The 143,389-nt window shown below is 39.4% G+C and overlaps 5 protein-coding genes and 1 long non-coding RNA gene across 19 annotated transcripts in view; 3 read left to right on the top strand and 3 right to left on the bottom strand.

Moving 5' to 3' along the window:
• FAAP20 (FA core complex associated protein 20) overlaps nt 1–2,307 on the top strand; it is a 2,856-nt gene extending 549 nt beyond the window's left edge. The window contains exons 2-3 of one of the 3 annotated variants that reach the window (XR_008973261.1): nt 601–1,229; nt 2,145–2,307. Coding sequence is in view for 2 of the 3 variants with exons in the window: in XM_057417711.1 (XP_057273694.1) it covers nt 836–1,229; nt 1,611–1,698 (482 nt within the window). In the remaining variant the exon portion in view is untranslated. Of the gene's footprint in view, nt 1–600; nt 1,230–1,610; nt 1,772–2,144 lie in introns of those variants that run through there. The other 2 variants (XM_057417722.1, XM_057417711.1) reach the window with 2 other exon arrangements.
• Nucleotides 2,308–5,630: 3,323 nt separating this feature from the next.
• Nucleotides 5,631–46,186, bottom strand: PRKCZ (protein kinase C zeta). 3 transcript variants are annotated; one of them, XM_057417653.1, is made up of 18 exons: nt 45,967–46,186; nt 42,238–42,359; nt 39,712–39,801; nt 39,254–39,304; nt 25,170–25,255; nt 22,112–22,243; nt 20,876–20,957; nt 20,145–20,197; nt 17,994–18,182; nt 16,559–16,656; nt 12,830–12,916; nt 11,991–12,126; nt 11,145–11,232; nt 10,879–10,998; nt 10,151–10,230; nt 9,531–9,620; nt 7,020–7,135; nt 5,631–6,159 (listed from the first exon to the last, which is right to left on the bottom strand). In XM_057417653.1, the coding sequence occupies exons 1-18, from the start codon at nt 46,035–46,037 to the stop codon at nt 6,072–6,074; spliced, it is 1,779 nt and encodes a 592-aa protein (XP_057273636.1). In that variant the 5' UTR covers nt 46,038–46,186; the 3' UTR covers nt 5,631–6,071. The 3 variants fall into 3 exon arrangements, with proteins under 3 accessions (XP_057273636.1, XP_057273653.1, XP_057273643.1); XM_057417670.1 differs by lacking the exons at nt 39,254–39,304; nt 39,712–39,801; nt 42,238–42,359; nt 45,967–46,186 and adding an exon at nt 35,958–36,338; XM_057417660.1 differs by lacking the exons at nt 39,254–39,304; nt 39,712–39,801; nt 42,238–42,359; nt 45,967–46,186 and adding an exon at nt 35,591–35,794.
• Nucleotides 46,187–55,652: 9,466 nt separating this feature from the next.
• GABRD (gamma-aminobutyric acid type A receptor subunit delta) lies at nt 55,653–72,242 on the bottom strand. 3 transcript variants are annotated; one of them, XM_057417683.1, is made up of 9 exons: nt 72,025–72,242; nt 65,521–65,633; nt 65,348–65,415; nt 64,215–64,435; nt 63,482–63,564; nt 61,084–61,221; nt 60,048–60,203; nt 59,252–59,463; nt 55,653–58,370 (listed from the first exon to the last, which is right to left on the bottom strand). In XM_057417683.1, the coding sequence occupies exons 1-9, from the start codon at nt 72,090–72,092 to the stop codon at nt 58,074–58,076; spliced, it is 1,356 nt and encodes a 451-aa protein (XP_057273666.1). In that variant the 5' UTR covers nt 72,093–72,242; the 3' UTR covers nt 55,653–58,073. The 3 variants fall into 3 exon arrangements, with proteins under 3 accessions (XP_057273666.1, XP_057273676.1, XP_057273683.1); XM_057417693.1 differs by having other exon boundaries at nt 60,048–60,200; XM_057417700.1 differs by lacking the exon at nt 65,521–65,633.
• Nucleotides 68,638–120,531, top strand: CFAP74 (cilia and flagella associated protein 74). 7 transcript variants are annotated; one of them, XM_057417588.1, is made up of 38 exons: nt 72,719–73,003; nt 81,104–81,254; nt 81,335–81,425; nt 82,729–82,875; nt 83,622–83,720; nt 86,176–86,280; nt 87,437–87,610; nt 88,170–88,280; nt 89,084–89,186; nt 89,926–90,083; nt 91,207–91,576; nt 92,006–92,179; nt 93,674–93,792; nt 94,773–94,839; nt 95,263–95,352; nt 96,110–96,283; nt 97,525–97,699; nt 99,008–99,120; nt 99,489–99,611; nt 100,699–100,820; nt 104,223–104,351; nt 106,950–107,037; nt 107,648–107,821; nt 108,912–109,045; nt 109,692–109,968; nt 110,445–110,552; nt 111,242–111,396; nt 112,599–112,733; nt 113,117–113,226; nt 113,608–113,663; nt 114,133–114,252; nt 114,519–114,671; nt 115,589–115,718; nt 116,251–116,405; nt 117,473–117,611; nt 118,374–118,501; nt 118,981–119,115; nt 120,281–120,531. In XM_057417588.1, the coding sequence occupies exons 2-38, from the start codon at nt 81,131–81,133 to the stop codon at nt 120,392–120,394; spliced, it is 5,079 nt and encodes a 1,692-aa protein (XP_057273571.1). In that variant the 5' UTR covers nt 72,719–73,003; nt 81,104–81,130; the 3' UTR covers nt 120,395–120,531. The 7 variants fall into 7 exon arrangements, with proteins under 7 accessions (XP_057273561.1, XP_057273571.1, XP_057273553.1 ...); XM_057417578.1 differs by lacking the exons at nt 72,719–73,003; nt 120,281–120,531 and adding an exon at nt 68,638–68,659 and having other exon boundaries at nt 118,981–119,628; XM_057417570.1 differs by lacking the exon at nt 120,281–120,531 and having other exon boundaries at nt 118,981–119,628.
• LOC130603754 (uncharacterized) lies at nt 80,908–98,542 on the bottom strand. 2 transcript variants are annotated; one of them, XR_008973276.1, is made up of 2 exons: nt 98,437–98,542; nt 80,908–81,190 (listed from the first exon to the last, which is right to left on the bottom strand). It is a non-coding gene; the product is annotated as an uncharacterized LOC130603754 (long non-coding RNA). The 2 variants fall into 2 exon arrangements; XR_008973275.1 differs by lacking the exon at nt 98,437–98,542 and adding an exon at nt 90,124–90,452.
• Nucleotides 120,532–122,708: 2,177 nt separating the features above from the next.
• On the top strand, nt 122,709–126,330 carry TMEM52 (transmembrane protein 52). The gene is made up of 3 exons (XM_057417557.1): nt 122,709–123,555; nt 124,914–125,083; nt 125,718–126,330. The coding sequence occupies exons 1-3, from the start codon at nt 123,524–123,526 to the stop codon at nt 126,077–126,079; spliced, it is 564 nt and encodes a 187-aa protein (XP_057273540.1). The 5' UTR covers nt 122,709–123,523; the 3' UTR covers nt 126,080–126,330.
• The last annotated feature ends 17,059 nt before the right edge of the window (nt 126,331–143,389 follow it).

Genomic DNA, 143,389 nt, shown 5'->3' with positions numbered 1-143,389 from the left:
GAAAGGACCTTAAGATCATCTAGTTCCAACCCCCTTCCATGGGGCAGTGATACCACACACTAAACCATGTCACCCAAGGCTCTTTCCAGCCTGGCCTTGAACACTGCCAAGGATGGAGCATTCACAATTTCCTTGGGCAACCGATTCCAGAACCTCATCACCCTCACAAGGAAGAATTCTTCCTTATATCTAACCTAAACTTCCCCTGCTTAAGTTTGAACCCATTACCTCTTGTCCTACCACTATAGTCCCTAATGAAGAGTCCCTCTCCAGCATCCTTGTAGGCCCCCTTAACACAAACCACACAGACCTTCTAAAGCAGAATTATTTTTCCTGAGCAGCAGCAGCTTGTTTTCATCCTTAGTCTCTATGGAACACATTAAGAAAGTACCCTGTTGTATCAATTTAGAAATGTTAAGGGAATACACATACTGTATAACCCCCAGGAAGTTCTTAATTGCTTTACAAGCACTGGAGAGGGATGTAAGTAAAACATTCTTCAGTGTAATTCAGCCTTCTGAGTATTTGTACTATGCTCATCTTTGGTTTCATGTATTGATGGAACGGCATTTGTTTTAAGACATTATTTGTATGTGTCAGAGCTCCAAGGAAGAGAGTCTACAAGAACAGGAAGTCTTTACAGCTGGAAAGAAAGACTTTCCATGGGTGTCATTCCCATCTTTTTGCAAAGAAGAACTTCTAAACCCAGAGGATCTTAGCTCCTATCAGCTAACACAGAGCCAGATCAACCACCTACATAAAGGACAAGGCCAAGCAGATAAACTGAGCAGTTTACCATGTGCAGCTGAGAAGATGTGCTGTGTAACTATTACAGATCAAGCCAAACATGTGGTTGGGGAAGACACAGAAGCTATTTCAAAACCAGATGCAAGTCTGAAGTCATGTAAACTCACTTGGCACGGGAGTTCTGTGCACCACTTGGCATTGCCACAATGCTCTGCAAAAGCTTTGAGCTATCAAGAGCATTGCAGAGGGACTGCACAGAACAGCATGGAAAATGGAAAAGAAAATCATGGAAAAGAGCTTCAGCTACAAACACATCAAGGGGATGTTTCCTTTGGAGAGGCCAGATGCTCACCTGCAGAAGAGAACCTGCCTCTTGCAAGTTTACCTCAAACCAAGAGCTGCAAGGAAGAAACAGAAAATCAGGGTGAAGGAGCTCCAACTCTTGACAGTTGTCCCATGTGTCTCATTTGCTTTAGTGGAATGTGAGTTGGGGGGGGTGGGGGGTAATAACTGGATAGTATACAAACGCCAGTCTGGTTCTGGCTGCATTCTCTATAGGCAATAAAGAAATTGGGCAAAACTTCTACTTTTTAAGTGTCAGAATCACCTACTTACAATTCAGTTTAGAAGCATATGTTTACTAGATTATATTGCTTCAAAAGGAAAGCCAAGTTTGAGCTCTCTGGTAAACCTTGATGCGTTAGCATTTTAACAGAATAAACATTTTTAAATACTTCAGTACAAAAATACTAGTGACATTTGTGTCATCATCCAAAAACCATTCTGGTGTAGCGTTCTCAATAGTTCAAAGCTAGTTTCAGACGTAGATGGATTAATCTTGTCTCTGTCACTTGCTCTTCTAGATCTGGACTTTGCTGTTATAGCCACAGTGGTACCTGTTCAGCCAGGACCCAGATGCCTCTGGCTGAGCAACTGTGGTCTTCATTTTAGATTTAGCTCTCAAGGTGTGGACAAGAGGGAAGGAAGGGGATATGTCTTGTATGCCAGCTCTAATTAGCACAACTGAATGAGACTCCATGCAATCGAGTATCCACTACTATAGTAAGAATTATGGTGTCTCTTGAAATTAACACCATTTAATAGTATAGTAAAATATAGTAAAAAAATAGTAAAACATGAGTTCTGCAACAGATCCTCTAACACTGTGAGGTTTCTGGCTGCTGCTTGGTTTTCTGTCTTTTGGTGGCTGAACAAAGAGACAGAATGATGACTTCAGGAGTATTTATACAATCATGGTCATTAGATCAAGAGATTTAGACAGGCTAATAACCATGCTTCAGGTCTTCATATTCAGTTCTGTGCTAGAGTGAAGGTGAAGAACAGTAAGTTAAGTGTTTGACTTTGTTTCTCATTGAACAAATTCTCTGTACTTGCAGGCTGTCACAACCAGACATTGATGAGCACCTTGCTATGTGCTTGTCTGAAAGTACAGATGATGTAGTGTGGTAAATCCTAAATCCAGAAGAATGAAAAGGAACCAAGCCAAGGAGGAACCTCTCTCATAAGAAAAGGAAAAACACGTGGAGGAAGCACGTCCTTGTCTCACACCAGTCACCTAAGTAGAACACCAAGCTCGGCGTCTTTTTCTCTTAAATCCTCTCAGAGGCATATGAAGTACTTCTGGTTCCCAAAACAGTGCTGGGGGCTCTCCCAGACACAGGGCAATCAGTGTTGGTACTCCTGGAAGCTGAGGACTTCTGAAACAATGTAGAATTGTAAATCCCTGAGGGACTCATGTTGGTGATGCCCCAAAGCTCTTCTGAGTGTAGAATAAACCAGCTGAACAGAAGGTAACTTAATGCAATCCAGAAGTTCACAGACCTTTTCTTTTTTCTAAACAGGTGATCTGTAAAAATAAGTGTGAAGTTATTAAAACTTAGCATCTTTAACATTTTAGAAGAACATATATGATTGTACAGCTGATTCTGTGAGTGTATCTATGTTAAAAGGAAACACAACCCAGACCAAGTAAAGGCTGTGAGGTTTTTTTATCTTTCTGAAGGAACACAGCTGAATTCAGAGCCTTAGGTTGGGGGTTTCTACATTAACAGGACTAGGCTAAAGTAATTGGGCTCTAGTAAGAGACCGCTCCTGCCAGTTCCACATTACTGAGATGCAAAACAAGATTTAATGCAGTCAGCCAGCCAAAACAGCTGCTTTTTCTATCAGTTCCATCCTGCCTGGATACCATCAAAGTTTGGGAATAAAGAATAAGTGACATTTAGTGATGGTTTAGGGATGGAGTGGGTTGTTCCTTTCCCCCAAGTACAGTCAGTTGTTTATAGACCGTGGTAATCTACTCATGCCACAGTGTTGCCAGTCACAGCCTCACAGCTCACATCTGTTTCCTGCCAGAGGGCTGTATCCAAGAGCAGAATAGTTGTGCCCATTCCAGCTATTCCAATCACAACTGCCTTCACACAGGGAAGAAGAGTACAACTCCAATTAACAACTTCAGCATCCAAACAGTTTCCTATTTCAGCAAACTCCTTGGTTTGGGTGCAAACCTGTGCCACAGAACATACATGGAATACAACATCCAAGTACAGGATGAATCAGAGATTCAATTCACAGTGCAGTCTCTTCCAAAAGCACAAGTGGGACTCAGGTCCATTTACTGAGAAATAATACGAGTCTATCAGCTTTGTCATTAAAGTCTTTAATAGATGTGCAAGAATATAAATGATCTTAGCTTTTAGGGATTAGTATACCATCTTCTGCACAATTAAAACTGGTCAGCAAAGATCCCAACTAATTAATTATACAAAACTACAAGAACATATTTACTGGTTTACAATCATTAAATTAGCTAGAATTTTCATTTACTATTTCAAATAAGACAACTATATATCATTATCAGATCCATTTGTAATATATTAGGATTTATTTTTCCAAACCACACATTTAATTACATCCTTCATTTTCTTTATTTATAAAACAAGTACTTTATATAAAAAATTTCCCCTTCATCAGGAACAGAACATTATTCAAACACTTGCACATGAGCAACCAAACTTGGATCCAGCAAACTATTTGGCAACACAGCAACATTGTAAATGCCTGTAAATCTTTGAAATAAAATCAAGTAGTCTTTACAATGTTTGTTTAGCAAATGTGTCTTCGTGTTCTTCCTTCCCTCCCTCCCCAAATGTTCCAAAACCTAGAAAAAAAAGTTAAAAAACCACCCAACCCACGTTCTTAATATTTCCATTTTGATGTTCTCTGCCCTGTTCGTGTCACAGGACAGCTGATCTGTCATGGTCCCAGGCAGGAGCTGCCTGCAGTCACTCCAGTAACTACTGGTTCATTTTATTACCAGGGGAATTGAAAACACCCAAAAAATTATTCAGGATAAATAAATTACCAGCAAGAAATGGGGGAGGTGGAGGAGGGGGAGAGGAGTGATTATAAACTGTCAGATTACATTTAAAACGTAAATGTTTCCTTTAGTAGATAAAGTATCTCAAGTCCAGGCATTTGAGGCAAGTACTTCTTACCAGTTAAATTATTTAGTGCTGATTAAAACACATTTTTCTGAATATGAAAAGGTACAGTCCAACAGAGAAACCCACAGCTGAAACCTGAATGGGATCAACACAACCAGCACGGGCTGTGTACTCCTGGGGAAGGAGGGGATACAAGCACAGATTGTTAATCGGCAATTCATTGACAATTTGAAACAATGTTTTGGCAGTCTTGTCCTAGCACCTCATGACCTGGATGTGAATCCAAAAGATGTCATGTTCAGCACCTAATGCAATGCTGTACCCTGAGAAAACCAGATGTGAATGGAAAGCAAGCCGAAGTGTTGCAAGTCATGCTGCAGCTTACACCACATCAGGTGAGATGAGCACAGGGGCTTAGGGTTTCTTTTTTCCTTCCCACATAATTCCCCCCCCATCTCTACAGCCCATACCCTCAGAGCTAGCAAGAAGCAACTGGTGCTCCCAGAGGCAGGTACATCTTCACAGCTCCCGAAGCTCCAGATAGCAACATACACTCCCTAATCTCAAACATAGTGAGGTGAGCTTCTCCAAGCTGATAGACTTTGATGTAAACCAGCCCTTCCTTGCCCCCAACGCCCCCCAACTTCCCATGAGAAGGGATTTGATAGAGCTTTTGCTTTATCCAATTTCTTACAATATTCATTTTCCATCCATAAAAAAAAATTACTACTTTAATGCAAATCATTTTACCAAACCTTCCCATTTTCTGAATTAGAACGATTACTTATTAATAAACACTGAGTAACTGGAAGCAGACATTTTATCAGAAGTAGGAGGTGTGCTTTATCAGGAAAGTGTATTCTAGATTCTGGTTATTCTAGATTTACTACTTAGACTTTAAGGCTATGCTTTAGTTACACTTTTGTTCTATTTCTGAATATCTGTATGGCTGATAAAAATACTTTTCAAAAATCTAATATACAACTGTAGGTGTAGGCACTGCTTAAGTCTTTTCCTAACTCCTTTGTGTGCAAATTTAGTTTTCTTCAATTGAAACATTTTGGTAAATTTGGAGTTCTAAGACGACAGATTCAGAAATCTGCAAATTCTAATTTGGAATTAATATAGCTGAGTCACTCTGCATTTCAAATCCAATAAAGGTGCCAACAAACACCTGCTCAGCTGCAGCTGAGAATTGTTCTGTTCACACATTAATAGTCACTTAATATTAATGAGCAGAACTTACCAGGTTTAAGAATGTTCCAGATACATAATAATTCTTCAATGCCATTTACCCATTTAGGCACTTAAATCTTGTACCCAAATTTATGTTTTGATTGCTAATAAAACACAACTCCTTTTAAATATATCTAAGATGTTTAGACAGGTACCACTTGTGAAAAAAGGCATCAAAAATAAGCTTCAACACCACTGTAATGTATTTTATTCTTCAGGATGTTACACTGTAATACTCTTCAATCGGTAGCTCATTGCATCAAGCATTTGTAGGAAGTGTGTGGGTCTCAAAGTTTTGCAGAATCTCCTTTTCCAGGGATGCAATGAACGTCTCAATCCTTCATGAAACAGGCACAAAATGCAAATTCCTTCATTAATGAGGCCAGTTGTGTCAGTGCCCAGAACTTAAGAATCATCAAGTGGCAGAAGACACCCACCAAAATCATTGTTCTCTTCTTTGATTTTCAGCAGCAATTTGTTGGGTTTTTTTTTTTGTTTGTTTGTTTTTAAATCATTCGTCTCCATCCAAAATGTACAGTTCTCCAGCCTTGCATGCATATACTGTGGTTAAGGGCAAATTTAAAGTTCATTCACACTGTTCACAACAAAGATGTTGTTCCTTCATACCGTTTCTTCTGTTGACAGCAACAACGGATTAATGTATTCAAATCCTTCAAACTCTGACTGATCTATTCGCTTTATTATATCTCTGAAAAAAAAACAAGAGCATTGATTTAGTTTTATCAAGTACAAATGCTGGTTTTGTTCTCCAAATAACAAAATGCATTTCTGTGAAGTATGTATGCAAAGTTGTACAGAAACAACACTAAATGGGGAGAAATATATTTTTTATTACTACTACCACTACTATTATTCTTCAACATTATTATATGCCCCATCCCTGCCACTGTTCAAGGCCAGGTTGGACAGGGATTAGAGCAACCTGCTCTAGAGGAGGGTGTCCCTGCCCATTGCAGGGATTGGAACTGGATGAGCTTTAAGGTCCCTTACAACCAAACCAGTCTGTGATGATGATGATGATCTGATAGAAAGTTTCTTCTGCCCTTCCAGTTCAGTTACTAACACTTACTAAGTAGCACTTATAAGGCCCTGAAAGCAGCAAGTAATAGATGACTGTTGTTCTGTAATAACCAATTTAAAAATAAGAAACACATTTTACTGTCAGCATAGGCTTCTCATGTTATATTAAAGATAAATACTATTAAAGAGTCAAGCACAAAGCTAATACTTTTTGATTACAAAAATGCAGCTGGTTGGGTCAGGAATTGAACTTGTGTCCTCTCTCAGTGCCCAGCACACACTCAGCAGCAAATCAACGCTGTACTCCCATCTTGTGTTAGAATACCAGGCAGTCTTCTATACACAGTAAGTATGAGAAGTTATGCAAGATAGGTAGGATAAAAAGGATATCAAATTTACTTCAACTTGGCTATGTTCTAATGCTAACTACAGAGTCTCCTCCTAGTAGTTTTCAAGTAATTTATAAATTGATTTCTCAATATGCAATTACATTGGGGAAAAAAAAAAAAAAACACAGACAACCCGTACTCATCATCTGGGGTTAGCTGCACAGGCTCGCTGGTGAACTGTGTGTCAAAGTTATCCAGACCGTAATCATCTGTGATCTGAGGCTGGAACGGGGGGGTGGTTTGCTTCTTCTCCAGCTAAGATACAAACACAAATGGGGGAGAGGGAAAATAAAGTCCTGCATATTCACAAGGTTTCCACAGAACATCCACACATGCTGGCTCTAAAGCACATGCACAGAGCAGTCACTGTAGTGGACTCAAACATCACTGGAAGACAGAAACGTGTTAAATATCATCTGACATTAAGGTTTAGACCATTTCGACACTAAGTGGTGTATGCTCATCCTTTTTATCCTGTTGCTGTATTTTTAAATACAAGACCTTCAAAAATCACTAAAGTGTGAAAACATATAGAAAAGCATGAGAACAGACTTCATGTATGAAATAACCAAAATTTCATTTGGGTGGCATGGTTTAGTGTGAGGAGTCTCTGCCCATGGCAGGGGGGTTGGAACTGGATGATCTTAAGATCCTTTCCAACCCTAACTATTCTATTCTATGATTCTATGAAAAAATGTGGTCTTGGCACTTCCCTGAATGCTGTTCAGCCATCCTATATGCAGAGTGAGGAATCTAAAATGTTCTGGGCTGTGCCACACACAGCTCTGATGATTAACATGAGGGGAAAGAAAAAAAAAAGTGTTCACCTCTATTAAATTTTTCCATGTAACTTGAGCTTAACACAGAAATGATTTTTAGTCAGTGTTAGACTCTTGTTTCAACTTGAAAAGATCTGGAAAAGCTTTTAAGTCAAAATCTTTTCTCCTCATCATCTGCATTTCAAAGGAAAGTCTAATACCTAAAAAAGATTCCAAATATTTTTTCATTTTGCTCTGAATGTACTTCCCAATGCTCTTCATTATAAGTTCAGCTGAACTTCTCATGCTCAGGACATGAGATCCTCCTGAGTAGCACTGTCCTAATCAGATCACAAAACAGAACCTCTGCAGAAGAAAACACAACCCTGCAGCACACAATGCTCATTCTCCTACAGAATCTCAAGCAAGCTGCACTGTAGCACCACAAGGTTGTTAACCCTAATATTCAGGCTTGAGAGAGAACGCAAAACAAGGGATGTCTGACAAAATTAAAGACAGGGTTTGTTATAGGAATAATTGTATAAGCACGAGGTATTTTAAACTACTGGCTCCTTACACAGTGCATTTCTTCTCCTAAGAATGCTAACAGGGATGGTCTGAACATCAGGCTTCCGAGGCAAAATGTAATAAGAGTTTTATCTTCTCCCCTAATCCTCTAGTATTACTACAGGCATGTTCCCACACTCCTGTAGACTTCCTAGGACTGTCAAAACATTAAAGACATATTCTATCTCTGTTCAACTAGGTATTAAAAAAAAAAGTGCTGATAAGGCAGTGGTTCCTGACTCGTTTTATTGCTCAAGTGGCAATAAACGTAACAGTGCCATTTCTGTGATGGTTTTCTACCATGAAGGCAGAAGTAGATACAATTGCCAAGTGAAGGTTAAAAAATTAAAACCAATTTAAGCAAAACTTTATGCTTGCCAAACCACTAAAGTCCAAGCCATCTATTCCCCCATGAACTAAAAACTTCCCTCACATCAGGAGCAATAAAGAAAACCTGAAAGTAATAATCAAAGAATCTTTTTGAATAACCACACTGCTCTCAAGCCATATCCTTAAATAAGGACCTGATCCTGCTCACGCCTATCCACATAACTAAACCCTGTTTCCCACCTGAATAATCCCACTGATTTAAAAAACTATCATTTGTGATTTCAGTCTTTTTTATTTTCAAAATAGTACAAGCAGATTACAAATGCTTCATGTACCTGAAGCACCTTATCTTCCATGGTTGTATCTAAACTGGTTTCACAACACTTTACCCATCCTGCTGGCCATGTAAATCAAGCACTACCTGTCCTGCCAAGGCAGAAAAGGTTTCTAATCACCAAGAGAAATGCCCTACTACGACAGCATTCCAACAGGCTGGCTTTGCTAGTCCACACTTCCATGTTCAGTGAAACATTTACTAATAGGACTATATGAAATGCCCACCGAGAACTGAACTATGACTCTAGGGATCTATGGAGTCCTTCCCACAACTGCAGGCACCTTGTGTGTACGCTGGGGATATTCTACAGCAGCAGAGCCCAGTGCATGACTTGGCTGAATCTACAAATAGGAACTAAGGAATAAATGGTTCCTACAATGCTTCTTAAAATTCATCATTTATTTTAAAATCAATACCCCCAAGTTGTAACCATTCCTAGAATTCAGAAGGAAGCCTGATTTTTGGTAGAAAAACAAAGCTTGTTTCCATTATGGTCATGGAAGAAACCTTGTTCCTCCATCACCTGGAGAAAGAAAAATAGTTTTTACTCTTATAGAACTGAATTTCCCTGTTTTTAAGGGGGCTTTTACATGTGCATACAATTAATGAACTAGAGAATCTATTCCTTTTGGACAGATATAAACAGAATAATTTTTACCATATCCCAGTCTATGCTGCGGAAAAACGTATGAGACTTGATATCAGAAAATCCTGTCTGTGGCTGGCAACCAAGCCTTTCTTTGGGATCCTGTGGAAACAAACTCACATTACACACTCAAAGCCAGTTATGGTCCCCATTTGTCCCACTTACAGCCCATGTACATGACTCCAGCACTCCCCACGACTGCAAACTACTGCTAAGATAGTAGGGCTGTCAAGGAATTTTTGTTCTTTTTCCTTTCTTTTTTTTAAAGTAAAATTAGGTTTTACAATTTCTTAAAATAAAAACCACTTATTTAGTAATGTATAATTCATATCCTCATAAAATTTGGGGATTTCAATCAGCTTGATAAGTAATAAAGTATTACAGAAAAAAAGCTTGGAAACAAACCTATAGGTTTTTTTTTTCAACTAGGTTCAGGCTTTCAAATCGAGTCTGTGCTGTGGAATTCACTTGGTAAATTAGCAGCTAAGAAGCGGCTTCTTTTAACATACAGCACACAAAGGTTTGATAGGTTTTCTTAACAGTAAGCAGATTAACCTCTTAACTGTACTGCTTTCAACAGGAAGCTCTGACTTCCAGATCTTAGATGCTAAAAATAAGAGAATATTATTTACCTTGTTTAAAAACCCTTTTAACACGTGGGAAGCCTTGACAGAAAGAAACCTTGGAATCCGGATTGGCTTCTCGAGAATAACTGTTACAGGTTTAAAAACAGCAATATTGGCTTTTGGTATGTGACATTACCATGATCTCAACAGAAACACTGTATTATTTAATTATGTGACCATTTGGAAAATGGGAAGACAGACTAATTAGGTAAAATAATGCAAACTAAAGGAACTACAGTAATTCAAGGCACCGTTACAGCGACAGTTCAAGATTTCCTAAAAGAAGTATTAGCTGCACTAGCTTTTTCTACTGTCTGTAGTGTAAGCAGGGAATAAAACTTTTCCACTGTCCTCACTACATGGAAAGGTGCAATTTTAAACAGTAACTGATTTAACATTACGCTCATATGAAGAACATTGCAGATTGTGCTAAATAACTGCAGTAACTACTTTCAAGAATGGCTTTGCATATGCATGCAACTTCTCAATTCCCCAAATTGTTACAGAGTTTCTGTAGTAATAAATATGGTATTACTATTTCCAGACCATTTTATCTGAGTTCAACAAAGTAAATTTCTGGGATGAAGAGCTGGAAATATTTGAGGTTTTTTATCTACAGTAGATTTACAGACAGCTACAGGGTAACAATGGCAATGGGAACGCAAACTGTCCTGCAGGAACTGGAATTTTCACTATTTCTCCCCCAGGAAATACAAAAATCCAAATGACTATACCTTGGAAGAGGTAATCTTCAGTGTTCATGTCTGGATTGTCAGTAATAATATCAAACGGAGACCTTCCTGCCATCATTTCAAACATCAACACGCCGAGAGCCCACCAGTCCACGCTGAACCCTGGAAACATTTGCAGAGCAGATTTTCAGCCAGGACTCAATGAAATTCAGTGTTTTCTCTCATAGAGGTGAAGATCAACAGCCTGGTTCAACTAGAACTTTGCTTTGTGATTTATTATAACTGCAAATTGTTTAGTCACAGCTTACCATATTCTTCTCCTCTGAGGATCTCTGGTGCAATGTAATTTGGTGTCCCACAGAAAGTGCTTGTAGTGTCACCAGGGCCCAAACCTTCCTATATGCATAAATCATGTAGAAATTAAAAGCTGACCTCCTTTTCTGCAAATTTCCCTTAATTAGACTTATAAAGCCAAGTGACTGAGGAATTCTAAAGACCTTCCTTTCAAAAAAAAAAAAAATGCAAGAGCAAAACAAATGCTCATAGTGCTCAAAGCTGGATAGTGACTTCACAGCTTACCTTAGCAAATTAATTGATTAAAACTGAGTCACAGCACACTTCTAACAACATTTTGCTTACTGTTTACAGACACAATTAAAACCAAATCCAGATAAACAATTTGGAAATCATTCTCTAACAGATGTTGGGAAAAAGCATCACATTAAGAACATGCTACGCTTTGCCAGATGCTTTGAAAATGATGCTCTTTCAATTGCCTCTCAATGCCCAAGATTACAGCCCCTGAGAGCTGAGGTAACAGACAGCCCCTTTGGTTACTAATCTGCACAGTCCAACCTCAGAGAACGACAAATTCAGACTCACAGGAGCAGTTAACAGATGGAAAAGACCCTTTTAAAAACATATTTTCTTAAACATAATTTTTCTAACTTGAGTCATTTAGCAAACAAATAGAAAAAGAAATTGACTTGCCCAAAGGGCCAAACTACTTTTGTCCCACAAAATGACCCACATAACTTGAAATGTAAAAGGAAAAAAATTACAAATCACTGGATGCTGTATTTGACCTAAAAGCATAACCAGAGAGATGCTGCTGAATGACAAAGGGACAAAAGAAAGGTAAGAAAAAATCCTACCTTGCACATGCCATAATCTGTTAATTTGATGTGACCCTCTGCATCTAGAAGAACATTATCTAGTTTTAAATCTCTGTAGATTATGCCTCTTTCATGGAGGAAGTTTAGAGCAATACAAATTTCAGCAGCATAAAACCTGAAATTAAAAAGGAGAAAATTCCCATTAGCATTAAGATTGTACAAAACCTGGTACAATTACAAAGAAAAAAATAATCTTTCCTTAAAGCATCACTTTGCAGTCAGCTTTTATCTACCAGCAGCATGCCAAAACCAAGCTACACTTATCCATAACGACACTGACCTTGCATATTGTAAAGCCATTCCTTTAAATATGAGAAATTACTTTAATTCTACTAATTAAGAAAATATTTATTCTTTATGCTAATTTTTTGCTGAAAATTCCAACTATGAAAGAGGTCTGTCTTTTCCACTTATTCAGAGTTAGAATAGAACTTTGTGTAGTACAAAGCCATGCAAAACAGATTTTTCCTCTTCTCCTGCCAACACTATATTAATTCAATGTAGGACCAAAGCAAATAGAATAATTACATCTTCCATCAACAGATTAAACAAGTATTACCTAAATACGAATCAATAAACAAAATAAATAGGAGGAACTGTTACTACAAATTCTTGCTTGCTTGAAAAAATATATATATTCTTCAGAAAAGCAAAATTCACATTTCTTTCCAGGGCAGTACATTCTAAACTTGAGAATGAACTTTTTGTTCTTTCTTTGTCATTCATATACTTCTATGGAATAAACTTGAGGAAGTATTTCCTAAAACATTAAAAAAATACAACACAGGAAACCCACTACAACTGTGTTAGTGAAATACCTTGCGTGTTCTTCAGGAAGCTTCCTTTGCCGTTGCATATGAAACATAAGATCTCCCCCGTTTACATACTCTATGACAAGAAACAATCTGAAAGTATATAATACAATTAATGGATTCCAAGGAAACTGAAGAAAAACTGTTCTTATCCTTCCAAATTAAACCATTTTCACTTCCACTCTTGAATCGACTTCTAGACTTCTTACAGTTACAGAAACTATCTAAGAGGAAAAAAAGAGTACTTATTTGATCCATGTAGGATCACATCCTTTATTTAAATGACAGACTGCATATAAAGGAGAGGCAGCTACATACAACAGGCTATTGTATGGTATAAAACCTGCAGAAACTTATTTAAATAGCACATAAGACAAAAACATTTGCCCAATGAGGTACTCACTCAGCAACAGAAGAAACACCCAAAGCATATAATGAGATACAGACTTCTTTAAAAATTACAGCACAATCATGGAAGTGTGCTAGAAGATGGTGCATGGCAAAAATGAAGGTTTATCACAAAAAGGTAGAATTATCATTCATTTGAAAAATGTCATTAGTAACAACAACAATGCCGATCATTTAAAATAAAGGGCTTAGTATTTAAAAATACTTTAAAAGATGCATCAATTGTAATTCAAACCTTTGAGTAAACCTGACAGATTCACCCTGACGTAACAACTATTAAATTGTTACTCTGCTTGACTAGATATTGTTCATTTTTAGTAGCCAAGCTGCAGCATCACATCTGGAGAGCTCTGTAAATGAAATGTAGTTTACATACACAGAAGTCAACAAGGTTTCTGCATAGGCAAACCCTGAAAATTATCATCACTATTTGATGTAGTTTTCCTACTAAAAGGTCACCATGTTTAATAAATAACAATATTTGCTCAATTAATGAGCATCTGGCAACACTACAGATCAGTATGTTTTGTAGGATTTGTAATATTAATACATAACTACAAAGTTTGCTGTTTGTGCTGGTTCAGTTCTTGAAAAGCTCTAACAGATGTACTGAAAGCAAGCTGACAAATTCAGTTAGAGCAGTGCAACCTGAATTTACTTTCAAAAAACCACACGTTTTAGCTGAATAGTAGATGACAATATTCTTTCAATTTAAGTAACAAAATCTAGCATATTATTAAAAAAAACACATACAAGATTATTTCTACGAAATCATATGGTCATCACTGAGCTCTTCCCAATGCAGTGTTAAGAAACATACTGTCATTCCTAAAAGGAAAACCCACAATGTTCTGTTGTATTTGAAGAACAGACTGAGACTAAAGAACGTGAGAATTGACAGACTCAGCTCATACACCCCCATTATTTATCAGTGATGAAAACTGAATAGGTGAGCCAGCAGGGCAGACAATGAAATCCCACCCTCCCTTGACTTTGCCACAACCTTTATCTGTAGAAAACGGTGAATTAAAAGACAGTATGATGGACCCTTTTCTGTCACACCCTACATGGCATGGTGGCTAAAGGAAAGATCTGGGCACAGATCTGAGCTTACTAGCTCCTCTGCAGAACAGCTTTTGAAACAACCTTCTCAAAACAAACAAGGGAAAAGTCAGGAGGGGAAAGAAAACAAATACAGGTGGAATGAGCTGTATAAAGAGACTTCTATTACAGTTTGCAGGAAAGATTTCATCCTTGGGAAAATACAATCTAGGCAATGCTGCTAAGGTCAGAGAAACCAGCAGGATAGAAACATGTTGAGTAAGGGCTCCTTATGAAAGCTGCAGCTCTCCCACGAGGTATTGTTTCTTTATACATCTAATTTTCCATGAGCTGAAAACTCCCTTCCATATATCCACACACTGGAAAACATTCCATTTGGAAAAGACATTCTCCAGTCTTACCTCAGCCCATTCTAACTGGTAATAATAAAGATGACTTTCTTCCCTTTGAAAAGAAGTCTTCATTTGAAACACTTAAAGTGTTAAAAACTTCAAAGGTAAAACAGGAAAAATTATTGGACACAACCCAGCTTGCACATCTTTCAGTGGCCTCCCCACAAGAGTATAAAGACTTGTATAAAGACTTATATAAACTAAAAATAAATCACAAATAAAACAGATAATGCCATGAACATTTTTTTTTACAGCATTCCTGATATTTTTTGCTTCCAAATTTCCTACCCAATTTGGAAGCTTTCAATGTTTTATCACCATCCAGAGCCTGCAATTTAAAGTTCCTTGTATCAAGTCATGTTTTAGCACGTGTGAATGCTGATAGCCCTTGCTAGTTTTAGAAGGATTTACTCAAACATCAGTGATTGTGCAGGATGGAGGTTTCAGATTGTTGCCATCCTTGGAAGACACTTATCTGACAAGTCTGTGCAAGCCCAAGGTACATATTTTGACAATAATAAAACAAGCATTGCTAGTATCTGGAACAATGCAAACAACTACATTTTTTCCCTCCTCCTATTAGCACCCTTACACATAAACTGTTCTCATATTACAACTCGTTTTCTTTGGGTCAGTTAACACAAGCTAATGTTGATGAGCTAATTCACTTGAAGTCAGTTTTGTGCTTCTCTGATCCTGTAATGAGGTTATGATCGTGATTTTTTTTAACATTACAGCTATAACCAAATTTTGAATTCATGACATTGCAGCTCTATCAATGGCAAAAGGCTGAAGTCAAGCAAAACACTACAGTTTCATTGCAAGTAGAAGCCAGGCTGGAAAAAGGACTCCAGAAGACACAGCAGGAATACAGAAAGTTTTAATTACATTCAGCTACTTGTCAATATTTCTGCTCCCCCAAGTATGCCAGTGTAAGTACCAAAGTGTCATGAAAAAGGATCTTTTATTGCTGACCTCAGCCTTTTCATTGTTCCCAATATTTCTAAGTAACCTCATCCTCAATACCTCACCCTGCCTGATCACTTGAACTACTACATTAGATGTTCAGTACTATTTAGTACTTGGTAAAAATACTGGTTTAGCTTAAAAGGCCTTTCACTTATGGAAGTGTAACAGCAAGTAGGTGCCTCTGGAAACAAAATCACCCCAACAAACCACAACCCTCAAACATACAAATTCCACAGTGACACAGAAAAGCATGGGCATGAAAGTTCTTCTTGATTTTCTTCATATTCCAGTTGCAAAATAAGAAGCAAGTAACCCATTCTGGATTGGGCACACAAGGACAAAAAAAATAGTATTTCAAAGTAGCTAAGAGTTTATTAAGTACTATTTCAAATAAAATCACATACTTCATCAATAGGTGCTAAGCTTTGTAGGTAAAAAAATACTTCATACACACATAGTTTTTAAGTTATTAAAAATTATTACTGCTGAGCAGCCCGACTCTTATGCCAATTTGAAGAACAGAGAACTACAGCCTGGTCCTCTGAAAATGGCCCTGTTCAATACCACCAGGCATTATAAACTCTCTCCTACAACCCTGTGTTTAACCCTACTACCAATCTTCCTCTTCCCAAAGCCACACACCCTGTGCTCAGGAAGATAGCACACAGTTCCTCCTCCTCCTCATTCATGTTCTCCCTTTAGGTCTGGACCTGAGATACCAGCCTTTTCCTCCACACCACACTGGCTAAGCTTCCCCACTGGAACTGGTTTTGCTGTAGCAATACTAATGCTTCCTTCTGAACACTCCTGACAGTGGGACGGCGCTGGTTACATTTGGTTTATGAGAAGCAGTTAGGACTATGAGCAAGAGTTTCAAAACAAAATAATTTCAGATCTTTCTTACCGACTTGTTGTTTGAAAGCATGAATGTAAACCAACTAGGAATGGGTTACTGGATGCCTGTTCAAACACATGTTTCTCTGTCTGTACCCAATCAATATCCTGAAATAGAGTAATTGAACAATCAGAACTCCTGCTGGGTAATCACTGGGGGTATTCCCAGAAAACTGTGAACATCTATACTCCCTTGCACATACACCATCATTGTTATATATGTTCTTCAGAAAGACAAACCCCCCTAAAATCTGGAGGAAGTTATAAAACATTTTAATTCCATTATATATTCAGAAATTAACCATTTAGAAAGGTCTGCACAAAATTTAAGCCATTTTAAAGCATCATAACATCTGCAATATTTGACACACTGCTCACATGGCTTCATAGAAATAAGTTCAACCAGCTTGGATAAATGATCCTGAAGCTGCTGAGGCAACTCATGCCAGTAACACAAGCAATGTGAATCTCCAGGTTTTACAATGCTCAAAATAAACTGAAATTCAGTTTCTCATCTGAAACTCAAAATTGATTCAATGAAACTACCAAAACCTGCTTAGTTTGTCCAGCCAAAATCATTCTTAAAAGCATCATAGACTACCTTTAGTATTTCAATGGGGAGAAGTCCTGAGCACCCAGAGCAATACCATATAATAAAACCCTATAAAAATTTGAAAGATATGTGCACAGTACTGCAAGATTCAGACCCCCAATAACGAAGCATTCAGTAATTTTTCATACAACTATCCAAAATTTAAACTTTATGGACATTTGGTTTTAACAGTAGATAATCACTCTTGATGCAATACACTGATCATGTTCCACCCTGCAAACACTCAATACTCTGCTAATAAACTAGAAATGTAATTGTGCTAAAAAATCTCCCTTTCCAACAAATACTTCCAGCTTTCCAACTAATCTGAAGACAACAAAGACTGGCACTGAGAGACCAGGCCTTCTTGTCAAGGCTAGTTAGTGAAACTAGAGTCTCAAAGGACATAAAGAAACATCACCATCAAATTAATCTGTTAGGCTTTGTGTTCAGACACTCCTGAAGACCTTGGAAAGGTAAACTTGGATCCAAACATGAGCCACAATCCAGTTTTGAGTAAAATCTTGACTCAGAACAGTTTGAGCTCCTATTCTGAAACACAGACAGTAATCTGCAGCTACATTCATTTGCCTTCAAAGTTAAGTACCTAAATTCCACCCTATTTATCTCACCACTTGCAGCATATCCAGGTTGGAATATTTTTCATGTGCATTCTACTAAGACTATTAATAGCTGGTAATTGTTATTTAATCTCTCAGATTTAATCTCGTTGCTTCATGCAGCCACTTCATGACAAATGAGTTCAGAATTAGCTGCTTTCTTAGTTGAAAGTTTCTTGTTAAAGCACAGTAAGTTTTTACAGTAACAGAATGCAATTAACACAGACTTTTACCTCATCATCATGGACCAATTCTTTTTTCACTACTTTCATAGCATAAATTTGATCATTCTTTTTTAACCGAACTAAAAGAACTTTGGCATAACTTCCGCGTCCAATAACTCTGATTAAATCAAAGTCCTGTAGTCCAAGTCCCTGAGAAATCTTAATTCCATCCATTCCATCAATGACTGGTTTGATTTCCTGTATAAAAAGAAGCAGATGCTAGAAACGGAAGACATTTTCAAAACAAGCGATTACTAAAGCAAAGAGGTCTTTGACCACTGGACAGAATGTGCTGAGTTTGCTTCCCATTGTCAGTGGCACACAGATCTGAATGGCTGATAAGAGCACATTTGTTTGGCAATGTTCACTTAGTATTGCTTTTGCTCTTGCTAAAAGTCACTACGGTTTTCAAGGCAGTAGTTTGTTCAATTAATTATTTAAACTTCCCTACTGGAAAACAGAAGGCAATGTCCTGAGAAATGAAGTTTTACTCAAACTCTTGGACCACATAGAATTATCCTTTGTATTAAGTGAAGACAATATTTCACATTCTGACAGATATTGCAGTACAAATTAATAAAGGCTCTTAAAAAAGGAGGAGAATAAAGAAACAATCATTTGCTAATGAATATACTTGTCTTGGTTTCAGTTTAGGTAACAACTGCTTGTATTAAGTTAAGTACAGTTTCTAATAGGTGCCTGGGAACATATAGAAGCACATGCATGTTTCTCAAATGTGAGAATTTGCAGCAAATATACCACTATGAAGAATTTTATTTTAAAAATCATTATTTTAAAAGATAAACTTTATCTTGAGTTTTTGCTGAAGTTAAATGCGAACATGTGAGACTGAAGCACAAGCCGCTGAAGTAGGCAAATGCAGCAGGTACTTTGATATTTCATGTTTTACCAATATAGACAATGCTTTGACATACTTCTGTGGCCTATTTTTATCTGACCTCATACTACTGTACTTGTAGAGAGATCAACATTCTGCTGAACTATGGAAAGTACTTATATAAAGAATCTTGATCTAGGATTGACTGCTCTTAGAAGAGATTGCTCTGAGCTTAAAGATTCTCAAAGCAGCTCCCAGAATGCCACTTCCTGTCTGTAGGATAACTTAAATTATTTTATTAAAGCTTGAAAGTAAGGTGAGAAAAATCAGAGCAGCATAATTGAGAACACTTGAGCTTGAGCAAATAGCACCTATAGAAATCTAAGTACAAAAAGTATTTACCTGAACACTAACCATGGTAAAAGTCAGCAACACCAGATCACAATTCTGACATGTTTTAAACTTATACCTTTCCATCTCCGAATCCAAGACAAAAATCTGAAGATGTGACTGAAATTCACTACCCATGAGCAGGAAGTACTCAAGTGTGAAATAATGGTAGTGACAAGTATTGTAGTGGAGGTAAAGGAAAAAAAAGTGCAGGCCAGCTAAAAGTGGGGTATTGATCCAACTGCTAGTGTTCTGCAGAGTGCATCCTATTTATTTTAAATATGCCAGAAGCACTTCTTTTAAAGAAGTGCCTTGGAGCCCTTTAGAATTAAAGGGTATTGGGATTGTTCTATACTGCTTTAAGGGAATAACATTCTTGGTACACAAAGATTGTATCAGATCATCTACAAAAGATCTGAAAACCAGAGTTTAAGCGTATGTTATTGTATTCATATTTCCACAGGGGCTGTCTATAAATTATTAGGTATTATTTATGTGAAACCTCTCAGACAGCTGGATAGCTAATGTATTATCAGACTGAACCAACTTTCATAATCATATACTGCAAGGATAGCCTGAGGGTGATGGAAGGGGGTACATCCATTAGAGAGAGCAGACAAGATAATGTCAAAGCCTCCATTTGTTGCTAGGACCAATAAAGTCAAACCCTCTGCTAAATCACTGTTGTTCCAACATGAATGGAAAGGATAAAAAAAAAATAAAAAATATTGGGATAACAAGAGCTGGATACAAAAGAAACCTGAAAACATTCAGCAATAATTCTTTAAAAACTAATCCATTTTCAAAAAGAAACACCAGACTTTTTTTTTAAGGTAGCAGAAAAAAATAAGACAAATAATTTGGCATATTTATAGAAAGTATATGATTCAGAGCGTGTAAATGTGACCTACAGAGATATTTTAAAAACATACCTCAGAGTCATCTTTAATGTTGTCATGTTTCCGGTTTGAAGGAATGTAGGGAACTGAAAAAAGAAATCAAATAGTGTTGTTAAGGTCTTCATTAGAAATCATTCTTAAAATTGATAAATGGAAAGACTGAGTAGCTTAGGGTCAGCAGTCTGCTTTAAATACTATGGGACAGTTGACCAAACTTTCCTACTTTTCTTGTAATTCTGACAGCAGGGTGCAGCAGAAACTACTCTGAGACAGCAAGAAATTCATCAATGGACTTTTGAGCTCATAGCAGCATCTGACAAAAGACAGTCATTTCCAAGAACGGGCATGGTAAATGGCCCCTGAAAACAAGACAGGTTAAATCATCAAAATGCTAGCCCAGAAAGAATACTATAAACCACACTAAATTATGAAATACTTAAAGGCTGAGGGTGCATTTATTAGCATCCCAGTTTAGATCAGAAGTACAGGGGTTTGTTTTAGAAAATACATCTATTGTTCCAAATTGCTCCATGCTTAACTTTCCATTGTGGTTTGGTTTCAGAGCTTATGAATTTAGGATGAAACCAAACCAGATGACATGTTTCAGAAGTATGTTTACTGTAATTGAGTCCCTAATGAGTCCATGGGACTAAACAAGAGCTAATCTAACATAAACTTTATTAAAAAGTAAACCTAAACAGGTAGGGTGGAAACTGGGCCTCCAAATGGAGGAACACGGAATTTTGACTTAAGACAGTACTCACTTCCATCAGTTTCTTCTGAAGGGAGGCCAACATCATCATTTTTATCATCTAACTGAGGTTCCTGGGAAGGCATGACCGAATCCTTGCAGAACAGACAAGTTACATAGGAAAAAAATATGCAGTAACTTTAAATGAGTATGTCTTGCACTGAGCTATAATGCAACGAGAACCTAATATCTGTATCGTCCACAATGAAAATTGTCTTTTGTAAAAGTATTTCTGACTACTAACACTTTGTGATGCGTTATAAAACCAGCCTACAAAATGCCTAAATGCTACGTTGACCATTGTCTTTAACTACAAGAGATGCTTAGCCGTCTTCTAAAAGCAAGGTTAATATATTTTGTTGCAAAGTTCTAAATTTTATTTTATTTAAGACTTCTGAGTCTGCTTCACATGGAACAGCAACAAAGTAAACACTTGGAACATGACGTTACACACTCTATTTAGAGCACTGGCATATTCCTTTCCTGTTTAGAAACAGGAATTGTTCCTCACTGTGCAAGGGTGTAACATAAATTGGTAAAGATCATAATACCAAATAGTCTTATAGTACATTTAGACACTGGTTATCAACCACAACTCATTGAGAGACATGTAAGACTATGCCAGTAGGTGTAGCAGCATGCACAAATAAATTGGCAAAGAACCTAGCAGTGCAAGCTGACGTGAAAGAACATTAAAGCCTATTTGCATGCAGTAGTGCAAAAACCACACAAGTGCCTTAGTTCTTAAAATACTCCCATAGGCTAAAAGGAAGAAATCTAGGATTTGTCCAGAGAAGCTGTGGCTGCCCCATCCCTGGCAGTGTTCAAGGTCAGGTTGGAGGGGGCTTGGAGCAACCTGCTGTAGTGGAAGGTGTCCCTACCCATAGCTGGGTGCTGGGACTGGATCAGCTTTAAGGTCCCTTCCACCTCTAATCAGTCTGTGATTCTATGATTGTCAATGACAACTCTTTATCTCTCTGTAAAATAGGGTGTGTCTACTGGAAGAGGGAAACTCAAGCTTGCACACAATTCATATCACAAGTTTTCTTTCCTCACTTTGTTTCTATTGCTCACAATCCAAAGGCTTGTCCTCCAGAAACCTTCTCAGTTCAGAAAGTGAAAAGCAACCACCACCAAGTGTTACAGCTCCACTACTACACACAGCACTTAATTACTGAAGAGGCACATCCACAGCCAGCCACTCAGGACACAATGAAACATCTTAGCTTCATACAAAACACAAACTTACCATATGCCTTTTGCAGGTCAGTGGAACAAGTATATGGCAACGCTTATGGACCAACAACTTGCAGTTGATACACTTGTAGCCTTGCCTTCCCAGACCCCATATCCTTTCACTGCACTGGCCACAGTACGCTCTCTAAAAGGCAGAATGCATATTATCAATTCAGTTATCAATTCCTTTCTGTAAATAAGTAGTTATCAAGCAGCAAGAATTCACCTAAAAAATGAGTCACTTCCTAATAGATATACAAAATTAGTCACTTCCTAATAGATGTACAATAATATTTCTCTTAGAATATCCAGGGGTTTCCCAATAACTGAAGGTTCTACTTCATGCTTAGAATTCAATTAAATGCAGTCCTTTTTTAGTGAATGTTAAGAAAACATCCCAAGCCTATGGAACGCATTACAGCTTAATATTAGCAAATTATGCCTACAGAATATTTTGAATTTCAGGTTCTGACAGAGGTCACCCAAACAAAGCTGGCAGAAATCTGTACTACACCATTATGCATAAAACCCATGTGGACTGACTGCTTTGGAGAACACAAAATATTACAAAATACAAGTTAAAGAATGAAGCATGTTCTATATCTGCACATATATATTTTAACAGAGGTAGAAACTTCGCATAATTAAACCTCAGGTATCAAGTCTCATGTAAAACCTCTGTATCTTGCACCATTTAATGGCAAAAATATATGGTCTTTTTTTCCCCTACATGCAGGGACATAGCATCTAACTAAATTAAACCAAAAGGAGGACAAATCAAGAAGCCAGACATCCTACTGTTGACTTCAACAGGGCAGGTCTCGAAATATTTTTTCCAGGTTGTGTGTGCTGTGGTCATCTCATCCACTCTACCCAAAGTGCCAAATTGTAATATGAGCTTCTTAACATGCCAAGAAGTCACCCAGCATCAGGTCATCCCTCTGCACAGTGCACAGGTCGCCAGCACAGGACTTAATCATTATTCCCTATCTACACATTTTCTGCAGCAAGTCCTGTAACAGTCTAAGGCATTGTCCATCACTCTGCAAGCGGCACATGAAGCCCTGCTCTCATCCCCAGGCTCAGGCAGAGCTCTGCAACTGTCCCAAAGCCGCAGAACAGAACAGAGCAGGTCTGTTCCTCTCAGCAAACTGCCAGTTAGAGCGTGGTTATTCACATCCTCAGACTAATGAATCACAGTGTCCTGCTCAAAAGCATTAAGCTACTATAAATCCTTACAAATAATATTAGAAAAAATATATTAAGGAGAAAAGAATTAATGATTAAAGAATTAATAATTAAAAAAAAAAAAACTTCTATATTGCCCTTCTCATAGTTTGATAGATGCAGAAAGCAAAACTTAATGACATCCCACTCATCTGCACAGCCAGTTGCCCTTGATCAGGAGAAACCCAAACTGCATTGCCCAGGGGAAAAAAAACAAAACACAACCATACTGCCTCATAAGAGAAGCAACCTCGGACATCTATAGCCACTTCTTCCACAATTCCTGGTCCATCAGACTTCCTTCAGTATCCCTGTCTAGGTTTGGCAGCAGTAGTATTAAGACTAAATAAAGTATCTTAGGCCCTGGAAATGACATAGAAGAAAATAGTTTCATTGACTTCAGACAGATGCAGGGAAACAAAGGGGGGGGGGGGGGGAGATGTAGAGGCATAGGGGTGGCTCCCAAATTCCTTCCATTAATGCCGGTATTCCTCTCCTAGCACTCCAACACACATACAAAGAGTTTCATACGCGTTAACCTTTATGTTAAGCAAGATTAAAGTTTAGATTCTGGCATCTGTTCATTTTCCTGAATTATCTGAGAGTTCCAAAAGGTTATTTTGAAAAAGGAATTAATTCTTAAGGTCATACTTCAGTCTTAAAAATTCAGGCAACATTAAAACTTGGTATTTAATTTGGTAATACATGCATGACCATGACTTATTATAAATTTATACATTCTTACAGCACATTTTGCAGTTCATGTCCACTTTATTTCTAACTGCAGCTAGATATGGCTTGTGTTCTGACTTTGTATGATTCCATTTGTATAGACAGTTACAAAGTAGTCTAATGAGGTGTTAAAACCTTTATGTGCATATTCAATATCTGCCTAATTTCAATTAAAACTGTAACATTATGGATTATTAACGTGGCAGGTATGCACTCACAATGTTTCAAAGAAACATGTTTGGACTATAGAGCAAATAAGCACAAAAACTATGTGCTTCACACCGTAAATTAAAAAACCTGAGTTGGCACACCCCACTACACAAATGCATGTTGTAACTTGGATATGTGACATATTTTCCACATATCTAGGGATAATATACAGAGTTTGAAGGGGCTTTTCCTTCTTTCAATACAGTTTTGGGGTGGGGAGCAAGAGAGAAAAAGCTGATTTTAAAAAACAGTTACTACTGAATCAAACAGTTCACTTGCCCCCTGCACTCAGGTCTGTACAGAATTCCCTGAAGTGTTTATGTACTACATTTGTACATATGCTGCAAAACTTAGGCGTAACGGGATAAGTGAAGGAGGTGTCTCAGTCTTAAAGCTACATTCACTTCCTTACGTGGATTAAGTCAGATTCTTAAAATAGTTGTATTTTAGCTCAATAAACCAGATTTGTTTCTTAATGAGGTGATGTAATACCTCAGATTCAACACATTTAAAGCAAAAAAAATCAAGAGCTCTTTAAGAGCTGTAAGAATGACAAAAAGTACCAAAAGTAAAAGATCATGCTAACAAGCAATCAAAATCACATAGAGTCAGGAGGAGAAAAGCTGCTCTAAGCAAGCATCAGTTTAAGTAGGGACAAACCCAGCTTTTTAGAGACATTAAAAATAATTCCCACCAATTACATATTAACTCCATCCCAGGTTCAAAGACTTTCAAGTTTTTCTGATTATTATGACCTGAATAACACTGCATAGACTGAGAAGTCACATGAATAAGTATCTTGCTTTTCTTTTCAATACTCAAATACAGAAAAAGCGCAGGCTGAGAAAAACAATTAACACAGAACATTACCAAAACCCAACATTTTATGCAACAGTACTCACTCTGTTAAAACGTTTGGCTTGAAACAAATGCCCATTCACTCGGTACAGCTTCCTCCATCTTCTGGCTCCACGGCGGTAGATTGACTCTAAGAAAGAAATTAAAAAGGTGTAAAGCAGCAGCATGGTGGCACAGGAATACCAGACACACTACATTAGGCAAGTTGTGACTTAAACCAATCTTGCTTTTCCAAAAATCAACGCACAGCTAAAATCTCTGCTGCCTTGTTTTTAACACGTAAAGGCAGCCGTAACTGACAGCTCCTGCAGGATGCGCCTTCCCCTCTGCCTCTCCCTTTTCTCCTATCAGTGTCTCTTTTCCATCACATGATCATAATCTTGTTACCATTTCTTGGCTGCTCACTCTGCAAGCTCAGGTGAGAGGGACACAGAAGTGCTAAATAAACAGCCTCCTCTGGTACAACCACAATACTGATCTCACCTTCACGTGTGAGCACATAAAGGTCTGGTGCTAATATTGCTTTAGATGTGTAATATTAAGAGACGTTACAAGCTTTGAGAGTTACATTATTTGACCTCATTTTTAAGTTGCAATTAAATATTGTCCAAAATCTTTCTCTGGTTAGGGAAAGAGTTCAAATGCAGGTCTGCAATTATTTCTAATCTATTCTAAACATAACAATAAGAAATCATTTAATCTGTTTAAGACAGACTTTTCAAGAGGCCCCAATGTGACAGTACCTGGCACCTACTCTGAATTACTTTGTTTTCATATCCATATGTGCAATTTTTGTGCGAATGGCTAATTAGAGAATTTGATACTTAATACTGAGTGTTGTAAAATGTGTTGTGTGACACCAGTTCTATTCAGAGCTGGTATAATGGTTACACAGCCAACCCCTGACACATAAGCAGGACCATGAGCCTTCCACAGCTGGTGGTATGAGTGGGCACTGGGTGGACTGGGGAGTCGAGGGGGAAAGAGGGGTGAGAGTTTAGCAGGAAATTCAGCAGTGTTAAAACTGAGAACATATTCCCATTATAAAGAGGCTAAAAACCAGTTTTTAAAATGTCAGATTTTCATTACCTAATAATCAGTTCTAGCTACACCTATAAGGAGATTCCATTTTAGGGGTTCTCCCAGTTTACTGTAATATTTAAAGTTAAGAAGCATATTTCACACAGTCTGACACATCCCCATAAACATTTCCAGGAAAATTATTCTACTGTGTTTTTATGGGTGCTAAATATGCTCTTACTTACTTGAAAAAAGAAATTTGAAAGTCTAGAACCCTCATTTTGATACCATTATTTTAAAGTAATATGATGAATAAGATTATCCAGTACAAAGCTTTAACTGCATGCCTTTTTAAAAACAGATTCTTTACGCAAGTTATAACACAACACAGTTGGCAGCTTGTACAAAACATATTTCATCAACTTTCAATGGAAAAATTGGTAAGTATAGCCATTTTACAGGGAGAACTAAACGGCATAGGAAGTATAAATAACCAAGAAGACAACATTAAACTACAATTATGATACCTAACAACTTCTTAAAGACTGCAGGCCATAGGAGGAGCAAAGGCAGTCACTAGAATAGAGATATATGGCTTAATATCCTTGATGCAAATAGTTCCCCAAAACCTCCAAATACAAACTTTAAAGCAAAAATCACTCTCCTTATTTCCCTAAGCACAAAGACAATTTAAATGAGAATCCAGAGAAACTATTGCAAAGTTTCTGCCTAAAACTATGCTCAAACACAAACATCAGTGAAAGACTGTTCCACTATTTGTAGGATGAATTTTCATCAAGGAGGGAAAAAAAACTTCACAAGGATTTTCTCCAAAATAGCTAATTGATTCATTAGACAAAGCACCATATGGAGGCAACCTACTACATCTGTGTGCTGAACATGAGCTTATCACTGAGATGAGGAATATTAAGTGAACGGTAAGTTACCGAGCAGCTTGTGCTGATGAAGTCTGTAAATAAAGGAGCAAGTCACTTCCCTAATTAATAATAAATAAAAAAAAAAAAAAATCAAAGTCAGGGTTTATATCATATATTTGTGAGGCAACAACCTAACAAAACCTGAACGGAGCATAGCTTCAAAAAGTTGGAAGAAATTTACAATTTATTGCTGTAACTGCCACTGCCACAGTGCAGGGTTTAAGTGAAGTCAGTTCCTATTCCCTGACTCTAAAAGTGGACAAGGTAAAAAAAAAAAAGAGAAAACAGTGATCACTGTAAGGCACACCTGTACATCACAAGTCCTACTGGTATTATTACACGCAAAGATTAAATTTATATGACAACAATATGTTCTTGGTATCACAAAAGCTCGAGTATTTAATTACTGTGTTTAATGAAAGGGCTACTTTTTCATTTATTTTACAGTGCACATCTGTTAACTCTTTAAGGACTCGAAATCAGCTGCTTGGAAGCTGCAGGAGATAACATAGCCTTAATCGAAATAAGGCTATTCTCTCTCTGACATTAAATCAAGTGTTTGGGATGAAAAAAGATGTCTTTTCTTTGAATATTCATTTTCCTTGTGACCAAGCTTAGGGGAAAATTCAAACAATATTTTAAGCTGCTAACAAGGATAACAAATTTTTATCAAGTAACACAGATACGTATTCTAATTAAAATGAATGCACTGAACTTCACCTGCTTCCAGGACTGGAATATTGGAGGGAAATAAGGAGACTGTTTTTAGTTATGACTACAAGGTAAATAAAAATACTCAAAGCAAAACAAAATTAACCAGCTGTCACCATGTAAAAAGCCGTGTGAAACAACTGACTCTTCTGCTGCGCAATTCTTCCTTCTATTGTCAAGCTGTGCATCTACATGACTAACAGTAATGCACAATAAACCTTGTAAATATACTTTTTTTTTTCAGATACATTCCCTAGGGTTGGGTTTTTTTCCCATCTTTAAAAAAATACTGTAGAAAAAAACCTTACGGGAAAATTACACAAAAATCTTTAAGTGAGGCTACAAATGGATGAGCAATTTGTCCACTGTTCTGCGTTCATTCCAAATTAACTCATCTACAGAAGATACTCCCCCAATTCAATCGTGACCTCTGCAGAACTTCACAGGAAGGATATGAACTTTGCCTTTGAAAACGTAACTTAAAGCAGGCAGAAACAGAAGAAGGCACAGACATTCTTCAACTGACAATGTCCTTCCCCAGCACTGGAGAAGAGAAATAATTTAGACCAGCCCAACCTGCCCCCAAGCCCAAAATACTTTTTTCCATCTGTAAGTTTATAAATGCTTGTATCTCCCAGAATATGTAACAGAAATAATCTGTCATGTGAAGACTGTGGTTCACACCAATGAATGGCAGCAAGATACCCACCAAAAAATTATGTCCTCTGCATTTGAATTTACAAATGCCGAAGTCTGCTTTTACGTGATCAAACTATAATGAAATCTTTTACTATACTAAGTGCAGCTATTAATTGCTATTGTTGCACATCACTTCTCAGAGACTAATGCAACTTGTTTACAGGCCAATTCCATTGCCTGCCAGCTGCATAGCATGAGAATGCCCAGGTTTTGTTTTGTTCTTTTAATGTTTTGCTGAGCATACAAGTGAGCATTCTTTCAAAACCAACTCATGAATTACAAGTAAGACATTGATATCAGTATTTTAGATAGAATCTGAATTAGATGAAAATATAACATAAAAATAGTTACAAATAAAGACAGAATAAATTTTGTGCAAGTCAATTCAAAAGAACTTCAATAGTATGTTCTTTCACAGAGTTGCTATTTAATATGTTCCAAATAGTTAACTATTAAATTGAAATAATAAAAGCACTGTTTTCTGAAGCATCTAACATACAGATCTTGTACGGGATCTTAATCTGTCCTCTTCATTATGAAATAGCTGCTATGTACCATTGCCATTCCTTTTCAGATGTTAGGAAAGCATATCCTTAACAATACATATATTAACCACTTTCACCTCACTTCAGTTATTAAAAGGGTCAAAAGGTAGCTTTTATTTTTAAATTGAATTTAAAACCGATTAGCAATTGGTAAACCGTATCTCCATTCTTCTTTTCTTTTGCAAGACACTAAATTTAACTACCAAGTCAGATCAACATTTATGAAAACTAGATCAAGCACAATTAAAACAGCAATAATAACAAAGGAAGTTCACTACATATAGCATCAGCAGGTAACTAACAAGGAAATAAAGCTGTATGTCATAGAACTGTAATATCCACCCAGCATTTATTGTGACACAGCTAAAACACTGTTTAAATATCCTATTTCCCCACTGACTTTGAAGGGGGTCAACCAACTTCCACTTCAGGACTACAAAGTGGAAAACCTGTCCTCCATACACACAGTTTTCTCATACATAATCTCTTGGTTGCTCATATTCATATCCTTCTGTTCAAATGGCTCCATGCCACTGCAAGGTGATGAAGGCAATGTTACCAAGACAGATAAAATCTGGTACTAAACTAGGATATTAATAGGAATCTCCCAGTCACCTGGTGGAGAAATTGCAGCAAGTCCGGTTGATCCACTTCCACACTGAATTCTAGAACATGAACTGTGAAGTCTTAAAACAGTTCATAGAATCATAGAATAGTTAGGGTTGGAAAGGACCTTAAGATCATCTAGTTCCAAACCCCTGCTGTGGGCAGGGACACCTTACGCTAAATCATATCACCCAAGGCCTCGTCCAACCTGGTCTTGAACACTGCCAGGGATGGACCATTCACAACTTCCCTGGGCAACCTATTTCAGTGCCTCACCACCCTAACAGGAAAGAATTTCCTTCTTATAACCAATCTAAACTTCCCCTGTTTTAAGTTTTAACCTATTACCCCTTGTCCTATCACCACAGCCTCTAATGAACAGTCCCTCCCCAGCGTCCCTATAGGTCTCCTTTAGATACTGGAAGGCTGCTATGAGGTCTCCACGCAGCCTTCTCTTCTCCAGGCTGAACAGCCCCAACTTCCTCAGCCTGTCTTCATACAGGAGGTGCTCCAGTCCCCTGATCACCCTTGTGGCCCTTCTCTGGACTTGTTCCAACAGTTCCATGTCCTTTTTATGTTGAGGACACCAGAACTGCACACAACACTCCAGGTGAGGTCTCACAAGAGCAGAGTAGAGGGGCAGGATCACCTCCTTCAACCTGCTGGTCACGCTTCTTTTGATGCGGCCCAGGATACGGTTGGCTTTCTGGGCTGCAAGCGCACACTGCTGGCTCATGTTCATTTTCTCATCAACCAACACCCCCAAGTCCTTCTCCACAGGGCTGCTCTGAATCTCTTCTCTGCCCAACCTGTAGCTGTGCCTGGGATTGCTCCGACCCAGGTGTAGGACCTTGCACTTGGCATGGTTAAACTTCATGAGGTTGGCATCAGCCCACAGGTTAGGAGGGACCTTAAAGATCATCTAGTTACCAACCCCAAGCCAAGACAATCACAGGATTTTTTTTTTTTTACTTGCGAGACTAAACATTTAACTAATCATTAAAAACTGTTAAGCACACAAATCAGTGACTAACAGCCCAGAGTTTACTCGGATTATTACCTAGTCAAAGCAAAACCATTTGTCAATTAGTTGATAGTTGTTTGCCCAAGGGTTTATTTGTCTTAAGTCCAAAAGCTACAACAATCCGCTGACCTGTATCAGGGTCTACAGAAGTTTGTAGCATACACTTTGGAACTTAAATTTTCTTTGGAAAGAGGGTAATTATTTTGGAATAATCACCAAAGCATTATAGAATTACAGGACAAATTAAGAGAATTGAGTATTATTTTACTACCATTATTTAAAAATCCTTCTTAATCAAACCCCCCAAGAATCTAAGATGGCAGATATATAGGAAAAAAGTATAGTTCCAAATATTTTCAAGTGGCTGAAGGTATTGACATGGATTAGTGGTGGGGCTGGCAGTCCTGGGCTACCAGTTGACTTCAGGGTCTTTTCCAAGCTAGTTGATTCTGATTCTATAGTGCTCACAACACATTTCATTACTTCACAAGCTTTTTTCTTACTACTTGCTAAAGAAAGAACTCAACATATTTTCTGTGCAAGGGTCATGGCTTTTCTATAAAGATCCTAATTTTGCAGCTCAGATCATAACTCTTTTGGATTTTTTTTCTTTTACCTGAAATTTACCAGACATATTTGAAAATAAGATCACAAAGAACAGTGTTACTCGAGAAATCCTAGCTAAATCCAGTTACTGGATGCTATTCCAGAAGTGATGTTTCAAGAGGATCCTTGTGCATGTCAGTGCTCTCAACCTGCTGTACATCCTCGACTGCATCTCTTGTGTGCATTCTTGCAAGGCTGTCCCAACTACAGGATAAAATGATGCCGTGTTTGTTGCTCTAATTTGAAAGAAAATGTTGTAAAAAGGGACTGTAGACAATTGGTGGTGGATCCATACACTTCTGAAAGTGACAAACATTTTTGTTTAGGAACGAAAAGAGTTCATATTTTCCCCTTCTCTAACTACACAATATTAAGCTTTACAGCCTTTCATGATGTGTGGCTGGCTCCTCTTTACGAAACCACAGTGCAATACAAACCCAAGCTTGTATTGCTTTGTTAACAGAAATCCAAACATCTTTTGATGACTGCATTATATATTCTCCCAAAATAAAAATAACTTTCATTAAAAGATTTACTACAATGAAAAAATCATTTAACGTTCTATTAGTATGAATTAAGATCTGCACTAAGAAGTTTTTAATCAAGCTGAAAGAGTACTGAACCAGTACTTATTTAAATAATTTCATTCTTTAATTTACCTTAGTATTGAAGTAGATTGAAATGAAGTTCTGAATATTTAAACAATCTGTAGCAAAATACCTTCAGCAGGAGATGAAACATTTCTTTAGTATTAAACTCCATTTAGGCAGCAGAGACCCTGCAGCAGCGCTAACTCTCCAGATCTGTCACACTCCAGTTTTAACACATCTGTATCTCATTCTGCTTTGTTTTAGAAGGAAAGTAAACTGAAATGAAATGCAATATTCATTCTTATTATGTCCCAATTTGAGTTCTACAAGTTGTGCTCTATTTTCTATCATTCAATAAAACTAATTGAGGGAGTGTCCCACTTGTGCTTTTACTCCTTTCAAGCTTTCTCATATGCTATATATAGTAATTATACATTTCACAAGTATAACGTAAGAAGTAGAGTTTGCAGCAATATAAAGTATTACTAAACTGGACATTATTTAGTGAGAGTAGTTAAGTTAAAAAATATCTTATTTGTTTCAGGAGTTACTCAAACCTATTATATTCTGGATTTAATGATTATACACTAATTCTGATAGCAAACTGCATAAATCTTCCAGTTTAGTTAATTCTTTAATGATGGAGAGAATTTTTGTTTCCCAAGAGAGCAACCTTCCATCTTAGAGCCTCATCTGTTTATGATACAGACTTGTACCTGCCCTTTCATCTGGTCTGTTGATAGAAAGCTATAGTGCTTAATGAGTTAAAGAAAGCATGGTTAAATCTTTCAAATCAACAATGGTATTTGCCTTTTAGCTTTTGGAAGGGGGCTTTCAAATCACTCTAGAGGGAAGGAAGATAATTGTAGCAGAACTGCAAAGTTTACACACTGCTTCCCACCTAACCCCTTCAGATTTCCACCATGCTCTCCACCGTTTATGAGATCTGCCATGTAAAATTATTTGACAATAGCTATTTCTTCAAAGAAGTTGAAAGTTACACTGAGATAGCTTGTCTCACTGTTGTTAGAAATAACAACTGCACCTTAAAATTAATGGATCAGTTCCAATCCCAGATCTACTGTTTCAGGCCCTACAATATCAATTTTATCACTGCTTGCCTGAGGTTTTCCTTTCCTTGCAACCCCCGTGGGTAAGAACAGTTTTAATCAAAGTTGGAAATCTATAGAATAGAGTTCTGTGCCAGTCACAAGGCACCTGTGCCTGCTTTACCTAAATTATTGGAAGAAGCATATAGCAGCACTATTATTACAAGAAGCATGTTATTGTAAAAGTAAAGAGGACCAAACTAAAGTTTTGCCTTCAAATAGTTTCTGGTTTCCTTTTAAATACCTCCCCAGCTAATAATTCAAGGACAAGCAGTTAGAGATGCAGAAGTTTTAGTAATGAAACTTCAGAATTACAGATGAGGCGCTTCCTGGTCAACATTGAGAATATCAGGTTTTGGTTTTCCCACTACCGAAATCACTACCTTCCCCCTGTGGTTTAAGGGCAGAACTGCACAGTCTGCTCAACACAACTCTTGCACTGACAGTGATGATTGGGACTCTCACATGCCTCTTCTGAAAACCTCCCTTTCAGCACGCCTGAAGTTAGCTGCTTTTTGCCTTTTCACTTCAGGAGATTTACCAGCAAGTCATCAGTGGCTAGCCAGCTGCTATCACTAGTTAGCCTTACAAGACTTCATTCACTTCTGAAGCTCTCTCCATTTCAAATTAGCAGCACCTGAAATCTCCCACAAAATCTGGTTTCTCACACAGCAACTCAAAAATCCAGGAGATAAATGCTGAAGACCCATTTTCTGCCCTGCAGGCCTCTATTGCTATTTTTGTGCCTCAGTTAAATATTAAAAACCGTAACTTGCATAAAGCAACTCAGATTAAAAAGTATTATATGGAAACCCAAGTATCATATATAATTAACCTTGAACATATAATTTAAGAGGTTACACATTAAATAGCTCTTCCAAGCTACTGAAACAGGCAGACATTTAACAGGCTCACAGATTGTCCACTAATTCCAACCAATAACACAAAAAAGCTTCAGCACTTTCTTGCAAATTTAAGTTATCCCAAAAGCTTGTGCATCAAAAGAGGATTTACCAACTTATGAGATGTATGTGGAGAGGAAGTACAACAGATAGCACAGGAGGATGGAGCTAGACACTGCATTCAAGAGAAGTTTTCTAAACCTAGGTGGCATCTTTTCTGCATGATCATACTACATTCTGACCAACAGCTAATGGAGGGGTGTGGAAAAACCACCTCCAAACAACACAGGCTATTTTGTTATGAAACCTTAAAAACTCATCCAACCATTCCTTATTCCACTGTATTTTTTAGTTTATAGTTTACAAATTGTTACACAAATATCTACTAGGACATCCAGTATCCTAAAATAAGAGCAGATGCCAAACCCCACAGCCAGATGCGTGCTTTGTAATTTCATGCCTCAATTATCAAAAAAGAAGCCCAGCACTTTATTCTTCATTGAATGTTTCGTAGCTAAGAAAAATGTTGACATTATTGCAGAATTTAAAAAAAATAATTATAAACAGAACAGACCTTTAGCTACAATTCTGGTGTCAGTAACTTGCACTGTCTCATAATCTGTATGTCTGTTTTTCAAATATGCCACATGTGAAGAAACATGATCCACAGTTAAGACAGAGGAAGGTATTTCAGGTACTCTTAAGAAACTATGACACAGCTATTTTCAATTTCTGAGCAACAATATATCTTAAACAGAAGAATTTTCCCCCTCTGTCAGTTCAATTACTAGAAACCAGGAGAGGGTTACTACCAGTTTCAAAATTGCCTAATTATCCAGTGCAATCCAATCTATGTCTGCAGAATAGTTTCTATGGTCGCAATAGTTCGTTTCTTCATTGGGGGATGAAATTGGTTCACGTGCTCTGAATAACCTAATCACTGCTGCCAGTACAGTAACAAATTAAGGGGGGGGAAAAAACCTGCCCTATGAGCTAGAAAAATATTTACAGACCACACTGTTGTAGCAAGAAGCCTTCTGGAGCTATTTTAGAGAATCAGGCAGAACATAAAGCAAAATCAAGTATCCATACCTAGAGTAAAACTGCTCACAACAATAATTAGGTTAGTAAGATACCTTTACTCAACCCTATGATGACTTTTTAAGAAAGATGGCTTGCGGAAAAATGAAGCCTCAAACACCTAATGCTGAAACACTGGACAGATAAACAAAGAGTATAAGAGACATTAACAACACAGTGTAATCATTACCAAAAAATAAGGCAGCAAATCAGTCAGAAATATTAGATAAGAAAAAAACATTACTGTCATACTAATGCCATAAGTACTTATACATTAAAAACATTCGGTGAAATTAAAGGTTTCCTAGTCTTCATTTTTTTATTTAATGAAGGAGATAGCAAAAACAACCCTAAAATTTCTTAGCACTAGCTACCCAAATGCAAGACAAAATTTAACATTAAATACACACACCTATTTGTTCTGATATAAAAATGAAGTGTACTAGCACAGTTCCTAGTACTGTCAGAATAAACTAAGTAAACACTAATTCAAAACAAGTATTTCAGAATTAACACACCTCTATCTCAGACAATCCACTAAACACAATTCAACAAAAAGGCCCTGGAAAATGATGCTGCTAAAACGTTAATCTTTACATCAGCAATCTTACAATAAACAGGCCCTGCACACATACCGTCAGGGGTTTTTGGATACATTTCTTCCCTTAATTTCCAATATTAGCAGCAGCAGCAGCATCACTCACTCTTCTGCTCTTTTCCTCCTAAAATATATCCCCCAAGAGTCCTTTCAATGCAATTTTATCAGCATTTCTGAGAGGTCTCTCAGCCACATCCCTACACACGAGGAGCAGGAATCTCTGCATTTGTAACAATCTATGGCTGCAAAGGAGGGTGGTTGGCAAAGCAACTGTATCATAACCAGAATGCTGAGTTCTATTATCTACTGCACCACACGTACACACACACTGCATCAACGGCCTCGATTCATAGCAGCAATCACGATGATACATAAAATCTATAGAAAAAGCATGCATTACTCACTGGGGTTTATTCTTTAGCTTCTTCAGCATGTAATTCTTTATGCTTTACAACGTAGTAGGTATGAAATGAAACACTTTCCCCCTTTATTTCACGGATGCCTCTGTTTGAATGCCATTAGATACCAAGGACAATAGGCAGGATCAGCTCCAACATTAAGAGCAAATATTTAATGGAAGACTGGTTACCCCCGTCTCTCCCTTTCACATCTCTGCCTCATGTATCCAGGCACGGGTGGTACTGGCTCCCTTGAGAGGCTGTAGCTAGCAGCTGAGGCACAAACTAAAACATGGCATGGATGTCAAGGAGCTGATGTCACAAAACCAAGTATTTCTCTGCGAAAACCAGCAATTTCATTAAGGAAGTCTTCCAAATCAATTGGAATTGTTCAGCTGAACATGCTTCACTATACAATGCACTGAAGCAGCAGGAGTGATAAATCAGAGCAAGATCTGTCAGTGTAAGTAAGCTGAGACTACAATAACTTCTGAACTGCCAATCAGATCCCATGCTTTGTATCAGGCTATCAGGAAGGCATCGCTTATGAGCATGGAAAGGAAATAAAAACCTAAACAATTCCAAAAGCCTTAGTATCAATCCCAAAAGAATAGCTAATCTACTAAAAAAGTTAAAATATTTTTAAATGCAGAAGACTGGCCTAGAACTCTGCCATCTTTATCAGGACACACTGTGATCAACTACCACCTCCAGTCCAGCAGATGCTAGAAATACCCGGGAGAGGTCACAGTGTCTGGGGAGATACGCAAGATAGTTAAGAAACCCTGCCACCTCATCCACTGCCACCTGCGCCTGCAGGGATGGGTTAAGTGGCTGGCTGAAGGGAAAAGGGAAAGACATCATACCTTTAGACTGGAAGCTAGGTCTGGCATGAAAAAATAAAAGGTGCCAAAATTCAGGAGCAAAAGAACACAGAGACAACATGGATTCATATACTGGAGACTCCAAATTCAATCTTGCAAACAGCATCACATCAATATGAGTTCTTCAAGCACAAAAAGAACTTTTCTTAAGGCATTCAAATAGAATTGCAATATTAGTCACATGGATTAATTCTGTTAACAGATTACTTGCATTTATTTCAAGTTTTGCTGGCTGGTACAATCTCAAACCCACATCCATTTCACAAAAGCCCAGGCCAGCTAGCAACTGTATAATTAGATTTCAACATATATGTGGAACAGTCTGTATGTATTTCTGCACTCTGCTTCCAAAGCATCGTTGTTCTGAAGGAACTGGAAAGAAAACCCCACAATTCTCCAGAAGTTCACCACAAAAATATATTTGTAACTCAGAAGATCACATACTATTTGAAATAATCACTATGACCTAATAGAACAAGTGATATATTGCAAGCAAAATTGCTTATCAATTGAATACAGTTGTTGAAAAAATCCCATTTCAAACTGGCTGCAGTTCCATTATGAACCAGAAGTCCACACTTTGAGACTGCTAATTTAAGTAGAAGGCCATTTTGGGCAGAGCAACTACTTAATTGCATATCTGCCTCTGGAAATTACCCAAGGCAAATTCATCAGCTCTTTTATACGTAAACACAACGCTACAGAAAGGAACATATGGAACATTCTAATTTTTTAAGAGGATTTCCTATGAACTTAACTATGGCAATAAAGCCTCATTAAATAAATAAATAATTTGAAACATACCAAATATTTTCTGAACAAATGACAATATTTTAGACCTGTCAAAATAAAAAATGCTTTAAATGAACTGTATCACCAATCTCAATAACATTTCCACACAGCCTGAAAGCAATGCAGATGTTTGTTGTACGCCTCTAGCTAACAAGCAACACCACTGCATGCATCAGTTTATGCTAAATTAGCATCAATACAATTTAATAGGCCTGTTGTAAACCAATTTGAAAATAGTTACAAGTAGGCCACACCACCAGATTTCCACACAGGCCCCTTGGATGCAGCAGCAATGTGCACTGAATTTATTCATTAAATTATGAGAAACCTGACCACAAATCATTCACCAAGCACATCCTACAAAACAGGCTTTTTAAGCCACCAAAGTATGATTCAACATGACCTGTAAAACCGCACAAGGAGAAATACCCCACAGACAGAAAAACCAGGTCACCCGAGCCACACTAATCTGTGTGGATCTGTAGTTCATCTTGTGGCTTTAAATACCTAACACGCCAACAAATTAACAAACTTTTGTACTAAAACATCTACACTTTTAATGAGATCATTAAATTGCAGTGAACTTTATTATGCCACATTACTTGCACAGATACCCTACTGAGCAACAGTCTTCTCTCTCCTCCACTTACATTTCTTGACAGTATTTCACATTAGTTTCTGTGTTGTCACAAATAAGCTTACTTGGGACTAGCACCAGTCTAGGTTTGTACAACACAAGCATTTCCTCCTTTGCCCCTTTCAACAGCTACAGGAATAGAAGCTAAGATAGAGGCAGCTGGTTCTTCCAAGTTCTTTGACTGGGAAAACACAGCCCAGATGAGCTCACTCCCTACAGTTTTCAGCCAACAAATCAGAAGAAAACAGAATAGGTTTTGGCATGCTGTGGAACAGCCCCAAATATTACAGCGATGGCAGACTTAGTTGCCCCATTCTTAGCAGCAGAATTAAGGAGTGGGGGCACCCCAAAGTTAGACACTGAAATAAATTCACTGTGAGACAGCTGTTTCACAGAAAACAGCCTGAAGACTTATGATGGGAGTATTAACACTTCCATTGAGCTTTGGCATCAAAATCTGCCTGGGAAGAGCATGACAAGCATTCTAAGGCTAGCTAATCCCTAAATTCAGCACTGTAATTCTCATAAAAGTCAAAAGCACACAAGACACTGAACTACCCAAGCATCCCAAAACATCATCACCAAAATGGGATTCGTATCAATCATGTACCCTTCCTTTGGAGATTTATCTACTTTTCACAGGGTTTTTTTAGAGATTAATAACCTTTTCATAAAAAAGGATGTATCTTTCTTCTCAATATACATTTATTTTCCCTACAAGAAATTAAAAGAAACACAAAAGAAAAGGACCACATTCTAATGTGCATCTAAATTCCTGATGTCTTTCCTCCCAATATACCAGCTACTGGAAACCAGTATTAAACATCAGAAACATTAAACCAGCACTATAATGCTGAGAAAACAAACATTTTACATTCTATTAAGAAACCACAAAAAAAAGTAACAGTAAATTACAAAAAACTTTGAAGACATTTCTTTGTATGACTGAAAAATATTAAACTAAAACTTGGTAACATTTTAGTACTCACTGTCTTCTCCTGGACAAGGCATGCCAGGTTTCTCTGGAATACTTGGGAAAACTGAAACAAAAAAAAATAGATTTTTAAGTTAACGTATTCTCAGTAATACTTATTCCTTGATTCTTAAATATATTTACACAAAGACAGTTTCAGGAAACCTTCAAACAATTCTGCATGAGAAATGACATAACCAAAATTTGGCTCCATACTGGCAAGATCTTGTGCTTGACTATAGCATTGCCAAACCTGTGCAGTTTAGAACCCCAGCCTGCCTCAAAAGTCTACTGAACAGTTTCAGCTTGGGCTCCACACCCAAAAGAACACTTTCTTCTTACAGCATTAAATTCCAGTGCACCAGCTACATTAAGAATGTATTCAACAGGCAAAAGAGTTGTCCAATGTCATATTGAGAAGCATTTGTAATTACCAACAAATGCATACAGGTTCTTGAACTGTGGAATACTTGCCATGAATAATCAGCCCTTCATCTCTGTTCTGACAATACAAACGGAATGCTTCTTCTAGCTCCATCTGAGATGAGATGGTACATGGGTCACCTGAAAAAAAAGCAACACAGACAAACTTACGACTGAAGAATTAGAAAATTTCAGTTAGTAAGAAACACACCAGCCTCCAGGATTGCTCTTCTAGCAATCATTTGATATAAAACTGGTATTTTGATCAAAGCCAAAATATATCAACACTGGGTTTTTTTTTCCTCTACTTTTATGGAAACTGTGTAGCTAGAAATATACTGTGTTGACTTGCAAGGGGACAACAAAACAGAAAAGTGAATATACAGAGATTCTAGTTGAACCACTTGCCAGACTGACAGAAAGCAACCTACAATTAAGAAGTATCAAAAAAGATACAGGTGAAAGTTATGGATGGGACACAAATATGCCAACACACATAGAGACATAATTATTCTTAAATCACATATTACCAAATCCTATATGCCAGGAGATGACCTTTTCAAGGTATAAATCCTGATCAGTTTAAGTGAGGACATCTGAACTGAAAGATGATACCTCTTTGTAGGCACAAATACTGTTTTAACAGCCCATGATAGACTAGATCAGCATTCTCCAAACTTCTTTGGCAGCACACTCCATCACTAAATTTTTAGAGCACTGTCGTGGTTTAAACCCAGTCAGGTAATTCGTTCGCTCACTTCCCCCCCTTTCTTGCCCTCCCCCTGCTCTCGGAGGGACGGAGAGGAGAATCAAAAGAATGCAACTCCCACGGGTTGAGATAAGAACAGTTTAGTAACTAAGGTATAACACAAACCACTACTGCTACCACCAATGATAATAATGATAAAGGAAATAACAAGGGAAGAGAATACAACACCTCACCACCCGCTGACCGATAACTCGCCCCCCAAGCCCGACCAAGCTCCGACCGATACCTCCTCCAACCCTGCAGTCTCCCCAGCCCTTCCGGCTAACTCCCAGTTACATCCTGGGCATGACGTGCTGTGGTATGGAATAGCTCTTTGGTCAGTTTGGGTCAGGTGTCCTGTCTCTGCTTCCTCCTGGCTTCCCCTCCTCCCTGGCAGAGCATGAGGCTCACAAAGTCCTTGGCCAAACCAAAACATCGCTATTAGCTCTGTTCCCGAGCTGAAAGTCAAAACACTGCACTGCACCAGCTACCAAGGAGGAGAAACATGACTGCTACTGCTGAACCCAGGACAAGCACAAATCCTTACTATGCAAATTATGTGCATGATAAAAAAATACACAAATACAGAAATCTTTAAAGGAATAAATATTAAAAATTATTTTTCAATGGCACAAAGATGTACCTCAAAGTATTAAATATGAAAATATTTTAAAGAGCTATATGATTAAACTTGCTTCATAACTTTTGACAATCTAGGTTTAACATTGATATAATGAGTCAAAGGTCTAGTTCTAAGCTCAGTTTATTTCAATTTTAGTGGTGTCATAGCTAAAGAAAAAAAAAGATACCATAAAGATACACAGACCTGAACGGAAGAAGTGCATCCTTGGCTGTGCTTACCAGATCCTAATACTCATTATTGAATCCCAATCACCATTTATGCAAAGACTTAGTTGGCATTCAGTGAGCAAATTTTCACCTTCACTGACATCAATCAGGTGCTCTTGCATTACCTATTATCTCAACACATACTAGGGGTGAGGTTCATCATTAAAATAGTGGATGTAAACACATATTTCAAATACTTTTCTTGATAATTTTGAATCTTCTTGATTGACTTCTTGCCACACCCAATTCGATGGCCATTGCTTTCCATCTGTCCTGTGGCTGACAGGAGTTCATGCTTCCAAGTAGGAAGGAGAACTGTCAGCTCCATGATTTCCTTGTTGTCTGACTCTGCTCACATTATTAGTGCTACCTTGCAGGGTTATTTTGGTTAAAACTAGGTAATTAATCCACAAATCCACTTAAGCAGACACATGTAAACTCCTGTACATCACAATACACAGAAAGCGAGCAAATAAGCAAGGAGGTCACGCTACATCCCAGCAGCTTTGTGGAACACCCACCCTTCCTGCAGCATACCCTGCCCACCAAACGTGACTCATCAGCACCAAGTAAAGATTCATTTAATTATTATTTTTTTTTTTTTAAGGCAAATTCTGACAGGGTAAAATCAAAGTGTTGTGGCCAAGAATTTGAAGTTAGGAATTTTGAGGGGTACAGCATTAGGCTCATGAAAATCTGAAATTAAAACTCTGTGTTCAGTACAGAAGTATGGTATAGTAAAATCAAAGTTTTACATAGCCTTTACTTCTACAGAAGTGAATTCAAGTGCTCCTGCCATCATTCATGTTTTGAGGCTCATTTCTCCAAACTCCCTGCTTTGTAAGACATACACTGGTATTTAGAAATGAAAAGTAACTCCACAGTATGAAACTTGTATAAACAAGTTTCCTCAATGCCCTTCTTAGTACCACAATGAAAAATAAACTCAAGAATGTTTAAGTAGTATTTCAATACAATACCTTCATCATCAATCCACTTGAGGGTAATTGGCTGTTCCTGCTGTAAATTACACATCTCATGTACTTCATCACAAAGTTCATCATAGCTCATTGATACATCCAAGTTTGTTATCAGGATGTCCCTGCACAAGATGAAAACATAAGCTTTTATCAGAAAATATCTGCATTAGCCTGCATATTCCAGTAATTCCACCTATGGATGCCAGGCTGCAAAATCATGCTACAGAACCAGCATTCCTCATATGAAATGACACACAGTACTGTTAAAGCAGGAGAAAGATTTAAAAAAATAAAATACAAAAAAAGATTTTGCAAAACAAAACCTGAGAATGCAAACTAAACCTTCTCCTATTTTCTATTTTACTATTTTAGAATATGTGCTATATTACATACTTTACCTACTTATATTTTTCAACCTGAAGCCTAAAGGTGCTACACTGAACTGAGGATCTTTGGCTCTACAGCTCACATTTTAAATTATACGCACAAAAACTTTTTATTTTGTCTTTGCTGAGAAAAATTATAAGAAACAAAGCTCTAACACAATCATTTAAGAACTATACTGAGGTTCAAATTCAGATTAAAAGCACTTCTACCTTTTCAAGTATATCTTTAATCTACAATTTGTAAACTTCTCAAAGAACAGCAACTTAATTCTGCATAATAATGGAAAAAGTAGTATGTATGCTAACTGCCAACTTGTATATCTTCATTACTGTACAATAGTGAGAGCCGTCAACTGAGGTTAAACTTAAGACTATATCCCCATCAAAAGAGTCATATTTTAAGCACTTATAAAAGTAAGAGATCAAACCAGTTCTCAAAGCAGTGTTTGAGACCTGGTGCAATGCCTTATGCCAAGAGAAGGCCACTAACAAATGCAGCTCAATTCATACGCTGCCACCTCAAACTAGTCACGAGACCGAGCAGCTATAGCTCTGTGGTAGCTCTGGACAATCATGCTTTTTCAAGTACATAAACACTACTCAAACACTAAAAATACGCAGTAAGACAATATTTTACTATGCACACTACAAATACCAATCAGCTTTTGCAAATGCAATCACTAATTATATTTATTCAAACTGTTATCTCCATGATGTCCATGTGCCTTTGAGATACACTGTGTTTAACCTTAATGCCTGTATAGTCACATTAGGCAATCGGGGCACAGATAAATCAAAGTCATTTGTCATTTAACACTATAGAATCTCACAGGACATTTTTTTTGTCAGGTATCTGAAACCAGATTCTACAGAGTAATCTGAAGAACTAATGACCATCAAGTTATGGACAAGCAGTTAAAGCAGGAGATTAATTGTATGAAACCAATTAAATGTGTCACCATTTAGAACCAAGGTAACAGAGCAAACCATACTGCATCACTACTCTATTTAAATAAAGTGATTTCAAGTAACCAGCTATAAATCAGATAAACTAAACTGAAATAATGAAATGAGAATTACGCAAGTTTACTGTCTTTTGCAATCTACTTAGGCAGTTATTTATACTATGCTATGTTAGGAACTCTGTCACACCCAGAAACATGAATACCTAAGATACTAGGACTCCAGACAGATTCAACATTCACATGGTTTAGAATTTCCTCATGCTTAAATTCTTAACCAGGATTTCAAAACTTATATTGTGCTATTACTTTAATATTTTAGCAGCTACCTGAATGAGCTTGTTCTTAATTCTGAAGTTGTCAAGCATCAATGATTTCCTGCAGTTCATCAAATTTGTTCAAGAGATGAGTACAGTAATTTAATGGAGATATTAAGATAATCTGTTATACAGGCTATAATACCAAAAATAATCAGCTCTTACTCGCAGAATTTGATCAGTAGAACAAACCCCAAAACTCAGTGACTTGGAACTCTTGTTTTGTAAATTGCCATATTACAGACTTCATAGCTAATGGAAATTACTAAGCATAGTGTTGGAGGAGAAACTACAGTAGTAGTAGTAGTTTCTCCTCTAGTAGTAGTAGTTTCTCCTCTACAATACTACAGTAGCAGTTTCTTGTAGAACATTATAATAATTACACATGAATTCTAATAGTGACACAAGTATTATCACCTACTCCAGTTCTGCACAGAAAAGTTCTACAAAATGATAGAATAGTTTGAGCTGGAAAAGACCTTAAGATCACCCGGTTCTAACCCCCCTGACATGGGCAGGGGCACTTCACACTACACCACGTTGTCCAAGGCTCTGTCCAGCCTGGCCTTGAACACTGCCAGGGATGAAGCATTTACCACTTCTTTGGACAGCCTGTGCCAGCACCTCACCACCCCCACAGTAAAGAACTTCTTCCTTATATCTAACCTGAATTTCCCTTGTTTCAGTTTGAACCCATTACCCCTTGTCCCTTTGCTAAAGTCCCTGATGAAGATTCCCTTGTCCAGCATCCCTGTAGCCCCCTTCAGACATTAGAAAGTGGCTCTGAGGTCTCTGCATAGCTTCTCTTCTCCAGGCTGAGAACCTGCCCCAACTTTCTCAGCCTGTTTTCATACAGGAGGTGCTTCAGCCCCCTATCATCCTCATGGCCTCCTCTGGACTTGCTCCAACAGCTCCATGTCCTTCTATGTTGAGGACACCAGAACTGCACACAGTGCTGCAAGTGGGGTCTCACAAGAGCAGAGTAGAGGGACAGGATCACCTCCTTTGACTTGCTAGTCACATTCCTTTGATGCAGCACAGTATATAGTTGGCTTTCTGGGCTGCAACCTACTCTTTTCACTTTAGAGCAACACTACCTGCCAGCAAGCTACCCCAAATTGTTTACACAAAGTTCTACTTGTGTTTATAGCACCTTCCCTTACAGGGCTCAGCCCCTAATGCTGTTTCAGAGAAGCATGCATAACCATTCACCTCAGAGAAGTGCATCACTTAAAGCATTTAAAGTTCAGATGTTCTTTGCAACTGTATGACCTGATTCAGAGGTGTAGGATAAAACTACAGAGCAGAAAATTATTATTAGTAATGCAAATGTATGGTACGAGTCTTTCAGACAGAGTTCATAAGGCAGTTTACTTGTGATCTAAGCAAAATTCCCTCATCCCTCATACATAACTAAGTAATGCCAATAATAACTCCTTCTAAAATTTCTCCAAGACAAACAAAAAAGGACAAAACCAATGGCATCCACTTATGTCAAGACTTACATATCTCTCCATAAAGAAAAAACTAGTTTTCCACAACAGAAACTGCTGTAAGTTAAAATCATGTCAAAAATGCCCACTAGAAAAGGACTCATACTAATCATATTTCATCTCAATGAGTACAGTCAAACTGACAACTCTGAGTGGAAACCTGTACTTCATTGTCTCCTGCTAATTTTGGCAGTGACTTTTAAGATCTATCATATGTTTATTATAAAGAAGATATGACAAAATATAATAACTGCATCTAAATGCAAGAAATGGGTCTAAACATGCCCATGATCATAAAACAGAAATCAATAATCCATAAACCCAGAATAACAATATGTCAGTTTCGCACACCCTCTCCCCTCCTTTGACAGAAGGATAAATAACCAACTCTCTTCCACAGTCAGCACACTGCAGGAGGCTGCATGGTATTTTATTAGCCCAGAAGTTTACCCACCTGATATAACTACAAATCCACCAATGCCCTGGTTACTGTATCACTAGATCAGACTACAAACTTCATGCTTCAAAATTAGACAGGACACAATATAGAGGAGAGAGCATGATGACTTACCCGCTATAGTGTGTTTTCACTCTGATGAAGTCTTTGTTCAAATCCATTTTTGAGCCCATTCTGCTAGGCATGGTCTGTATTTAGTGGTCTAAATGAAATTATGTAGAAATGTGTTCACTCAAGACATATAATTCATTTAATTCTGAAGCAAACAGCTTCACATGCAAAATGTGTGCTTCTTCTCCAGATGATTTTCAATCCATCTGCACAGAAAGAAAACCAGAAGAGATGAATATACAGACACTACTGAACAAATGAGTTGTCAAATTTTATAAACACAAATAACTCTACATAGAACAGTGAGAAACTGAAAGAGAAATATACAAGACCATTAACCTGCACAGAAATTAAATCAGTTAAAAATATTCTGTACAATTCAGTTTTACAGAAATAGCCCAAGCATTCAAGGATTTTTTTTTTTTTTTAATAAAACACCCAGCAGTTCCCTCTTGGCTAAAAACACCCTGAAGAAATCTTTACTTATTCATCAACACAGCTTCTTGCTTTTTTCTTTCAAAGAGTAGAGCACGTTAACGCAGAATAGTTCTTATATAAATGGAAGACTGCTATCAATTGATGTTGGTTACAAATTCACCCAAGAAAATCAGAACTCCAAGGGACAATTTAAATTGCCTTTATGACTGAAGACTGACAAACGCTCTGTTTATTGAAAATTACCTCCACCTTCCCATGTACTCGTAGCACACACACACAGGGAGCGCCCCAGCCCCGCTGCCTGGGGAAGCAGAGCCACGGGTACCAGGAGACTGCAGAGTTCCGCTCCCAGCCCTCTCCTCTCCCGAAGGAATCGAAGGAACCCGCCAGTCCCCACCGCCCGACACCGGGGCCGCCTCAGCGCCCGCCGAGCCCGAGCCTGGCGGCGACAGGGACTGAACACAACGCGGGAAAGCGGCTTCAAGCCTACAGGGCCTCCGGGGCTGCCCCTCCCTACCTGCTCCGACCGGGAGAGGTGCCACGCCACAGCTCGGGCCCGCGCCTCAGCGGTGCCGGGCTGCACTTTCCGCGGTCTGAAGTTGCTCAAAGTCCCGCGAAGAAGTTTAGGAACGGACTCTGGCTCCCCGCCCGTGGGTCCCCGCCGAAGAACAGCGGCGGCGTGCGGCAAGGAGAGCGGTAACGTGGGCGCAGCCACCGGAGCCCCCTCAGCCGGGGCCCGCTTCAACGCCCCGCTCAGCCCGGTAATCCTAGCAACGGCGCCACCGCGCCGAACATGGCGGACTAAGAAGGCTAGCGCCCACAGCCAATAGAACCACTCCTACACTACCTGTCAGCCAATAGCAAGCTCCAACACACCTGGAGCCAATCCCCCAAAAGATCCCTCCTACTCACTACCAATCATAGGCCGGGAACTTTTACCTGCGGAGTAGAAGTATCTCAGCCAATTAAAAGCGTTCCAGGAAGTAGTAGAGGAACACCTGCAGCCAATCGGAGAAGCCAGCAGCAGGCATGGGGCTCCCGTGAGGGTGGCGGGTGAAGCGGGGGGCCGCGGCCGCCTCAGGCCTCCCCATCTGCTCTCCTCCTTCCCGTCTTCGCGGGGCTGCCGCCGGGGCGCCCCGGACCTCGCCGTGCCCGAGACGGCATCGCTGCGGGGGAAAGAGCGCCCGAGCCTGGGAGGCGGGTGCCGCCGTTACCGCTCTGTGGGGACAGGGGGCTCGCGCCTCCCCTCGCCCCGGAGCCTTCTGAGGTAGAGAGCTGTCTGGCCTGCTGCAGGCGGGAGGACTGGGGAGCTGGGCTGGGAACCGTGGGGCCGCCTCAGGGCTGGGGCGGTGCTGAGGCGAGGGGCAGAAGTGGCGGTCCCCGGCCGGGAGTGCTGAGGGAAGGCGGCCTTTCTGAGGTACTCCGCGGGCTCAGCTCCTTTTCTCACTCTAAAAAACCCCTTAACAACGAGAAGTCCCTTCTCCCCGCTGCCCTGCGAGGGGTGCCCTGCCGGCGCACACACTGAGCCGGCTGCCTCGTCCAAAGCTGCCTGGGAAAACCCGCTTCCGTAGGCGGGTGATCTCCCATGAGTGTAAGCAGAGCTCCCAGCCTGGAGAGGATTCATTCAGAACTGTTAGGTGAGCTAAAATAATAAAAATAAACCGTATTGGACGTCCGAGTGGTCAGACCAGAGGGGAAGGAGGAAGAACGACAGATTTGTATTAGTGTTTATGATTTAACCACCATTTCATGAGAGTAGTCTGTGAAATGATTAATGCCATTAGCTCTGTGAAGTTGAGTTGTTCTGTCTCCTGATGATACTTTGATCTTCGATTTCAATCTCTGAGTAAGCTGTGGCCAAGGCAAATCCTCTCCTGTGTAGAAGAGGTCATAGTTCTGCCTGCTCTTCAGCTGAAGGGTGGGATAGTTAACCCAGAGAGTCCTCTAGCGGAAATGATGCTTGTACTGACTGAACAGCTGTTTTCCTGGTGTGTCTTAAAATGATTTTCCACGCAAATAAGCTATCCTGGCAAAGGATTTGCTTTGGGGCTGTTAGTAAGCTATTTAAATCCACATTGGGCAACAGTAACCCACCGAACTTGAAAAATAAACCAAACCGAGCTGTCCAAACTGTAATATAGTTTTGGAGTAGAGCATTCATGCCCTGTATTTTGAAAATGGCAGAAAAACATATCAATCCTTGGTCTCTTGCTGCGACCTTGGTACACCTACATCAAACTCTTCTTAGGCACCATTTAGCACTTTCACAAGATCTTTATGGCTGTTTGGGGGGGGGTGTTGGTGAGTTTGCACCAACATAGCTCTGAACTTTCCTTTGGTGTTTCTACAATGTGTCAAAATACAAATAAATAATAGTTAACTCTAGTGTAAGTAAAGTGGCAAAACTTATTCCTGTTAGTCTAGAGGTTTTCTCTGACACCAAGGGAATGCACCGAATGGTTTCATTTATCAGTCTTTACTGATAAGTGAGAACTATCAATATGGTTTCAAAAAGGGCCCTTAAATCTTCATCTGTTCCAAATTTCCTCTGCTTAAAATGGAGAACATTATGTAATGTATGTCTATGAACATAATTCTTTCAGGGCAAGCTGGGCTTTGATGTCCTGTCACATCAGTCAGATGGCTTCAGCTTCTTGAATTGTTGAATTGGGAGATAAAAGGTAGCACAGTTCTTCAGAACTGTGATTTGGGGTGTTGTGTGGTTTACTGTTGCTGTTTTTTCCTAGCCAACCTACTGAAGCCAAAAGATTGGGTATATTTTCAGTGCTTGTAGAAAAATCTCAACACTAATATTTTTACATCTTGCAGAGAGATTGTGTAGTTGATCACGTAGTACTAATGCTGTTATTTTAGGGACTTACTTTGAGTTAGTTTGTGTTTTCTTATATTACAAGACTGTTTAAACACTTCAGTTTCTTAGTAGATGCCTCCTACTTCTGGGCAGATGGCATTTTTTGGAGAGGATGTCAGCTTTGCTCTGTGCATTAGCTGACAAGGTTGCAGCTGGCTTGAAAATGCAACATATTGTATGATCATTGCTTCTGGCATATTGTTTTTGAAACACAATTGACTTATGTTGTCCTAGAGCTGTAAATCCTGAGTTATTCTTGAGCTTTTTTTCTTCCTTTTTTTTTTGTTTTTCCAGATGGCAGAGTATTGCACTTTTATCTCCTACTGAAACACCCTCAGCTTAATGAAAAGGTGAGATATTGCTGTCTACTACACCTACGTTTGACAGCTCCTACAGGTAATTTATTTTACTCCAGGCTTAAAGTGGGTATTTTTTGCATCTAAACTTTTAATTCTTTTTTGCATTATTGTCATCTCCTGATATCAGATCTTTTACTCTGAAGAGGAGATTGTGAACTGATCTGTTTGAGAAAGAAGGCTTCAAAAAAAGATTTTTCTCAAGTATTTCAGTTCTGTTTTGAAAATAAGTCCTACCACATCCAGCACAACAAAAAACAAGTTTCCTGTTCTTGCATTCCTTTCTTTATATGATGAGCTTTGGCAATCATAAATCTCTGTCACATAATTTTTCTTAAGTGGTGGGATAATAGTTATTTTCTTACCAGTATTTGTAAGGGGGTTCTATAAGAAAGAAGAGCTCCCTCCTGCTGGAAACAGCCATATGGATTTTCTTTCCTATTTTGTTTTTTTTCCAAAATCACTGTGGCTGATTAGCAACCAGGATCAATAGCAACCCATACTGACCAGGAGCTACTGCAGTCTAGTGGAAGTTACCTTAAGGAGGACATACTTCATTTGCAGAGAGTTCTTAGTGAAACGTTCTATGTTAGCTTGCATTGTTACCCCATCACCTCCTCCACAGTAGAGCTACTCCTGTTTTATGCAGCTATGGCCATGATGATCATCTGGCTTCACACAGGTAATACTACATTCAACCTCAGCATTCAGTTGTGCCACAGATTTAGAGCAGCAGTGGAGCAAGAATACTGGTTTGCTGAGGAAGCTAATGTTGGTATTTCAACTGCTGCTGGTATTCTGATGTTACCTCTTTATTGAAGTAAAAGTTCTAAACATGCAGAGTATTGGCTTCCAGACTTAATGCCTCCTTCATTTTTCATGCTACCGTTGTCTCTGACAGTAACTTTGAAGCCTGTATGTATTAAAGGATGTATATCTGCACATTTCCAGCAGATGGCAAGATATTCCTAGGCAGCAATCTGGGAAACAAAGTTGTATATAAAATGCTTACAAGTGGTAGTGCTTTATTTTAATGCTACAGGCTGTTGAGAACTGTTCTTTAAAGATAAGTTTAAAAGGAAAGAAAAAAAAGTGCTATTGAATGGTTTGGAAGCTCTTTGACTAAACAGAACAACTGTTTTGGTGCTGATTGGGATGTGAGTGGGAGGCAAAGGCCTGAAACCGAAAACATAACATGAATTATCGATCTTAGCTATGAGGCTCTCAGCTCGCTGTCACTGCCAGTTGATCACTCTCATCTCCAGAGCACTCTCTCTGGCTTACAAAAGGCTTTCCTTTGAGAGAAATATATCTCTCTAGAAATAAAGATCAAAGGATGGGTATTTGTTATGGTTCATTTTATTTCACGGGCGAGGAATTAAGCAGAGATGAAGACTGTCATTGCAGTTTGGGAGCTGTTGTCACTATATGGATGTTTATCCTCTCCCCCTTCCACTGGTGTAAGAAACAGGGAGGAAAAGCTCTCTATTTTAAGTTTGGTGGTTCAACAAACATGAAGTTGTGTAATTAATTAGACTAATTAGCAAGTGGTTCAGCTAGGACCTTCACTGCTTAAATGACTAAAACTATTGGGAATGTTCCTGCTACTGAGAGAATTCTTGCACTATATGGACTCTTCACAGATACGGTTATGTACAAAGTTTTTCTCACAAATTTAGACAGAAAGAGAGTTGGAAGTTTTATGGGTACAAACTGGAACACAAGAGGTTCCACTTAAACTTGAGAAGAAACTTCTTCTCAGTGAGGGTGACAGAACAATGGAACAGGCTGCCCAGGGAGGTTGTGGAGTCTCCTTCCCTGGAGACATTCAAAACTCGCCTGGACACATTCCTGTGTAACATTATCTAGGTGTTCCTGCTCTGGCAGGGGGATTGGACTAGATGATCTTTTGAGGTCCCTTCCAATCTCTAGCATACTGTGATACTGTGATACACCTGGTGACTGGCTGGCAGGACTTGCAGCTGTTTTTACCTTTTCTTTGCTGAAATAACTTTTTTTTTTTCTTTAAACTGCTGTATCCACAAAATACTTGCATGTTTCTGACAAGATTGATCCAAAAAAATCTTTCTCCTTTTCTCCCTCCTAAACGCTTCAATTAAGACATCATTATGACAACTAGTTCTTAAAGACAATTGCTGAAATAAAAGGGGCAATCAGTACTAGTTGTACCTCAGTAGAAAAGGACAACTGGTATCTTATTGTTATTGCCTTGAATCTTCAGCTGTATTAAGACCTGTCAACTTCCCAAGGTTTTAAAGATTTAGTAGGCAAAATTAACATTTCAGACTGTTAACTAAACAACAGATAAATTGAGATAGCTAATATCTTCAAATGTATGTGAAATGTGAATAAGCAGTTCTGTGTTGCTCTGGAATGAAAATACATCCCCATAGAATGTCTTTTTTTAGATCAACCCAGCAATGTGTGCAGATATACAGGCTGCTCTTCAGCCTCCTTGCTCTTTTTTTGCCAAGAGATAGCTATCACTTCTGTTGAGATCAGTGGCAGTGAAATTATTGAGTCCAGTGGGAACAAATTTGAAAAAAATACTACTAAGTTTGGATAAAAATCATAAGGCAAACCGTTAATATATTGTAACAGGAACTGAAGTAATGCATATATCCTACATAACATCAGAAATCACCATGGTAATCCTGTGCAGATTTTTTTGCTGGACTGAATATTAGTGTTTTTCTAGCCCATGTTAAAATAGACAAAATGAATAATGTTTCAAGACTATTTTCAGTCAACACCTCCCTTACTTGTCTGTCTTATGTAAGATAGAAGCAACCAGAAGCAAACTCACTTTTGTTGGCATATTAACCAGGAGGATAAAGAATTCTATGGGTAGCCCAAGCTACATATGTTTAAAAGCAAATAAAACCATCTTCTATGTTACTGTACTTATTTTCTCAGGATAATTAAATAACCTGCCTCTGCAGAAGCACAGGTTTTGCCCACTTTCCTTCTGTGTATATTCACTAGCACACAATACACTGTAAATCACAGGGGCTCCCTTCTTGCTTCAGAATCTAGTCCTAACTCTTTAGAAAGCAACCTTTTGCAGAACAGTGAACTCCCAGTAACATCTGATCAGCTCTGTTGGTGCTATATTTTCTGGCAGCCCAGGCATGACTGTCTTCTCAGATTTGTTTTTATTGGGCAAGTCTTGGTAAAAGGAATAGCTGTGACATAAAGCTGATACGAGGAGACAAGAGATCCCTAATGCATTGCATAACAATGGGCTTAGATCCTCAAATTCATTTTATTTAAGACACAAGCTGTCAAGGCAGAAAGAGACTGTGCCTTTCCCATTTCAGCTCTCACATCCATCCAAATAGACATGTTCATTGCCAAATCTGTATTCTGTTTTGATTAGGAATTAGTTATCTGTGTTTGTAACACATATTGCTCACAGTATTATTACAATATCAAGCAAGCTTTCAATCACTGCATGTGTTTTCAGCTGCTGTAATGAAGAGGGTATGAGAGAGTTGCTTCAGATTTTTCTGTAATGAAAATATTCTCAGAAACTTTCAATAAGATTTTTGTTATCTGTCCTGCTTCACAGACAGATATGCAGGGATGCTGTTTTCCTCCTCATATGAAGTGCTTTCTTAGGTTAATGACTGAGTATTTAAAATCAAAGCAATTGTATAAGTGTTTTGTCATACCAGCAGCAGAAGCCTCATTGAGTTAAACTGGTTTTGCTACATTATCTGTTGGATCAGCAAACCAGTGAAGAACTGATGTGAGAGCTTTAACTTGGATGAATGCTTTCATTTTTACCCAGAAACAGGACAGACATTTCTGTACATTAACCTCTTAATAGTGCTGCCACTGCCAGCATTACTTTCTAGCAAATCACACAGTATCTTTCTCCTCTTCATCTTGTGCTGATTCTTTTTGATCTCTTGAGACAGCAACAGCTATTTTTTAACATAAATACAGTAGTCTGCATAAATACCCCACAGAAAGCACTTATGAATACAGAATGGTGCTTCCTTTTCTGTTGCCAAAGCCAAAGTAGAGTTTTACAAGCCCTTGGGCACATAATAGGCAGGATTTCATTATGGGATGAAATCTCTGAGGTTATTTATGCTCCATCCCTGGTGGTGTTCAAGGCCAGCCTTGGGTGACATGGTTTAGTGTGAGGTGTCCCTGCCCGTGGCAGGGGCCTTGGAACTAGATGATCTTAAGGTCTTTTCCAACCCTAACTATTCTATGATTCTGTGATTTTGATTTTCCTTCTAATGCAATAGCTCAATGCAATTCCAGCTCAATAGTTGGAATGTCTATTTTGTCCATTTATAGAAACTCCCATTTCTGTATATCTACATTTTATCAACACTTCACATCTAGAATGATTACATTAACACATACCCCACTCCTTTTCTCACAGACATGCCAGTCCGTAGAGCAGTACTCTAAACTGCTGAAAGGAATATGAATGTTTTCAGGTACAGCACAGAAAAAGTGCCTTCTGATCTGTCACATACTGGTTTTGTTGGTTTTTTTTTTGCCTCTCCTTGATGCTAATACAGCCCATCCAAAGGCAACATTTAACTAACATCAAATTCAGTTTATTTCTGTTTATTATCATGAAATCAGAGTTGAATAAGGCATTGTCTTTGGATATTAAGACATCTGAAGTATTAACGTTTGATGATTTTTTTAAGGATGATTTTTTTTTCAATTTAAAATAAATCGAGTTAAGCATGCGCATAAGTGCAGAAGATTCAAATTTATGCAAAGCTCCAATTGTTACACCAGACTCCTGTACTGAAGTTTCTCCTTAAGAAGAGTTTGAATGGCATCTGACTTTATTTCTGGCTCTGGAAACAGATGTAAGAGAATCCCACTCTTGATGGTGGAAGTGTTTTGTCTTGTGTTACTCATGCAAGTGCAGTAAAAGTAGCTAAGACACCTCTTCTCCCCTCTGAGTCACCTTGTTTCTGGAATGGACACAACAGCCATATGTATGCTCATAGTGCACATTTCTGACTCCCTGCAGTGTTCTGAGGTGGTTGTTTTCCCTTTATTTATGCTTCTGTCTACAACACTGTGATAGTCTAGCATTCTGGCTTGAGTTTTTTTGAGGAATATATTGCTGCCACCTTTTACTTTGATCACTCAACAACTGGGATGTTCACCTTGAAGATCTGCAGTCAAACTATAGAAAACATTCATTGACTAAATCTTTTGAAGAAGTCAGCAGAGCATGCAGCCTATTACTGCCTCCCAGTCATAGGAGAAGCAACTGATTTTGTCCAGTAACCTCATGTGATTACTCAGTTGGCTTCAGTGTAAGGAGTTATGTCAGGTGCACAGTTACCAACTATTACTGCTGAAGTAATTAGATTAGACATTACCTGTGTAATATTTGCAGGTATGTTCTTGCTAATTATTTGAAATAATCAGCCATTGCACGCTAGAGAGACTAGGTCAGTGCTTTGTTCTCTGCTCTTCAGTAACTGCAATTCCAAAATAATTCCAGAATAATTGATTGTTTTCTTATGATTCACACTGCACAGGAACCTGCTGCGAGTATTTCAGCTGGATTTAGTCAATAATTTCACTCTTAGCAGCAGATACTGTTCCTGACAGGCAATGTAATAAACTACTAGAGAAACCAGCAGGATACAAAAAGGTTAGACTCTGCTTTCACAGCAGTAGTTAATCTACTGATTTTAAACCGAAGATTATTTCTATTTAGGCAAGTGTAACAGAGAAGAATAAGGCACTATGGTCTTTCTGGAGAGTGTAGTACTATTGTGGTGATAAATGTTCAAAGTTCTGAGCAGAATATTTCACACTTGCCTATGAAAGTGCATCATCTAAGAGTTACACTTAAAGTTAAGATGCTTCTGAGGCCAGACAAGATTTATATCAGATGTGAATTGAAACAGCTCACTTTAAGCTGTAAGGAGAAGTAGAAGGGATTTAAGACAGGACCTGACCCAGGATCATGGAAAAAGCAACAACTTAGTAAAGAAAAGGCATTGTAAAGTCATGCTGCTTGTGGTTTTATTCCACTCTGCACTTAATCATTATATAAAACAGTACAAATGATCTAGAAGACAGCAAGAAGGGTGAACTTCTTTGAGGGAGAAAGTGATTAAGACCAAAAGCATACTTTGGAAAAAAATGGTGTATTTCTGTAATGTAGCATTTCATCAACATCAGGAACAAATACCAAGAAAAATACAATCCGAAGAGGAGAAGGAGGAGGAAAAAAGAAGCCTGATTACCTGCATGTATTGAAGGACATGCAGAATTTCATTGGCTTTCTGGATAAGGTGAAAGTTGGGCAATACTTTGCTTTAAATCAGTATGTGTGAGTCTTCGATACTATGGTAAATAGCACCACGTAAGTACTAGTTGTATGCACTTACCTACTTGGAGGAGAAGAGTTGTCTCTCCTGAAGGGTTTTTCTTCTGTAAAACTCAAAGATATAGGAAAGAAATCAGTATCATTATAGTAGTTTTGGAGAGGATGTAGTGATATGACAGAACTGAGATTCCCCAACAAGTTAGTGGCAGGATCTGGGACCAGAATCCAGGTGTCTAAGTCCAGGGCTAGACTGGTGAGAATTCTGTGGAACAACTCCAGTTTGCCCTTGCCAGCACACTGTTGGCAAGTAGGTTTTCCATTAAAGCAGAAACTAAAGATTGAGCTGAACCTAAGCCTAACTTAGATGGGAGCATATTTTCTATTTTTGCTCACTTCAGGATCCCTAGTTTTTCTTCAAAGCATTCTCTTACTTCAGTGACATTGAACAAATCTTATTTTAGGTTATAATCTGTGTTTAAATGCTCTGTCTTTCAGTGCTGGTCATACAAAATCAAACCATGTGTCACAGATAAGGCAGGAGGAACACGGGCACACTCCACTGTGATCAAATGCTTGTTTCATCCTTATTGCAGTTATTAACCATCAGCCACTGCATTCGAGATTCCCATCTTCAAAACCCAGCATAACTCTTCTCTTATCTACACCTTTTGTCTTGTTTAACCTCACACCTCCCCATGCTCCCTTCCATCGTAGCTTTCAGCCACTTGCTCTGCTTCCTTCTTCCCCTTCCTCTCTCACTTCATATTTTCTTTTGTGTCAGTCTCTATAACAGAATCTCACTTTCAAGACAACAAAATCCTCAAAAAAGTTTCCCTTTTGAAGTGTCTTACATTGATTTCCTACACTAACAATATTTTACTTGTTAAAATTCATATCCCAAAATATTTACTGGGGAGTTTTTTGGCTGTTGTGAAGCTGGTGTTTGTTGTGAATACTGTATTCATTTGCTGAGTTCCCTGGAATTATTTACAGAACAAAGTGTTATTTTGCATGAATGGGGTGAGAGGCTCTAATCCTGATTTAAAGAGCGTGTGCATGAGTACCCACAAATTTCACTGTCAGATAGTGGAAGTGAAGAGGCCTAAAATGTTAGCTCAGCCTCTGAATAAAAATGGCAAAAATATCCAAAGCAACGCAGTAACTCATTAAGCCAGTTATGACTCTTTTTACTTCACTCAGCTATTTAGGGACAGATGCAAAAAGGATATTTTCAGAGGCACACATGGTAGACTCTCACTGAAAATTAGCAAAATGAATTCTAAAGCCCTTCCTGAAAATGGAGTCTGAGTTCCTTCATTATCAAGCTTCTTTAAAATTTTTCCCAATCCAACATAGGAAGCCTGAGTTTTCCCTGTGTTTCTAAATCACTTTTATTTATTTTGGGGCCTATTAAACTAATAAACTTCACTGTATTGAAGTATATATATTTTCATTAGCTTAGATCTGAAATGTAATGCAGTCATTATTAACAATTCAGTAGAATCTTATGCAGTATATTTTATTTCATGCTGTCACTAAGAGCATTGAAATGTTTTCAATACTCTATCCAAGACAAATAATAATTTAAGAAAAAGCCCCTGCTGCACTCTATTCCCTTTTACTTTGTTCGTGAGATTTTTATGATTAAAACCTCCACCACTGCTGTTCAACCTGGACCACTCCACAGAAGGCCGAATGCAGAAAACTACTCCTGTGTGGAAGTGAGGAGTTAGCTCTTCTATTACAAAAAAGGAAAGGACCTAAGTGTGAAAAGCCAAATCTTCATTACTGATCAACCCTTAAAGTTGAGGAAACCCATGGTAATTTAAGATTTAAGCTTTTGCTGCAAATATGTACATATGAAAAATTGTCTCATGGTAATCCAGGAAATTAGGAGATGGGATTGTTTGGCAGAGTACAGTAATTACTGTCTCAGCTCAGATGGGTAATAAATTGCTGGTTTTAGTAGGAATTGATAGCAGGACTTTCTTGACTTTAGAAGTACCTCAAGCTCTGTTGAGAACAGATAGATCCATACATTTTCTGCAAGGGCTGTTTAGTCCACAGGCATTGTTCAATTTGTAGCTCTTCACATTGTGTATGCAACCCAGTATATAACATTGACTGCTGCAAAGGCTGCTGGGAACACAGCTCTAGCATATATATCAATGGTATCGGCATCAATGGGCTTAAAGAGGGACTTCAGACCACCCTTCTTATCCAGTTTCATTATTTGCCGCTTTGTCTCTCCAGTTTCTATTTCTATTGTACCATAAGATCCAGGCAGGCTTCTGGGAATTCGGTGCTGCCTGTTGGAAATGGCCAGTTCCTGGCTGACACCAGCTATGGATAGGGAAAACAGAACAATGGCATTCTTCACGTTTATCTGCAAAGGAAAGAGAGGAACCTATAATAGCAATTTATAGGGCAAAGGTAGTTCATACAAGCTAGACATGACACTGAGATGGTGAAATGCTGAATGGTATTTATCACAAACCCCAGACTGGTTTTGGTTGGAATGAACTTTAAAGCTCATCCAGTTCCAGCCTCCTGCCAGAGGCAGGAACACCTTCCACTAGAGCAGGTTGCTCACTTGCTTTGGCAGAAGGATCACTGAAAGACTCTGAACTACAGCTTTTAAATTCTGGTTATAATTTTACATGCTCAAAATTATCAAGGCACCATTGAGACAACATGCTTAGGCCCTCCTGACTCAGAACAATTGACTGACTTCAAGGACATAGTTATCCGATTGTGTGGCCAAAGCCCACAGGCAGTTCTCAGGCTCTTGTCAAAGCTGAGAGAACATGGAGCTGGGACAGAAAATTAATAAGGGTCAGTCATATCTGCTACAGCTTAATAAAATGAAATAATAAGTAATTATAAATAATAGCCAAGGTGCCAGAGAGTTCAAAAATACGTAGGCCTGGACTTCAAATTGTGAATTGTTAAAAAATAAGTTCCTTAATCAGTTCCCCTGGGCTTCTTCACTAACAGTGCATGTATGTACATGAAGAAAGCAGCAAAGCACATCTGGAGCTCCTGGAAGCAATCTCATTCATCTCTACAGCCTCCTTTGTTCAGTTTCACTGGGCTTCACACCTACATGACTTGGATCCATGCTCATTACACCTGTATTTACCTTACACAGCTTGGGTGTAACAAATGTAATCTCCAGGGGATAATGGTGAAGACTAAAGTCTTTTGCTATTTTACTATTATTTTATTATTATGAGTAAAGTTACTCATAATATTACATTTACGGACCTCTGCACTCTGCCTTCTTGCCTTTAGCTTGTTCTTCTGCTTTTTCATGTAGTCAGCATTGAAATGTGCAAACGCATATTCAACTAGTGCAGCGAAGACAAATACATAGCAAATCCAGAAGTAAACATCAAGTGCCTTGATGGCAGATGCTCGTGGAAGTGAAGATCGGGCACTGACCATCAATGTAGTCATAGTGAGAACAGTAGTTATACCTGCAGTCAGTGTAAAAAAATTTACTTTAGGTTTCACAGTGTATATTAAGTGTATTTACTAGTCTGAAGCTGAGGAATATTTTCACAGGAGAAGCCCCTTAATATTGTGGCTTCTGATTTTCAAAACAGGGGAGCTCATAAAAAACTGCCTTGGTATGACTAAGGCAGCTTTGAACATGTTATTCTTGGTTTTATTCTAGATCAGGATGAACAAAACCAGAATTAACTCTCAAGAACCCCTGCATCTTAGAACCCTGACTCAGGCAAACAGATCCACAAGCTTTAAGAATATTATTTTGTCACTGTCCCAGTTCCTTCAAATCAATTCTTTCATACATGTGCCTCACAGTCACTGTTGATTTTAACCCTCTGTAGGTGGTTATCTTCTGTTCTTTACTGAGGCAGCTCCTCTGATAGCATGACAAAAATTAGAACATGAGGGAATTCTTTTAAAGGACCATCTCTTCTGCAGATGTAAACACAGTATTCATAAATGCACTTTCATGGAAAATTAAGATTGTTAGAGATAATTATAAGTTGAGCACACCCTTCCCTCCCTGTTAGTTCCCCCAACTCTGTTTTACCTAATGACACTCGGGCAGGCACAGCTGACTGACTGATCCAGAAGGACACCCACGACATGGCCACGAGTAAGATAGAAGGAACGTAAGATTGAATGATGTAAACTCCTCGATTTCGACGAAGGTGGAAGTGGAGACTGAGCCTGGGAAACTGACCTGCTGAAAAAAGGAGCACAGAGACACTGTGTGAACTACAGTTAGGCTGATACTCAAAATAACATCTCCTATAATGACACAGATCTACATTCTTAAACATCTTTTGGACAAAGATCACAAGAAGTTTTTTCAAATGCTGTTCAACGAGGTTTCATAAACCCTGCATGAGGTACTGCAGTTCTCATCAGCTAAGAACAGGTGAAATGGTTTGTCTCAGGTCATATCAATACCTGATCTGAAAATGAGTCTTCTCAACTAACAGTATAGTTCCAAAATGTTGTAGTGTCCTATCATCTGCTGTAGAAAGTCCTCCAGATGCTAAATTTAAATTTTTTAAAAGTCCAAGTTAATTTCAAACTCAGAAAATTGCTTAGAGATGTGCAGCATAAATGAGAATCTGAATACATGAAAGAGGATGAAGAATCAGCAGGAAAGAAATTACTCCAATCTTATACAAACATTGCAATAAACCCAGTGCTACGCATACACACCACTGACTTCTGCACGGAATTAGTGTGATCTGACTGGACATCGTAAGCTCCATAACATCAGGGCTTATGGAAAATTCTCTTTATCAGAAGTTGCAAATTAGGTCAAGAAAATGTGAGCCATACCTCGAGTGGTTTTATCTAGTGCTGTCTGGGTGCTCCAAGCAGGATTTTGTCAAACATATAGAGCTAAAGTACATAATATGCTACAGCGGGTACCTGAAGGATCAGCAAAGGTTGGCATTTTTTACAAGTGTTGAAGAAAACTCTTATCAAAACCCTGGCAGGTTCTTAAATTAGTAAAGTAAGAAGCAGGATTTTCTGTTATAGATACAGGTTTCCCTATCCAGGAAAAAGACAGGTACTGTCCCTGAACTGAAGACAGATCCTGTTACCAGATTTGAAGTTCATAATTTCTGTTGTGAACTGGTAGTTGGTAATTGTGAACTGAGCAAGCTGCAGCTTATCCAGCCCATGGATCTCCTCCTGGTTTTCTGACCAGTGGTAGACAATGTCCTCTGAAGAGTAGCCATCTGCAAAAAGAAAACTGAATAAATACTAAGTTTGAGGAAGAAATTTAAGCACTTGGAGGACTCATAGCAGAAGTCCTCTAATTCTTCTGCTGTGCCGATTTCCATTGGACCCATTGCAAACATGCTGTGATTCAGTCTGGATAATTCACTGTCCTGGCAGCATTGATGTTGCCACATTGGGGTATCTTTCCTGCAGGGAGAATAATCCAAGTTGATTCACACTGACTAGCAATATGTGGCATGGCACAAGGCAGTGCCATGAGAAATAGTCAAATTATCTCTCAAAAAGATTATTGCATACTCAGTCAAGTAACTGTTGCTGTTGTTACTCAGACTAGCTAACTTACCCCTGTACTGGGCTTGGATCTCAGAGGCACAGAAATTACTGATTGTAAAAGAAAATAACTATCAAATTTGATCTACCTATGCCTATCCTACTGAAACCAGATCAGGTTGTAATTCTGTATGGCAAATCTATCTCAAAAATCACACATTGGTTTAACAAGATAGGTACTCTGTACCAGTCAGGCAGCATTGGGGAAGCAGATTTCCTTTGTCAGTGATTCCCCAGTGTCCTTAAAAAGTATGTGTCCGGCTGGGTTTGTATCAACCCTTGCAAGCCCTGCAGTGCTTTTACAAACAGACACTCACAAGGTACATACTGAATTGTTTATATGAATCCCCACTCTTCAAAACAACTGTTAGGGCCTCCCCCAGGCTTAAAGTAGTTTAATAAGAGAACAATGTTTATGCCAACAGCCAATGTGTTGGTTTTCTGTCAGTTCTCCAAACGGCTTTTGAACTTCCTGTTTTCCCAACCAAAATGACAAAAAGGTAAAGGTATCAAATTATTGATCCTTCCTTGAAATTCTAGATTCTTAAAGTTTTGTAAGAGATAGTATGTGGAGAACGGAAAAGTTGTGCAGCCAGTTAGAGAACAGCTCAGCCCCATGCCTATTCTGAGATGCACCAGCTTGACATTCACCATGTAGATCATCAGGATCATCAGCCTGTTAATGACTGCAGCTGGGCATGGGTGGCAGCTGGAAGGTAATGACCAGGGAGAGGTGCAGGGCACCAGGGAGATGGGAGAAGGGGGAATATGTATGAGGAGATTTATGTGATATGCCAAACCACAGGAAATTGATCTTTGCTAGTTTCGCTGTTAATAGAAAACTTGCTACTAAAACATTAATTTGTTTAAGAGGCTTTATTTCTGCATGTTTGTTTCACTGAAATCAACCCCCCTAAATTCAATTTAAAAATGCAACTACCACCAAAACTCCCTGCAGAATGTGCTGGGAGAGGGAATCAGTTGCTGGTACAGTGTCTGCTGCCTCTGCATTTGGTGATTACATAAGTAAAACTGTAGATTGCTATTTTTGACAAGAAAAATGGTATTGTGGTTAATTGCCTAGAAAACAAAGTCAGTGTTCAAAAGGAAAAAGATGAACTTGCATCAGCAGGCCAGTGGATCTGCTCAGAAACTGCTATTCACAAATCTCTGGAACCCTCAAGACCTGGAGACTCCTTGATATAAAACCCAGCGAAAGGCCAGTTCATTGCTATTGATCAGGTGGGCCCTGCTTGTATCAGTAGTGAATTTCAGTCAAAAGCATTAATGCTCATGGGAATTACATGCTGATCACTGATAAAATACAGGTTGGACAAAACGTAAATTCATTCTTCACCTTCCTTTGTGAGCAGAAATAAATTTCAGCCAATCCATGCAGTATTCTGATTGATTTTGTGTAACAGATACAAGAATGCCTAAGCAAGCTAAACAGATATGTAAGGGTTGGTCAAAATGTTATTCATTGAAAGCAGGGAATTCTTTTACCTGTTTTCTCATAGAGAAAACATAGCACATCAGATTTTGCCTGTGGGCTCCTCTACTTATCCTTACTGGATTTGATGCAAACCTCAGTCATGCTAGTGACTGTCACAATTGTACTGGGTTTTACATCATGCACACAGATGCAGACATCCGTCAGGAGGCCTGTAGGTTGTTCATCTTCACTGAATTAAATCCTAGTTTTAAACTGGATCTGAGTCAACTGGTATTGAGAAGTCCACAATCTAATGCCCAACACAGAATCAAGGGATTCCTGTTTGTACCCATTACTTCTAAATCCTAAGGCACCCTTGACATTTTGTGGACTAAAGCACAATCATTCCAGCAAACTCCAGCAAGCCAAGTACCATATACACAGGCTTTACACAAAACAAGGTTATATGAAACACTGTACTCAGCCCTTACAGCTCTCCAAATCCAACATGCATTCTTGCTCATCCATCGGATACTTGGAAAGGTCCATGTCACAGGCCACTGTTGAGGTAATCCTGTTCCAAGCAACGTGAACACCAGTTAGATGCATTCAGATTGATGTGTCTAATGTCAAAGGACACTTCAGTTACTTCTGACAGTGAAAAGGACTTTTCTGAGTCAAATCTACTCCCACTGTCCCCAGGATCACTACAATTACTTTAAGGGTGACTTTGGACTTACAATTTCAAAACTGCACACTCATAATTTTTTAGAACATTACACAATCAACTTTAAATATAGTTATTGAATTCTAGGAAAAACACTCTTCCAAAGTGAGGAAATAATACTTTTTCTGTTTGAAAGATGAGGAAGCTGAGCCTAAATCAGGCTCCTAGTTCCATTGGAAAATAATGAGAGAGTGGAGAACATAATCTCTGCCCTGTTTTGAGCATATTGCCTACTGATCAAATAGTTATGAGGTGCTTATCTCCCATTAAGGACATTCTAAAAGTGATCAGTGATAATGCAATGTTGCCAAAGATACCTTCCTGGCAGTATAATCCTTGAAAATAAAGGGATCTCTGGTAGGGGTCACCAGTACTTTCTTCCATGTTACATTAATAATTATTTCAAGAAATCATCCTAGGAAAACTGAGTGATTACTTTAGAGTCTGTCCAAAAAGTTAATCCATGATAGGGTAAACTTGTACTCTTTCTTACTCACCTGATGCTGTATAAAATGACTCCATCTGGCTGGAGCCTGATAAGTTTGTTTTCTACTGTCACATCGTGGAACCAGGCAGACTTGGCATTTACTATGAAAGTATCTGGCAGCCAGAGTTTGTCCACAAACCGGCTGTCCAGGCCCAGTGTCTCATTCGTGTGGTTGTAGGACAGGCGGTCGTCTCGCCAGCTCTGGTGCAGGAATACTGTCATGGTATACTCCTGGGAGAAGAGAAATCCCAATCAAAAAAGTGATGCTAAGCAAACACAATTTTTTTTATGTCTTGAGACAGTGGTAATGTCTTGAGACTTGTATTAGCCTACAAATGTAGTAACTGCTTCCAGTGCAAATAAGTAATTTTATGCTGAGTCAACCACAGAGCTGCCCAAGTATTTGAATTTCTGTCACATGCTTCTACCACAGGTAAACCCAAGATATCAAAAAGTGATTTGATGTCAGTGTTACATACAACATGTTGCATGAGTTGCATATATCCTAATGAAGAAAATCTGTTTATGTATCTCCACAAGTGCAACTTTTGTTTTTGAGAGCAAAATTAAAAAAAAAACAGGTGAAGTTATGCATATCTAATGAAGGGAAAGGATGGAGAGAAAGCCAACGTTTTGATTTTAAAATTAGATCTATTGTGTTTCAGAAATGCAGCTAATCCATGCCAATGCCTTTTTATTTGATTTGTAAGCTGTTATACTCCACTGTGTTATTGAAAGGGCTTTACACAAAAATGTGTAAACCAATTGTAAAACGATTACAAAACCAATTGTTCCCTTAGCTTCTTTTTAGAAGTCTCTGTGCTGAAAAGGAATTTGAACAGAAGTTGGTGTTAATGCTTAAAATTAGGCTTTCTGTTAGTGTGTGCTGCACAGATCCAACCTTGTTAACTGTAGTAAGAAATCTCAGTGACTTACACACCGCTAGATTCTTGTATTTGCCAAGGTCTGCCAGAAGAGACTCTGCCTGTGTCTTACAATACAATATTTGTTCCCTGTAGCATCTTCTTGTGGTAATTTCTCCACTCCAAACACGTTGGAGATCAACTTTCTGGTTAGTTTCGTCCGGTTTCTGTCACTGCAGTACATACATTCACAACTGGGTGGGTTTAACTGATAACTTACCATGTTCACTTCTGAGATGTGGTCGATGCTGGCTACTTCAATTGCTAGAGCAACATTAACAGGCGGACCTGAGAAAAAAATGTTTGAATTTGTATCATCAAAGTACCTATAAAAATATAGGTAGGGCAGAAGGATTGTAAGAAACAAAAGAGATATTATTCCCGAAGTCTCACCTCCAATCCCAGGCCTGAAGTTACGTGCGTAACCTTTCATTAAGTCATCCAGGTTGGGTAACCAGGATATTTCGATGTTGGAACCTATGTAATCTCCAATGTCAGTCATAGCTCTAGGTAAAGAGAATAAGTATCTTTTAAAACTTGGCCATGCTCACAAACTGAAAACTAACAGAAAATGGGAGACATTGACTTCTCTTGTACCAGATATCACCTACAGTATGACCAGCTATACTGGTAGAAAAGTACTGTATATAGATAGGAAAACCATGTCAGACACTTCAAAAAAAAAAAAAAAAAGGAAAAAAAATAGATTTAGAAATGTAAAGAAAGCATGAGGGAAACCAATATACTTTGATTACTGTATAAAATGCATCTGTGGATAATGAACTGCATCTATCTGGGTAGCAGTTTATAGCAGCTGTGACAGCTTTTAGTACAGCTATGGAACAGCTGAGATCAAGAGGGCTGGTAATTTGTCAAATGTGATGGGTAAACAGTAAAAATTACACACCTGGAGTTTGGATTTAACACATTTGATTTTGTGAAAAGGACCACTGGGCCTCAGGAATGTGAAAAGCAGTGCTAATAGAAGGTGTACAAACACCTGAAAACTGAAAAAACATGGTCAAGAAGGAGAATTTTTTAAATGGAAACCTTGGCATATTAAGGAACATGAGACTACGTTGAAATTATTTTGTTCAAAAATGTAATTAATTGTAACCTGTAAGATTCAGCCATAGATGTGTAATGGTAATTCCTGTTCAGTAAAACATCTAAGCCCCTTTTCTAGGTAAAGAATGATACTTTGTGTCTTTTCCTAATTAGAATAGATAACTCCAATACACTTGAATGAATATAGCTGCCTAAAAATCTCTTTGTCTTTTCAGTAGAACATGGTGGTTTTCCACTCCTGTTGCTAAAGCTGCAGCCAAGTTTTATGAAGTGTTTTGAAAACAGTGCTTAAGTAGGAAGGTGAATCCTCTGTAGTGCCCTACTTCATGCACCTATGTACACATGTGTTTTAAGCAGATTACAATCTAGAGGGAGTTTACTTAAATATCCATGACACAATTAAAAAGAATCTTTCTCTATTATTAATAAAGCCTTAGGGTCAGATCATCAGTGTACAAATGTTTTGAATTCAGTGAAGCTATATGCACTTAATACCAGTGGGAATTAATAAAGTATTACAACTAAAATAATTTTATGGCTGAATTTACCTTGTTGATGTTTGTACTACTGGTTCATTTTAAACTGCCTTTGAAATGGGCAACAAAATGATTCTCAGTTACTGACACTCTCACACACTAGCACGGTGCTCACAAAATGGCTTCTAGATACTCAGAGTATGTGAGTCAGAGTAACCTACAGTTTCATTTACAAAGAGTTATCACCAAGTCACCAAAAGCTTTTGCTAATACTATGCTTTTTTCATGTAGATGATTAAGGGGCCAGAGCATCTGTCATATGAAGAAAAGCTGAGAAAGCTGGGACTGGAGAAGGCTCAGGGGGATCTTATCAGTGTATGTAAATACATGAAGGGAAGGTGTAAAGAAGGCAGAGCCAGGCTCCTTGCAGCGGTGCCCAGTGACAGGACCAGAGGCACAAACTGAAACACGGAGGTTCTGCTTGAACATCACGAAACACATTTTTTACTGTGAGGGTGCCTGATTACAGGGACAGGTTGCCCAGAGAGAATGTGGTTGCCCTCCTTGGTGATATTTAGAAACCATCTGAACATGATCCTGGGCAACTGATTCTGGGTGGCCCTGCTTGAGCAGGGGTTGGACCAGATGACCTCCAACAGTCCTTTCCAACCTCAACCGTCCTGTGAACCTGTGTTTTACCTTTAAGCTGCCCCACAGTCACATTAAACAGCCATATTCTTCAAATGGCATTGTTAGACTAACACAGAGCCTTGTAAAGCAAGGGAAATAATACAGACACAGGAACTAATGTTCTAGCAGGTCTCTGTGCTTGGGGGTGTGACACAGCATGGTGTAAATGAACCCAAGTTTTCCTTGTGTCAGTTTAGGTCTCAGGTCATCCCAGGTCTTCCAGCACAGTAGAAATCTCCTATTCCCCTCATTTTTTGTCCCTCAAGAGTATTGAAGGAGAAGAGAAATAGCAAACTCAAGAATATTATTCTACCTAAAATACTTTCATTTCTTTTTTATCTGGTGAAAACAGAAGTGTGGATGTTGGCAGACAGTATAGCAGTCCTCAGTCACAAACAATGGCTTTGGAAAGCAGAAGTTTATTTTTGTGGCACTTCACGGGCCAGTCTGTGATAACTCCTTTGGGCCATTCTTCTACATTATTCATTCCGTACATCAGGACCAGTGCTTTCAAGTTACACGAAGGATGGTGGGAGAATTTCATTCACCCTTGATAAGCAGTTGGGATTACATAGGGCCTAAAATATTATTTATTTATGGTACCTGAAAAAGGAAGACCAGCATAGAAAATATGCATTGGAAGGGATTAACTTTTCCAAGTGTAAGCAGTAAAGATGAAAAGAAAGGAAACTACTATTAGTTGATTCAGCAGCTTCACTTCATGACATAAGCTGCTATAAAGCTTGTTTTAGTAAGAAAAGGACTTCGTAAAATTAAGCTTTTGATTTGTAAAATTCAAGTGGCATAACAGCTCATCAAAAAAGCTTATCTTTATTTTGCACCAGGACAGAGAGGGGTGCTTGTCTGCCTGAATGGCAGCATAGTCATGTGCATTAATACTACTCTGAAAGTCATCCAGATCTAAAGCTGGATGTAAAACATCTTCTCTGTGAAAAGCATAGTTAGTTCTCTTGCACAGAAGCAAAGAGGAAAAAAAGATCACTAATAAAGTGGGCAAACTGTGGAGTTCTTTGGGAAGAAAGGGAAGTTCTCTTTTCATAGGGAAAGTGACTCCAAGCAATGAATCTCAAATGACAGAGCAAAGAAACTCATCTCTTTCAGAGCTAAGTACTATCAGTTCTAGAATAAAAAGCCTATCTAGCCCAAAATCCTTTTTGACTGAGCTGACATCTTTCTCCCAAACAACTTGGACAGCACATCTCTAAAAGGCTTGTCAGGCCAGAACACTGCTGGAAAACGGTTGCAAGAAATATATCAATACAACTAGAAAATCTCTGGTAAGTATTTAAATTACACCAGGGAAGGAGGCAATCTGTATGCTCTGTGTGAATGAGTGCACTGCAACTGATGAACCAGACTTAACATTAGCCATATTGGTTTTGCACAGCAGTGCCAAAAGCTCTGCAGCATCTTTAAGTCAGTGGCCAATGAGATACTGATTTTAGGTCACACTTCCAGAGGGAGTGTGCTAACCTCTTGACAAATACATACAGCAGTAAGATGTTGAAAATCACTTTTTGCATCATCTGTTTCTTCTTTAAGTCTGCTAACCTGATTCTTCTGGGGACTGTGACATAGTTGTTATTTATATGTATCTTTAAACCTGGTGGATGGAAATACCAGTTTGATACTGAGGATGGGATGGACTATTTTTAATTTTCTTTAGGTAATCTTTAGGGTGCAAATGTCCCAGATGTCATTGCCATGAAGGAAACTTTCTTGGGGAAAAAGATAAGGAATATCCTGCAAGGTCAGTGAGCAATCTGGCCTCTGCCAAACTCCAGAATTATCTAGAGCAGTATGTGTATCCCTCCCATCTGCCATTCCTGACTAAGTGAAGCTCAGTGTAAACCTTTTGTATTTTGAAATGTAATTGAAAAAGCATTAAGCTTAATTCATGGCAACCTTTTAAACATCAAAGTCCTATTTCCTCTCTGAGTTTTAACCTACAGAAAATGGACCATTGTTTTCATACATTTATGTGTTAAAGCTGCTCTGTTTCCATGAATATCAGTAAAAGACTGAGGGAGACACATCACAGAAGGACAATTGTATGCAAATGTATAGAAGTCATTTAACATAGTAGAATCATAACTATAAAAGATACACCTGTTTTTAATTAGAGAATTAAAATCTCTTTCCATGAGGAATTCCAAAGTACAGACATACACTCCAAAACTCCTATCAGTAGTACTCTTTCCCCACACAAATACAGCAATATTCCAAAGTGTATTTCAGCAGATGATCGCATTCACTGTGGCACATTTATTACTGCAGCATCCACACCAAACTGATAAAATAGGGGAAGCTCCAGTCTTTGCCCCAAAGAGCTGTTTCTTACCACTAACCACTGTCTCGAGCAGAACAGAAAATACCACTTTTTAAAGATGTTTACCTGATAACAGCACTGGCATAAGCAGGATGTGCTGACTTAGGTCAAATATGGCTCATTCACTTCAGTCAAACCGCACACATGACAGAGAAATTGCTTCAACAATGGCTCCTTAAAGCACCCCAAAAGGGTATTCAAAACCGCTCTAAGGAAGTAGCTTCATGTTCACCTCACTTTCCTCCTCTGCCAAACCAGAACATTATCTTAACAGCTCATTTTCCCTTTGGAAAGTCATATGTTGTACCACCGAGTTCAGTTCTTCCTTTTTTTCAGTATGTTTTTGCTTATGCCTATCAATATACAGTCCATAGAACTCACAAGCAGAGAATATGGTGAATTTGGAAGTCCTTTGTCATCCCAACCATGAGTCACATTACATTTAGAACACAAAAGCAGAGCAATAAAATGTAGCTATTGGCAAGTTTGCCCATTATTGTAAAACTACAGTGTTAATAAAATACTGCTTTTCATAAAAGCATCTCTTACCCAGAATAGTTACAGAACTAATTACAGAACTCCAAGGAAGAAGAATAACGAAGTTAATGTGTTTCTTGGGCCCTTCGAAGGGGAATTATTTCATAGGTCATCTGTGTGTGAGTAATTTTACTGATGCAAGGAATTTTGGTTTTGTTCTGTTTAACTCCTCAGAAGCACACATGCAGGTTACTCACTTCTTACAAGATTGAGCAGTGTTCTGCCATAGCCATGCTAAATCCAGAATCTTCAGAAAACTTGTACTGAACAGAGCAGCTCTCTTTGACCACTGAATCTCTCACAATTTGGCATACTTGGAAAACTACCACAAATGGAACAGTCAGAATTTCACAAAGTAGAATTTGCTTTGCCTTACTCTCTGCCACATGTGTATGCATTTCTAACAAATGGGTCATCACTGTTGTGTAACTGGAGGAAGAATGTCCAGTAACTAGGTAATTAATCCAACTGTAAAGTCATTTATCCAACAAATTACAGGCTGTACATATCCTGGCAGTTGCTGTGCCTAAGAACAAAGAGGCTGACTCTTCCTTAAAATTCCTTCTTCTCTTAAACACCACTTTTCAACCAAAATACATAATGCTAGTCCAAGCACAGATAGAGAGACAGGCTCGTTGACATTATGTGCAAGATCTTGATGCCCTTAGGTCACAAATAGTATGTCCTCTGCTTTTGCTATAACACTGGATTGCTTGAGAGCATGACAGTGTCAGGATCTGATCATGGGTAACAGCCTCAAGGTCACAGGATAAGTCATTATGTCAGTCCTAAATAAAAGCAGTTGACACTTCCTCTAATGCCAGATCCTTTTCCTTCCCAGGGAAAAAAATCAGATCTCACGAATTAATTCCAAAACCTATGACAGCAATGTTATGTCTTACTACAGTTATCACTTTGCTTCTTACAATCCTCCAAAGCTATCAGTAATGCCTGTGAAGTCGAAGCAGGAAGAGTGATGTAGACATGTATTTTTTACATACAGCAAGTTCTTTTTCACTCCCCCTTCTATTTTCATTACATAATCATGGCAAGCTTTCTCGAAATCCATCCTCCAGAGCTGGAGAGCATATAGAGAGCGCATAGCTGGTTGCCTAGCTAACACCTCCCGAAGAAATGTGACTCTGAATTGCAAACATAGATCTTCACAATTTGTTATTTTAAGAAATGGTTGGCGTTCTTCAGATGTTTTTTTCTAAGATCTCTGCCAGTCTCTTCCTCTCATCTCAAATTCAGGAGTCTTAATGAACCCATTAGAAAGGAATGTCTCTACTTGGGAGTTTTCATTGTACCTATGGAGGCCCCAGGCAAAGATGTTCAGTTCATACCCCATTGGCTGTGCTGGATTTATAGAAGAGTTTCTCATCCAAGCAGGCCCCCTACAGAGCTGTTATAAGGATGAGGCTGCGCTGGGATGTGCAATACCATTACAAAAAGAGATTGCCCCCAATTTAGAGCAAGTGTCCTTGGGAAAAGGCATCCTGTTAAAAACACACCCCTGGATTAACCCAAGAAATTGCTGCTCAGTTGGCAGAAGTGTGTCCTCTGCTAGAAAAAGGAGGGAAAAAAAAAAAAAACAACCCAAACCAAACAACCACAAGATGGGTCACACTGAGGAAACTCTTCAGTCAAGCCCCTTTTCTCCTGAGCACCGTAGCTCCAGGAGATTGGGAGCCGCAGCCAGACCCGGCAGTACCAACCCCACCACAACAGCTCTCTAAATCCAGTTTAGGACAGAATGATAAGGCATTTTCTTACCTGATACACCTGTGCTGCTGGGTGCACAGTAGGACCAGTGCAGGAAAAACCCAGGTAAGCAATTCCATTTTACTCCCATTTATTAGACAGTGGCAAACAAAACCCAGACTCCCCGGCTCTCTTGGCTGCTCAGCAGCGTTGCCATCCTCGTTGGCTGTGTAAGTTGAGGATGAGTTTAAAGCAGTGCTGTGATGCTCAGCAGAAGCAGCCTCCCCGCTCTCTCCATGGAGGCAGGCAGTAACGGGGCGCAGGGCAGCTCCACTCCTCTGCGGGCACCGGGCCGTGTCCCCGGTACCCCTCACCGCCCCGCTGCGGCACGGCGCGCCCGGCTCTGCCTCCGGCCCGTCTGCCCGCGGGCCAGGCTGAGCGCTGAAAATAACCTCTGGAATGATAGACAAATCCCGCCGAGCGCGGGCGGGAGAGAAGTAAAAGTGCTCCGGAGATACTAGCGTCCTGTGCTAATAATTGCGGAGAGGAGGAAGAGGCGGTTTGGCAGCAGCGAGCCGGCTACCCGGGGAGGGCTCGGGAGCCGGGACACCGCGAGTGCAAGCGACGGGAGGCGAGGCACGGCTCGGTTCGACACGATGCAAGTCCCAGCCACAGAGCTCCGGGGCGACCGCAGCTGCAGCCCGCCCTCAAGCAGAGGGAATATAAAGGGGGGGGGGGAACGGACACGACGCTCCGCTGAGGGGGAGCTGCCGCCTCTTCCTGTTCCAAGAGCCGTCCCAGGCGGGTGCTACAGACGCAGCCCCGGGATTTCACAAAGTTCTGCCTCGCCGCTCGCGGGTCTCCGATGGGCTCCTCCGAAGTGAAACGCTCCAGGTTATTCCAGCGAGCCCGGAGCTGTGACTCTGCTTTCGCCACGCTCCATCCCGCGGTCGCCCCGTCCGCGCGCCCGGAACCCCCGCTCGTCCCGGCGGGACGCTGCCAGGCGAGGAGAGGGGAGGGAGCCCCGGGCAGGGTCCTTCTTGACTTGCAGGTCAGACTCGGGTTTCTCCTCCATATTCGCTCTTTTCTTCCCTCCTCCTCCGCCTCCTTTTTTTTTGGTGCTGTTCAATCTAGAATGACAATTTTAAAACCAAGGAAACACAAAGGAAACACTGGGAAGGAGACATTTTTAAAAAATATCATACAGCACAAATGAATGTATAGATTCCTTAAGCAAATGATAGGCTGCACCAGGGGTAAAGTGTTCCATTTATCTTTTCCTGTGCTTAATTTAGTATTATTATTCAATATCAGTATTTCAAATGACAACTAAAGGATGGTGGACGAGGAGAATAACAACTCAGTGGGATCCAGGAGGAGAAGAGGCATACAGATATATACAGTACATACACAAGTGTACACAGCTTTACACCTTTCAGGGTATTTTCAGTTGACCTGCTTTCATATTTTTCCTACTTTTAAGACTGGTGTTCCAATGAACTATGTATCTATTCTGAGAATACTCCTTGGTATTGTTTTTCTCTGGCTAAACAGTCATCATCTAATTTACTACTAGCAAAAAAGTGTTTTCTGTCTTCAGCATACACCCGTAAAAATAGCAAAATTAGTCGAGGCAAATTGTACATATATAATAAATGTGTGTATCTTATACATGTGTAACATGTATGTGTGTCAGTATGTATACCTTTGTATTGTACACACATATAAAATGTATGTGTGTAGATATTTGCGTGTATTTTATGCACGTGTAACATATGTATGTGTGTGTGTGTGTTGTGTGTTGGTTTAAGTTCATTATGGCAGCATATGCTCTACAGGCATAGATCTTGCTACAGATTTGACCACAAAAGCAAGTTAAAATGAAATGGTGATCCTCTAAACAAATCACTGTGTTGAGAATTCTATTTTCTACAACAGCAACACTTCCAGCACTCACTTTATTTGGTCCCATGAGAAAGTTCTTTGCTGTCAGTGGTTCTGATATTCAAAAAAGAAAAAAAGAGGAAGAGGATCATTTACATGCTTTCTCTAAATTCAGCACACTAGTTCTCTTTCTTACTTCTACCATCACATGCCTTTTTCAGCAAAAAACAGCAAGGTGAATGTCCATAAAATACTTAATGCAATTGTGATGGGAGGATTGTAATAATTTTTCTAAAAGAACCCCTTGCAACCAAGATATATTACAAGGGTTCTGGTTATCCCTTGAAAATAAACTATCCATCCCTTTCATTGGACATTGCATAGGGATATTTATCCAATTGTGGAAAACATCTAGAATGATCAAGGTTTCATGCTGTAGATTTGGATTAACAATGTCATGATGAATGGAAGAATCACATACAGGGAGTTTTCCGTCATCGCGCCTGGATTTAACAAAGCCTCCTGTTATTTTCACAGGACTGATTTAGCTACCACTTTGTATCTGTACTTCAGAAACAGAGGTGTTCTAAGATCCATTCCCACACAATTCGAAAATAAATGTGCAGCTTCTCTCAGATAAATAAATTACATTTGATGTATATGGGCCTTAATCATATTCTCTATATTATATAGAAGAAGGACAAATGCTGTGTTGTTCAGGCTTGGGCTTAGTTGAATGTGCATACAAGTATGTATTTAGGCTAAATAGGCTGTTACATATACATGTGCACCCCCAATCAAAATTAATAATTCCTATTGGCCAAAGGGAATAGAGGGGGAAAAAATAATAATAATAATCAGTAATGTTTAATTTCCTACAATTGTAGCAGAATATCCCGAACTCTTTACAGTCAATGACAGATTAAATTTTCTCAAGAAATAGATTAAAAAAACCCAAACAATTAAAATGGCTACTAAAATATCAAAACAAAACAAAGAAGCTCCGTAAACCTTTCTCATCTAATCCTCTTGCAAATAATTAAAGCCTTCCTTTAGCTACTGCCTTGGAACTGTCAAATATTCCTAAAAAGATGGGCTGTGATACTATATGTTTCTTAAGCCTGTTTGCTACTCTGCTAAATGCTTGTGCTCATCTGTTTGGCTGCAGTCACTGGTGTTTGTGAAAATACCCATCCTACAATCGGCCCTCATACATGGAGCTCCAATGGATCATCAGCATGGGATGAAGCCATGCTTCAGCATGACCAGACTGTCAGGTCAGGGTTACACAGTTTGGAACCTGTAGTAGAGTTGGCACAGCAATGTAATAATGACTAACATGATACCTAGGTCAGTATTTCTGGATTTTTTGGCCATGCCAGTCTATCAGAAGTTGATGGGCTCCTCACACATCTGCACATTTTTACAAGTAAGTATCACTTAAACATTATTAATTATTAAATCATTAGTTGCAATTATAATAATTATCTAGTTAATAAATACATAAGTATAATAATTATAATAATGATTCTCTGAATCAGTACTGTACTAACAATTCCTAATTGCTAGAGTATTTACTCATTACAGTGGTAAGTGAAAGTCACAACTTTGAAATAATGTTTTACTGTAATTAAGACCAGAAACCCACATTTCAAAACCTGTAAAGTATTTTTCTTCTGGAGCACTTAACAGATGGGAGTTTCCTGATCACAGTCATCCCTATTTTTGTAACTGCTACCATAAAATAATGCATTGGAGGGCACAATTTGATGACATTGAGGAGAAACAGACTCCTTGATTTGGGCCAGATAACAAGTTTACATACTTCTTTATTACCTCAGGATTTTGAGAGCATATCAAAAGGACATTATTTAATTTACAGTTGCACTGCACTACCTGATATATTTAATAGATCGTTTTCTAAACAGGACAAATGGTTTTACTGACAGAAGAGAAAGATTTCATATTGTTACATACAAATTTTAGAGGCAAAAGATGTACCACACAGTTAATTAAGTTTCACTCATGATTCCACCTAAATAGCTCATGCAAGACTGTTGTGGCAATGTCACATGTACCCCTATTTTTATAAATGGATTTGGAAATACCAGTAGCAATTACATGTTGGGAATACTTAGCTCACTTCAGAGGCTGTACTTTACTTGCACTGTATGAATGTCCCATGGCCCCAGCACGTGTGTGTCTGTATTTAATAAATATCAGTATAATCACAACATTAATTCTCTTTTCACTTAAAGTGCTGGCTGAGAAATGTACTTTTCATGCTTCCAAATGTTCTGTAGAACACCTGGTTCCTCCCTCAGTCCGCACACATTTGTCTGACAATTATGGAGTGCAATGCGACCAGGCACTTTGCCTTCTTTTTCTTTGTGCAACAGATTTGGGATGAAATTCCCCAATTTGCCCCTGTGCCAGGGCTCATTCCAGGACTGGAGGTGACTGTCTTACTCCAGTGGTGTTGCTCTCAGAGGTGTGCTCCCAGCAGATGCCATTGCAGGTCATTCCTCAGTGGAGTCCTCTGGTAGCAAGTGCCCCTCGTTCTTTCTTACTACATCTGTAAGGATGACCTGTTGGTAAGATGCTTGCCCATGTTTTTGCCATTGTTTACAGGCTGGTGTTGATCCATATCATAGAACAGGGCCAGAGAAATTGGTTTATGTAATTCAATATGAACCATACTGCAGAAGTTAAGATTCCATTATTGGCATGCCTTCCTGCCTAAAAGCTGGAAAGCTCCATGTATGAGCTACTATCACCTTGGAAACAGTCAGAAAAGAAATACCAACTGCCTGCAGAAGCACAGTGCACAGACACAGAGCAAACTGAACTGTCCAGTTCTACTAAGTTTCAAATTGATCATGAAGTGGTACTAAAGGAATGGCACTGAAATGACTCTAAATTTAATTCACAGTAAGAAAAGAGTAGGATTTTGATTTATACCTGTTTGCTCTGTTACCCAGTTTCTCAGAGATGTATCACTGGTGGTCAGTGCCTACAAAATCCATAAGAGCAGCCAAAGTGTTTTTGTACATGTGGAGCTTAAAGTGCCTACAAAATCCATAAGAGCAGCCAAAGTGTTTTTGTACATGTGGAGCTTAAAGCTGGAGTAGAGTCACTGACTTCAGTTGACAGCTGCAAGTTGTGGATTGGGAGATAAGAACTAATTTAGCATATTCAGAAGAACTGCAGATACTTTCTTCTCACATCTATATGGGAAATAAAAATCTAGATTGCCTTTCTCTAGTGACAAATTATTCACTCCCACAAAGTAATGGCCAGTGGCCAGGAGATCATGTAGTCAGATGTATCTGGTAGTGTGCACTCTGAAATGACTCCTGCTGATTGGGACTGTTGTAAAACTACAGTAACAAAACATGTGGTATACCTGAATTCAGTTGGATTAACAATTTGAACTTTGTTCCTCTTCAGAGTGACTACTACATCTACACTTCCTAAAGAACGGCAACTCAATTTCTAATCATCTCCCAAAGCTGTCTCTGGCAGTGCCCATAATCCATTGTGGTTTACAGCAAAGGTGCAAATCAGCTATTCTTTTTTGACTCGAGCACTGGTTAGTGTTTTAGAAACCTTAAAGGTTAAACTCATTTATTTATTGCTAAAACTAGTTATCATATTTTGTTGTTGTTATGAAAATCATCCAAACAGTTGTAAACTGGGATTGAATAAATACCATGAATAAAAATATCACAAGAAACTGAACATCAGTGATATTATCAGGTGTTCTTAACAAGTGTTTTCTTGAGGGGAAAAAGACATGTTTGGATCTTTTATGTTCTGACTATTGGAGTGTGAGAACTGGGAGGTCCAGAGTTAACTAGCATTATATCTGTTCTAGATCAGCAGAGAGAGCTATACAGCTAATCACTGCGTATTTTTAGCCTACATTTTGTAGCTTTAATCCTGCAAATGTCTGTATGTAATTTGTTTTATGTAATATGAATAGATTCCATAAAATCAAGATTCCACCATCCATAGACCTAAGAATGTCTAAGTATTTCTAAAGAATTAAGACCTATAGTATAAGTGTGGGACAATGAATTGGTCACTGTGAGTAATATATGCTCTATACTGTGGGTGCCAGTGGAAATAAATACTTAGGTTAGCAGCATGTGCATGGTACTGAAAAACCAGACTTTACTTCTCCGAGCATCTATAAAAAACTACAGAAACAATTCTTTACATTTAGGAGCATGTCCTGGGTTTAGCAGTAGTGGTCAGTTTTTCTCCTTCTTGGTAGCTGGTGCAGCACTGTGTTTTGACTTCAGCCTGGGAACAGTGCTGATAATACTGATGTTTTCAGTTGTTCCTAAGTAATGTTTACCCTAACCAAGGACTTTGTGAGGCTCATGCTCTGCCAGGGAGGAGGGGAAGCAGGGAGGGAGCAGAGACAGGACACCTGACCCAGGCTAGCCAAAGGGGTATTCCATACTACAACACGTCATGCCCGGGGGGGTGTTACCTGGAAGGACACGGGCTTCTGAGTCCCACTCATTTCTTGGCGGGTGGTATTGTATTCTCTTCCCTTGTTATTTTCTCTTATCATTGTTGTTGTTCTTGGTAGCGGTGGTGATTTGTGTTGTATATTGGTTGCTGGACTGTTCTTGTCTCAATCCGTGGGAGTTGCACTCTTTCGATCCTCCTCCCCATCCCTTCGGGAGTGGGGAAGGGGAGACCCCCTGGCGTGGATGGGTGGGTGGGTGGGGCTCGATTGCTTCCAGCCCAGCACCACTCACTGGGAGTGAGTGAACAAGCTGTCTGGCTAGGGTTTAAACGACGACAGAGCATTTTCAGTTAAATACATCTGAGGATGCCTTCTGTCTCTGTGTACAGACCAGTATGTATTTAGGTACAGAGCTTTGCTAAAAGACTGATGTCCCATTGGTTTAATGATAGAATTACTTTGAATCTTTGAACACCTGAATTTCTCTAGCATGCCATTTAGGCCTAGTGCCAGCAGTAAAGGGACAAGAATCTGCTTTGCTCTGAATTGAACTGCACTGTCCCTTAACTGTCAAGGTAATACAAGAAATAGAAAAGGAACCTAGTTATTACCAATGAAGAGCTAAAATCTGGTAACCAAACACACAGCAGTGAACAGAAGATTCTTCTGAGGAACAAAGTATTCCAACCGAGACACATGTTAAATATAGATATTTGGCTTTGTTGTGAAAAATACCAAAACATCATCTAAATAATTTAAAATTTAGTGATTTTATGTATACTTATAGTGTATTAAGATGTTACAAGGAACCTCAGACCCAGCAGTTTCTGCTGAAGCTAAAGGAAGCATTCAGAATGTGACATTACAAATGGGCACCATGATCAGTACACAGGCTTTTTGCTATAAACTTTAATTAGTAACTAATGGTGACATACTATTGTCAGAATAGTCCAGGCTTACTTCAGAGAAGACATTTGAGACAGCTTCATTCTGGATTGAAACTCGGAACTTTTCAGTATTCTAAAGTGTGTGTACTCCAACCTCAAATCTTTATAAAGTCAGGCAAATTCGCTAAAGATTATTTCTAATTATAATGCCACCAACTTGCTTAAAATTTATAAATGCATGTAGAATGAACACTAAGCTGAAAAAACCTCATTAAATTTACCTAACATCACCTGAACTGGTGCTCAAGACAGACTGGGCAGTGCCCCTGGCACAGTTGCTCACCTGTGTGGTAACTTGCATCAATGCCACCAGAAGCGTTAATGCTCTCGGATCTCTGAAGTGCCAGTCATCCTATGGGAGCACGTGTTAAAGCTCACAGAAATGTACGAGAACACTTGCCAGTCCAAACGGGAAAGATGCTGTGTGTTGCAGTGGCTCATATTTTAACTTACACTACTGAAAGTAAAATCATCGTCAAGCAAGAAACCCCTGACTAACTGTTCAGCTGTTTCAAATCTCTCTATTCATTGGTTTGATTAAACCCGTGCATTCCGCCCTGCGCTCTGCGGGTTTAGGAAAGGGCAATCTTAGAGGCGGGAACTCGCTGTGGGGAGCTGGTCTCGCGCTCTGTCAGGAGGGCCCCGCCGGCGCGCACCACCACCGCGAATGCCGAGGGGGTTCCAGGCAAGCAGCTCCGCCCTCCAGCAGCGGCTGCAGGAGACGCGCTCCCCCCGGCGCCCCTGCTACTGTCTGCGGTGGTTTGCTCCGTTGCCGTGGTAGCGGCGCTAACGGTCGTCAAGCGCGGCAGTGGAGCTGAGTGGCTGTGGGGACAAGATTTGAGGTTCTGAGGTGAGGGCGGGCGTTGCCACAGAAGGTGTGGGGTGTCCCTTGTGTGGGGTGCCGCTGCCTGACAGTGGGGATCCCGTGTCGGGATGGTGTCTTGGCATCTGTCGCTGGCCAGGGGTTTCCTTGCGGAAGGCCTTCGGGCCTCGCGCCATGCTGTACATTTTTAATTTACCCACAGCTCTGTTGTGTCGGTGTTGGACTCGTGCTACCTGACAGTGCAGTTCAGCAGAAAGTATTCTGGCTGCTGCTGGCGCATTGGCAGGTTGTTTTATGTTTGTGTTACTTTTTAGCGCCGCTGGCATGCTTAACTGTAGCCTGTTGCAGGAATTCTGTCTTGGCTTTAAGGTGGTTCTTACAATTTAGCCTACCCTGTACTTCAGAGTCCATGGAGTGTTTTCTCTGTGCCAAACAGGATAAAATAGATCCTCTCTTCTAGTTCATGTTTTGAATTCTGCAAAAGGATTCACAGAAATGCACTCAAAGCTGAGCCACCACCTTCATTAAAATCAATCAGATGTACAAGCCTCTGTATTAGTAAAAGATCTTAATGAAATGCTCAACGATGTGGTAATAACTCATTCTAGATGATATATAGAATTTGCTGAATTCTAATAAATTTTATCACTATTTGAGAATGGTTTACCTAACAGTGGATGGCTGCATAGGATACAAGAGCAATCGGAGTTGTTCCGTAACCATTCTGAGTAATGTGGTTGCTAAGTGGATAAAATACATTCAGGTTTGTTTTGTTATTGAACTGATAATTATAAAATCCAAGAACTAAAACAGCAGTGTCCTTGCTTCTCTATAAGAGATCTATTGAAGTGGATACTCATAATGTGGGACTGGTACAAAGGTTTGTGCTTGTATCCAGTTCTTTCACATGCATTAAGTAATTAATGCTATTAAATCATCTCAAGGGATAGTCACCACTACTATGAGTTCCTAGAGATTATATATCTATAAAGTATGAGTTCTTTTCTTTCTCAGCCTGGTTGATTTGAAAGGACTACCAGTATGGAAGATAATGAGAGCAGTTACAGTGAGGTAGAAGAGCAAAAATCTTCTCTACCATTTCTGGAAGAGGAAGCAAAAGAAGACAAAGCTGGTCAGCTCTATAATGTGGAAGAATGGTGGAAAGGTGAAAATGAGGAATTATTTTGCTAGCTCACCAAAATAAATTATTTTAATATTTTAAGTACTTGTTTTAATATCTATTAGAATCCAAGGTTGAAGAAGAGTTGACTGGTGATGGCAAGATGGGAAACAAGGACACCTCTGAACGAGTTGGAGACAAACCTGGTTCTAGCATGTAAATAACTTGTTACCGTTTCTAACAGAACTTCCTTTAAAGTGTTAACTTACCTGGTTAATTCAGCTGTACGTCTGTTGTTCGATTAGTCATAGGCTATACAGACCTCTCCACAAAAAAAAAAAGTTGATGATTGCTATTAAAACAATGAGCTGAGTAAGATTAAGACATTTATAATCTGAAGCTGTTGTAGGTATGTACATAGAACACAATGATTGCACCACGTTAATGTGAGCTAATTAGCTTTCCTCAAAGGAGTATTACACTAATCAGTGTTTACACTTTTAAAACCCATCCAGCTCTTTGCAGTGATGCATAGTGTTTGGTTTGTATTCCTCTGTGCTTTTGTAGAACATTAGGAGCTGCTGGAAGAAGACAAGCTGGGCTGCTGAAGTGCTGCATTGTCGTTTTTCTTAATTTTTCTCAGTGGTACAAAAAGTTTTGTACCACTGTGTAAAGTCAATTAGCACAGAATTGGCACGATGACAGATTAGTACTACACTGATTTTTATAAGTAGGTGATACAGAGGATTTATTCCTGAAGTAATAAACTGACATATAACAGAGGTTGTGAATGAACAGGAATTTAGTGGTTTGAACGTGGCCTTAAGTAGTTGCTTCTGTCCTCGCAAATATGAGTCCATGTTTTGGCTTGCCTTGACAAGACTGTTAATTGCTGTTCTGGAATGACCTGGCATGATGAAAGTTTCCAATAATGGTTATTAATATGTGTATGTGGGAAGTTGTGTAGCACATATACCTACTGCCAGTAAATGTTGGTGGTCTTACCATTATCAACAGAGAAATTCAAATACATCAAAATGATGTAAAAATCCCCAAACCTTCAGACCTCTTCTTGGTATATGTTTAAGCAAACCGAAATGGTAAGAGAGATTAGCTCACCCCACAAACCCATCAGCTGTATATAATGTTTTAAAATAGTTTAGCATGTTCCCTCTAAAGTGTTAAAGTATTATTCAGGAAAAGTAGAATCTCTAAACCCCAGCTATAATCAAGAGGAGCCACAGGCATTTCAAAGCTGAGACATATAATTAATACATTAACTGTGGGTCTAAAATGTCCAACATTAGATACCCAAGTCTAAAAATCTCAGGTTAAGTGCATTTAGGTAAACTTGTACAGATTATGTTTGTTTTTTTCCTTATTTATACTGGTCATATTTGTGACTGTTCTGCTAGCACAAGAGTAAAACAGAAAACAACCCTCAAATATGTAAGTGGATGATGTACAAACTTCATGTAACTTTTCCATTTCTTATATTTTCATGTGCTTCAATTCAAAGGGAAAGCTTGAAACAAAATCTGGGTGACATTAATAATATTCAGGCCATGAAGCATAAAGATAGAATCTGCTTATTGCGCTTACAGAGGAACCTAAAAGAGCTCAATGACATAGCCAGAAAAAAGGAACTCGAGGTCCAAAAACACAGGTTAGTGTTTAAGTAAACATAATCCATCAGCATAAATCGCCATCCAGTACTGGGATACTGCATCTCTTAAAAATATTAGAGTTTATAGATTCTTTTCAGGACAGTAATGTGATGCAAACACTTGGTTAATATAATATATTCAATATATCCCAACCCCTTGTAATGAATTAAGGATCAAGGATAAAATTTAATTATGTACTTGAAAAAATTAAATACAGAAGTAAATGTTGAAGAGGAGGTGTTTGGTCTGGGAGAATTTGATGTGAATTAGATGTATGCACAATCGTGCTGGTTCAACAGTCGGCTGGAAACATCAAGTGGAAAATTAATTGTAAACATTTTCTTAATTGTGATGGAAATGATGCATTAGAATCAGTGAAGATACTTTAAGCACTCAAAAATGAGTGGTTTTCTCTGTTAAGGTCACAAAGATATTCTTTAGTAACAAATATACCTGAAGAAGGCTGATGTAAGAAGATGCTGTTTATGCTGTTGTCTTTTTTGGTAATATCTGAATATGGATGAAGTCAGAAAAAACTCTTGTTACATTTTTCGGGACTTTTGGAGAAAATGTTTGATGTTAACAAGGACTTCTGAAGAACCTCAGAGTAAGATCTTAAAAGAAAAATTGTGGGGAGTTGGGGACTTGAAGGAATCCTAGGTGTGAATCTTCTTCCACAATGAAGAGTTTCATCAGGAAGAGTAAAGAATTTGCAAAATACGAATAATCCATTTGTTTCTTGCAGAGACAAACTGAGTACCTGTCAACTGCGGATCAAGATGCTAGCAAAGCATCTGGATTATGTAGGCACTGAAATTGAGAAAGAGGAGGAGGCTGGCAACATGTAGGTAGAGAGTATTTCTGGATACCGAAGATTACAGGCATTCACTAGGCTTATCTGTATGTAGTTAATGAATAATGGTGCATTGGCTTGGGGATTGTTAATCTCTAAGCTTTCTGGGCTAGAGGTAATATTCTGTCAGGTAATTCAATGCAGAAAAAAATAAGAATGGATAGGAAAGAGGCATATATTTTAAAATATAAAAACAAGAGGTTATTTACCCACTCCTGTCAATTAACATTTATCAGGGTCACAATCACTTCTGTTCAATGTGATGAACCAACACCAATGCGCAATGGCAATTTCAGTGGTCATGGTTTTGCTTCTCGTAATTATTCCAATCAGGATTCATATATATATCTGCCATTTCTTTGGTTGGTTTGTGTGTCTGATGTTGTGAAATGCATGAATGCCTCTCAGGAGTAGTTCTGCATACAGGAGCTGTGCTGAGACACTTGTGCTGTAAAGTGGGAGGCGATTCACTGTGCTCTTCACATTTGGTTTAAATAGAAAGAAGTGGGTGGCTTGTGTACCAGGCACCAGTGTATTGTGAAAAAACTTCGCAGCTGCATTTCATGACCTGTGTTAATCTTCAAGTTAGTATATTGGTGAATGATAGAATTATAAAGGTGGGTTAGCTACCAAAATGGAATAGCTGCTTAAAGAAAAATGATTAGTTGAATGCTAATGAACTTCTTGATGGGTGCTGGTACTCCCTGTTCAGAGACAGTAACAACTACTAGCAAAGACAGATAAGCATTGTAGTTCTTATGCTATGCTTATGATGGGTCAAATTGTGAAGTCTAGACATGCAGAAAAATAACAGTTCTCACAATCTATTACATTTAGCAAGTGAATAGTTGAGTAAAAAGTCTTAATACGTTTCTAGCTTATGCAGCTCAAAGGCATCATGTTTTAGCAATAAAGAAAATACCAGCTACCATTAGCATTACTGATGCCCAGTACAAAAATTCTGAAGTTCGAGTAGTAAGTTCAGGTAGAAGATCAGTTTTCAATGTTAATTTAGAGGAAGGGAGTTTATGTTGAACATAGTTCACTGTTGATTATGTAGTACGCTGTCTACTGGTTTTCCTGGATAGAGACCACCAAGGATGATAAACAACTGTGTGACAATGCTGCCATTGTAAGTGGAATGCATGTAATATTGTAATACCTTTTTAAAAGCAAAATCATACAGAGTTTTCCAGGTTCACCTGAACTTATTTTCATTAATACTAGTACTTTTACTAGTGAGAAATTAATAGTCATATTAAGTTACAGGTCCGTGCTTTTGAAATCAGTCCTCCTCTGTACATTGAGCGCGGCCTCAGCAAGTTTGCCAATGACACCAAGCTGTGTGGTTTGGTTGATACGCTGGAGGGAAGGAATGCCATCCAAAGGGACCTTGACACGCTTGTGAGGTGGGCTGATGCCAACCTTATGAAGTTTACCATGCCAAGTGCAAGGTCCTACACGTGGGTCGGAGCAATCCCAGGCACAGCTACAGGTTGGGCAGAGAAGAGATTCAGAGCAGCCCTGTGGAGAAGGACTTGGGGGTGTTGGTTGATGAGAAAATGAACATGAGCCAGCAGTGTGCGCTTGCAGCCCAGAAAGCCAACCGTATCCTGAGCCGCATCAAAAGGAGCATGACCAGCAGGTCAAAGGAGGTGATGTGATCCTGCCCCTTTACTCTGCTCTTGTGAGACCTCACCTGGAGTATTGTGTGCAGTTCTGGTGTCCTCAACATAAAAAGGACATGGAACTGTTGGAGCAAGTCCAGAGAAGGGCCACGAGGATGATCAGGGGACTGGAGCACCTCCTGTATGAAGACAGGCTGAGGAAGTTGGGGCTGTTCAGCCTGGAGAAGAGAAGGCTGCGTGGAGACCTCATAGCAGCCTTCCAGTATCTGAATGGGGCCTATAGGGATCCTGGGGAGGTACTCTTCATTGGGGACTGTAGTGATAGGACAAGGGGTAACAGGTTAAAACTTAAACAGGGGAAGTTTAGGTTGGATATAAGTAGGAAATTCTTTCCTGTTAAGGTGGTGAGGCACTGGAATAGGTTGCCCAGAGAAGTTGTGAATGCTCCATCCCTGGCAGTGTTCAAGACCAGGTTGGACGAGGCCTTGGGTGACATGGTTTAGTGTGAGGTGTCCCTGCCCTTGGCAGGGGCCTTGGAACTAGATGATCTTAAGGTCCTTTCCAACCCTAACTATTTTATGATTCTATGATTCTATTTCAACCAACGTATAATGGTTTATAGAACGCTTCACTTTTGAATGAAGAACAGATGCTTGGAAGGCAAAATAAAAGACTGCATAAATTAGAGGAATTCTAATACATAAATCTCAGCCTTAAAGCTATTTTCCATTGTTGCTGATCTTGGGAGAGGGGTGTATTAATTTTTAACCTTTATTAGTTCCAGTTTCTTGCTGATCGTTTCTTTTTAATGTTAACAGTGCAGCCTTGTCCCGCCTTTGGGCAGTGCACAGGCGACTGTGCACTGAACTGGAGCAAGAGAAAGATTTGGAGTTGAAAATTGCTTTGACAATAAAGGATGACACGTAAGTGAGGGCATGAGGAGACAATGTGATGGGAGTTAATCTTTATTATGTTCTTCAGATGCTGTATTAAGCAGCATATTAAACAGTACTGTAGTGATTAACTTTTGAATCTATTAAAAATTCAAAAGTTAATCACTACAGGAGTTGTTTGTAAATGTTGAGCTACATCATTTGAGGTCATGTGAGTTTGGCTGCGAGACAAAGGACCTGGAGAGCAATTTGTAGCATGAAGAGTCCATTGCTTAGAAATTTGGTTGCTGTGGCTTAGTCCCTGAGTTGGTTTTGCACACATAAATGAAGTTTTCATTTTATTTAGGGTTATGCATAAAATGTGGACCTAAACCATTTTGAATGGAAACTAAGCTGGACTAAAGCAAACCTGCTTGTGGTACTGATTTCTGAGCATAAATACTTCCTTTATAGGGCATAAGGAAAAAGATTGAAATTGAGAATGATGGAGACATTGTAGTGGTCCTATGTATGTTTATGCTAAGCTAATATTCCCTTTTAGCTGCACATACTAAATTACTTATATAGAATAAGTTGCAGAAGGCAACAGGAGAGTGTGTTTATATTTCGACACCAGAGATGACACTACTAATGCCCCTACATCAAAGGAGGAACACAAGGACCAGCTTATAGATGTCCTTAACCAAGTGGTTAACCAGAATGCAGAGTGTTCTGCTGTAGCATTGTATTATAGCTTTAAAATGCTTGAGCTCTTTATTGTGTGATTAGGAATAACTCTATTAATCTGTTTATGTCTATCACTATCATATCTCAATTCCTTCAGTAAAGCATAGAATAAAAGCTATGGCCTGTCCCTGGAGTTGTTTACTGTTGGAGAAAAAGCTATTTTCCTAATTTTTCTAATTTTCTAATGTGAATTTGGAAAACAGAACCTTGAACTTTTTTTTTACCTCTTTTTTTTGACTGATATTTTTAGTGTCTTTAAATATAATATTAGATAGCAGCATTGGTCTGAAAGGTACAATACCTGTGTCAGTAACAGGGTATGATTTACAATATAATTGAAAAAGACAAAATAAAACATGGCTAGATTTTCATTCTCTCTGGCCTTTACTTACTCAGGAGCCTGAAGTAAGTGGAAAAAAGTCAGCATTTCAGTGGAAACAACTCACACTTTGTTTTAAAGGCTTGGAATGTGGCGCATAGAAACTGAGCAGGGAAAATATGAAACTCTCTATGAACGACTTAAAAAAGATGAGGAGGAGCTAGAGATGAAATACCAAGACCAAGCAGAAGTGCAGATTTGGGAGGCAAAAATAGCAGCACTGCAAGCAGAAAAAAATCAACAGTCTAGAGCGAAGTAAGTGCCTAGAAGACAGACTCTGCGTCCTTTCTCTGCATTATTTTTAGCCAATTCACTATTTCAGGTGTTGAGAAGATTAGTTAATTCAAATACTAGTGGTATTGTGTTTCTTAGCTGGGTGTTGCTTCAGGAACATTTTATGAGGAAATGGAATTAAATTAAGAATTGCCCACAGTCTTGCAGTTGTGCAGGTAAAGACTTCTGAGCTATGGAAATAAATGTGCTAAAGACAAACTATGAAAGCTTTTTGTTGAAGGAAATGAAGTTTATTAGATCAGACTGACTGTGTGCGTCTGCATTTCTGTTGGCTGCTGGGATCTTCTGAACTGATGATCAAGTTCACTGAGATTTCTTGAAAAGAAAGCAGGCACTGTGACACCCCTTATTAATTTGGCTGTGGGTTTTGTGAAAACAAGAAATTGTACAGGGGAAAGGCAGAGACTAATGTCCTCCAGCACATATTAATAAACTCCCCAACCTCACCCTTAGATGTCATTGTGTTAAAATCAAGGTTTACTTACTCCTGTGCAACTGTTGGTTTGCCTGTGTTTTGTAGAAAAGAGAAGGAAGCCCAGAAAGAATATGAAGAAAAGCATAAAAAAATACTTGAAGATGCCAAAAGGAACCATGAAAAAGCATTTTGCTTCCTGAGAAAGAGCATGGCAAGGTTATTGTTCACTGCTTTTCTGTCATTGTACATCCTCTGGTGTACAATACTTTAGTCTTTGGAAAATATTCATTTTTCTGCTAGGTGTATCTTATGTTACACTTGGAAATCTGCCACAGTACCAGTGCTATGAAGCAGTCAAATCTTACATGGCAGGTAGAGACTTGGAAAGAAAAAAATCCACTCACTATCCTGAGACAAGCTTCAGATTCCTTGTAGCTGAAGGGACCGTCTCTTTGAGATGCAGAAGGGTCTGACTATTTATAGGCATTAATAATAATTTGAAACGTATATATATATGTGTATACACACACCCTCTTTCTAGTTTACCATTATATTAGCTGCAGTATCTCAGGCTTGATCTGTGGCCACATATTGCTATCTTTAAGAGTTCAGAGAGTTTCTAGGGTTTATTTTTACTGTGCGTACAAGTAATTGGCTTGTATAAAGTTCACTATGTAATTGTTTCAATATTGGCTATATGAGCAAAACCTGAGTTCTTACTTTATTTTAGTAACTAGACATATGTCATCATGTGGAACACATTCTTCGTATTCAAAATTTACAAAAAAAGTTGTTGAGCAAACTAGTTGAAAGCCTGTTGGCACTTGGAGCTTGAGCGGTACCGAATATAGAAGAGTCTTCCAACTGTTCCACTTTACCCACACCCAGCAGCATAGTAAACACAGAGGCTTACAGGAAGAATGTTTGGTGACATTGACAATTACTACTTGTCAGGTTAAACATTCTAATACTAAAAGCTTTCCAGGATATGAGCCTGAAAGATTTTACTTTGCTTACAGAATTCGTGAAAAAAATGCAAAGGAAGAAGTAAAAACTCGGGAGCATATGGAGAGAAGGATACAAGCTGTGCTTTCCCTGAAAACCAGCCTAACTTCCAATAGGGTACTGCTGCTGCCATGGCTTAGGGAATGAAGAGATTGACTTGTTAGACTGTTAGGGTTTAATGCAAGTAATTTCAGTATTCTTGTCAGAATTGTTGTGTGATGCTGTCAGATCACCAACCAAATCTCCTCCAAATGTGGAGAATTTAACTGTGGGAGTAATGGTGTTAGATTTGCATGGGCAGATTTTGACACTTGTACTTGGGGAGTTTATTCTGTCAACAGTATAATGGTTCTGGTAGGGTAGCTCCTTTGCAAATGATACATACTGCAAATAAGGTCTCTGAAAACTCAGCCAGAAGCATTTTCAGCTATTTGGATCCCAATGTGGAAATGCTTCATACAGAGAAAACATATGGAAGCAAAACAGTTACTTAAATTCAATAATGTGAATTAAGAATTTCTGAGCTATTCTGCTTTGCTTTTCTACTTATGTTCTGTAGAATCAGAGTGAATGATCTTAATTTAATACCATTTTGATTAGAACTGTATCTTTTCACATTGCTTCCTTGAGTAGCATTTCAAGGACAGGCTAGAAGGGTATGGAAGTAGCCCTGACCTCATTAGAGCTTTCTGCATCTCAGCACACCATGACTGCTGTGTATGTTAAAAACAGTAAGTTCTACTTCACAGAAATCTACCACAATTTATACTTGGGTAAGGGCACCAACACTAGATTCTCTGTTATATATTCTTTAGCATGCGACTCAACTATGTAACTGGTTTCTATGGCTTCATAGGAAAAACTCCAAGCTCTCCGGGCTTGGAACAAAGCAAAGGCCTTAGAGGCAGAGAAGCAGGAGATGAAAATGAGGGAAGCTATTCTAGCAGAAGAAGGCAATGTTGCCAAGGAAATTTTTCTTCGTAAACAACTGCTAAAACATGAAGAAGAGAAACAGTAAGTATTCATATCTGTATCAAAAGTTTCAGCTACTTACTGATGCTCATGCAGGAATATGTTGGAGCTCTTAGCCACATTCTGAAAACATGAACATCTAGGATGCTGTCTCAAGGGAGTGAACTCATGCGCTGTATGTGTGATATTTGCAGAGTCGGTTTTAAAGTGATTTAAACTTTGAGCTTAGGTGTATTATTCAGAAAACTATAGTTAGGAGCCAACATTCTGTGAGTAGTACAAAGAAGATAAACTACTCCAGGAGGGAAAATCAATGAACCTAAACTGGATGCCTGAAGTAACTGTACTCTCCTTTGTGCTTTTTCTGATTGAAATTACTCTTCTGCCTTTGTAGCAAAGTTGATAGGAATGTACCTGTATCTCACCTTAATTATTGTTTTTAACCACTTAAGATGAAGAATTTGAGCTAAAATACCAAACAGGGTGGCTGAAGTGTATGTTTCTGCATGCTGGATAGCCTACAAGTGCAGTAATCTGTAGCAAGTGATAGAAATTCAGTAAGTAAAGATTCAGTAAGTCTTAAGTTTTGATTAAATAAAGCTTAGCTCTTAATAGCTGCGTACCACCACTTCTGCCATCCCTAAATATGTTCTAAAATTCATGTTAATAAAAGAATCATATCAGTTTGTAGAGAGCTGCTGGAAATATCCAACTCTATGTTCAGTCCTTTCCACCTTGCTTCCTTTCTCCCCTTTCTTGATTCCCTTTGCAGGCCAGGGAAGATGACAGTTTGTTAGTTTTATTGTTAGTTGTGTCATGTTTCTCACAGCAGATCTTCTCTAATTTCATCTACTGTCCTGCTAATCTGCTGAGGAACTGCTTAGGTAGTTCTCCCAAGGCTCTGCCTTTCTCCCTTTCTGTGAAGGGATATTCTTAGTGTTCTCTATTTCAGCCTCAATATATATTTGTGAATTATATGCAAAAGGAAGTAACTTTTTAGTCCATAAAAATGTAAAAATAGCCTTCAAATTACCTTATGTCTTGACACAAATTGCCACTGCACCCAATTTAAAGACTTTCTAAAGGCTCAAAAGAAACTGGACTGTAGTTACTATTAGTAAACAACCACAGTTGGTTTAGTATTTCTTTCAACATTGGATTACAGAGCTTTTAGAGAACAGCAAAAATCAAGAAAAATTGAGATTGTTTCTCAAATTCTGCAAGAAAAAGCTTCTATTCACAAGCGGAGAAAGAGCCAGTCCTGCACTAAGGCAACAAAGGGTGGCTGTAAACCTGAGGACCCTTTCCCATGGAGAATGAAGACATGGCAGTACATCGAGAAGGCCTGCAAACATTCAGCTGGAGCATCAGCTACTTCCTTGGCTGGTGAGAGAAGTGCTTCTGTAGGAGAGATTTCTGCAGAAATACCCCACAGCATGTTCAGTGAAAGTGGTGAAGATGAGGAAGATAGGGACAAGATCCTAGTACAGCCAGAGTTCCCAGGACTTTGGAGTCAGGAATGTGACTTGCACAAGGTAAATACTATGATATTTCTTATAAGAAATAGAAAAGGGAAAAAAAGTGGATGAGATACTTTTGTAATTGACTCCTTGTGAACTTAGTCCTTACAAAATTTTGATGGTATACATAAAAGTATCCTGATAGATTAGAAAAGCTTCATTTGCCTCTCCAGCAGTTGAGGCCACCTGAATTAATGACACTGGCAAGTGCTGCTTTGGAACCTTACTTAAAACCAGTAATTATCTATTTCACAGTTAAAATGAAGACTTGAAATTAGCACATACATGCACAGATTCAGATATAATGACTATTGGATACTATTCTTATAGCATTTGTTCTCTTAAAGAGAGAACGATACTTCAGTTTTAGTTTGGAGGTATGTGAACACAAACTGATCACACTTCCTGACCATAATGGTGGTTTTTACGGATGTTCCTTATTAGATACCTCAAGAAGAAATGGATCTAAAGCAACTGGCTACAAGGGTAGTGAAAAAAGGAATTTCTCAGAAAAAAAAGGAGGAATTCCCAACTGGAATTTTTCACAAGCAAATAGCTTCTTGTCATGAACATAAAGGATGTGCTTTCTATAGCAAACCGAGCTGCATTCATTTCAAGGTTAGTGGTCATTCTGCACAGGATCTCTAAAGATGATATGTGTATCTACTGTATATATATATATATACACCAATGTCTTTGTCCTGGGTTCAGCAGCAGCAGTCATTTTTCTCCTTCTTAGTAGCTGGTGCAGTGCTGTGTTTTTGACTTTCAGCCTGGCAACAGCGCTGATAACACCAATGTTTTTAGTTGCTGCTCAGTAATGTTTACTCTGACCAAGGACTTTCTGAGTCTCATGCTCTGCCACGGAGGAGGGGAAGCCGGGAGGGAGCAGAGACAGGACACCTGACCCAAACTAGCCAGAGAGGTATTCCATAGCACAGCATGTCATGCCCAGTATATAAACTGGGGACAGCTCCCAGAAGGGCTAGATCACTGCTGGGGTCGGAATGGGTATCGGTTGGTGAGTGGTGAGCAGTTGTGTTCTCTTCCCTTGTTATTTCCCTTATCATTATTATTATTGGTGGTAGCAATAGGGGTTTTGTGTTATACCTTAGTTACTGGACTGCTCTTATCTCAACCTGTGGGAGTTACATTCTTTCGATTCTCCTTCCCATCCCTCCAGGAGCAGGGGGAGGAAAGGGGAGGAGTGAGCAAGCGGCTGCATGGTTCTGGGCTGCTGGCTGGGCTTAAACCAGGACAATCTTGATCAAAATTCTGTTGCACTAGGAAGAAAAGAATAATTTCTTGTTGTCTTTCATAGGTCTTCAGTCAAACCTGAAACAGTACTTGCCTTTTTCTTTAGCAATCTCTTAGGTAAATCATAGCCAGATTAAATCATAGAATCATAGAACAGAGTTGGAAAGGACCTTAAGATCATCAAGTTACAACCCTCCTGCCATGGGCAGGGATGCCTCATGCTAAACCATGTCACCCAAGGCTCTGTCCAACCTGGCCTTGAACACTGCCAGGGATGGAGCATTCACAGCTTCCTTGGGCAATTCCAGTGCTTCACCACCCTCACAGTAAAAAAACTGCCTGCTTATATCCAGTCTAAACTCCCCTGTTTAAGATTTAACCCGTTACCCCTTGTCCTATCACTACAGACCCTAATGAAGAGTCCCTCCCCAGCATCCTTATAGGCCCCCTTCAGATACTGGAAGGCTGTTGTGAGTTCTCCACGCAGCCTTCTCTTCTCCAGGCTGAGCAGCCCCAGCTTTCTCAGCCTGTCTTCATATGGGAGGTGCTTCCATCCCCTGATCATCCTCGTGGCCCTCCTCTGGGCTTGTTCCAATAGTTCCATGTCCTTTTTATACTGAGGACACCAGAACTGCACACAATACTCCAAGTGAGGTCTCATGAGAGCAGAGTAGAGGGGCAGGATCACCTCCTTCAACCTACTGGTCACACTCCTTTTGATGCAGCCCATAAACTACTTAGTTTTGCTATTTAGGTCTGTGAAGCACAACTATGGTAAAAGCAACTGCTTTTGTCATTACATGTGTAAATGCTACTTCTGTAATTCACACCAGTTGTTATGTTTGGTATTCCAAGGATTTTGATGTTGGTCAAGTCTACAAAAAGAAGATAGTCTTGATAAATGCATCCTACAGTGTTGATTGCTGCAGACTAGTGGGAATCAGTGAATGGCTCAAGGACTTCATCAGTGTTCAGTAAGTAAAATTAACTGTTGCTTGTTTTACCTTTGTACCACAGCAGGAGATGTAACCAAATTCTGTAGCAAGTGAAACATTTCAGTAAATACATCTAAATTGCTATATTCTTTTCCTGTGTGATGAGGAAAAGAACTGCGTCTCAGAGCTGAGAAGCAAGAGGTTTACAGAGCCTGGGCTGCAGGTCATTGGTGGTAGCAAGGGAACAGTCCCTGACCTGTGGAAAGCAGCGTACACCTGTGGTGGTTGCCAGCCTCAACAAGTAGAGAGCTGTTTTCACAAAAGTCAGACCATTTTAAAAAAGGGGAAAGGGCCTCAGTTGGCACAAAGAGGTAAAAGGGGACCCAAGTTTCTTTCTAGGGAAAAGCAAATCTTTCACAAGCCACCATCCTTCACAGCATGATTCTGACTCAATGTCCTGATAGACATTTTACTTGTATCACAGAGTCGATGGAATGAGGCACTGAAACGAATGTCAGTTTCCATTCAAGATGATCTTGATGCAGTTTGCAGCAAGCAGCACATTCTCTTAATCGTTTGCAGCTACCTGCTTGGGTTCCCCCCCCCCCGCCTTCATGTCCTCTTTGGACAGGGGAGATGTTACAGAGCAACACGCAAAATGGGTAGTGGCAGAAGACTGCTTCCTAGTTGTTCAAATAGGTGTTGATGATATTACTGAGCCCCAGCTTCACCTGTTTAGCTAGAGTCTCTTCGCCTGTAGCAGGAAGGCAGTAATTTTTGCCTTTTAAAAGTACTTTAAGACTTTCCGAGTAGAATCCTCAGTGAAGAATCAGCCTTTGCAGTTTTACAGTTGCAGCAGGGTTCTGTAGTTCACCATTAATCTGTCACTCATTCTGACTTTTCTATGTAATTAATGCAAATGGGGGGAAAAAATAATAATCTGCCATTGTTCCCAGAATAGGAGCCCAATGTTTCATACATAGCTCTAATTTGAAGTTTTATGTTAATTATCTCTATAGTTTTGACCCACCTGGAAAAATGTCTCCGGGAATGTCGTGTGAGGTAGTGGTAACATTCAAGCCAATGGTGAGTGCACCTAAGTGCTAAGTTACACAGCAATGAGAATCCTACTATAGTCCACTGGTCTGATTAAAAACATTGTTAATTTAACTGTTAACAAGGAAACAAAATGCCTTGCTAGAAAAGGTGGTCCTTGGACAACTGCATGCATGTTGGAGCTCTGTTGAATTGTTAATAAGGCATTTTCTAAGGGCATGTTTTAGAAAAGTGCCTTTCAGTTAAGTGTTCCTGGAGTATGTTTTGAAACTTGCTCAAGATCAAAAGATTTGTATCCCATGGCTAAAGCTACCGGAGACTTTAAAGTGGAAATGTAGAATCTGTACAGATACATTTAAAAATATTTAAGAATGAATAAAAATATTTTTCATCAGAATACACAGGCTAAATCTCTGCAAAATACTTGGTTGGGATTTTGTTGTTGTTTCCTAGATAAACGAAACTCTGGAAGGAGAAGTCCTGTTTATGGCACAGAAAGGTTCTTTCGCTGTCCCACTGAAATGTACAGCCAAAAGATGCATTGTAAGTGACTGTTGAAAATTGATAACACAATGTTATGTTGTGAATGGAGGGAAGAGAAATAGTGGCTGGAAATGAGAGGTTTTTTTCCTTGGATATTTTGGGAATTCCATCCCAGACCTGCAGTACTTTAACTTCAATATCCTATGTAGACAAAAATCACACAGTATCTTTCTATCTTTTCTAACATTTATAAAAAGCATATAAGACCTCCTTTCTTTCAGCATCTCAATCTTCTGAGAGTATGATAATGAATTTTAGGTAAAGAACATAATATTCTTACTGTTAAGAGATGGATCTACAGATAGCACTAACCTAACCTTTTTTAGCTACCTACCTTCTGGTACAAACTAATATGTAGTCACTGTATAATGTTAAATGCTGCTTGCATCCCAGCTTGGTACTAGTAGAACCATTTTTCTTTAACACAAGAGTAACAATGTTGAATTGGAATGTAAATATGACCTACTTCCAGAGTAACTACCTGAAGACTTAGGCAAGCTGCTACTATGAGCAGAATTTAACCTGTTTTTTCCATTGTCATACACTGGACTGAAATGGAAGTGGCTCAGTTTAACGGGATGTTGTAATGAACTGGCTTCTACAAAAAGGCAGGAGGATACCCACAATTCATGTTGTTGTTTGATACCCTCTTTGAAATAAGAACTTTGAAGTCTTATTCTTGAAAAGGTGGATGCTCATTTAATGGACATTGCTGACTATCTAGGCCAGTAGTAATTAATGGTTTATCTTACCACAGCTGGCACTAGATAAAGAGCTCATTGACTTTGGTAGCCATGTGGTGGGAGAGACAGTTTCACAGACCATCAGCCTGACAAACAGTGGAGCTTTGGGAACGAGATTCAGAGTTCGAACATCAGCAGGTGATAGACATACAGAAAGACCATCAGCAGAATCGGATCATGGAAGAATGGTAGGTTCAAAAGCATTTCCCTAAATTAATAGAAAAATTCCCCTCTCTATTGATGGCTGTTACCTGAAAACAATAACAATAAATAATGTTAAAAGAATTAAATTAAGAGTTCTCAAGCCAATAGTGGAATGAATGCAAATGACTGTAATATTGTGTCTTGTGGAACATCCTGTGTGGGGATGAAGCAGAGACTGTTGAAGAAACATACTAAAACTCAGGCATTTGGTGCACAGCTGACAAAATGTGTGGTATTAGACCTGCTATTTATTGTTCCTACAGCACATCAGTTCCAAACTTGACAAGAAACTGAGGAATCCTAAAGCTGTACTCCTCCATCTAGCAGATAATTTTAGGTGAAAAGCACCAAAAAGAAAAAAATCCAAACAAAGCCAACTACCCACACACTGTGGTAGGAGCTCATGCCTTGCAATTCCTGTGTTAATGACTATCATGGTCATGAATGTTCCTTTTTCCTCAAGTGTCTTATAGGTAGTACCCATTAATAGGTTTCACAGGCCCTTGACTGGAGACAAGATCACTACTAGGTTACATGTTGTTGTTATGAGGTGCTTATGTGTTCTTGTAAACGCAATGCACACACTTCATCTTTGTTCCATCAGTGCAGCCTAATTGCTTTGGTTTTTGAAGAGCAAGTGGTTCAGATAGTTTTCAAAATTCTCTGCTTGATAATCTAACCGATTTTTAAGTTCTAAGGAAAGAGTTGACCTCTGGAAGCACTATCTTGAATAGTATGTACAGTGAAACTGTGGAGTTGCTCACCATGGTGTTCGATTCTCATGCTACCCTTAAAAGCATGGCTCAAATAAAGAATTTGTGAAAGTAAATACTGTATCCATGGTTCTCCTTCTGTATTCTATCTCTTGCAGGTATGTAATAAACAGAAATATAGGTTTAGCAGTCTTAGTTTTGACATAGAGCTGCCTGTGTTTCAACAAGAAAAATCTTGATTCTGTTAATTGTGAATTAACCGACACCATATTATATGGTTCTCATTATATCATTTACCTTTTTAGGGCAGCCAGCAAAAATTAAATCTGCTTATTGATAGAGGTCTAGCAGAATGTGCAGTTTTCAGGAAGTGCAACACATTTCTCCATTTATAATGTGGAACAGTTGCAAGAAAACACAAGTCTGATTTGCAGCTGCCTGATAAAATTGGGGCTGCGGCAAGCTAGGTGAGTAGTCACAGTAGAAAATATGTTTTCTGTATTTTCTAATAGGTTACTCAAAATCTCAGTGACTGTGTCCCTGAAAAGGAAGTCAGCAACAGTCCTGTGAATTCTGTGACTGAAGTGAAGGAACAAATTGGTTCTAACCATAGTGAAGAAATGTCCTACTGTGCAACCCAGGTGGAGTCACAGAGGACTGAGACCATCCTGAGCAGGAGCTCCACACGTAAGATCGCTGGTCTAGAAAGTTGGCAGTGCAGTTCCTCGGTAAAGCATTATCCCTTTGTAGAGTTTCCTGTAAAGAACTGTGGAATTCAGTTTGCAGAGTTACTCAGTAAATTAAGTAGTTCATCGTTCTAATAGTAATGTTATCTTTCTTTGTATGCTGCCTCACAAAAAAATGACTAAAAATAAAATACTGACACCATTATATCAAAAGCAGTAGTGACTCTCGCTTCTCATTAGTGATCTGTAATTCAGTCCTAGAAGAATACAGAAACCAACTAGCTTACAGAAAATGCAAAATTGTTATCATCATTCTTGTCTCAGCAACTGAATACTCACTGCTCAGAATAGAAATCCACATGACAGGTTTATTTTTATAGTCTGTAATTCTGGAAACAAGGAAGCAGAAAGATGAACCTCCGCAGACGTTTTCCATCTCATTCCTGATGTTTACTAGGGGCTTAATGAAATCCAGTGTGTAGAAGAGACTTTCCTAATTTCTTTGTATCTGTATTCTTTAACATTTCTTCTGGATATTGATCATTCCAACTTTAGGAAACTAAGAAGTTCCATGAAAAAGTTGCATGTGTTTTTTGATTTTTAAATCTGGGATCTGTATTGTGAAATGGAGTGATTCCATAAGTCATGGTGGCTGTCCCCGCAGAGCGCATACCTTTAGAGATGTTTTCAGACGTTAAAACCAAATGTATATTCCATGGCTGTGGCATGTGAACGTACCTCATGACACCTTGATCTTTTTCCTGGTTAATGTGAAGCAGGTGGTTGCCAGTTGGTTACAGCCATACAGTCCAGAATTAGCTTTGTCTCTCTCAAGATGCATCAGTTTAAGGCACTTTGAAGCTTCAGTGGGAGACTGTTTAATTAGAAGCAGTTATTATAGCAGCTGTTTTGAAGATCAAGTGAAGCAACACTTCCACCTGCTTTGCAGGTCCTCCTGTCTGCCTTGCCTTGTCCCACTGAAATTGTTCTCAAAGCCTAGTTCATGCTTTCAACTGAGTTTTCATTCCTTGATGTAACAATCTTCAGTATAAACTTCAGCCTACTGAAACATTAATCCTGTTACTCTGCAGTGGAAGGCTCAAGGGCCTAAGATAGGCCTTCTGGACTAGGGCAAAGAGGACCAAACAGATTTCCTTCTGGACACTTATTTCTCCATCACTAGTAAGCATTGTTGGATTTGCAGTATTGACCAAAATTGATGTACTTCTGCTGTGATATTTTCTAGTCAAAAAATTCACATATCCAGCATTGTGTTGGGTCTATATGTGGGTTGTTCTTTTTTCCCTAGAACATCTTGGTCAAGATATGTTGAATTCCAGATCAGATCTAGACACAGACACTGCACATAATTTAGTGGAATTTTCTCCTGAAGAAACACCAGTTGAAATTATGCTTGGAAAGGTAATGAATATCCTGAGCTACAGACAGGACTTTCACTAGTCTAAGTCTACATCAAATAAATTGCTTTGGCTTTGGTGGGAAACGCTAAAGTGCAGAGAATCATAGAATCCATTTCTAGCCTGTTGGACTTCACTGTATCACAACTCTTGAAATGAAATCACGTGACACATTTGCTCTTTCATTTGATCTATAAAGACTTAATTTGAGTTGGAAGATTCTGTATACAGTAATAGTGTGTTGAGTCTTGTTACAAACTAGGTATAGTAGACTGTATAATGAGTATATATTGCTGCTTTATTTCAATACAAGTTATAGCCAGCTGCAGTAATGCAGCCATTTTCATTACAGACATATTACTTCTTGTTTAGGTTACTGAAGGTGAAATTGGGCCCTTCAGCTCAGTCAAACTTCAGATCCTATTTGTGCCAGCTATCCCTGGGGATGTGCGGACAGAGTTTGTGATTGTGTTTGACAACTCGGACTGCAAACCAGTGAGTGATTTTGTGCAAGACTTGCTTCAAAACACCATATAAAAGAGTTTTAAATTCTCCTACTTCTGCTTTCCCCAGGAATTAAAAGAGCTCAGAGTCCTACATTAGAAACAGGAGAAGGAGGGGGAGAGGACAGATCTATCTATGGGTATTATAAGAAATAACAAGACAGCGCCATGTGATTCTGTATTATGTGGTTTGATGGGAAGTAACTTTGTAAATCATGGTCCTTCTTTCTGATGCAGTGTGGTTATTAAACCTGTGATTCTCTTAAATGTAAATAATCACACTATTCCTATTTTAGCAGACATCATACTAGGAAACATCTAATGCCTTGGAAACAGATACAAAAGTATTCTTCTCTACTCCCAGCCCACATAGTTTATTTTTTTTCTGAGCTATCAGAATTGGAATTATTTAGCATGCAGTAGTGAAACTGATGTGTGAAAGCTGGAAGAGATGACAACTTCAGTTACCACTTCAGCTATATTTTGATTTTACACTTTATTGGAAGCCAAATTCCGCCTGAGAACAGTTCACAGAAACTTTCCAAAAAAAACCCCAAAACCTCCCAAGCAGCTCAGTAAGCCAGTCTTGGCTCTGCAGGTGGAGTCATCTACAGAAGGAGCTGCAGACGTGTACTGAAGGATCATCTAATCCAAGCCTGAGCTCTGTAATCAGTGCTGTCAGACCTGAGGTGGTTGTAGGAAGTACAGCACTGTGCTGCCATCACTATGTTTCCTTGCTGGCTAAACAAGCTGCAGTCTCTTGAGTTTCTGCATTATGGCACGTTCACATAAGCTAGATGCATTTTAAATATTTCTTTTGGTATCATGGGCAGTGTGCTATTCCTTCATGTTCTCTGTCAAAGAGCCCAAACCAAAGTATAATTCTTTTTCTGCTGTGACACCATAACATCTAGGGTTTATCTTACAGATGATTTTCATAGCTTTGCTTAATTAAAGAACCTGTTGCAGTATGACTAATAAAATATTTTACTCTGCTGTAGTTTACAGCAGAAATTCTTGCTCGGTCTAGATCTGTAAGAATTTGAGACCAATAAAACTAATAATTTATGTATTAACAGCTGTGTTTCAGTGCCGTTGGAGTTTCTATGGATATGCCAGTTTGGGTGCCCAATCCCAACATTGATTTAAAAATCTGTATGTATGACCGAGTCTATCAGGATTGCATTGTCATTCAAAGCAGGTGAGTGACCCTTTTGTTATCAGCTGCCTGATATAGTAGCTGAGTAATGAGATCTTAAGTCTTAGGTGATGCCCTGAGGTTCCATTATGCCAGGCATGTCTTCTTGTCATAGGAAGCTAAAGAACAGTTTTGGTTTTCCATGGCATTTCAGGAGGACATCCTGATTGCAACCCCCTGCGTTCCACACTGCTGTGGAAATTGGACTTAGATATCTAACTATCCCAGATTCCCAGACCAGCAGTAGCTAGGAAGCATCTGAGTTAATATGTGCCTTTCCACTCCTACAAGACACCCTGTCTGTTCTGTGGAATAATTATAAGGCTCCCAGGGAATCGTCACCCCAGAGTATGATTGTGTGGAATTTGCACACTAAATATCAGGGAGATAAATGTGTCTGAACTTAAGTGCATATTGGGTATAATCAATTAAATCAAAGAACTTTATAAAGGATATTTTGTTATTTCTCATCTCTTTTAATTAAAATCCATAGAAGATTATGATCTGGAAAGCCAGGCTCATGCCAATTATTTATTGAGAAGGTCCATCACCAGTCTTTCCAGACTTGGGAAATGATGCCAGATAAATCATGTTAGTCCTTTTGCATCTGCTATAACATGGGCAGGGTAAAATTTCTCCTTACCCATATAGGCCTTAAGCACTGCACTGGAGTGACGCAAACCTTGGAAGTACACATAGAGTAGTCAAATGGCAATTTAAGGGGGAAGAAGTACCTGGGTGTTTCTGTAGTCCAAATCAGTAATGGCTGGAGACTTCTGTTTGCACTGTAACATAAAAAAGAATATTTTGGTTTATTGTCTCCAAGAGCTTTCCTGCTATGAGAGTGTGTTTAAATGAACTTTTATTTGTCTTCAGGTGCTTCAGGTTTCTTTTCTCTACCTAATGCAGTCACTACTGCATGCTTCTTTTAACAGTTTGCACTTCTTGGATTCTATTTAAATAGGATTAGGGTGAGTTTGTAGGAGGGTGGGGGAGAGAGTGGTTCTGTAGAAGGCATCCATTCTAAACCACTTAGCAGAATTACAGGCTGCAGAGATTCTTCACAGTTGGAAAGCATTGAGTAAAGCTGTTATCTCAGAAATTCAGCTTACAGATATGACAAGCTCAAGTTGTTATGCAAGTGATTTTATTTGGTCTAGATAACCCAGGCATAAAACTGGGAAGTATAGCAGCAGAATAACTCTTTTAATGAAAACTTAAGATTTCAAGGGATCCCAAAGATAGAAGCTGTCAAATTGCTCAGGGCAAAATTCTTAGCAGAGGAAAAAATCCTGCTAATCCTTTGCCAAGTTTCACTAATTTAAGAGCGCTTAATATGTGGTATGTGCCTTAGTACCTTAGCAAAATCAAGTCTTTGATTTATCTCCCAGTTCTCCATAGCTAGAAGAAATTGTCACTGTTATACACTTGTTTGGGCTGAAATTCAAAGTATTTCATGTGCCGGAATATCCTGTCTCAACTTTTTATTCTGCAAAAGTAGATAATATCCTCATTCAGATGTGGTACCTGAGAAGCTTCTTCCTCCAGTAGCTATTGACATTTTTCTGTAGCATGTACCAGAGGATTTCTCATTGTACATGGTACGTGTCAAACCACTTCTCAAACAGAATGAATTTCAGCTGTTGAAAATAGGTAGAAATTACTATCAGTCAAGAATAATTTCTTAGGTTGTACTAGTAAGTAGCTGTATTTTAATTGCAACAGTGAAAAACTGGGGAAGGTGGTCTGGGGAAGGTCTGTGACCTGGAACTGTGCTCAGACAAAGGATCCAGAGCCAAGGACAATAACCAGGCTAGCAAAGAAGCTGTCAGCATACCACCAAAGAGAATAATTTGTTACAACAGCTTTACATGTGAAAGGTGTATCCACTATAGAGTTACTACAGTGCTGTCTGTGCTAATGCTTGGAGCAACCATTCACTGAAGAAGAGCAAAGGTACCGCAGCCCAGCTGGAAAGGCAGCTTGTCTGACAACTGCTGGAAGCCTTAGCTAAGGAGTCTGAAGTTCAGATCCAGTAGATGTGAAATCTTATTTGCATAACTTCTAGAACAGACGTTCTTTAATTAAATGTTAATTACATACTTAAATACTCCTGCTATTCAGGAATATTCTTACAAATTTCTGCTCCAATCCCTAACCAGTTATAGCAATAAAAAGCCAAAACAAACCACTGAGAGAATTCTTTAGATAGTCAGGGCAAAATGTGACCCAGACCTGAGAAAGGTCATGTGTTTGAATAGTCTTTTGTTCACCACCAGCACACACAAACCATCTGCCAAAAGCAGAGCAGAAAGAACTTGCCTGTATCTTCTTGCTGCTGAGATCTATAACACTGTAGTCTACAGCAGATGTAGAACAACAAGTTTTCAGGTTAGATAGCTCTGGCATGTAAGTGCCCAGCAAGACCTGTGAGATTGCAAAATGTAAGTTAATACTGGTTGTGTTTTAGGGGTTGGATTTTATTTTCTGGTCACATTGGTAACCAGGCAGTATAAAGGATGAAAAATCTCTTACCAGAATCCTGTCCAATACAAATCACTTTTCAAAGTATTTTCTTTGGCAGGTTATAATCTGCATTGCTTTAATGAAGTAGTATATACTTCATTATATACTTATGACAATCTTAAATTGTCAGCAGTCAGAAATCATTCCTGGCTCCCAGTACCACATGCTGTAGCTGTTGATTTAGAGCAGACCATCTGGACTGACAGCTTGTAAACCAGTCCAGGAGAAGGAAAATGACAAGCTGAAATATTTGTAAACTGCTTGGCAATTTTGCACTTGGCCATGAAATTCCAAAGCAGGGTATGGTCTGTGGCTATCACTGTGCTATAATATGGGCAGAATTCAGCAAAGAGGGAGATGTTTCCCAGCTTCTAGTGTGCCATTCAGAGGGCAAACTGATCACAGGTTTTAGCAGGTGAACTGGCAGTACCAGCTTATTCCCACTGTGACTTCTAGCCCTGTAGAATCTCTGCTGTTAGAGAAGTCATGGGAGAACTGTGAATTCACATCTATTTAAAAAATCACCACAGTTTGGGGGAGAAATGCCAAAAGCAGCAGTGCTCTCAGTGCATTTCAGGCATCAGGCAGCCCCCCACCTGAGCTTCAGTGTTTTTCTTGCCTGTGTAGGTTTAAGTTTTGGTACTGAAACTGTTGAGATAAATATGATGATAGTGAAGAGGACTGGAATTCACAAACTTGGTACTTGTTGATGGTTTCGGTGTATTATGCTCTCTCAGGATCATAGTTTTGATTTTTCTGAGTACAGGCTGGGACATTAAGTGCTTGTGATCTGCTGAAGCAAACTCCAAGAGCAAACGTTGCTGAGATGGCAGCACAGGTACCCTCAAAGCCACCTAAGAGTGTCTGATCTGTTTGCAGAGCAAAAGCCACGCTACATTTGAAGTTTGAAGTATGCAAAGAATTGAGTAAGCACATGGAGCTGCTTCCAAAAACAGGTTACATCCAAGCTCAGGCATCCTTCAGTGTGCAGCTGAAGTTTCTGCCCAGGTAACAACTTAAATCTTTTCAGTTTTTAAAATGGTGCGTGTAGGAGGCTGTCAGTGGAAAACCTGAGAAGAGTTTTTTCTGGATTTCACGCTGCTGGTGTCAATGCAGTCCTAGTCTCCCCCTTTCTCCCTCTTAAGTTGCCAGTTGCTCAAGGAGGAAATTAACTTGGATCACATACCTGTGAGGAAATGCTCTTCCTGTGGTGACAGCAGCAGTGTGAAAATCTTTGCAGTTGCATTCTTGGTAGGCTGTTCCTGTTTCTGTGGGAAGCTACTCTTATACAAGAGAGAGGTTATCTAGGCAGGTGGCTACTTCATGGATCACTGATTAAATAATTTCTGGACAAGAGCTCCTGTGCTTGCTAATTAAGGTAAGAACAGTTGGGCTTCCTGTTCATATCTTTCCTACCCATAGATACGTTTCTCCAAGATATGAATGTGTTGATCTTGAATTTCATGTGGTGTTTTACATAACATCTTCTAAGGTGCTAAAAGCCTTATCCCAGCATTTCTTTTGTCTATTTCATGATACATCTACATATACAAATGGAACTCAGTTATAAGAAACAAATAATTCAATTTTTCTTTATAATTTGAATAAAGAGCTACTGCTGACCACTGTTTACTTACCTCATAATTGCCATCCTAAAGAATTTAGCTGGACATTTATTTTCAAATATCAATTAAATGATCTAGATCTTAGTTCTGATGTACAGCCAGATACTTTAGAAGCTTCTTTGTTGATTGCTGATGCAGACCTGCTGCTTCTGTCGTGTAGGTTATCGAGTCCTATCTATGTAAGTATATTTGGATTTTCCTTGATGCACTCAGCATCTCTGGATGCTAAATTGATATTGAAATTGTCACTAAGTTAGTATTCAAAGAACTAAGTATTTACAGTCCTTCCAACATCTCAAATCCTATCAGTGACCATTATGATGGCATTTTTCTGTTCTTAAACTTCAGATGCTGCAAAGCATGTTACACTTACTGAGTTGATAGAGGCATAGCCTGGATTTAGAATATTAATCTTCCTCAGAAAAAGGGGGAAGCTTCAGAAAGGAAATTCGATGAGATTATGGCATTTCTGGCATACAAAAAAAAAGTATCTGGCTGTTTTGGCATACAAATCAGTTTTAAAAGCTCTAACACACGGGGGAAGGATGTGTATGACAGAGGATGAGCTCACTACAAGCTGATGTGAAGCACTGAGCTAGTGACACATTTCTGAAAATGCCTCCTCATTGACATGGTATTATAGGCTCTATTAATAAAACAGCTGTATTAGAAGTAACATGAAAGTAAAAAGAAACCCTCACTCAGCAATCCTTAGTGAGTAGTTAGATGGCTGAAGGCTTAGGAAGTTCTCCCAAGGACTCTGGGCACTGAAATGCTCACTCAGATGTGACCATACTCACATCTTTCTGGGTGTCAGAACCAGACTTTTTCTGTTTATTTGAAGGCAAATTCTCTAATGTGCTGACTTTCAGAATTCCCAGATACCACGTGTTTTAGTTTTTCTACATTTGGAACTAGTCCTGCAGATGCTGGCAATCTAAATCTGATTTGTCTTGTATGCTTCTTTTTAATTTCTTTAAAGCATGAAAAGGCTATTTTCAGAGAACTGTCTGAAGGATTTCAGTATCTTTCCCACAAGGCATAATAGCTAATTTAGAGTCCATCATTGTGTATGTACAGTTATAATTATTTTCTTTCCCTCTGGATTATTTTGTAGTAGATTAATTTCTTCTGCTATTCTGATGTCCTGTGACAAAGTGAAAACTGATTCTTTATTCCTACCCTATATTTAACGCTTCCCATCTTTAAACAAGTTAGCAATTCCTTTGAAGATCACCTAAAGTCATAGTCCAGACTTGCAGAATAACCTCCAGCAAGATTTCAGATCACCATGGTGACTGAGTGGGTGGCATTTATTATTCATTAACTGTTCTTTAACAATACATTAAAAAAATTGCATGTAATTCCAGCAGTAGTAGTAGGAACATTATCACTGTGGGGACCTAAGAACAGGAAGCAATTTACCCTGATGCTGTAAGACACTATAAATAGACCAGCAGAGCTAAAAATTCTGCAGCTTTTGTGTTGTCTTGGCTTGAAGATCTAAAATAGAGCTAATGATAGCAAGATGCTGCAGCTACAGAGAACCTGTGTTTCTTATAAATCATTGCTCTGGTAGGTAATCAGACACTGTTGCTTTCCAAGTTTGTTTCACTTTATGACTCTGTGCTTTGTGGTGCAATTGGTTCTGTCTCAAAGTGGCTGATAATTAAGTGACACCAGTGTCAAAGGGTTGGGTATGTGCTGTGGTTGCAGGAGGTTTATATTCTGATTATAAAGTAAGCTTTACATTTTTCAGAATTTAAAATGAGTGGGTGACATTTTAAAAAAGCATAAATGGATGCAGACCTCTCTGAATTAACTCCCTTCTGCTCCTGCGTGTCAAAAATCCTATTTTTAGAACTAAAAAGGCCAACATGAACAAACAAGGTCAATTGTTCCAGGTTCATTTCATTATTCCCCTTAGTTAGAAAATAATCAAAGTATTTTTATGCAACTGAATGTAGTTTTTGATCTTTAGGCACTCTCTTCCTCAAGATGCAAGGAGCTATTTTAATGAAGAGACAAGAATTCTGGAGGTTCCAGTGACAATACTCATTGTGGATAAGGTTGGGGATTTTTCTTACACTGGTTATTGGGCTGATAATAGATGTAAATTATTTTAGAGAATGCTCACTTAATAATGCCTAATCTTAGATGAGTTCTTTGTAGGTCCTACAATAATAGTAAAAATGGTAACAGCTTAAGTGGTAATACAGATTTGAGAGTGTCTTCTTGCCAGCATGTTTACCAGATGGAAAGTTAAATCCTTCCTAGTCAGAGCTCATCCATTCGCTGGTAGTTTGTTTTGTACCAGAGAGTCATCAGGTACTGTGGGACAATCTTACTATTCTGATCTGTACTGCGGATGTAGCATGTTCTTAGAGTTGACGTTCCTTGGAGATGCAGGTATGATTCCATCCTAGCGTAGGGAATTTGAGATACAGGTATTATTGTTTTAATTTTGCTTATCGAAGAAACATTTTCTATTGCTTATTTTTGGAGAAAAGTGAGGCTGAAGTTCACAAGATAGGTATGTTACATTTATATATGTTACTGTCAAGGAATAGAGTAACTTTTTTGCAGTTATCTTTTTGGATGATATTTCACTTAAATCCTGCTCTTACAATGCTACAGATGGAGGGATTTATCCTGTGCTCTTTGTTGCATTTGTTTCAGGCTAAAAAAGTTAACATTACTGTCCATGCAATAGTTACTACTTCTGATTTGGAAATCAGTCCAGCACAAATCAATTTTGGATACTGCACAATCTATGAAGCTGTGCAGGCAAACGTTGTGCTAACAAACAAATCCATCTTGCCGCAAGAGTTTGGATTTGTGGGGCTTCCAGAGGTATGTAGCTATCCCACACACACCTCTTTTAGAATAAAAATAGATTTAATTATTATGAAAACATGTTTCAGTGTCAGTGTAAATAAATCATAACTAGTTCTTGCAAACCAACGGAAATGCTTCTGGCTGCAGCACTGTGGAAACACACGGGTTAGGGTAGTGAGCAATATCACTCAGTTTGCATCCCAAGGCCTAAACACTTTCAAGCAGAATAGCCGTTCCTAAACTGCTTATTGGGAATCATCCCTGATAATCCCTAGGTATTTCTGACTGACTGTAAGTTGGTGTGGCAGCAGAATTAATCACAGGAGCTGCTAGTTTTGTGGGGGCTATGTCTGCTGAATTAGGTTTTTTTTTTGCAAAAAGTTAGCGGTTCCAGCTTCATAATAGCATGATGATCAGAGTGTGAAATGGCTTGGCATATTGGAATCAGAGCTAGAGGAATCTGACATTTAATTAGGCATTCTCTCTTTCTCTGCTGTTTTAGGTATTAAAGTCAAGGAGTTGGCTAAAAGAAACTGGTATTTTCAGCTTCCTAAAGCTTTACTTCACAGCATGTGTTTCCTGATTAGCTTAAGATTAAGTTTTAGATTAAAATGTGACATTCTTGAATCATCATCAACTCAAAACCAAACCAATGCCCGTTTGTAGATATTAAACTGGTTCTTGTCACTATGGTATCTGCACATCACACGGGAATCAGCTCCTCAAAGATAGCGGGGGAACTTGAGATTTTTATCATATTTCATTCAGTTGTCTATAGAGACTAAATAAACATCATTAGAGAAGGGTGAATACTGTGGATAGTAGATCCACAGTGGGGAAGAGATTCCACTGAAGTCTGTGTTAATGGATTCAATGCCTTTCAAGTTACTTTGAGATGAGAAATCTGCACATCAGTCAGACACTAGTCACCGACTCGGATGAAAGCTTCTCACTAGAAGGTTTCTGTTTCCCTGATGTTTGTACATTTAATAACAAAATGTTCTTATCTTGCCTGTAATGGCTTATTTTAATTTATTAAGAATTTGATAATTTAACTTTTTTAATTATTTTAATAACAATAATTTCTTATCCTGCCATTTTTAAGTTTGTTGAAATTCAGCCCAATGATGGACTTGGAATTCTTCTTCCCCTTGAAAGCCTGACACTGGACATAATCTTTAAAGCTAACAAGGCAAAAGATTACAGCTTTGAACTAACCTGCAAGTCAGAGATTAATAGGTATGTTAAGAAACTGATTGAGTAGTAGGTTATGTAGAAGTCTAAATCACACTGGATTTCCACAGTTAAGCTAGTTCAGAAATTAAATCCCTGTTTACTCTGCAGAGGTAAGGCTAGGATGAGTATGTGGGGCAGGTAGGGATTCTCTAGTTCACTAGAACTGCTCAATGCCTGTTAGCTTCATCCTTCATTTAAGTATCTAACTTTAGTGAGGTCACTTTTCCTTTCCCATTTGAAGTTTATCCTTGTCACATATCCAAGCTGCGAGTTTGCCCCAGGTCATCCTAACCTGCAATGTTCTGCTTGCGTTTTTCAGCTGAATTGATGAAGGTTTATATTATTGTTATCATTATTATTATCAATATTTTAAATGCTTCATACTAAACTAGTGCTACCAAAATAATGATGGCATAAACTTTGATTTGGCTGGATATATTTCCCAAAGTACACAGAGGAAGAATTCAAACAGGGACTCTAGCCAATTGTGCATTAAAAATAGATAGTATTATTGTTCATCTTTAGGCAAAATTCCCATTGTAAGCTTGAAGTTTTGCTTAAATAGGGACTACAGGATTAGTTCCCTATTTTCTGGGCTGATTAAAAGACTATTTTATGCTGAGACAATTTATCATGTGCTTATTTTTAGACAATTCAAGCTGTCATGCAAAGCTGTTGGAGTCCACCCACCTCTTGAATTGTCTCATTCCTTGGTTCAGTTTGCTACAACAGCTTTAAATAGTGTGTCTACAGCAAAACTGTATGTGATGAATCCCCATGTCAGCATCAGCCACTTTACTCACACTGTCCCAAGGATTGGCAATGGGGAAGTTGCCCCTGTTGGACCCACTTCATTTGAATTCTGTGTGCCAGAAGACTGTCCAGTGACAATCGCACCTTCTGTTGGAACTGTGTTGCCTGGGAAGGTAAACTGACTTTAAACATGAGGTGTTCTGCCAGATCTTTTGATCAACCACCTCCGTGCAAATGCTGTCACTTTTAAACAGAGGTCAAAATGTAAATTACTGTTAGAACAGCTAGCATATTTTCTGTTCTTTGAAATAATGGTTTCAAGCAGACACAAGGGGTTGACCATTGAATCTGGCTAATGCTTACAGGAGTTTTCACCCTGGACGTTCTTTTCCCAATGTTGTCATTATGATTGATTTGAAGAATGCTGAGAGATCAAAAATATTGGCCATGTAAAACCAGCCTGCTGTAACACAGGGGACATCCAGAAAACTGCAAGCAGCCTTAACCTCAGTATCATTTTATTCACTGGAAAAAAACTGTATTTGTGAATTGTTTGCTGTGATGTCCATGCTCCTGTTGAGCTCTGTAGGTTAAACGGACTTTGAGGGCTGAATTTTGCCAACCTTCTTGTGTGCTCTCTCACTCCCAGAAAAGCTTGATTCAAGTGTCCTTCAGACCAACACTTTCGGATCAGCTCATCAGAGAAGAGGCAGTTCGGAGGCTGTGCAGAGCAGCTGCAGCAGGGGCAGAAATACAAGTAAGGGATGCAAAGAGCCAGCATGTGCTGTTGGGCTGCTACTTCCAGATATTTGTTTCTCTGGATGGTATTTTTATCATAAAATCATTTGCATATTAATGAAGCCCAAACTCATGATCCATCTAGGACTTGCTTATAAGGGACAGAAGTAGGACTGTACTGTTGCACTTAATGTGTATTTTGTTTGCTGAGCAATAATCTTTTTTCACATTAACAATTCCAAAAGCATTCCTAGAGGATTTGCTTGCAAACGCTTAGTACAAGTGCTCTTAAAACCCAAAAAGTCTCTACCCTTCTTGCAGATTGACAGCATACATGGACTTTATATGCAATGCTGTGGGTCACTGAGTTTAAGTGAGCCCCTATGGTTGTCTTTAATTATGAGATAAATAGGGAAAATTCCCGTGAGAGGCATAGTCTCTTACTCCTCTGCTTCAATACGGGAACTCTTTGTTTTAAGAAGGGGTAAATTATCTCTATACCAATTTAATTTTATCTAATGAGAAATGTAACTACTGTGTCTATGGCTTCTTCCCATGATCCTGCTGCTGTTAGCATGCTTCATATACTTTATCACCTCTCTGATTCTGTATCCTTCGGCAAGGGGCCATGTATTTGTAAACTGATGTCTTAACTGGATTACTGGTGATCACCCTCAGTGTGTAATGTCTCTGTGTGTGGATTTGCAGAAAAAGAAGAAAGATGAAAAGAGAGGGGGAAAGAAATTAAGCGTTTTCATTACCAGACATCAGTCTTCCAGACAGCTGGTAAGGGATGGAGGCAGCAAATACCCGAGTTCTCCATGCAGTTCTGAGCAACCGAAACCTGAAGAGTTAATGCCTGAGTAAGTCAGCAACAGCATCTTGTATTACATAGACAATATTCTCCTTATAAGTAGTTTAATAAACCTACTAAAGCCAATAGGTAGACAGGAAAGCAAAATGTAGAGAGAAAAAATAGCTTTAGCTGTGTTGCAAAGGCTGTTTCCAAAATTAGCACTGCTTTTAAGCCACACAGCTGTACCCTCTCATGTTAGCACAGAATCCCTCTCTGCATTGGAGGGACTGAAAACTTCAAAGAATGTATTGGGAAGTGAAGGAATTTGGTTGAACCAATGAGGGTGGTGTTTTAAAGGACATTGAGAAAGCTGAACTTAGTTACCAAATGAAATTACTAACAAACAGCTCTAAGAGAGCTGCATAACTTCATCCCAGATGGAAACCATCCAAGGGCCTACATCCATGTGGTAATTTTACTTTTTGGAGGGCTTACCTAGTTCATCATATTATTCATGGTTATCTGTAGTCCTGAAAATGTCAGAATGCTGTAAAATGTGCATTTTAAATAGTCATTTTACAGTATGTGTATCTCAGTGAGGATTAGCATTGATAGCAGAGGCTATCTAAAACTTGGGTACCTAGATGCAAAACGGTAGTTGAGGTCCTTGTTTAGCATATAATTCACCTTTTCAGACCCACACTTCTGTTTAATCTGAGGAATTTAGCAGTGTTTGGAAGGAAATACATGCTTAAACACCAGGTGTTTGACTGTGCTTGATGTTAGGCATTTTTGTCTAAAATCCCATGTTCCTTGCAAACTATTCATTGTAATTCTTAAATACTTTCAGCACAAGTCATAAAAATAATATGTATATTGTAAAACTCCCATTATGAAGCATTCCTTGGCACACTGAATTAGAGAGATGTGATAATGTGTATTTACATATCACTGACGTGATGTATAAGTAGTGGAAGCCACTGGAATTCTTAAAGTATTCAACATAAGAATCATACTGAGAATTTGTAGTGTTTTGTATAACATCTGTTTTACATGGGGTTTTAATTTTTTTTTTTTTATAAGAAAAACAAACCACTTTGTAGGGTTGGGTCCATTACTGCATATCAAAAAAGTCTCTGAGATTCAGTTACCTTCAATTGTGAATGCATGGCTAAGAAACAGTAAACACAAATAGCTCAGTATATATTTGATTTGGGTTTTTTTTCCTTGCTCTCTCACTGAGATAATTCTTATTTCTGGATATTCTAGTTCTGAGGCCTATATGGCAGCCCAGGCTTTCCTGAGGAGGACTTTCAGTGGGAGGTTTGAAAAATACATCATACCGTGCTTTGTTGCAAGTGGACAAATCGATGAAAAGAAAGGCTCTGAAAACTTAAGTTACAGGTAGATATTTGCACTTCATGATAGTTCAGAAATTTGAGGGGAAGTGGTGGGCAAGTTAATTTACTCATTTGGGGGGGAAATAAGTTTTCTGATCTTAATTACTTCATAAGTCAGTGGTAGAAACTCATGCTTACAACCCAGTAGTTGGGTAAAAGTCAAACACATGGAATTAAAGCAGCTTAAAAGACTAAGCGTGTGGAAAACTTAAGCCAGATGTAGCTCATCTTTCTGCTTAGAAAGACAAAAACCAGCCATCCCAAATTATGTATTGTTCTGTAATACCAATTTAATGATATCCTGTGACATGAGCAGAATAAGAACAGATTTCTGACAATGTGTTTCTTTATCATCCAAAAGCAAGTAACCTTTTATTATTTCTCTAGTCCCTACAACACTTTGTATTTGGAGTTGCACTGTCCAGCTGTAGCCCCATCTGTTGTGGTCACTTCAAATAATGGAACGAATACTGTCGATTTTGGTGATGTTGCAGTAGGTATGAAATTTGATTTCAATTTTTGAGTTTTCTCTATCTGATGTTTTCTTCTGAGTGTGGTTTTGCATTTCCTTTTACATTGTTCAGTTGATTTTCAGAAGTCAAGATAGAAATTAGCCCCCTAGTAGGTACTTAGGTGGAAAATTAGGAGCCTGTCTGGCCAGCTGAGGCATGTGAAAAAGCAGATTCGATCCCAAAACATGGAAGTGGAAGCTCTGTAAGTGATTGTCGAAATCTGGAAGTGTTTTGGTGAGCTTTGATGAGTGGATTAGCCGTAGAAATTGAACAAATGTTTGGGCCAGGTAGAAGCATGAGTTAAAAGAGGAATGGTAGTGCATGAGTGAGCAGCATCACTTTCTCAAATGTTTTTATTCCTGTCAGGCCACAGAATGATGAAGCAACTTACAATACAAAATATCTCCCCAAAGAAGCTGGAAGTATCCTTGTTTGGAACACAGGAGTTAACCTGCTATTCAGCTCCTGTTTAAGTCGACTGTATTTGGAGGAGGAACTGTTTGACACTAAAGCAGTAGGAGGTAGCAGATTTCAGACTCAATGCATTCTTTCACAGGGAGACAGAAAGTAACATGAATAATATATTGGACAAGCCAAGGGAACCTACTGGAAAGTGAGTTCAATTCTACCCTTTTTAACAGGAAGTCATTCTGCATAGATAGAGGCAAACCTGAGAAACACTTAACCACCTTCCAGAGAGTGTATGGTACTGATGACTCAGCTGCTTTTGATGTAGTATTATGTTCTTCTTTTCTCTGAGTTACTGTTCTCTGTAAAAGCTTATAGATGTTACTTCATACATCTTCAGTCTGAGCAATACTTAAAATCTGTTCTTGTATCCTTTCCCCTAATCGTTGTTTATAAACTTTTTCTTGAGCTGCACAATTTCAGTTAGGATTCTCAGTTCTGAATCCTAGTGGTCCCTTCGTGTTGGTCAGAGCAGTTGGAATGCTTGAGCCAGCTGAAAATAAACCCCTCATCATCTCTTTTTGTCCCAACAAGAATAAATGGGTGAGTAAGAGATACAACAGTAATGGGGGGAAAAGAGGAAAGACAAAGAGGTGTAACTGGCTATGTGATGTACACATATTACTGACTGGGATGAGGCTGTATAATAGGAAAAACTTTGCTGCCTGTGCCTACCCACTCCTAACATTTAGATCTTTGTCTATGCACTAAATCCATGGGTAAGGGACCATTTGTGGGAGGGGGGCAGTTGGAAGGGTGAGGGATGTCTTCCTTTCAGCACCTGGGCTAACACAGACATCCTCTGGCAGTCCTTTGAAACGCTGGAAATCTGGGCAGCAGAGACCACCCTAACCCTGAGTGTCACTGGACGTGGAGTGACACCATCAGTTGTTTGCTCTGTGGAAGAAGTACTTGATATGGGCTGTGTCATAGCCAAAGAGAAGGTGACTTCCACATTCAAGGTAAATCCCTCTGTGCTGAGCTAAAAGCATGTCAGCAAGTTTTGCAAGGAGGAAGAGGAGTTCTGTAGTTTTTAGTCCAGCAGAACACAAGGCCAAGTGTCAAACTGTAGACAAGAACACACCTTTAAATGCAGTCTGGCAGACTGATCTGGTGCTGAGACAGTTTCAGGGTGAAGGTTACAAAGCTGTGCAGGGAGGATCTTCTTAGCTGCTGCTGTCCTGCCTGCAGCCTCTACACAGAAATAGAGCCATAAAAAACATATATTCTATGTATGTTAAAAAAATATATTTTGTTTTTCATTTTTATATATGTATATAAAAACATATTTTCTATAAAATAAAAAGAAATGATCTGTGGGAGCTCCATAGATCTAGTCAGCATGCAAAAGGAATTAAAACAGAAATGGCTCATCTTTTACCAGTGTTAGAAATATTTGCCCTCTTTCTCTATTCTGCCCATTACTGCTGTCCCAAATGAGGCTGTACTGAGGCCAAGCAAAGCAGTGGCAGGGGTACATGGGTGAAATGCAAAACTGGTCCTACAAAGAGCACACAAGGGTCTGCCACGGTGCAGTTGGGGGATGTTTAACCACTTCACTCACTCATATACTGCAAATTCCGCAGACTCAGAAACAAGCCAAGATCTTCTCCTCTCAGTTTCTGTCCCAGTACATCAATAACCAAAATATATTATTTGATGTAGGACTCTTAAGAGGAGCCTGGTCCCCGTTGTTGGGTGCAGGGCTGACATGACACATCATGGGTAGCAATAAAATGTGCTTTCAGTGGCACCTGAGCACACAGTAAAGCAGTAATACAATGAAATAAATTCAGCCAGTTCACTAACGGTGGATCCTATGGGCTTGAGAATTGATTTTTCTTAATGAAACTGGTCCTGTGTAATTTAATGTTGTCAGATACAGAACACTTCCATGCTGACCCTGAGATACTCCATCCAACTCGATTCACTTTCACCAACAAGGGACAAAGATCGGCAGAGGCTTCCATCCTTTATTACGTCCTCTTTGCAAAGAACAGAGCTTGTTGGTAAACTTGTATTTTAGTCTTGTACCTTTGTTAAAGGCTCTGAAGTACGAAGCAGCAATACTTTATCCTGTTGGATCTACACAACTGTCAAAATCAGGGGCATCACATCCCCAAAATTGAAAACAGTTTTGTTTCCCAATAGGAGCTGCACTAGATTTTTCAGTATGTGTGGCTGTAAATTTATGCAGCCTGAGCAAATATCCCTAAGTAAGGAGATACTAGTGATTGAATATAAATAAACACACACAGTAATTGCATGTTAAAGGTTATATTTAGGGGTGTCCATCTCTGTAGAAACATGTTAGAATATAGGAAGGGTTTGGTGACGCTGCTTCAGTTCCTCTAGAGATGAATGCATTAGACTTGTAGATGGCTTTACTGGGTGTTTCTAACATGCTGTTTTGCTGCAAAACCATGCATCAAGCTTATTTGTTTGTTGTTCCAAAAAATCAAATGGGTTTAAAATATATGAAAAAGTAAAATGAAGCTGTCCTGCTCTCCTCCTTATTCTGTCCTCATTTTTATTTACTAGGAACACAGAACTATAATGGCCTAAGTGTGTTCAGCGTCTTTCCAACAGAAGGAGAGATTGTTGCTGGGAAGAGTCAGGATTTTGTTGTTACTTTCAGTCCTGATCATGAAAGTCTGTACTATTCTGACTGTCTCAAGGTTGTACTCTTTGGCAAGGTGAGACAATCAAAATCCCTGGATTATGAAATCAAACTCTAAATATGACCTGCAGTGATTTTCATCAGTGTGGGTCTTAGTAGAAGTTTCAGATAGTTATATCTGGTGGACAGTATTCAACTATATCTAGCAGACAGTATTCATAGGCAGAAATATCTTGATCAGATTGACTGATGTAGGTGTGAGATGGCAGCTTTGGGGCCCACTGACTTTTCAGGTTTTAAATATTCAGTTATTAATTGATGGCAGCAGTGAGCTGGGGTTCAGTCCTGTTTTCTGCCAGCTGTCCACGTGGTGTAAATGTGAGGTGATGGGAAGTGGGCTGCTGCCATGCTACTGAGCACAGCTCCAAGTGGGTTCTCTGCAAGTAGTGTTTAATGGCAGTGGAGAGCAGAGCTCCACATGCATGGTGCCACTGGCAGGTGCACCAAGCACCAGGGAGCTGCTTCTGCAGTCACACAGCGTGAAGAAGGAGGTTTCCATCTGTAGAGCAGTCACTGAGCTTAGATGGAGCCCAAGTCAGGATATACAGGCTGGCAACACAGCAAGGGGCTTTACTCCACATCCAAAGAGACTGAGCAAAAGTTAATAAAGAGTGCCAGCTAAGGACCATTGGCAGGCACTGCAGACATAGAGCACAAACTGTCTCCAAGCAAGTAAGTTCTGTTTCTCCCCTTACAAGGTTGGTATCTCCAGACGATCTTTGGAATTGAAGTTAAGAATGCAAATCAGAATAAGATGAAGATGAATGGATACTGGTCCTAGTTTACAAACTCTAGCAAAGTTTGGCAGCAGATAAGCTTTGCCTCTTTTAGTGGCTTTAGTATAAACAGCTTGTCCAGTGCCCCCCTGAGGTTGCTTCCCAGAAATGAGGGGCTGTTTAAAACAGGAGTGGACAAGGCATGGAGGAGATTGGGGGTTGTTGCAGTAGAGAACTGGGCCCCTTGGCATCTGTGTAGTCAGGTGATGTAATAATTTCAATGCAACTGTTGCTGTTGTGTCAGTTTTCCTGCTATGTAGGTACTTTACACTGAAAGCTGCGTTTGACACATTCTTGTCCTGCACAGGAAATAGCCCGTGTGATCTGCCTAAAGGGTGCAGCCAGAGATCATCCAGTGTTTGTGGAAGGGGGAGTTCCACTGGGTGTGCCCATTGAATCCCTGGCTGTAGCACCACCCCTATCATCACAGGGAGCACCAAAAGAAGGTAACATCATACTGCTTCATTACAAAACAGGGAGTGACAAGACATGGGCATGATCCTCATCCTTTCAGAAATAGTAAATTAAAGATAAGTTTTGCAGAATCAGAACAAATAAGCATTATGGGATAGCAGGAAACTTGCATTTAAGGAAAGATTTTCTCTTCATTTTAATGCAGTTGTCTCTTTAATAACCATCTTCTATCTTTGCAAGTTACCTTGCAAAAGATTTTTATAATTTAATAGTACTACTATGAAGTATTAAGGTGTATTTGCTTTCTGCACTTCTGACTTGTATTAAATGTTTAGATAATAATTTCATACATTATAACATATCCTGGACTTTCCCAATTGTATAGGGAACATCCAAAACAGGCATACTTTCGGGAGGTTGAATTTATCCTTCCTTATTTTCTCTGGACAGGATCTGTGTTTAGAGACAGTGCATAAGCAAATCCTAGTTCCTGAGCTATGAATAAATCCAAGCATAAACAATATACAAGTAGGAATATCATACACACAGCATATGTGCTATGGGGCTAGAAAATGAGCAGGAAACTTGATAAATTTGCAACTGCAAATTATGCAAAACATTTTTGTGCATAATTCTTTACCAAGTCTGTAAGAAGGATCTCCCTATCTACACCAACTCATGAATTTACCACATCACTTCATTGCGAACCATCCTGGTGCAACCTATAGCTGTTCCAAATTGATACTTGCCCAGTTGTGGCTGTATCCAAGTTTACTTGAATTGACTATGTTTAGAGCTGCAAGAACCAGTGAAGTCCATTCTCCTTGCTCTGGAGTACATGGATGGAGAGAGTTCTCCAGCACCAGCAGTGACAGAGCTGCGGATTGGAGCCATTCAGACAGCTCGGTTTGCGTTCAAGAAGGTGAAGAAAATTAAAAATTAATTAAAAATGCTGTTTTATGTCAGGTGCTGTAAGGAATACCAACAGAGTACAGATAGCTGTTGGTCCTTTCTGTCAAAATATCTGTAAATTAAAAAGTACAGCTTTCAGGGTTTCTGATAAACTGTACATTATAAAAGCATCAGTGTTTGAAAAGGAAAGATAATTTTTCAGGGGCTAGTATGAGGGATTAGCAGTGTCGTATTAAGTCAGCAACAAAATTTAGCAGTTTGCTCTCCTAATTCTGAATATATAAATTTGAGCACAGAGGTGGATTACAGGTCCAGCCGTGTGTTTTTAGTGTAGTATTTTGTGGCAGCTTGAAATGTGAGCAAGACAGGTACTTGGGGTTTCAAAGGTGGTAATAGTATGGCAAGCAGCAGCATCTGGGCAACGTTTTCTTTAATGAGCAGTCTTGGTGCCGGCTGCAATGGGTCCTGTGTGTGTCCTGTCTACCGCAGCGCACAGAGTTCTCCTTCCTTGACCTGCCGCTCCTCCAGCAGAAGGGATTCGCTGTTGAACCTACGCAAGGAACAGTCGAGTGGGGTCAAGTCAAACGCATCCGTGTTTCTTGGGTGCCACCTGCTGACTTCTGCGTAAGTTACACTTGGTGTACGGCATGTGACGGCTGTTTTAACCGAGTTGTACGAGAAACACAAAAGGTGATCTTGAGGCCGTCAGAGGTACAGGCTGTTTTGACACATGTAGTTACCAAAGGGAGCATAGGCTGGTAGAAACACAGATAGGAGAATAAAAGTGGGAGCAACATGTTTGATTTGGAGGTTTGAAACCTCCCCATGGACTTGCATTTGATGGTGTGGTGAAAAGACAAGCATTAGTCACTTGCACCTTACACAACTTAGTGACCTGTGTGAAGTTATTCTGCCTTATATAGTGCCAAAATGCTGCTGCTGATAACTCAGACACAGCTCTGATCACACTGACGTGATCTGTGCAAGAAAACCTGCTGACACAGAACTAAGCTTACATGGATCATTGTGCCACAATGTTCATGTTTCTTTGGCTGTGGGCTGCCTTTTGCTGGTTGTGTTCCTAGAAGTCAGTGGGGCTTTTTTATTTTCCACTTCATGAATTGCTTTATGAACTCCGTTTCTCTGGCTGCTTTTGCCCTTTTGTGCTGCAGAGTCTGGGTGTGAGACCCAAACGTCTTTGCGGGGCTGTTTTTGTTCCTCCTGATTCATCTGCTTGGGCATTCCTGGAGACTGAGAGAATTTACTTCCCTGGCTGTTGTTGTGAGCTGTGTGGGAGGGCTAAATGAGTAGCTTGTTCCAAAATTAAAAGATTGCTGCTATCATGTGCAGAAAGAGCGATGTAAAATTCCTGGCAAGATGTATGAGGTTGACATTGTGCCTCTTGGTAACCACTGGCTGTTACACAAGATTTAACACTAACTCAGGTTTAACAGGACCCATTTCTTTCCCAGCCCTCAGTGCAGCATACTCTGTTGCTGCTGTGCCCAGCAGCCATGGTCGTAATGTGGTGGTGCTATCTGCAGCACTCTGGAGATGAAATGCTTGGTCATTGCCGCTTTACTTGCTGCACTATGGGCATTATGTGGGGATATGAAAGAGCCAACAGGGTGGGATGAGGGGTAATATGTATCTGTAACTGGTGCACCTTACCACTGAGATGCAAAATACATGGTTTAGACTGTGATAACTAATCTGTCCTATTAAAAAAAAAAAAGGCAAAAAAAAAAAAGCCTTGGTTTTATGGATGGATTTTTTTTTTTTTTTTTAGGACGATGACCCTCCACTTGTGACAGCCCTCCTGGCCTTAAAAGGTGACGTTAAAGAATCTTACCAAATCCTCTTCATGACAAAAATTGTGTCTGCGTGTGCTCCCACCAAGTGAGGGAACCAAGCCAAGTGAAAAGGAAGACAGAGGCCTATATTACTGGGAAATCACTGGATCTCAGTTGGTACATGGGAAGATTTTGAGACTGTTGCAAATGTAAGGGGAGCAGAGAGGTGGGAAGGAAGGTGACATTTCTTCTTAAACTTCTACTTAAACTCTGCTTCCACTAGTTTTGTTTTCAAGCTGACTCAGTGGCAATAATCTGGTTGTAGAAGAAAGAATTAATGAGGGCCCCAAGCAGAGGCTGCAGACAGGGTCTGCTGAAGGTGAGCATTTCCTCAGGAGCAAGACCTCTTTTACATCTACATGCATGAGTTTCAAATGATGTATCTTTCCCCAATTTCAGATGCATTTTAATGGATTTGGAAAATCCTTGATTTTTCCTTTTTAAGACCAGAATAAAGCCTCAAGTCTCCTCTGCATTGTTTAGCCAGTCATTTTTACAATACACTGGAAAATCTTCCTGATAACACATGGTCAGGAAGCAGTGACTGTGCTGTTTGCTGAATTGCTGGGCATAGTTAGATGCTAGGTCATGACTCTCCAGGAATTTCCTATTTCTACATTTGATTTCCTCTGAATTCTGACTAAGAGCAGATCTCTCTGCCTTTTAGTGGGGAAGCTGGACTGTCCTGCAGGTGTAGCTTCTGTCAGGAAGCAGCAGCCAGTTCAGAGAAGTGAAAACTAGAGGTACAGTCCTGTGGGGAATGAAGGGACCAGGACATTAACAGACACCTAGAAATACAGATAATCTTTTAAACCTTGTATCACTCTTTCTTGAATCACAGTAAGCCTGTGGCAAAATTCCCTCAATGCCACTCAAAGGCATATTGCTGCTTGGCCCTGGGTACCAGCCCCTTTAGGTATTGAAAGACAGTTACAAGTTCTCCCCTGAGCCTTTTTGGCTCCATTCTGATCTGTTCTCATTTAATAATGGATCAAGTGGCTGTGAGGTTATTTAACTCTTCAGTCTGAAGATCTGCAAATGCTGAAGCAGTGACCATCACCACAGGAGGCAGCAGGACTGGGAGTGGGTGGCAGTGCCAGCCAGGGACAGCGCTGCCCTCACGAGCAGCAGAGGGTGTTCCTTCTGGCACAGTCGATCGGGCACATAATGAGGTTTATGTGCTGATTCTCTCAGAGTCCTTGCACCCTGGAAGGGAAATCAAATGCACACAACACAGAACTGTTCCAAATAGTGCTGCACAGCTGGCAGTTACAGAGCAGTAGGGAAGTTTTCAGAAAGCGAGGAAGGGCACTAACTTCATGTAGATTAACATAGTTACTTTTGCTACATTTTAAATTAGTGCTGAGCCTCTTTAGAATCTTCACAATGTGAACTTGCTCTGTCAGTCCACTGAGAATTCAGGAATTACTCTGAATATTATGATTTCACACTGAACTTTGCAACTGTCTTCACTCTTGGGCCACTGGACAAAAATTCCTGCACTTTCAGCTTTGGATCTAAATGCCAGTATATACTACTTGGCTCTGATGCAGTTCTAGTGCAATAAGAAAACAAATTCACATCTGTGTATGGTCTTTATAATTCTTAAAATCCCTTAACTAGCTCATTTCCAAACCAAAGGAAGTGAGAGAATACATCCTAGTGTCATATACTTCTTATTAATGCATGTTCTGCTTATCCAGGGTCTTTAGAGATTTCTTCACACTTACGAATGCAGCTTTTCCTAAGTGAGCAACTGTCCCATGACCCTGAGCAGTCTTCGAGTAACACACTGTAGTCACTGTGCCGCATGCCACCAACGAGCTCTGCCTGAAACACCGCTTTAGAGCCTTGCGGACAAGAATAGTGAACGTCTCCTGGAGAGCAGCCAGCTGCGGGGCTCAGATGGAAGAATCCGGGGGCTCTGTCCCGCCTCGCCCCCCTGCTCCCCGCCGCCCGCTGGGGCGGACGGGTCAGCGCCGGACCCTGGAAAGGGCCGGCCGCGCGCCGGTGCCGGGGAGGTCCTGCAGCCGCCCCAAGCCTCGGGCAGGGCCCAGGCAGCCCCTCCCGGCACTGGGTGAGGGTTATGGGGGACTGTCTGTCCAACCGACCCCGGGGGCGGCCCCAGCCGCGGCTCCCCGGGACGCTCCGCTTGTCCCTGAGGAAGCTCCGCCTGCCGCGCGGCCCCGCTTAACCGGCTGCTGCGGAGTCCGCGACCCGTGAACGAGGTTCTTTTCGTCCGGCCGCCTGCTCCCCTGGTTGGGTTTTCCATTTGCCAGGCACTGCTGTGTCCTGAGAGTGGCTGCGACAGCTCTGGTCGGTGAGTAATGTTTTCGAATGTCTGTCACGTCACCAAACTGTCCCCTTCGCGTTGGAGTGCCAGATTAGAGCTGACTGACGGCCGTCCCTCACTGCCGCTTTTTCTCTAAGATTGTCAACAGTTTACAAATCTGGCTTGGCTGCCCTTGCTCTGTACCTAAGGTGAACGATCCTCTCTTTTAATATGACGTCGAGGTGTCATCTGCCGAAAATCAAATGTGCAGATCTTCTTGGGCAGATCCTCTTGTGCAGATCTCTTCTGTGCCAAGGGATTCAATTGCCTGAAACCTGTAGCATTCAATCCAGGAAGGCAGAGACCTGTGCTACTGTTGGGGCAGCCACACTTCTGAAATGGCATAGAAGCTGATCTCCTTTTCTTGTACCGTAAGTAGATCTGATCCCCACATTTCTGGCTGTATTTGAGCTATGAAAAAGTAATTTGAAAGTAACTGTGGGGAGCAGGCAGTTGTCTTAGGCTGGCATTTTCAGGCTGGCCTATGGCATTAGGTACATTGTCTCAGTGAACTTTAAATAACTTGAATTTGGTTTTGGAGACGCCAGCATTTGTAGTTCTCTCTCCTAAGCAACAGCAAAGTACCACTTTGTAAAAACATTTATCAACTCAGAAGCCAACCTTTACAATGGGATTATTTGCATGTCCTCAGCTGGAGTAGTTTTACAACTCTGAAGAACAGTCCTCTGAGAGGAAATCTAAAAGGTTTTGTCCCATGCTCTTGCTGATTCCTTTCCTTTTTTTCACCTCAGAAATCATGTGAAATTTATTCCCTGTTATAAATTTGCTGTTTGTAGATATTTAAATCAGTGAATCATCTGTCTTCCTTCACAGATGCCCTCAGAACATGTCTAACTGGACCAGTCTGTGGTACATCTGGTAAGTTTACTGTTAGTCTTATGAACCCTGAATAATTTGAAAGTTCTGATGAAATGTAATTGCAGTAAGGCAATGGAAATGCTCTGCTCTTGGGCAGGAAGGAGGAAAGGGCTTCTCCTCAGTGTTGTGAAAGCTGCCAGTGGAGTGTATTGCAGATGAGCCCACAGGGGAGATAAGGTGTCAGGCAGGCACGGCATTCATCCAAGGAGATGTCATCTGCCCTTTCTGGGTACTGCTTCACTGCCAGGCCTATTTGTCCTGTTGAACCAGAGAGCTCTGCAGAGCACTCAGCACTGTAGCCTCATGCGCTTTCCATGGCTATCTCCCTCTCACGGGACAAGAGGTTGTTCACTGGTTGTGAACTCCAGCCCTTACAAACCTTGTAAATGGGTAAACTTTTGGCACAAGCGATTCATCTCCTGCCTAAGACAGGCATTCTAGCTAGCAAAAAACTTTAACGTTGTTCTTACAGTTTGCATTCTGCCAGTGTGTTAACGTTTCTTACGTGTAAGTACTACCTTTGCTTTGGAAAAAAAGAACAGAATGCTACCAAGGCCATTTCTACACATATTTAGGGTGGAATATAACTCTTAACAAGGAATTCAGGAACATGGTGTCATCGTTTAAACTCAGACAGTAACTCACACTTAAGTTGAAAACACAGCACTGCGCCAACTACTAAGGAGAAAATAACTGTTACAGCTGAACCCAGGACACATGGTCTGCCACACAGTAATTCTTGTCAAGCCATTTCAACTTTGTCCTTGGGCTTGCTTCTTTACAGCACTGTGAAGCAGTTCTTATTACCTCGCCTTCTCATGACACATCTCGCTGCTCACCTGGCTCATGAGAGAGTGGATTCATTTGAGAAATTGAGGAGTGGGAAGGTTGAGTTTCAATTGAGAACCTGAAACATCAACACCTTGACCTGCATGCATTACAAAGTGTTAAATTTTGTTAAAGAATAGGTAGAGAGAAGATTGTGTTTTCAAGACATACTGCAAAATTTAATTTCTGTGCTCAATTATTAATACAGATCCTAGACTTGTAAAAGCTTGTACTGGCATTTCCCTCCAAGTACATACCATTCTTAGAGTTGAAAGCGGAGCCATTCTCACATACAAGTTGAAAATACAACCTAAGATAATTAACATTACTGCATCTGTGAGCCAGAAGGGATTGTACTGTTGGCCACAGCAGTACTTCAACTTGTGATTAAGTGTTTCTGATCCAACTTCCCAATTCAGGATCCAGAACCCATTCAGAACTAAACCTAGGAGGTCTGGCCTTTTGTATTCAGTTCTGGAAGAAGTAAAATATAAGCAATGAAGTTTTGGTGTTCTCCCTCCTTCTCTAAGGTTAATCTTGCTGCCTCTGTTCCTGCTTCTGCTCTGTGGGATTACAGCGAGCTGCATCAAATTCTGCTGCCGAAAGAAGAGGCTTCCAGTGGAAACCTTCTCTAGGCACCCTTATGATTTAACAGTTATTGCTATTGACAGTGACAGCACTGCCCATAGCACAGTGACCTGTAAGTATGTACTGGAAGTATCTGCTGGGATTCAGCAGTGCTTTGCTATTGAACATATGCCTGGAATTCTGTGTCCAGTCCTTGGGATAAGGGGGACTTTCTGATGTACTTCCCAAACAACTTTCAGCCCCAAAGGGTGGGCAAGAGAGATAAAGGTGGGTCATGAGGGCACCACAGTAAGTGGGTGCAGACAAGCAGAATTTAACTTGTCTGTGTTGAGTTACCCACTTACTTCCTGTCTCCCACATCTGTTCTTATTGCCATTCCCTCATTTTTTTTAACTTTTCTGCCCCTCTCTGTTTCTAACTATTCCAGCCACAGTTATCTAATGTGAGTTGTTCACAGTTGTTCATGTATGAACCCTCTGTTACAACATACATGTACTGTATTGAGTATTTCACAGTCATTACTGGATGTTGGTATGCAGGGATATTTTTAATTCTGACTGCTTTCTTTTGGAGAATGTACAAGTCCATCATAGGTAATTTTCTATACTGATAACTTTTAGTATATAGTGCATGACACCACAAAAATGAATCCATAATTTCTTGGAGAAAAGCAGGATTAGCCCTTTATATATCAGTGTTCCATGAAGGTGTTTAATGTTTGTTTTTTTTCATTCCCTTTTTCACAGCATACAGCTCATGGCAGTACCCTTTAAGTGCCCCTATTCCTTCGGTATTTGTGGATATGGATAAGAACACTGTGTCCCTTCCAGCTTACAGTCTCTATGCAATGGAGTTGCCACCTTCTTACGATGAAGCTGTCCTAATGGGTAAACAACACATTGAAGTACCACAGATAAGCCAGAAATGCAATGACATCCCTGGACAGGTGACATCTGGTGAGATGAATCCCATCCAGTATTCACCTGATACAAGCAACAGATATCCAGCAACACAGGCAAATTCAGGAAATTCAGAAGATGCAACACAAGAACAGCTGCAGCTCTGTGACTCATTTCAGATGGGGAGTAAAGGAAGGGAAGGAGAGTAAAAGTTAAAGAAGACATGAAGAGTTTGTTTTTCCAAGTAGGTTATGATGGAAAGATGTTTCCTTTCATGCCGTTGTAATGATCTGTCAGATAGAAGAAATGTTTTCTGTGACTGCTATTATCTCCTGGTAAAGCTTCTTCAAGGATATGAAATGAAGTAAAAGGGCAGCAGTTTAAAAATGCCTGTAAAAGTGGGACATGAATTGCTTGTTCACATTCTGATAAAAATAATAAAAATATTCTTTGTGTCCAGCATATGGCAATAAAAAAAGGCAGGGGAATTTTGCCATCTCGGGAACACACACGAAGAGTCAGAACAGTACAAACAGCAAGTTGTTGTTCCAGAACAGAAGCTTCCCAGACTGGAGTGGAAAGGGGAACCCTAGCAAGTCACACTGAATAGCCTCTGTAGTTTCTCTTATTTTGACAACATTAACTGCCCAGAAAATGACTGGAGTGCAAATTGCTGCATAATGGCCCATGCTCCTTAAACTGCCGGACAAACAAGGACAGGAAAGCCTGTGGAGGGAAATGTATTGTGCTATGTTTCACAGCTAGACACAAGGAATGAGGCAGATGAGAAAAGATACTTTCTTTGTCAGTCATGAAACCCAAAGGGATTGTTTTTGAGGTTTTTTTAAATCTTTAAAGTTGCATTTTCAAGGCCAGCTGGCTTGTGGGCTGGACCCTTTTCCTACTTAGTTTTGCCAGTTAAAGTACAAATTAGTCTCAAAGAGACAATTTCACACGTGGTTAAGCATTACTAATGTGTTTCAAATTTTCAACAAATATTTCAAAGATGACTTTATACCTTATTATCTTCTCAGGTGTCAGGGTCACAGTCAGTACAGAAAAGAAGAAATCAAAGATTCCTGACAGCCGTGCCCTCTAGTGTAAGTTATAACTACAAAATACTGTCATACAGTCTGGGCAATAGTCCAAAGAAATTACTCTTTAGAGATGATTCTTTGTGAAGTACTGGTAGCAAGGATAACTGCTATGCATCATGTTAAAACTGGGAGCTTAGAGTTGATTACAGTGATCTCAGCAAAATATGGGCTATGAGAGGCCTTATTTTTTTTTCTCAAAATGACAGCTCTTTTCCTTTTATTGCCCCTCCAGTATTCCAAACAGTATGAAATTTGTCCACTCACTCCTGAGTAGAGATTTTCTTTGAATCTACTTTAGCAAGGTGCTAATTTGTCTACCTTTAAAAACATGTGCAATCTGAAGACAACAATGGTTCATTGCTGTGGGATTATCTGTGGGATTATCTATGGGATACGAGCAGGAAAGAAAGTGTTAGGTCAGAGTTAATATTGACTGACCTTCTACTAACAAGAATATGACTGATAGTCTTAATTTTTGCTGAAGTTGCTTTGGTAGCTATGAAAAGGATCTGCCTCCTGCAAATAATAAGAAGTAGAAGTGGTGGGTACAAAGTCTTGCACAGCTTTTAGAAGACTATTCTGTGGCAAGCATTACTGCAAGAACTACCCTGGAAATGAGCACTAATGATTTAAAAATTAAGATCTCTGCCAGCCAACAGGACTGAGACTAGAATCTCTGCTACACATTCATGGTGTGTGAGCTGCTCATGAGTCCATCTCTCAACACAGAGAAGTGTTGGTTCTGTGTTTAACTTGCATATAGCTTACTGTGAGGGTTGCAGGGAGAGACTGGTTTAACAAATCTGCTTCTCTTCTGTCTTGTCTTTCTTAATTGTACTTCTCCTGTTCTGTCCTTTGCCTTCCTTTTCTGTGTTAAGATGGAGACTAGGCATAACCCAGTGTAACTACTTGGATGTCTCCAACTGGAAAAGCAATATATGCCCAGTCCTGGGTGTCTCTGAGTCACAAATATAGCAGATGTATTTTTATTTATAGAACTTTTCCATCAGGGCAGCACTCAGAAACAAATCCTATGCCTTTTGAAGAAGAAATATCTGTTGGAGGGGAATGGCCGAGTGCTCACTCACTAATAGAAACAGGAATATAAAACTGGGCAAATGAAAAAACAGTGACAGTCGCAGGAGGGCAGGCCTTCACTTTCCTGTATATTATGCTTATATCACTACTGGGAACAGCTTTGTAACCAACTAGCTATCAGTGCTGCAAAGAGGTGAAGGTGCTTCTAAGGCTCGGGTTTGCTCGGTTCTCCAGAGATCACTCAAGGACTGAGCTTGCTTGAGGAGGATGGGAGAATAATCACAACAATTTGACTTCTCTTTCCTTCATGCTTTTGCTTACACAGTAACACTGAAGGAAGTGAGTTTGTGTGTGTGTATGTAAGAAGCAAGTGTCATTTGACACAGCACAGTGAATGAACCATTTAGTTTTTTCCCTGACTTCCTAGGAAGAAGGGCTTAATCTCGGTGGGTTTTTTCTAACACCTAAGTGTTAGAAAAAAACTTTTGTCTTGCCCAGGCTCTTGCCTTGTAACATGGTTCATTAATTTAAACACAAACTACTTGTTAACATAAACTCCTGACCTAATCAGCCTGCAGGAACACAGAATTTTCTTTGCATGTCAAAAGCAGTTCAGTTGACGCCTCAATAGTGATGTCTCAGCCCTTTATCACAATCGACTGGCTCCTCACAGACAGCTGGTAAGCAAAGCTATCCCCAGGCCTTTGTCTTTGAGGAAGCAGATTCCACCCACAACTGTTCATTATTTACATCTCCACTTAACAGGTTTCTTCAGCTCAACAGCATTGCAGAAGTTATCATGACTAGGGGATTTACAGATTCCATTTAAACTCCTGCAGCAAAGAAAGAGCTCTCTTCCCATCTTGAGAACAGTTTCTATTTGTGCAGTAAATCCAGTTCATCAATTAGAATCATTAGTTGCATGTGGGAACACAGTGAGAGAAAATGACCCTTTAATGAACTAATGTCAGATAAAAGAATTAAAAGGGCTATCCCCTGAATGCTGGTCTAGACAAGCAACACCTTGAAAGTGTTGCTCTCACATGCCTTACATAGCACTAAATAGGAGGCAGTAGAATGTAAAAGAGTGTCTGTTGATCACCTGGGTCATTTCTGTTTGATTGGGTAAGTTGGAGAAAGACAGACTTTCTTGTTATTATCTATAAAAATAAGCTTAGTAGCCAGCTTTCACTCAATACGTATTTTTGCAGTACGATGGAAAGGGACACTGTGAGCTCCTAACCCTGCTGTATGGTTAGAATAAACTTGTTTGCTTTCACTGATGTTTTAAAGGTCAGTAAGCAAATCCAAAAATGTGGCATGGAGATTGATGCTCTGTCTTCATTGCTCTGTCTTCATTCTCACTGCTGTTTTGCATTAAAGTTTCTCTCTTGACTTTTGCTTTGTGTTCTGCAAAGCTTTGTTTACTTTCGGTGTGGGATCTGGCTTTGTAGTCCTTGAAAACTTGCGTTGTTGTTGATGCTCTTACTGAGGCTCAAAGAGTAAGTGGGATACTTTCAAAACCTAGACATTGTGTTCCTTTGTATTTATTCTACTGAGCATGTACAAGGGGAAGGACTACTCTTAAAATTTATTTGTTCTTACTGGGTATTGTGATTTGAATTTGCTCATTTGGCACTGCTCAGCATGCAATTTTTCTTCTCTTATTTATCCAAAATGATAATTTTGCCAGTTATTTTCTGTTGTTATCCTCTGGCTGTGTGAAAGAGCTTATGATGGGGAGATGTACTGCTGGAAAAGTTGGTGCTTACCTCACTGTTGGCAGCTTGCAGTCTTGCCTCTCCTCTCACACACACATGCACTCATCATGAGCACTTGCGCTCAAAAGGCAAATGCAGACTTGGAAGTAAATTGCCTCAATAATTCAAAGGCTTTATAGCCCAGAGCAAATTATGCCTTGGCTCTGTCATGAAATTCAGGTTGCAAATCCCTTTATAGCCAAGCTCATTAACAATCTAAGTAAAGTGGTACATCTATAATGGCTTTTATAATCGATGCATTATAATTTTTGGAGAGTATTAAGTGGTAGACCTGAAGCATCCAGACTGGAGCATCAATAAGGGTCTGGACACAGCAAGAGAAAAAAAAAAAACATTTTTTTTTTTCTGCCTTGTGGCTGCCTTTGTCTGCGTTGCTGCCCCCAAATAGCTGAAAAGGAGGTTTGGGTTTTCTGTTTGCTGACTGCCATTCATCTTTACCAGATGCAGTTTTTGAGAGAAAAGAACCTCTGTCATTGCCAGTCTGGTGCATGGGGCACTCAGACGTGTCAAAAAAAAAAAAACAAAATTAAAAAAAAATGAGAATTTTATTTCCCTGTTTACTTGGAGAATAAAATAGCTCTCAGGGAATCACTTTCCAAATCCTTGCTCTCAGCTGTCTCCTGGCTCTGATTCTAATTATCTTTACCTGTCGGAACTATTTTTACTCAAGAGCCATTTACTGATTTTGCTGCAATGAGAAGAGGTTCTTTCCTTTATCCACAGCTAAAATTCAAACTCTGAGAGAAGTCTTTGAATTCTGTTCAGGGCAGACTATGAAACCAAAGTATCACAGAGGAATTGGGCTCAATAAAAATAAAGATAACAAATGTTTTATGAAATATTATATCCTAAGGTTAAATTCAATGTACACACACACACACACACACACACACACACACACACACGTACATACACACACACACACAAGCTTAGGTGCAAACCCACATCACTGGGAAAGCATTTTGTTCTGGTCAGTCAAAATTTAGAATATAAAATGCCAGAGCTCTTTTAATCTTACTTGGGGCAGCGGGAAAGGAGGCTGTAGAAAAGAATGAACCACTTGCAAACATTTCACGTCATTTTGGAATTACAAAGCTCACCTTGGGCACTTGGAGAAAGGAGAAAATAATTTTCTATTTCTAATCTATAAATGTTTTAATTTGAATTAAAGTGTTTAATTTTTACTCCTTTATTTTTTTTCCCCCTGCTTTTCCAAGTAGCTCGAAAGGGAAACAAAAAAGTAAGAGCCTGATGTTTTACATTGTTTCTTTTCTTTCCATGCTAGCAGTTTATGACACAAGCTACTTCATTCCCACATGTAAGGAAGTATAGTCCTGAGGTATTGCCCTGGGAAACACAGCTCAGCTGCCTGCTCTGCCACAGACTTCCCAAATGATATTGGTCGGTAAAACAGGGATTGTCTTGTCTTACAAAGACTTGAGGATGAATACACTGAGCGTGGGCTGCACTGTCACAATGAAACACAGGTACAGTCAGAGCATGATGAACTTTGTGTGGGACATGAAGCTCAGAAAAAAACTTCCCTGCTCCCTCCCCCTCTTAAGGAGGGAATCTGGAGAAGAAGCTTGGGCAAAAGTGTGAGATTTAGGAATAGCGTCTGGACTTCAGGTGCCAAATCCAGCCACTATTACAACGTTTCTAACTAGAAGCAGCAGCTGGGGGGGGGGGGGCAAAAAATTTAAAAGATAGGCCCAGCATCTGTGTGAGATGCCTGATGAGGTGATAGTAGGAGTCTTGTAACAGCAGTTTACTTTACGAGATTGCTGATGGGATCAAATATCCTGAGAGATACCACCACAGACGTAAATGTGAAAAAGAATGCTACTTCTTTGTCACTTTGTACATGCACTTAATTCCTATAACTTCAATTTTTCTCTTGATGAAACTCAGCCTTTGTTCTGTAATCTATAATCTTTTGGTCTAGTTCAGAAGTCTCTGTAGTCTGCTTTCCACCCTCTCCACACTTATCAGATCAGATGTGGCAAGAAGCCTTGCTCAGCTCCATGGGGCAAGAGATGCTGTCCTTTTTAATCCTGAGCCGCTTGCCAAGTGGGTGCATCCCTTGCAAACAGGCAGTTGTTGGAGACACATCAGTGTTCCATGACGAAAGCTTCTACTTTCTATTTCCTTCTAGAAGTCTTTCTGCACTGCACATAAGGTCTCATCAGCTGTTTCTAGATTAGCTAACCAGCAGGCCATAAAATAACTACACCATGTGTATCTGGAGAACTTGTCCCTCCACCTGTTATTCTAGCGAACAGAATATTCTGCTTTCCTCCACGAGATGGCACAAGTGAGCTCCAGTGGCCTGTAGGGATGCCGGTTTTCAGGCGCGGCGCTGGCAGGCAACGCATAGGTCGACTAAATTGTGAGAAGATTATTTGGAGGAGAGTTACACACTTATATTCCTTACTTTAAAACTGCACATTTAGAGTGGACTTTTTCATCTTCGTAAAAGGTCCCTCATACCTGCTATAAAACACTGAAACTCAACTGACTTGGGCCACATGGGGAGCGAACAAGCTTATGTTGTTATTTTGTCACTGTAATAACTCAAGAAAATATCTGTGCTAATGGGTAGGGCAAGCTTTCAACTAGAACAGCTTGCTCAGGGCTTTGAGTTTTCCGAGGGTGGAGATGGCACTGCCTTTCTGAGCAACCAGTTCTATCTGACCACCCTTAGAGTAAAAGCAGTGTTCTGAATGTCTGAGTGGAATTTCCTGTATTTTGGGTTGTTCCCACTGCTTCTCATCCTGTCACTTGGTGCCCACTGAGAAAAGTCTGCTGTCTTCTTCCACCTTCCATCAGGTATTTACACACATTGCTAAGATCCGTCCTGAACCATCTCTTCTTGAAGCCAGAGAATCCAAAAAGCTTGCTCATCCTCTCCTCATGTTAGATGCCTCAATCCCTGTATCATCAACATATTTAATCTCATCTTTTGTCCAATTTGTCTAAGTTGCTCAAGAATTTTCACCTGAATTAAATTGCGATATTTCATATATTTCTCCTGAATGTGGGCCTAGGCTAAACAGTTCCATAAAGCAGACCATGGGAAATACCACACGGGACGGATACCTAATCATTCTGTTTACCTCCTCGTACCGTGCTGGCAAGCTGTAAGCTTTGCTGGTGCTACTATGCACTGTTTCTTATTGAACTATGTAGACAGACATTGTATCATCTCATACAGGGAGAGTTCAACACAAGCTTGTGATTATAGCAGACAGCTCGGGATGCTGCTGATCTGTGTTCCAATGGTAAGAAAATTGGCAAAATGAAATCAAAGAGCAGAGGAGAGGGATCAGGTTCATCTGCATGAACCATTTAATCAGAAATGGATAAGCTGCTTGAAAGCAGGAAAAAAAAATGCAGTCTTCCTATTGCTTTGCATGATGCTTTGGGGTGGAAGATGCTACATAAATACCCCTCCTGTGGGAGATTGTGCTTTGGAAGTACAGGAAATTGCCTGGATTAAAAAAAGAACGTAAGGAATAATGCTCTTTCAGGACAGAAAAGGAAGAGAGATTTCCTTTCCTTTCTCTAGTTTCTCTCACTGTCACTAGCAAGAGAAGCATAACTCATCAGAGCATGCCCTTGCCTCTCCCAGGTTTTAACTGAAATTACTCATTATTAACAAAAAAAAAATTTGCCCTTGATATTTTCATCTAATATAAAGAAGATAATACAAATATAAAATAATATAAATTTGCCCTAAATATTTTCTTCTGTGAATTGAGACTGGTGATGCTCTAAAACCACCACTCAGTGGTGTACTATCATAATAATACAGAAAAATCCAAAGCTTCTGATCAATTCCTACCTTTTTATTTCCTAACACATCCTAACATTTTGGGTATAAAACTTAATCCCCCAAATCTCTAAATTTTAATCCTTAATTGATGTGCAAGGTGCTAGGTAATACATGTTAACACTATAAAACAACAGACAAAAAAATCAGGATAAGGATAATTTGAGCACCTGTGGGATAAGTTTGGTGACTTCTTCATCCATTTATAATTATAAAACTCCAAGTGTTTATGTGTCTAATCAGTTGACAGTTCTGTTTTATGCAGCCCTTCTTACTTTTCTCTCTTGCTTAGGTCTGCTCCTTTCAGATGGCCATTTGATGCCTGTTTCTTTTGTCTGTTTGTGCAGTCACATACCCATGCACCCAGGGTTTATTCAGGTGCCCAAAGTGACTGCTTCACAAGTCTGAAACAACATTCAGAGAAATGAAACTAACAAGGAAAAAAAAAAAGGGCCGTTCCTTATCGGTCTGGAGATGGGGTGGGGGATGGAAGAGGCAACTGCCATGTCCAAAATTAGTCAAACTGTTATTTATGAATTCACAGGAACACATGCATCCCTAAGCACAGGTGTGGATGCAGAAGAGTCTTTCTTCAAACCCTGCATGTCTGCTTTTCTACTGATTCACATCTTAAGCTGTTGTTACACTGTCTTGAATTCAAGGAAGGCTCCAGCACAAATCTCAGGCACAGGAAGTTCAGCTTCCTCTCCAGACTTCCTTCCTCCACCTCCTTATATGCAGAATAACAGGGAACATATTTAAGCCTTGCCTGTGCTGACTGAGGACTTAAGACTAAGCAGGGCAGCTTGTGTTTTACCCAATAACTTCAGCTGACGTGTCCAAGATGGGCAGTGCACAAGACAGTGGTTCTTAATTTTGAGATTTAATCCCCAAATTATCCTGAACTGTTGAGTTGCATTTTGTAACTGCCCACAAAGCTGTGCCTAGTCCCTAAAGCAAGTATTGTCAAAATGGATCAATGGCATTCAATCCCACTTCCACAGTGAATTAGGCAAAACTCTTACTGATGACAGTGGAGAAGTTACCCGTAATGTAAATCTGCTACAATTGCAGAGTAAGAAAAACTATGGGAAACCAGGTCTGGATCAAGTTAATGCCTAGGCTCTTGCTACTTTTAATGAGCTAATTTCACTTCCTAGATTTTTATCTAGTCTTCAGAAAGCAACTTGTTAGATTCCAGGCTGAGGGACAGTCAGTCCAGACGTCCAGTTTGAGCCTCAAAACAACTTGAACTACATTTTAACTCAACACTGGAAGTGCCTGTTAAGTATACCAGGGAATTGATGATGTTCAAAATGTGACACAATGTTGAAGACCTCTGAGCCTGATCTGCAGAAACTGGCACTACTTTGCGATCCTTGCTCAGATTGCAGAAGTGATAGAGCCATGGTAGCAAATCATGGCAATACACTGATGTAGTTTATAGTGCTTTCAGCTCAACAGGTAAATTCCAGGACCATCTCTGGGATGTGTGGCTGTGCTACTAGTGTTTCAGTGTATGGTGAATATATTTGCTACAAGAATGTATTCTTTCTATAAAAAAAACCAGCATGCAGTGTTCGCAGAGCGTGTATGGCTAAGCTTTACCAGGCACAGTTTAGTCCATCACCAACCTACCTCCAGAACAGAACATGCTATACTGGGGAAAAGAACAGCAGCAGCACCTGCTTCAGTACCCATCACCATCAAAGCTGGAATAGGCACTATACAGCTGCAATACAGACAAGGGAAGACAGGCCTGCCCAGTTCATTGCTCATCATGGGATCCAGAGTGCAGACTACTCTGAGCAGTTTACAAGGAAGAGGACTGTCAGAGAGCTACAGCGCTTTTAGCCCACAAGATTGAATATTTCTGTTCCTAAGATTCCCCCTCACTTCTCTGGCATACATACGCTGGCAGAAGTTGAGTATGTAGATCTGGTTTCAGCTGTAGCACAGGCTGAGCAAGTGTATTACTGAAAACAAACTAATGCAGTCCATACAGATAGAGCAGAACACTGCCCTTGAATTGTACCTGACATCTTTCTTGTGAGACACATGTTACTAAAAGGCAGCCTTCCACAAGGCTGGCAGAAAGTCAAAATCTGAAAGCATAAAGGGGGAGTCACACCTGCCAAATGCTATTTCTTGCTTTGGGAAGCAGAGGGTGTTTAAAATCCATACCATGTCACCTGCCGATTCACACAGGAAAAAAAAAAGTACAGAAAGAATCACTGAGTTTCAGTCACTTTCAGGTGCTAAAAGTAATAGATTAATAAATAATAAACAGGAGTATTATCAGTAACAAATGCCAAAGGGTGATGCTGTATCTAGATGTATATCTGCTGACTAGTGCATTTTAGTAAACCACAGAATGCTTTTAGCTTTAATGTTAACTTTGGCAATGGAAAGAGGTTTTATTAAAGTACTAAATTGTCATTCCTCTTTATTTGTATTGCATTTGTCATGAGGATTAAAACCCCAACATAGAACTATGGAGAGATGCAAAAATTGAAATGATTAATCTGATCCTAAATAAATGAAACTCAGGCTTTAAATAGTAAGAAGTACATTCACTTCTCATATGGCCTTGTTTTTCAAGGTTTGGTTTTTCTCAAGGTGTTGTTCTTAAATCCCTTACAAACTCAGTTATTGGTAGGTACATTATGATTGTAGCCCGTAATCATTAGGTCTGAAAATTTAAGCGAAAAGGTAGGAATATAGATGAATGAAACTATTTGATAAATTTTTAAAACTATTAAATTCAAAGGAAACAAACTGCTGTTTTTGAGGTACTCTCCAGTAATCTAAGCTGTTCAAAATGCTGCAGTAAATTCACTTGCTTGAAATTGTCACCATACTTTTTTGTATCTTTTAAGTAAGGGCCGAATAGTATATTGAGACGTCAGTCTTGCATAATGCCAAATCTTTTCCAGGGTGTTCTAAAGCTTTTGGGAATCACTGAAGTTAGTGGAGAATTTTACCTACTTGCAGCTAGGATCCATAACCTCAAAACAGGAGACACCAACACTCCTCTAGAATGTTCTGCTGCTGTTATATTACCAATGCAAATCCCTCCTGGTACCACTGTGGGAGAAGTCACAAAAAATACAATGGTCTTTATGTTTTATTGGATTAGCATAATACACATCAGTAATATAACAGCATAACTTGGCCTAAACATACATAGGTAATATTACAGCTCTGTTGCTGAGCTTTTGTAGGTAGGAAAGTTGTCAGCATGTTGCTCACAGTATAATGTAAAACCTGGTTTCCAGCTGTTAGAATTCTCAAGTAAAAATGTCTTTAACCAAGCATCAAACCCCAACACACTATAATCGCCTACAAATGGAATTTATTATCAGTTTCAAAACTAGTTTGTTCAGTTAAATAAAAGTTAAAGGTTTTTGGACAACACTTTTTTTTTTTAATGTGTTTTCCTCCTAGTTTTGTGTTTGTTCATGGAGACCTGTTACCGCTGGGTAAAGCAGGCAGTTTATGTTACTTTGACTATCTACTTTTTGGATGTGTTCCTCGACCCTCTAGAACTTGTTAGTCCAAATCTGTTTGTGTTTTAAGGTTTATCAAAATATTTCCCTTGAAAATTATTTCTTCAATAAATATTTTGGCTTGACTAAGCAAACATATACATGTAGAGGGGCTTTATCCCCCCTCCCCCCGTAATTGTCTTTGTATAAAAAGTCAGTTTTGATTACTGTTTATTTACTAAAACATTAATTCTTCCCAAGAGAGAAACTTCCTACTGGCTCAAACACACACAGGTATTTCCACATGCAAATCTCTCAAAATACAAGAGAAGGGTTTAACTTTTCTCAGCCTGTATCCCTGACAATGGATTTTGAATCCTATTTCCAGAGCTGAGAAGCAGAACACAGTAACGGCAGCAACAATAGTCACAATTTCTTCATCTCTGCCAATCCAAGACCCTCCAAGAACTTTGAAAGTGTTACTAGATTAAGTTTTCCAATACCATTGTGTGTTACTATGTCCATTCCCCATTGGCACATATAAAGCAAAGAAGCTAAACACTTCATTCAGAACCAGCTTTCACAGCTAAGCCAAGAATAAAACTCAAAACATTAGAGTCCCACCTTGGAACTTCAAACATTTCTTCTTGGGGCAGCCATAACCCACCTATTTTCTGATGTATGGAAGAGCTATCAACAAGATCGCTCTGAAGGCAGGATAAACTCTAAATGGATTTTTCTTTAAACAGCATAACTGATTAAGATAGCAAACCACGTATTAACACTCCTGGAGAGAGTTGAAGACATATAAAGATAATGTAAGCATGGATAAGAAGAAAACCAAAGTCAGATTGCCTTTAAAGTAAACAACAACATTCATAAACAATGGTTATCACCAAGGAGATGCTAAGAAACAGTATGTGAAATGCACAACATGGAAACGTTTATGTTGCATATAAATGGCACAGCCAACATAGTTTTTAGTGTTATCAATGGGAGTTACTTCCCTAAGAAAAGCAAGCCACCACCTTCAAAACAAAAGGATACTTCATGGATTTCAACATGGAATTCTGTATCAAGCTGGTTTGTGGATATTGAGGAAACAGTGGAATGAAATAAGAGTTATGGCTCTGATTTTTTAAGTAAAGTTGTTAGAAACTATGCATCTTCCTTTTTATTCAGTGCTGAGTAACTGAAGCTGCCCAGCTCATAGGAAGTAAGGCTAGAGTGCTTTTCCACCTTTCTGTTCATGTTCATGACAGTATTTTCTCTTGCATTTCTTTTATAAGCAGCTTAAGCATTCAAACATGTGCAGTGAAATTCTGGCCATTAAGACAGGTGAAACTCGTGCATGTCATGTGTTCATGTAATTAAATTCTACTCTGAGCTCTCAGAATAGTACTGCTTGGTCTCTGATAATCAGGATATACTAACGAGGCAACTGTCTCTGTCAGTTCCCTTGAGTAGTGGCTTGAGAGATGTTTCACTTTGTGTGTTTTGTTTGGTTGCTTAGAACCATGAATTTTACAGGCACAGTTTTTCTAACAGGTGCTCACAAAAAACGGTTTTGCAGAATTGGGATTTTGCTGACAAGGGCGTTGAGATTTGGTTATTTACTGTAACAGAATCCCAGAGGTCACAAGAAAGTTCTCTCTCCTTGAATTAGAAGACACCTCACTCTTGTTCAAAGGACATCAGTTTTCAGCAATGCGGGAAGTGTAGGCCTTCGTGGCAGGTTCTTTCATTCTCAACAGCAACTGAACAGCAAGGTAGAGAGGGATCCTGAGCACTCACACTATGATTCCATTAGTTTGGGGTTTCACAGCTCAGTTCTCTAAAGAAATTTCCTCCCTTTGCTGCTCAAATGGTCTTCATTAATTTCTCAAGCTAATTCCTTCTGCTGTGGTGAGTAAGGAAATGTAATATGCAGGTCTTTCTCAGAATCACGGTATCATTTAGCCTGCCCAGGCTGGGTTTAATGCGCCATTAGAGTAAATTTTCTAGGTTTTCTGTGCAGTGCTTTCCTGTCCAAGACTAGCACAGCAGGGAACATGCTAAACTAAACACACACACAACTAAACCCACACAACAGACTGGTGATTCTTAATTGCTTCTCTCACAACTTTCATCCCCAGCCATGTCATTTAACCATTTTGTATCTTCAGTTCCTGAAGCTCTTAGGGCCACATGAACAGCAGCCTACATCATCATACAGTCTATGAATAACCCCTACACACCTTATATAACATTCACACAGATTTTTTTTGAGCTGCCTCTGAAATAATAAGATTAGCATGCATGTTTTATCCTTTGAGTTCCCTTCCACGGCAAGAACAGAGTGGTTGGGCTGAATTCAGTTGTCAGTTTTGCTTGATGTGGATGACAGAAGTCTACCCTTTTCTCAGTCTATCCTTTCATCACTCTATTTTGCTCAGTTTCAGTATAATTTCCCAAATAAATATTTACATCTTAAGTACAGGATGTAACCATTACTGAATTGACTAATTTTATTACCTATTGCAATTAAATTAATGACTACTCAAATTTCTAAGCATGCCTTATCCCTTTCCTGTATCACAAATAGGCTTTGTCTGACTACACATAGATTATCAAAGGATGGTGGTACAAGTCCCCCAACTCCAAGTATTTTTTTCTTTGTGAATGAGTTTTTTGTTTACTGGATTCTGGAATCTGCAGCAGCACTGAAGCTCTCCTTCAACTGCAGCAATGAAATGAAGTAAGGCTCTTTGAAAGAATCAGTATTTCCAATGTTTGGTAGCAGCTTCACCAGGATATACACCTGCGCCCTGCTTCCAAAACTGCCATGTCAAGGATGGAAGAACGTTCCACAGGAATCTGACATGTAGCTAGTTGAGCAAATCCTTGTATCTAGAGGTATTTCCTGCAGGCAAACTTCACTGCAGGTTAGATGTGTCTGACATCGTGGAAACTTTAGTAGCTAGGCTGAATTCTCAATGTGGGTTCTGAATTCTCAGCATCTCCAGGGTACCAGTTGTTTTTCTGTTAGTTGCTCAATGAGACAATGATCCCCTTGAGGAAAGTTCTTTTAAATGGGAAAATATTAGGCATTAGGCTTTTACTTAACTTAGAGAAAAACCTACAGGTGTAAGGTTGGTTGTGTGCATGTGTGTGTGTATACATATGTGTTCACATGTTGTAGAATCTGATTTTCAAGATTATTATAACAACACCTTTTGTTGCTATTATAGCTGCAGAATAGGCTACATAACAGGAAAACTGAATTCCATTTATTTGCTTCTAAATATCTGTACACTTACTCCTTCAGTTCTACCTCAGCTCTGAATGACCTATACTCAGTACAAGGTATGAGATTTTCAAAAGTATGTTAATACCTTATTTTATATTCTCCCCTGTTCCTAGCAATGTTTGTTGTGATTCAAGCTATGCAAAGCCAGCTATGTTTGTTCCATGCCACATTCCATCATGCCCAAGTAGGGCAGCCTCTTTGCCAGGAGCACCAAAGCACTTAAAAAAACAATCTATGGCTTGCCAAGTTTAAAGGTACAGCAAAAAATGTGAACTAGTGACACACACTTGAAAATGAAGGAAAAAGAGAACAAGATCTTATACAATCCCAAGCGCATGGAAAAGAGCTCAAATACAATTCTGATTGTAGGAAAATGCACCAAACCCCTATTCTGGCTTTCCCAATGTGAGTTTGTATAAATAGAAGGAAAAAAAAAAGAAAAGAGTGCTTGATTTGGTAAGTGTACAAACAGACTTGGACCAACCTTAATACATGTTTCAAGGTTCAAATTACTCCCAGCACAGAAGATCTGTTATTTTGTTGAACAAGTATACATATAGATTACAGAATTACATACTTGTATTGCACCATAAGATTGCATCACAAATAAACTATGATACAATCCTGCAGAGGTGAGACAAAGTTTCAGAGATCTGACACATGTGTGAGAAGAGCAGTTATGTCAGAAACAGTCCAGGACTTTCACTCACTGGAAGCGCGGCCCTGCTCTTGAGCAACCTTGGCAGAAGAGGGAAGAAAAATGGCATTTTTGGTTCCCAAGATTCTTAAGCCTGTATTTCACAAATATTTTAAAGCTGCCATAGCCTTTATTTTTACCTGCTGACAGCAGTTACAGACATGTAACAGTGAAAGGGGAGCCTGAAAGCCAGGAAGCAACTTTTGATGTGTTTGCAACCATTGGCTCTGCTTAAGCAGATGCCCTATTAATCAGGAGTTGGTAAAAATATAAAACAATGCATGGCATAATTGTTCCCCATTTGGAAAAGTTTCACAGTAATACTGAAGCAGACATTTTTTGTCCTAACAACCAATTTCTTTGTATTCCACAAAAGCCTTGAACCAATAATTTTTCACAGCCTCACTACCAGTGTACTATAGTGGTACTGTAACACACAGGATTTGAATGGCAAAGCAGTCTGCAAAAACAGGTTTTCCAGAGGCATAGCAGGTATGACAGATTCCAGATAGTTTTGCCATTGTGTTTGAAATAGCTGAAGAAACACATCAACTAGTGAAATTGTCTAAAGATTCATCTAACTTGGTATGTTCTCTATAAAGAGGTTGGTAGCAACTGACTGAGAAGAAGGTCTAAGAAATTTTGCAACTGAGAACTATGGAGCAACCTGCATACATGAGAGGTTTTCTTTAGATCTAAAACAAGCTCCAGGAGAAAAATGTCTACTTTTTTCTTCAGCTGACCTAGCCCTAGGATATGTGGAAGCCTCACATTTGAGAAGTTTGATTATTTAGTGGAATTGTGTGAGCTACATTTCCCATCTTTTTCAGGTATTTTAATTTGCTTTGGCTACACTAGCTACTTCAAACTGTACTAACAAAAAAAAAAAACATAAAGATTCCGGTTTGTTAGTTATGTATATTAGGTCTTCAGCTATTAGCAGATATTTTCAGCTATTTTTTTTTTGTTACAAACTGTATTTTTGTAATATGCAGAAACAGATAAACTCATACATTGAATAAGTCCACTCATTTATGGTAATTTGCACATTCTTCCACTGAATACTGCAACCTAGGACAATTTATGTATCTATGGGCACACACACACAAGATTAATAATGAAAAATAAATTTAAAAAATAAAGATAATGCATATACAGTAGCTTCTAGCACAGGACTATGTGAAGACATCAGAATTAAGCATGGTGTTGTACACGGTTACATGACTTTTCTGACAGGTTTTATAATGCAGAAAACTGATTTGTCCAGTGAGGTTTTGAAAACAAAACTGAAAAGCTCCACCTGCCGCACGTGGAAGAGCTTTCTGCTATGCAAACCTCCTCTTCCAGTCTTCATAATTCCTCTTCACACTAGCGGTGTAACTACGTATCAAATTATTCACTGGATCAGAAATGGAACTACTGAGATGTTGTACTTTTACAAAAGAGTAGGTGTGGTGAAAGCATTGGTCTGTGTTTATGTGATTCTAATCAACATGTATAAACACATTTAGCTGGTTCAGTTTCCTTACCCAAATTCCATGGATTTTAAGATGTGTCAGAGTGCAGACTTATGGAGAGAGATTCCCTGTAGCTCTTGTAAAACAGAGGATGCATAAAAAATAGAATGTGAGAGATTCCTAGTAAAGGATAAGTTCTGAATTAGAGTATTTTTTTTGGGGGGGGGGGATGGGGGGAGAGAGTTTAGGTACTATAATTATCCCACAACTAAAACCACATAAGAGAATTATAAGGAAGAAAAGCAGTAGGTATTTTTATGATAAGGCATGTCCAGTGGGAAAGAAGCATGCATTAATTTATTATGATATAGTTACTTTCTGTAATTTAGTTCTAATATCGCAGTGTGGGGGTGCTGGTCTGAAGTGATGCCATCTTGGTAACATGGGTCCTGCCTGGCTTATGTGAGGCCCAGGGTGTGAAACAGAAATGGCATCTATATAGTCCATTATTTTTTATGTGATTTTCTACTTTCTACAATCCCTTCCAGAGCCCTGACGGGTGCTCACCCTGTGAAAACGTGAGAGGCAGATGTGGAGATTCTGGCCATGCGAGCGCCCTTACAAGCAACGCTGGAGAAAAAGAGTTGTAAGTCCAAAGGATGGCCGCTCGCCGAGCTCCTGAGGTAACGGCGGTTGTATGAAGGCATGTCCCTCACTCGTGCTCGGCAGCTTTTTACGTGAAGCCCTGCCTACCTCAGGGAGCGGTGCCTGCTGCTCCTCCGGGCTCTCCTCTCCGGGGAGCCCTGCTCAGACAGCGCCGCTGCGGAGGCGCTGTTTCGG

The sequence above is a fragment of the Pezoporus wallicus genome, unplaced genomic scaffold (genome assembly GCF_028554395.1).
Source record: "Pezoporus wallicus isolate ANWC-B61680 ecotype Strahan unplaced genomic scaffold, APGP_CSIRO_Pwel_v1 contig_13766, whole genome shotgun sequence".
Taxonomy (NCBI): Eukaryota; Metazoa; Chordata; class Aves; order Psittaciformes; family Psittacidae; genus Pezoporus; species Pezoporus wallicus.
This window is presented reverse-complemented; position numbering and strand designations above follow the sequence as displayed.

Excerpts from the sequence above, each read along its gene's own strand:
- GABRD (XM_057417683.1), bottom strand. The coding sequence starts at position 72,092 with ATGGAATTGCTTACCTGGGTTTTTCCTGCACTGGTCCTACTGTGCACC. Across the intron at positions 65,416-65,520 it reads CTTCAGGCCTGGGATTGGAG|GTCCGCCTGTTAATGTTGCT; the intron begins GTGAGACTTCGG and ends TTTTTTTCTCAG. Across the intron at positions 60,204-61,083 it reads AATTATGAACTTCAAATCTG|CAGGTCAGTTTCCCAGGCTC; the intron begins GTAACAGGATCT and ends TCCTTTTTTCAG.
- TMEM52 (XM_057417557.1), top strand. The coding sequence starts at position 123,524 with ATGTCTAACTGGACCAGTCTGTGGTACATCTG. Across the intron at positions 123,556-124,913 it reads ACCAGTCTGTGGTACATCTG|GTTAATCTTGCTGCCTCTGT; the intron begins GTAAGTTTACTG and ends TCCTTCTCTAAG. Across the intron at positions 125,084-125,717 it reads TGCCCATAGCACAGTGACCT|CATACAGCTCATGGCAGTAC; the intron begins GTAAGTATGTAC and ends CCTTTTTCACAG.
- PRKCZ (XM_057417653.1), bottom strand. The coding sequence starts at position 46,037 with ATGCCTAGCAGAATGGGCTCAAAAATGGATTTGAACAAAGACTTCATC. Across the intron at positions 39,305-39,711 it reads TGAAGGGCTGATTATTCATG|TTTTCCCAAGTATTCCAGAG; the intron begins GCAAGTATTCCA and ends TTTTTGTTTCAG. Across the intron at positions 10,999-11,144 it reads CCTCAGAGGAGAAGAATATG|GGTTCAGCGTGGACTGGTGG; the intron begins GTAAGCTGTGAC and ends AAATGTTTCCAG.
- CFAP74 (XM_057417578.1), top strand. The coding sequence starts at position 81,131 with ATGGAAGATAATGAGAGCAGTTACAGTGAGGTAGAAGAGCAAAAATCT. Across the intron at positions 113,664-114,132 it reads TCTCCCCAAAGAAGCTGGAA|TTAGGATTCTCAGTTCTGAA; the intron begins GTATCCTTGTTT and ends GCACAATTTCAG. Across the intron at positions 116,406-117,472 it reads AGGTTGTACTCTTTGGCAAG|GAAATAGCCCGTGTGATCTG; the intron begins GTGAGACAATCA and ends TGTCCTGCACAG.